The 126,295-nt window shown below is 36.4% G+C and overlaps 4 protein-coding genes across 5 annotated transcripts in view; 1 reads left to right on the forward strand and 3 right to left on the reverse strand.

The window, feature by feature from the left end:
- Window positions 1-2,642, forward strand: part of LOC121422992 (charged multivesicular body protein 6-like) — an 8,851-nt gene extending 6,209 nt beyond the window's left edge. The window contains exons 6-7 of the mRNA XM_041618259.1: window positions 445-577; window positions 1,771-2,642. Coding sequence (XP_041474193.1) covers window positions 445-577; window positions 1,771-1,838 — 201 coding nt within the window. The 3' untranslated portion in view covers window positions 1,839-2,642. The remainder of the gene's footprint in view (window positions 1-444; window positions 578-1,770) is intronic.
- Window positions 2,643-6,407: 3,765 nt separating this feature from the next.
- LOC121422480 lies at window positions 6,408-20,588 on the reverse strand. Its single transcript, XM_041617554.1, has 4 exons — window positions 19,673-20,588; window positions 16,749-16,887; window positions 16,008-16,130; window positions 6,408-7,808 (listed from the first exon to the last, which is right to left on the reverse strand). The coding sequence occupies exons 1-4, from the start codon at window positions 20,491-20,493 to the stop codon at window positions 7,542-7,544; spliced, it is 1,350 nt and encodes a 449-aa protein (XP_041473488.1). The 5' UTR covers window positions 20,494-20,588; the 3' UTR covers window positions 6,408-7,541.
- Window positions 20,589-31,331: 10,743 nt separating this feature from the next.
- Window positions 31,332-69,233, reverse strand: LOC121422965 (nascent polypeptide-associated complex subunit alpha, muscle-specific form-like). Its single transcript, XM_041618215.1, has 6 exons — window positions 69,106-69,233; window positions 58,925-59,389; window positions 39,782-42,531; window positions 39,057-39,150; window positions 37,127-37,176; window positions 31,332-32,623 (listed from the first exon to the last, which is right to left on the reverse strand). The coding sequence occupies exons 3-6, from the start codon at window positions 42,497-42,499 to the stop codon at window positions 32,591-32,593; spliced, it is 2,895 nt and encodes a 964-aa protein (XP_041474149.1). The 5' UTR covers window positions 42,500-42,531; window positions 58,925-59,389; window positions 69,106-69,233; the 3' UTR covers window positions 31,332-32,590.
- A 12,969-nt stretch (window positions 69,234-82,202) lies between these two features.
- On the reverse strand, window positions 82,203-104,035 carry LOC121423329 (transmembrane protein 184A-like). 2 transcript variants are annotated; one of them, XM_041618684.1, is made up of 5 exons: window positions 103,946-104,035; window positions 88,772-88,942; window positions 86,902-87,071; window positions 83,325-83,536; window positions 82,203-82,777 (listed from the first exon to the last, which is right to left on the reverse strand). In XM_041618684.1, the coding sequence occupies exons 1-5, from the start codon at window positions 103,972-103,974 to the stop codon at window positions 82,457-82,459; spliced, it is 903 nt and encodes a 300-aa protein (XP_041474618.1). In that variant the 5' UTR covers window positions 103,975-104,035; the 3' UTR covers window positions 82,203-82,456. The 2 variants fall into 2 exon arrangements, with proteins under 2 accessions (XP_041474618.1, XP_041474617.1); XM_041618683.1 differs by having other exon boundaries at window positions 82,203-82,780.
- Window positions 104,036-126,295: the final 22,260 nt, after the last annotated feature.

The following is a 126,295-nucleotide window of genomic DNA, read 5'->3' on the forward strand; positions in this document are numbered from 1 at the left end:
ACTAACCCCGGTCTCCCCTACAGACTAAACATGCTGCTCTCAACCGATCCTGCTGGCCAAGCTGATGCTCCAAACCTATTAGAGCAGGCTGGCATTATCGATGGTTACGTACCATGGTACAATTAATCCGCTTTTGAGAATACTACTCAGTACTTTTACTACACTGGGTGGAGAGTGACAGATGTAGATGAATTCCTTGCCAAAGGAAGGGAGTGCTGTGTTGGGGTTCAAACCCTGGACTTTGTGGTTCAAAATCTGGAGACCTATTCACTGAGCCACAACACCTCTACATTGTGTGCAGGCATGCTAAGATCTGGCGACCAGGGTGATAATGTATCTAGTTCCAATGTATTAAGCTCTATATAAAAGTAGAATATTATTATGATTATGTTATTATTGATATTTTAATTCATTTTTTCCCCCTCTCTTTGTCTTGGATGACAGGAGATTGACGAGTTGCTAGCGGGTGGCTTGACTGAAGAAGATGAAGAAGCCGTGCTCGCTGAGCTGTCCCAGATAACGGGAGAATCGGAGATCACCTTACCTACTGTGCCTAAAGATCAACTTCCACAAATTGGTAAGTTTTCTCACACTAAATTAAGTAAATCCTGGGGAGAATTTCATAATTTCATATCGTGCGAGTAAAAAAAAACTGGACACCTTACAAATCTCCAATTTAAGGAAAAAGTATGAACACATAATTATATATGGCCTGAAAGAGTATAATCTCTCAAATGATTTGACACCATATTTATGTGGTATTTGCTAAAGCTTGGCTAATCAGCAGGTATTCTTTGCAGTGATGTAAATTTTGACTAGCACCCAAGTATTAAAGGCATGACTGCAACGAATGAATGCAGATGCCAATGATGTCATAATTCTACATGAGTTAGTAATGTTTGCAAATCCCATTTCAATTAAATTAACTTAAGAATTGAAACTAAAAACTAGAAACTAAAACAGTTCTCTTTTACAATGTAAAAATTAGATTTTATAGAAATTTATATAAATACTACACAAGAACCATGAACAAGTACAATGTAAGAATAATAATAAAATGGGGATTTGTCCAAAAAAAAATTTGACTCACACGGTTTTGTCAGTGATTTTCAGACTATTGTTATAAGCTACTGGGAATCCTTGCATCTGATTGGCTGAGTAAAATTGGTCGTTGAAAATTCTTGACTAAATCCTTTCAAGAAACGCACCCCAGATAATGGGCAGACAACATTGAACATTGACACTGCTCATCTCATCTACTCACTGCAGAGACCCCTCTACCCTTCCGTTTCCCATTACATTACCTCATTAAAGATTATTCTACTCTCTCATCCATCGCTTTGTCTCCATACAATTCTCACTCAATCCCGTTCATTTTCATTTGTCATTAACTTGTTAGTCCACATCCCAAACACTGTTAAACCCTATACTACATGGTGTACGTAAATCTCTTCTATGTTATATAGTAACAGTTGTTCATTGGTCTTCCCGTCTTAGATACCATGTGATGAAATTATCAATTTGCTGAATAATTTGTATTTATGTTTTTTCTTTTTAATTCTAGATTTTATTTTGTTTGCCAGTCAATAATACTTTGAATTATGTTATATGCAGAAGAAAAATTATTTTAACTTCATACAAGGAGAAACTTAGGGTCTTTTTCATTTTTATTTTTTTTTTATTTTTTTGCTTTTTGTATTTGTGTGGTGTACATGATGTATATTTGGGATTTATCATTTGTTTTAATTCTTATCTTCTCGTTTTTCTCAGATGACAATGAACCACAGAGGGAGACAGAGCGAAGAAGGAAAGAGCCAGAGTTGGTGCCAGCATCGTGATGATGTTCACATTGAACATAGAAAGGAACTTCTTCATTTCTTGATAAACTGGATATTGAACCACAGAGGGAGACAGAAAGATCCAGTTTGTGACAACATCATGATGATATATAAACACAGAAAAGAACTTCATTTCTCTCTTGGTAAACTGGATATCTGTTAGCAATTGTCAAACGTGTGAATGAAAGTGAGCAAAGATGGCTGCAGTTTGTGCAAACAGGATATGAGAAATAATAATTTTCCGCCTTTATATAGTGCTCGATACATTGGAACGACGTCTGTAAGCGCTTTACAGGTATATTGTTACCCCGGTCATCAGATCGTTGCATGCCCGGCTTCCCGCATACAATATATGCACCTTCTTCACTTCCTGGGGAGGATTCCAACAAGAGTTCCAAGACATACTATATAGGCTTGCGCATCTTACCAGGCACCCATTTAACACCTGGGTGGAGAGTGGCAAATTGTGGATTGTATGTTTTCTATGAAATAATTTCTTGATAAACGGGATATCTGTAAGTTTTGACTTTCTTGTACGAGAGTAAACTGAGAGTCAATGCAGCTGGGTTTTGAACTTCTGACCTCCTGGTTGTGAGACGGACGCTCTACCAACTGAGCCAATACCCCGGTTTTATGGTGTCAACTTCAGTATTACATGTATGTACTTAAAGCAAGCAAACTGTAAATAGTGCATCTGATTCAATCAAAAAGCCTCAATTTTCAAATTTATCTATTAAACAAATCCACAACGCCAATGAAATTTATAATATCTATAGATTGCTAATGACATTATCAGATATTCACCCCTCCCCCAAAAAAAGTAAGTGTTCAATAGATAATAGTCTCATATCTGAGAATGTAACAGAAAGAGAAACTATTGAATGTTAATGCAATTGTTATGTTTTACACTAGGTTTTCCATAGTTTCACTTAATTGTAATAATGATTGTACCTTTTATGTTACTGAGCACTGTAACGCAAAGGTCTGATTACTTGCTAATTTGAAAGAACAATTCTGGGCCCTTCTTACAAAGAGTAACGATTGATCCAATCAATCGCAACTATGGATGGTCAGCAATGTCAACATCTATTATGCATGTTTGTTCAAAATATTTTCTAGCTATGATGCATATTCATGCATTCATTATTTTCTTGAAAATTCACTGCGCTTCTCTTTGCATTAAAAAGTCATTGTGCATACTTTTCGTAGAAAAAATTATGACACTGGAGGATTTCCATAGAGTTACGATTGATCGGAGCAATCATAACTCTTTGTAAGACGGGGCCCTGATTGGTTCCTCATCATTCTACTGAGCAAAATGCACCTCAACGATGACCTTGAAAGGCCGTTTCATTTAGCAATTACTTGCTAACCTTTGCGTTACAGCGATTAATTGTAAGCTTTGCTTTCATGATTGATTGTACATTGTAGTCAATGCAATCAATTGTAGAAAATGTCCTAGATGATCGATCGGTAAGATTTGTGTCACCGGGCCCTGGTCATATCATTTTTGGAGGGAGATTAAAATGGCAAACAAGCTTCAATATTTATTCATGTTTTCTGCCACTTGGCTAGCATGCAGACAATATTCACTGGAAATGACTTGACCTTTTCCCTTCAACCCTGGTAAGCTTCATTGGGGGATATCTGGACTTTTATGGCCTGCTTTAACCGAATATAGAAGGCAATTTGGGCTAAATTTATGTCTGAAAACAAAAAAAAATTGTTTTGTTTTGTATTGTGGGTTGGGATATGTTTTCCCCCCAATATCACTCATACCTCAGTCACATTTTCTCTACGGCGGTCGTACAGCGATTTGAAAATAGTCGTTTTATTCATTTCTATTTATTAAACCATCTGTACAGTATGTAGCTGGTACAAAAAAATGCTATAACGGCTGTTTGCGACTCGCCATCGAGTAAATGTGACTAAGGTATGCAATGAAATCGTAATGTCACAATATTTTGTATATTGTCGCATCACTGCAAGTGACTCTTCATAATATGTTGCTTTTCTGTAATAAATGAAAAAAAGATGTTTGCCATTCCCGCAATAATACTATAATTTGACAATGAATATCATGTCATTGTGTACATTAGTGTACTGTCTGCGGTGTATATTTGATACTGTGGATATTTTCCCTTTATATACATCAGAATTAAATGTCCCCGTTATAAATATCAGATTGCATTTCTGAATGTTTGCACATGTGTTCATGTTTAAAGGACCCCTGTCTTATTTTCATTAGAGCAATGTAGCCCTTTTCTTGTTAATCATGACATGAATTATTAAAATAAAAACTAGAGCTTATGCCATTTATACTTTGCAAACTATATGATTTCCCCCTTCCTATTTGCTTCATAATTGACTGGTAGATGTTGATTTATTAGTATGAATTATTATAATCTGTGAAATATTGACTCAATTTATTGTAGATCTACAAAAGTGTATGCATGTTAATAAAGTATATGGTATTAATAATTAAATTATCGATAGTACCACTAATCTTTTTGTCATTCATTTGCTTGTTAGTTGTTATACATAACTAAATCTCAGGAATGTGATATTTGTCAATACACATCTAAAGAAATGGTCTCATTCCCAGACCCCCCCCCCTTATTGTAAATGCATTTTAATTCTCTTTGATATATATATATATATATATATACATGTATTTTTCAGCAAACTTTTTTTATGAGGTTTTTACATCATGATACATGTCCCTGAAAATCAGTCTACTGTTGCAGTTAACTTGAAGCCTGTCCAAAGGACTAGTTCACACAATAATTCAATTTTACATTATATTTCAGCTACATACTAGTTTTCTGACCTACTTATTTATTAATCATAATAAAACAAAAGTAGACATCTACTGGAACCATACCATGACGACTTGAACATATTTTCTTTCGCATGGATTGCAATTAATCTTATGAATACATATAGATGTATAACTTTCAACATACTTATTGTTAAAGGGGAAGTTCACCCTGACAAAAAGTTTATTGTAAAAATAGCAGAAAAAATAATAAAAAATATTGCCAAAGGTTTGAGAAAAATTCATCAAATAATTAAAAAGTTATTAGAATTTCAATTATTTGATTTGTGACGTCATATGCGAGCAGCATTCCTACAAAGCGAATGGTAAAAAATCAATGAAATGTCATTTTCTCAGAAAATTAAAAATGGTTTTCACTGTAACTTTTGTATATCAATAGACAAATCATTTCACACCCGATCATGATCAGAAAACAAAATTAAGTCATCAGTAACCATACAAAATTTGAAATTCATGCATTTTATATTACATAACACATGGGGCAGCTGCTCGTTTATGACGTCACAATTGACAAATCCAAAATTTTGAACTCTAATAACTTTCTTACTCTTTAACAGATTTTCCTCAAACCTTCACCAATATATTTTACTATTTTATCTGCTATTTTTACAACAAAGTTTTCTTCAGGGTGAACTTTCCCTTTAAAGAGGGATGATTACATGTATGTTTGTCTACATCAAAACATTTTTTGCTGAGCCTATAAGTAAATCCATGCTTTCAGCTAGAAAACATGCTCCAAATAATATTTTTCTTCTATATTGTTTTCGATATTTCAATTTACCTTGAAAATCAGGCAAAGAGTGAAATATTTCGATTTAGAGAAACATAATTACTACCCAGCCTCGTGGACCCTCCTCAGTTAAAGACACATTACAGATAGAGAAAATCACATTCAAGATTATACTTGTCCTGTAGAAGGGACTTTTATGTGAAAAAAAAAACACAGTATAATTCTTCTGACAGCGCCTCCCCCGCTAAATAAACATAAATAAATAGTTCTATAGTAGCACAGTAAACAATGGTTAAATCGTGAAGAGTAAAACTTTTCATGTACTTGGAAAATAAGTGCAAAAATGCAAATGGGTATTCATGCAAATAATCAACATTATGTGACAGGAAGGAAGAGTTAAATGCAGATACACCTTAAAGAGAAATTCCAGTAGTTGCAGTTAACACTGATTTCATGAGAAAGTCTGTAAAACAAGGCTCAATTGCCAGTATATCATCGAGGATCTAGATCTGGTACAGTTACATTAACTGGACTTTGTGAAATCTTGAAATCTACGCTGAAAAATGTCCACACCGAAAATCCCCAACACAGATAAGCGCACGTGGGACAATGTATAATTATTGCTTAGGGCGTCGGGCCCGACGCCCTACCCGAATCCCGTGCTTATTTGCTGATTTCTCAGCAATTACACAATTTCTTCCAGAATCCTTTGGCACATGCGTTTTATTTATACAAAAAGACACTTTAGTGGTCATTTCACTGGATTCTGTACGAACTCATTTTGATATCGTTACCAAAACTAGCATTTACACCTTAAAGGTTAAAGAAAATCAATAACTTTCAGATAAATCAATTTTTTAATGAAAATTGATACTATTTTGGTGTGATGTACAGGTCTACAAACCAAAAAATACTAAAAAGCCATCAAACTTTGTATTCTTGCATGGAAACAAACATTACATGTTGATGTACCATTGACCTGCAAACAGGCAATAATACCATTTAGTTTTCAGAGGCTACTTTTCCCCAGCTATTGGCTGAATGTGCAACATTGTTGAAGCTTTAACATTGCTGTAAATGGGAGTTTTTCAGGGCCATGGTTGGATGGAATGATGGACTGGGACATGGAGAATTTTTTTTTTCATTACCACAGTCCTCAAATTGGCAATCCATGACTGGTTTTTGTGGACAATGCTCAAAATACCTGAATAAAATCTTGAATAATGTATTTTCAGTTACCTTATGTAACCTCTCAAAACTGCACCTTATTCTAGTTCACAGGGGAATTTAAGAAAATATGATAATTCTAATTAACATGTAATTAACAAAATGTTTTAGGATTATTTCCTTAAGATTGTAATTTTATATCAATATTACTACTGAAGTGGTCAATATAAAGGTAAATAGAGACTCTCCAAACTTTCACAATTACCAAATGGGATGTCACGAGACCATACGGAAAGCAAATTTGTTGGGTGTTGACTAATTAGCAATTTACCATCAAATCAATGACCATTCCAACATCATTGCAGGTATGGTAAAATCGAAGAAACAATAGTGGAGAAAAGGTCAAGATGTCTGATGTCCAGTAACAGTACCGTGAAACGGTGCCATGTTTATCCTTTAATTACAATGTACATTTTATTACAAAGCACATTGGCCCATATTCTGAAGATAAGTTGAATTAGATCGCCGGTCTAAAGTTGTGGTTTAACTTTTGATAGCCAATTGTCAAATAAATATGGAACAGTAGGGAGTCATGTTATTGGCTCAATTGACACACATCATTCTTAATTGTTAGGGGATGATGAAAACGATAGTTGTCTTCACTACTACAGAATTAGAAAGAGTAAAATGAACACCAAAGATATTCTGGCTTCCCATAATTAAATTTAATCAATCTTTACCTTCCCATAATATAAATTAAAGTGGACTACAAAATCCACTCAGCCATTGTAATTTATCGTCAAATAGCAGTCTTATGTCTTTCCTCTTTCACTGCAGTATTTCTTACATATGTACAATTTGCATTTCACATCCATCTTCCATATGCACCCAGCCCTCCACTTCAACCATTTGTTCCTTCAGTTCCTCTGCTTCTACTTCCTTCTCCTTCATCCTTTCATCATCATCCTCACTCCTCACTCCCGTCATCATCATCCTCATCACCGGATTCTGATCCATCTGATGACAGCAATTCCATAAGACTCGAATCATCATCTTCGTCAAATTCTGATGCATCCTCATCGTCGTGAGGAACATTCTCATCGTCGTCATCGCTCTCGACCTCGCTATCTAAATCATCCGAGGAGTTTGAGTCTGTTGGAGGGAGCTGTGCTTTGGGAGTCTTGCCTTTACGAGGTGACTTCTGCCTCACACGGCCATTGCCCTTGATTTCAGCCTACAACAAAAAATGAAATCAATATTAATCCTATGTCCATGCACAGATGAAAACCAGCACTTCATTTCTCCCCCCCCCCTTTTTTGGAAGGGGGCTGTATCTCAAATTATTAGATTGCATTTAGGAATAATTTGTATAGATCTATCAACATGTGATAAGGTCTATGGCCTATATTTTTCTTTAAAGGACAAGTCCACCCCAACAAAAACTTGATTTGAATAAAAAGAGAAAAAATCAACAAGCCTAACACTGAAAATTTCATCAAAATCGGATGTAAAATAAGAAAGTTATGGCATTTTAAAGTTTCGCTTATTTTCAACAAAATAGTTATATATGAACGAGCCAGTTACATCCAAATGTAAGAGTTGATGACATCAGTCACTCACTATTTCTTTTGTATTTTATTATATAAAATATGAAATATTTTGATTTTCTCCTCATTGTCATGTGAAATAAAGTTTCATTCCTCCCTGAACACGTGGAATTCCACTATTTTAACATTTTGTGCTTTAGGCAATGAGGTCCTAATCATCAAATTCGTAAAAATTGAAATATTGTATAATTCAAACAATAAAGAACAAAAGAAATCGTGAGTGAGTGACGTCATCGACACTCTCATTTGGATGTAACTGGCTCGTTCATATAACTATTTTGTTGAAAATAAGCGAAACTTTGAAATGTCATAACTTTCTTATTTTACATCCGATTTTGATGAAATTTTCAGCATAGTGCTTGTCTGATTTTTCTCTATTGATTTAAATCAACATTTTTCTGAGGTGGACTTGACCTTTAATGTTCTCGATAAATTTTAGTTTTCTACATCTCATCTTAATATTATTCCAAAGCATCCCATTGGGTCCTATTAGTCCGGCAGCCCAGGAGGTTTATTCAACCGAAAGCCGGACAAGCAAATGACCCCATAGCTGGATGGCATGGACCTTGAAGTTTACAAAAATGCATTGCTGCCGGGTTCTGTGCGTGGTCTTCCCTCCGAAATGACGTAATATATGACGTCACTACAAAATGGCCCTATTTCACCATTTTTCAGACATTCTACACATAGCATGAAGTCAAGGGAGAATATCTCAGCCAAATCATGCTTGTTTTGTATGAAACTTTCACAATATATTGTTCAAGTAGTGCACAAGAGATACGCAAAATTTCACGAACAGAAATTATTGTTTACATATGCAAATTACGTAATGAAATTTGCATATCATTAGTTTTGGAGATTTCTTGCATAAAAAAATTGTCGAAAATCGATTCAGAAATTTATTTTCTTTTTTGGTGTACTTTATTTGATAATTTTCCTCTCAAGCATTGTATCATTGTCTTCATCTATATCTCTACTTTAAGAAAATATATAACAGTAATTGAAAAAGTCATTATAGACTGTGATTTCAGCCCCCTTTTCAATATGGTGCGCACATAGAAATCGTGCGTTTTGGGCCTATTTTCACCATATAGCTGAGGTGGGCGACCGATATGCCTACTTTATTAGTGCTTCTTGCATTTTGCATGATATTAAATCTTCCAAACAACATATTTTCATCTTCATTTTGAATCTGGTGATACATCAATGATTTCAGCACAGATTGATTGCCCATTAGGCAGTCTATAGGCTACGTTTTCAGCCTCGTTTTCTGATGATATATTTTGAAATAAAATTTATCCCGAAATGGGCATGATTTTGGTCAAAAATTTGCATGAGCATTGATCTGTTCAATCATTAACATCAACAACTATTTCAAAATATCAGCATTCGACACGAAAGAGGATATAATATACCGACAATACTGTAACGCTTCATGACCAAGTTAAAGGGCAAATACCATTATTACCCATTTATTGGAAAATATGCCACTTTGGAGCCCATATTAAGGCAAAAAACGTTTCTGATATGGAATAAAGCCACTTTCATTCTTTTTAAACTACATGGAGATAAGTGGGGTAGAGTTTCCTCTATTTGCTACTAGCATACTGAAGCATACCCCCTTCAGGGAGCGTCGAAATCACCCACCCTTTTTCATATTTTACCTATTTGTGGGAAAATATGCTTTTTCAAGCCCCCATTGAGGCAAAAAGTGTTGCAGCTACGTAGTACGGCCACTTTCATTGTTTTTAAAGTATGTGGAGACAAGAGTAGAGTTTCCTCTATCTGCTACATATAAAGAAGTGCTGGTACAGTAAAGCCTACCACCTTTGGGAACTGCCAAAGTTACCCGCCCCTTTTACGTAATTTGCAAATTCATGGGAAAATGTGGTATTTTCGAGCCCCCATTGAGGCAAAAGGTGTTTCTGCTATGTAGTAAAACTACTCTTATTGCTTTTAAACTATATGGAGACAAACGAGTAGAGTTTCCTCTATCTGCTACATATAAAGAGGTGTTGGCATATTGGAACATACCCCCCTTAGGGGGTCACCAAAATCACCTACCCTATTTCATATTTTAATTATTTATGGGAAAATATGCTATTTTCGAGCCCCCATTGAGGCAAAAGGTGTTTCTGCTATGTGGTAAAACTACTCTTATTGCTTTTAAACTATATGGAGACGAAAGAGTAGAGTTTCCTCTATCTGCTACATATAAAGAGGTGTTGGCATATTGGAACATACCCCCTTGGGGGGTCGCCAAATTCACCTATCCTATTTCATATTTTAACTATTTATGGGAAAATATGCTATTTTCGAGCCCCCATTGAGGCAAAAGGTGTTTCTGCTATGTAGTAAAACTACTCTTATTGCTTTTAAACTATATGGAGACGAAAGAGTAGAGTTTCCTCTATCTGCTACATATAAAGAGGTGTTGGCATATTAGAACATACCCCCTTAGGGGGTCACCAAAATCACCTACCCTATTTCATATTTTAACTATTTTGGGGGAAAATATGCTATTTTCGAGCCCCCATGGAGGCAAAAGTGTTTCTGCTATGTAGTAAGGCCGCCTTTATTATTTTCAAACTATATGGAGACGAAAGAGTAGACTTTCTTCTATCTGCTACATATAAAGAAGTGCTGGTACAGTAAAGCCTACCACCTTTGGGAACTGCCAAAGTTACCCGCCCCTTTTACGTAATTTGCAAATTCATGGGAAAATGTGCTATTTTCGAGCCCCCATTGAGGCAAAAGGTGTTTCTGCTATGTAGTAAAACTACTCTTATTGCTTTTAAACTATATGGAGACAAAAGAGTAGAGTTTCCTCTATCTGCTACATATAAAGAGGTGTTGGCATATTGGAACATACCCCCTTAGGGGGTCACCAAAATCACCTACCCTATTTCATATTTTAACTATTTTGCGGGAAAATATGCTATTTTCGAGCCCCCATGGAGGCAAAAGTGTTTCTGCTATGTAGTAAGGCCACCTTTATTATTTTCAAACTATATGGAGACGAAAGAGTAGACTTTCTTTTATCTGCTACATATAAAGAAGTGCTGGTACAGTAAAGCCTACCACCTTTGGGAACTGCCAAAGTTACCCGCCCCTTTTACGTAATTTGCAAATTCATGGGAAAATGTGGTATTTTCGAGCCCCCATTGAGGCAAAAGGTGTTTCTGCTATGTAGTAAAACTACTCTTATTGCTTTTAAACTATATGGAGACAAAAGAGTAGAGTTTCCTCTATCTGCTACATATAAAGAGGTGTTGGCATATTGGAACATACCCCCTTAGGGGGTCACCAAAATCACCTACCCTATTTCATATTTTAACTATTTTGCGGGAAAATATGCTATTTTCGAGCCCCCATGGAGGCAAAAGTGTTTCTGCTATGTAGTAAGGCCACCTTTATTATTTTCAAACTATATGGAGACGAAAGAGTAGACTTTCTTTTATCTGCTACATATAAAGAAGTGCTGGTACAGTAAAGCCTACCACCTTTGGGAACTGCCAAAGTTACCCGACCCTTTTACGTAATTTGCAAATTCATGGGAAAATGTGGTATTTTCGAGCCCCCATTGAGGCAAAAGGTGTTTCTGCTATGTAGTAAAACTACTCTTATTGCTTTTAAACTATATGGAGACAAAAGAGTAGAGTTTCCTCTATCTGCTACATATAAAGAGGTGTTGGCATATTGGAACATACCCCCTTAGGGGGTCACCAAAATCACCTACCCTATTTCATATTTTAACTATTTTGCGGGAAAATATGCTATTTTCGAGCCCCCATGGAGGCAAAAGTGTTTCTGCTATGTAGTAAGGCCACCTTTATTATTTTCAAACTATATGGAGACGAAAGAGTAGACTTTCCTTTATCTGCTACATATAAAGAAGTGCTGGTACAGTAAAGCCTACCACCTTTGGGAACTGCCAAAGTTACCCGACCCTTTTACGTAATTTGCAAATTCATGGGAAAATGTGCTATTTTCGAGCCCCCATTGAGGCAAAAGGTGTTTCTGCTATGTAGTAAAACTACTCTTATTGCTTTTAAACTATATGGAGACAAAAGAGTAGAGTTTCCTCTATCTGCTACATATAAAGAGGTGTTGGCATATTGGAACATACCCCCTTAGGGGGTCACCAAAATCACCTACCCTATTTCATATTTAAACTATTTTGCGGGAAAATATGCTATTTTCGAGCCCCCATGGAGGCAAAAGTGTTTCTGCTATGTAGTAAGGCCACCTTTATTATTTTCAAACTATATGGAGACGAAAGAGTAGACTTTCCTTTATCTGCTACATATAAAGAAGTGCTGGTACAGTAAAGCCTACCACCTTTGGGAACTGCCAAAGTTACCCGACCCTTTTACGTAATTTGCAAATTCATGGGAAAATGTGGTATTTTCGAGCCCCCATTGAGGCAAAAGGTGTTTCTGCTATGTAGTAAAACTACTCTTATTGCTTTTAAACTATATGGAGACAAACGAGTAGAGTTTCCTCTATCTGCTACATATAAAGAGGTGTTGGCATATTGGAACATACCCCCCTTAGGGGGTCACCAAAATCACCTACCCTATTTCATATTTTAATTATTTTATGGGAAAATATGCTATTTTCGAGCCCCCATTGTGGCAAAAGGTGTTTCTGCTATGTGGTAAAACTACTCTTATTGCTTTTAAACTATATGGAGACGAAAGAGTAGAGTTTCTTCTATCTGCTACATATAAAGAGGTGTTGGCATATTGGAACATACCCCCCTTGGGGGTCGCCAAATTCACTTACCCTATTTCATATTTTAACTATTTATGGGAAAATATGCTATTTCGAGCCCCCATTGAGGCAAAAGGTGTTTCTGCTATGTAGTAAAACTACTCTTATTGCTTTTAAACTATATGGAGACGAACGAGTAGCGTTTCCTCTATCTGCTACATATAAAGAGGTGTTGGCATATTGGAACATACCCCCCTTATGGGGTCGCCGAAATCACCTACCCTTTTCCATACTTTACCTGTTTATGGGAAAATGTGCTATTTTCGAGCCTCCATTCAGGCAAAAAGCGTTTCTGCTATATGGTGAAGCCAGTTTCATTCTTTTGAAACTACATGGAATTAAAGGAGTAGACTTTCTTCAATCTGCTGCTAAAAAGTGGTTGCACAGCTAAGTCTATCCCCTCCGGGGGTTCCGAAAGTCACCCACCCCTTTTCCATATTTTTTCCAATATGGGAAAATCTGCCAATCTTGGGAGCCTCTGAAGAAGGTAGCAGTCGATGTGCCAGCACTTTTTTTTACATGTAGCTGATAGAAAAAAATGCCTCTTCTTTTATTTCCGAGTGGTTTCCAAAATCAAAGCTAGCTTTACTATATAGCAGAAATGCCCTTTTGTCTGAATGGGGGCTCAAACATTGCATTTTATTACAATAAAGAATGAAAATAGACATATGTAACTGATAAAGAAGATCCTACTTTGTCATCTTTATGTGGTTACAAAACAAAAACAAGGGCTTTACCGCAGGCAGAAACGCTGTTTGCCTAAAAATTACTAATTTTCCGAGAAACTGGCAAGATACGAAAAAAAGATTGGGTGACTTTGGCAGCCTCCTGAGGGGTACGCTTTGCTATACCCCAATTTCTTTATATGTAGCTGATAGAGAAAAGTGATTTAAAGGAAAAAAAATACATACTCAAAACAAAATTTTACCACATTGGGGGCTCCGAAAAGCACGATATCATAATAGTCAAGCTATGGATAATGGTATGGTACTGTATGTAACATTTTACTGGTTCCTGTGGGAGTATGCTTTCAGGTGCCCGAGAGTAATTGCATGAAAAATGAAAATGCAGAGCAATGCCTCGAACTTGTATCTTTTTCAAGAGATTTAATTATCATAAAAATCGCTTTGTGTAGAAAATGCATTTTACCCTCATACACATGATACAAGTAATACATACCTTTCTATCGATCGCTAAGTACGTTATTTTCTGCTGTTAGGCACATCAACAAAGGCGATCGGATGCAAGATGAAACAGATAGATGTCAATGCACATGAACATTTTGGTTCAAAATTTTTGATGAATTCTTTTTTTTAATATATTAACCGGACTATTCAGAAAACAATTTCAACCGATTTCTACTATCCAAATCCTAGTGAAATGCGTATTGATTTAAAATTTCCCATTGTCAGACTTTGTGCAATGAAATATGAAAATAATTGATTTTCATTAAAAAAAGTCCAAGAGGGCCGCCAAAGATAACAATTTTGAACTCCGTTGGACACGATTTTGAGAAGGGAACATCAAGATTCATTAACTAGACACTTTAGGCAAATACCAAAACATTGAGTGAAAAATATTTTGATGGTACATAGAAACCCCCTTATCCGACTCGACTAGAACGATGCAGTCATACATGGTATAGGTTCGTTGTTGAAAACTAGGCTGAAAACGTAGCCTATAGACTGCCCAGTGGGCAATCAATTTTTGCTGAAATCATTGATTGATCACCAGAGACATAATTAAGAGGAAAACATGTTGTTTGGAAGATTTAATATCATGCAAAATGCAGGAAACATCAATGAAGTAGGCATATCATTCGCACACCTCAGCCATATGGTGAAAATGGGCCAAAAACGCACGATTTCTACGTGCGCACCATATTGGAAAGGGGGCTGAAATCACAATCTATAATGGCTTTTTCAATTACTGTTATATATTTTCTTAAAGTAGAGATATAGATGAAGACAATGATATTATGCTTGAGAGGAAAAATATCAAATAAAGTACACTAAAAAAAGAAAATATATTTCTGAATCGATTTTTGACAATTTTTTATGCGAGAAATCTCCAAAACTAATGACATGCAAATTTCATTACGTAATTTGCATTTGTAAACAATAATTTCTGTTCGTGAAATTTTGCATATCTCTTGTGCACTACTTGAACAATATATTTTGAAAGTTTCATACAAAACAAGCATGATTTGGCTGAGATATTCTCCCTTGACTTCATGCTATGTGTACAATGTCTGCAAAATGGTAAAATAGGGCCATTTTGTAGTGACGTCATATATTACGTCATTTCGGAGGGAAGACCACGCATAGAACCCGGCAGCAATGCATTTTTGTAAACTTCAAGGTCTATGCCATCCAGCTATGGGGTCATTTGCTTGTCCGGCTTTCGGTTGAATAAACCTCCTGGGCTGCCGGACTATATAATATGCCAAACCTATCAAATGAAATATTAATACTTACTGAAATTATGGAATACTTTGATTTTTATTTTAAGAACATAATGGCCCTGTAACAGCGTTCCATGCAAACCTTGCGGGCAACAATTTTTGCTACCCGCAAGTCGCCCACATTGACAGTATCTTGCACGTACGGTACATGTATCTTACACACAGTTGCCCACGGAAGTGCACTTAAGTCTGATTTGAAAGTAGAAAGTTTTGAACATGCTCAAAACTTGCGGGCAATCACTTGCAACTCACCCATAAGGCTTGCAAGGGACGATGTGACATGGCATTAACAAGTGCAAGTATAGAGCAAAGGGTCATAGGATATTACAAATTTATAAAAACATATTATCTAGGCTTGTGCCACCTGCTGTAGTTAGTTTCTTCTCAGTCAAGTTCAACTAATGCTAGAGTGGTGGCACTAGTAGTACTAAAGCAATATTCCTTTTAGAGGGAGCACTTCATAACCTAAATTGTCAGTTATTTCCGGTAAATAATTTGCTCTCAGGCAATCAGATGCAACAATTTGTATAAAGCTTTATCCCATTTTTAAAAAATGAAATGCTTCCCTTGCCAATAAACTCCTCACCAGATTCTTGACAGCCCACGATAAGACTTGCTCACAATCATCAGCCTTCATACGGTCCACCTTGTGAATCAGAGGTTGGGAAGTCCTGTGACAAACTCCAAGATGTCTCAGAATCTTCAGCATCTATAAGGACACACATGCAAATTCTTATATAAGATCTCATACTGGGTTATCTAAGTTTAATCAGAAACTAAACCTAACAATATAAGTGCTCAGCAAGTCAGACAGATTTTATATTCACAAAAACACTACTTCCTCGATAGTAAAAGTGGCTAGGACAACCCAAGTTGACTTCTTAAGTCTTCACCAAGATTTAAGAATGGAGCTATCAGCTCCATGGTTAAAAATATTGGAATATTTCAAAAACTTAACCTAAGGTTAAGATTTAATGTTCCAATATGCTAAGCCTCTTAAACTTTATACCCAGGTCTCAGTTGTTGTGCGGACGACCAATTTTCAATTATAGCCATTTGGAAAAATTAACAAGCAAATCGCATCAATTTTTAGTACAAAATGTTAGACAATTTTATAGAGAACAAAATTGAAGAAGATTTCAACTGTGGTACTGAATTCATATTTTTGTGTAATCCAAAGACTAAAGAAATAAAAAGTAATATTGAAAATTACAGTTACAGACACCTAACCCCCATCCTACAGCTTACATTTGTGGCTAATTATTAGCTTTATTTTAATTCATATAACACAGAGAAAAATATAATTCATGTTTTTTTTTCCACAAACCGTTTCATGACTGCCATATCTGTGGAAGAGGAGGGCAAGGATGTTCATCACAAAGCCAAACTTTCTCTCTCGTCTTGTATAGAGCGGCAAGGTCATCATCAGCCCTAACCTTGGTCTTATACGCCTCTTTGTAGAACGACTAAGGATATCAAACAATAATCAAGTTTACTTAGGGTACAGCACATGTAAGTCTGCCTATACAGTTGAATCTTTATGGACCACGATATCTGCTCGACTTAGAAGAGGGTAACTTTATCTAACATGATAATCTGGTCTAAGAAATTGCTTCGACTTTAATGATTATTTGACTTATGGAACTGAAGGTCAACTTAGGTAGAGTTACATGTACCTGTAACCGGCTGCAAAAAGGTAAAGAAAATGATATTGATAAAAAAAGCTGAAAAACCAATAAACATCCAAAGGGCGATTCCACACTAGAACTTCAAAAATATCATAAATTTCAACATGCTTTCAATAAGTCATAAGTAGTGTAATATTTTACTATGATACCTAAATTTTATGAAAATTATGAGTTTTAACCAAAAGTGAAGACAGATATAGTTATTTGGGGGAGAACAATGGAATTTTAAATTTTCAATAATTTTGCTCATTGAATAGTCAAGTACAAATTCCACCTGAAACAATTATTTGCAAAGCAAGAGAAGATTGAAAATATTGCAGGTCAATAGAATAATATATCATTGATGGTTCCAAATAATATCTACAACATTTTCATGATCCATAATAGGGGCAGCCCTGATTTTTCCGAACCTATTTTTGGCAATGTCCCGTACGACACATGACAATGCAAAAGTTTTTCCTACAATTTTATTTTTGATGATGCAATTTCATAAAATGAGTTTCTCTTTGTTTGACCCATGGGTGATCGATTTATCCCATAAGGATCTAATTACTGTCCTTCATTTTTCAATTATTGTCCTATTAAAAAATGTCCCGTACGACACACGCTGTGTCGTACGGGACATGTCCCGTACGACACACAATATAATAATGCATCTAATTGCAGGATTTGGATTCAGAAACCATAAATAGTAGGCATATTTAAATTCATTTAATTGATTTAACATAAAGTGAACTGAAAAAGTACTTTGTTTATCTCCATAGAACATGAAATAGGTGATTCTAAACATTTTAATTGATTTCATGTAGGCTTATTCTTTTGTGAATCCCTTCAGCTAAACTGGTGATTTTCACTGATCAGAGCAGGTTAATTTCTTTTCATTGAGCATGAAAAGAAAACTTTTATATTTCAACCTAGCCTCGAAGATGACTTCCTCTTGCATGCTAATGTGGAATTATTATAAGATGTAAAAAAAATCATATCAATCATCATGATCATCTATTTGGACTTCCCTTGATGATCACTATTTTTTATATACAATATTGAAACTCCTTACGTTTTTCAAGTTGTAAAAAAAATCTTGAAAATAAGACAAACCATATGGTTTCATGAAATGCAGATGGGTTTGAAAAAGTAGAACCGCATTTCTTTAGACAAAAAAATTGTGACCAAAAAAAGGGAAAAAAGTGACAGTTGTGACATATATCATGTAGATATACATTTTATATAAAAAATCATAACATCATGATCATTTTAGCCCCATAATTTACACAAAGTTTCATTCATTTATTGTTTAAATAGTGTTTGGAAATCATCAATTAGTTCCCTAAAATATAACTTCACACAAAACCTGAAGTTTTTCAGCTCATAAAAATGCTGTGAACACTTGTACATTTCCCATCATGAAAAAAAATATAACATATTACTCCCAATTGTATATATTGAGGTTACTTAATTGTATTGTCCTGAATGACTGCTTATTAAAAGATTATTCATAAATAAGCAAGAATTTAGGGGCAATGCTCCTTCTGATTGATAAAAAGTTCATGTTTATTTATTCAGGCTGCCCAGTACAACACGCAGTGCCTGTACAACACACAGGTGTCCCGTACGACACACAAGTGTCCTGTACGACACACAAGTGTCCCGTACGACACACAATTGTCCCGTACGACACATTATTTTGTTTATGATATATTGACAGAAATATTCACCTAATAGCGGTTTCTGACCTAATGAATGACTTAGTGTGATGGGATTATCATTATCATCAGCCAAATAATGTGATTGAAGAAGTCAAAGTGACATAAAGTAAGAAAGTTTGGCTTCAATTTAGAGATGTCCCGTACGACACATTTTGAATGTCCCGTACGCCACAATGTTCTCGAAAATTATAATTTGCTTTATTTATTCATGAATGTTTATTTTGCTTTCTTTTGTAAATGTGTTTGTTCTTGGGTAATTGAGTGTCAATTTGAGTTCAGTTTCTATGAAATTTATCTGCCCAACTCACAGACTTTTGAGTACAAACTTGAGGTTTCTAAAAAAGCCACTTTTTCTGCGTCCGTACGACACATTACTATTTTTAATCTGTATTATACAGGATGTGAATTCAAGTCATGTTAAGTCTTGGTTGTTCTTACACTCTGGTAGTAGTTGATGACCACCTATAGTTACTGGAATATTTTTTGTTTTTTCTTGTAAAAAACTGTCAAATGTTCTCTAAATGTCCCGTACGACACGTATGGAATCACCCCAAAAAGCAAAATACTCCTGATTTTGAATAGCATTGTTCATGAATTGAAAAAAAATTCAATAATTCAGCCTACAAATACACAGCAAGCATCTATTTTGTTATGTATTTTTTTTATTTGTGACCCACCCACTAAAATAAAGTGCAGGGAAAACAAGACAGGTCACAATTTTCTATTTCACATTTTAAAATATCTCTGGGTCAACTGTCAGAAAGCAAAGTTTGATTAAAAAACAGACAAAGAGTTGACCGAATGATGCATTAAACACATAAACCAGAAATAATGAGTTGCTGTCTTGATCTCTCTACCTTGAGTTTGGCAGCATAGCTGTTGTCCCTTTCCTCGTCTCCATTGAAGCAAGGCAAGCAGAATAGAATGTTGGCATTTCAAGTGCCATCTTCTTCAATTCCTTCTTCCATGAAAAGTTTTTGATGTCACTGATACTGTCGGTTTCTTTCGAACATTTCTCTGCCGTCTTGCAAAAGTAATATGCTTCCTTGCGTATCTTCTTCTCCATCAATCCTTGGAATGCTTTCTCGGCCTTATCCGATCCATTAATAATGAGGCTAAAGGCTTTATGATATCTGTACTGGATGAGGTATGCTATGGCCTTCTTCATGAAGTTCTTGTGCCCACCATTTTTGCACAGAACGGACACCGTTGGCTCCAACTTCATAAGTTTTCGTCTTCGTTCTGAACAGAAATCACCAGACTCAAATTTTGATTGATGATGGTTCATAGTATTCTGGACTTCTTCCAACTTCCTCTTGCCTGATCTTCTATCATCTTTATGAGTTTTCCTTTTTGACTTTATAGTCGATCTAGGATTATTTATGTATTTTCCTTGAGGACCACTCCTTAGCCTCATATCCCATTCTATTTCTGTCTTTAAAAGTTGTTCTCTCTGTCTGAGTGTAGTTCTGAGAAGACGGAAGCAAGAATCACAAACATGACCGTCGTCTGGAAAATTAAATTTGTCACTAAATTCTGGCACGGCCTTGGATAAAGCTGCGGTGACATCTACATCAAAATTTAGTCCCAGTTGTGACTTTAGTGAAAATCTCTTGTAACCTTTCTTCTTCGTTTGAAATCTTTTGCCGCAAGCGACACATTTTCCAGGATTCCCCATGTTCGTTTTCACAGAGCAGCAGGCGAGTGAATACTGGCAGAGCGTAAAATGTGACCAAATTACGCCGAGCCGGTCGGGCTAGAGGTTCTTTAAATTACCGCTCACAATCTAGCTACAAGTCAAGCGAATCCCGTCCCTCTACGTTCTATCATCTACATTGATCAGCTGGCTCAAGCTGTTTAGCTTTTTCACCTGTGTCCCACGCGTTGTTTTATTTGTTGGATCCTGAACAGTCGTCTTTCATGAATGATTGCATTTGTTCTTCTTTCGTTATGGATGTAAGTATCAAGTCTTTGATACAGTGGAACTCACTCAATAATTATATATTCGTAATTTTTAGGATTTAGTTGTTTTAGAGAAGAACTTGCATGATTGAAAACATGGTGGCCAATTTATGATCTTTTATATCTGGGCCAGTCTGGGGGAGGGGGAGTGGCGCGGCTGTGTGTGTCCGGACAGGTTGTGTGTTTTAGAAAGTCATTTGGAAAAAATTACAAGCGAAGTTTCATCTATTTTTAGTACAAAATGTTAGGAAGTATTATAGACTCTTTGTAAGATGGTCTCTGAACTTGACAGGGGGGGGTGTCCAATGGCAATGACCAAACAGTCTTTAAAAGTCAATGTTTTTCTCAACATATTAATGTCACTCATTCAATATTATAACCACTTGTTCACTGCTACCACGTGCACCCTGCCTGGCCTGTGACGTGGTGAATCTGCAGGTAGGACTATGGTATGCCAATGTTGTACAGAGCACACACTTCAAAAAATCATTAAAATATCACTTTTGTGACCAAAATTACTAATTTTCATACAGTTGCAATTTATTTTTCCTAAGTAACTTGGGAATAATTTTTGTATTCACCAGAGCGCTGAAAAACTTGAATTTTGGGCATATTTTTGTGTACACCCTCTATTGGTGGAAAGTAATATGGCAAGAAAATTTTCATTTTTTTATCTCTATTTTTAATTAAGAAAAAAATGATTTAAAGAATCAAATTGAAATAAGAGCCAAGTAGTATGAATAATAGATGTAATGAAAACTGTCAGTGTAAAAAAATCAAGCATTTGCCCCAAAGAAAAAGAGAAAATAAGCCAAACATTGCCACCCTTATTTTGCCACACATGGAGATATAGTTATATTATAACCTTGTTCATTGAATGAGTGATTATAACCTTGTTCTCAGTTATATCTCCATGTGTGACAAAATAAGGGTGGCAATGTTTGGCTTATTTTCTCTTTTTCTTTGGGGCAAATGCTTGATTTTTTTACACAGACAGTTTCCATTAGACCTTTTAATTCATACCACTTTGCTCTTATTTAAATTTGATTCTTTATATCATTTTTTCTTAATTAAAAATAGAGATCAAAAAATGAAAATTTTCTTGCCATATTACTTTCCACCAATAGAGGGCGTACACAAAAATATGCCCAAAATTCAAGTTTTTGAGCGCTCTGGTGAATACAAAAATTATTACCACATTACTAATGATAAATAAATTAAAACTATGTGGAAATTAGTAACTTTGGTCACAAAAGTGATATTTTAATGATTTTTTAAAGTGTGTGCTCTATACAGCATTGGCATACCATAGTCCTACCTGTAGTCTCTCCACAGGCCAGATGGTAGCAGTGAACATGTTGGGTCTAGACTGCATTATCAGTACATTCATTAAAATATTGAAATAAATGTGAAATTAAAATATATACTTTGGGATGATATTGTGCATTATTTTCAAACAATTCTGAAATAAGCTCCCGATATTGGACACTTGCCCAGACAAACTTGTTCTTGTGCCTAAACTGAAAAAATACATTAAACTCTTGTCATATTGAACTTAGGTTTTTCACTTTAAAAATCTTTTATATCTTTTTTTTAATGATTATTTCCTCCAGGATATGGAATCAGAGTCGCTGTTCTCTTTAGAAGATTCAGGCTTACTCTACTACGTCATCCTGATTCCTCTGACCATCCCTGTGGCAGCTTTCTTCTACTTTGTTAATTGGATGGGTCTCAAGTTCTTCCAGCATAACTAGTGGTAACATGACTATTGTTTAACCATCGTCACTGAGTGTATAGAAGCATTCATGTATCACCAGCCATCATCACTGTCAGAAATAGTATCAAGTTCCTTCAACATATTAAGGAGTGTCAAGATGACCATAATCATCACTGAGTGTTAAGAGCATGAATGTAACACTGGTGTATCAAAATGGGTATTGATTAATGCCATTAAGGAGTGCTAGGGCATGAATGTATCACTCAACCATCATCACCAGAGACTGTCTCTAGCCTCCTTAGTACTGCATAGGCATTGTGATTAAAGAATTTTCTGCTGCACAACGACATGATTTGTATGGAATAATTTTGTATTTGAACCAATTAAGTGTGTGAATTTTTTTTTTTTATTTATTCATTTTCCAACACATGGGCTGGATAGCCCTCTTCAGCCTAGCGGCTGTTCTTCTGAGGGGTCCAGAATAAGTGTGTGAATAGAAAGGAAGACACGCAGTGCTATATTTATATTGACTATCGAGTCCCTTGAAAGGCGATTGAAGATCTTGTCGACCTGTTATTTCCACAATCTGACTGAAAAGTAGAAGTGGGGTACTTTAAATTGTTGCTGAAACTTGAATTCATGTTCAAATGAAAATTGGACTGCATTGGTTAAATAAACAACCCCAAGAAGTTCAACTTGATCCAAATAATGGGGTCAAGAATAAGGTTGAAATAATTACCTCAAAATTCTTGACTGTATACTTTAGCATTTCTCTGAGATCTGACCCATGGGACTTCGACCAGAAATGACAGTAGTAGGCATTGGATTGGAGTCATAAACTGAGGAACTTGGAGTGACCGAGATCATGGTTCAAGATTGGTTGCTGCACTCTTGACCTACAGCTTCATCTCTACCTAGGATTTGAACCTTGTCAAAAGCATATTGGAGCATGGACCTGCTGCTTGCTGCTGTTTAACTTGAGCCAAAATGCCTCATAAAATGATTCATTATATAAATGGAGAATGCAGAACACTTTTTCAATATCAACATGACCCAGGATAATACCTCAACCACATTTACTCTATGGCGACCGTACGGCGAGTCGAAAACGACCATATTTAATACAAGCTCCATATATGTAATTAGAATAAAAAATGAATAAAACGGCTGTTTTCGACTTGCCGCACTGCTGCTGTAGAGCAAATGTGACTGGGGTATTAAGGAGCTGATTCCCATAACTTTATGCATATATAGTACATGTTTTTTTTTTTTTTGAAAGCAATGTTCTTGCCAGAAACTTGAGTTTTGACAACTACATGTAGATACATTTTTTACGAGCATAAAGAAGCGCATAGAGTCTTTTGACTATTACATGTATGCGCTATATAGATTTCAAATGTTATTATAATTATTGTAATCTTTTATATTTGTCTTTCATTTTTCTTTTGTTTTGCCACTGGTTGGAAAATAACATGTTTTGCTGTAAAACATGGTCTCCGATGCCTTGATTATAGATGGCTTGGGGGCAGGTTTAGAAACGTGATTAAAAATGAAAACGTGCAATGTATATGTGCCGTTTGGGGGCAACTCCTATAGTCAAGATTCTGCAGATTAAAATCTGTCTCCTGTGAAAGTTTTTGAATCAGTAGATATGGCATATAATTTTGTAATTTAAAAAATTTATTTTTTTTTTTAGTGTTTTATTGTAATTTGTAAACAGTTTTTCCCAAAGTCAGTTGTAAAACAAGGAAATCATTGAATTAAGATTATCTCATTATTTTCACATATAAAGTGAGCTGATGAACCCATGTCTCTTTCTATTTTATTGACAAGTATGAATTTTAATATATTTTGACCAGTTTGTGACATGATTGGAAGCTACTTCTTTAAAATCTTTGAAAATTGAAATACATATTTTTTTCACAAAGAAGAATACCGAAAAGCACAGCATGTGATAAATTCTTTGCTGATTGCTCTTTAATTTTCTCTAAGCTCATGTTATATGCATGAAGAATAAAATAGAAACTGCAATAGAGCTCTCTTATTCTCCATTCATTTTTAATGAATTTTCAGTTTCATTTATTTTTCCAGGCTCCCTTTGAAGCTCCCTGTGCAATTTATTTTCCTTTGCACGTTTCTCCATCACGCCCAAAACTTTCCCATTCACCGTCTCCCTTTCTAAGTTCTACCTTTCAACCCACTCCCCTTCTTTTCCCCATCCACCCCTCTCTCACTTTATTGACAATCTTTCTCTCTATGTGTGTGTGTGTGTCTCTCTCTCTCTTTGTCTATGATGATGAAGAATATCATAGATAAAATGTCGGGGTCTTTTGAACTATAAATGTAACAAAAGCATTGAGAAGGTTCCATCCATTCGTTTGTGAAATGAAGCTGGAGGACTTCAAGCAACCCCCAAAACATCCACACTTGATCCACAGTAGACGCTGCAAAAGTTGACATTCTTGAAGCCATTATCTTAGACCAGATTATGCAAAATATGTGTTTATAACATGCAAGTCGAATTTGGGCCTGATTTAAAAAGATTTTGGTGGTCCATACAGATTCAACTTCGGCAGTCTCCAGTATTTCTAACAGACCAGTACCAAATTCCATGGGTTTATTTCCAATTCGTATAATTACCAACCCATCTAATATCATTTGGTCTAGCTATCATCGGTTCGTCCACTATCCACATGGTCTAATTGCCATTTTGTCCACTCACCATTTCGTCTGATAACCAGTTGGTCCAATAGCCATTTAGTCCATAAACTATTTGGTCTAATTGGATAAGTGTTAATTGGGCAAAAATAATGGAAAAGAATGGGTATTAGACCAACTGGTTATTAGACGAACTGGTAATTAGACAAAGTGATTATTGGACCAAATGGTTGTTAGATGAAATGTTGGACGGAATGGCATTAAACTAAATGAAGGTAGAACATGTGATGAGTGGACGAGTTGGCAAGAGACAAAACGCCACGAAAAGAAATTGTTCTGACATTACACTTTGGCTGAAGTAGTTTTTGATGTACCACGATCTTGACAAAATTAAAGATTTTTGCAATATCCCCCCAAAATGAAGCTCCCCAGCCCTGCTATAAATGGAATTACCATATGATTTGTTTTGTTATATTCTCACTCAGTGAATTGTATATAATACTGTATAAAATATCTTAGATCCATGTTACTTAACAAGGATATAAAGAAGCAGACCATATGTGGACTAGGGAGCTACATTTTGGGATATACTTAAAGGAAACCAAAACCCAAGACGAGAAGCAATCTTATTGGAAAGAGTAAAATGAGAGGAACAATTTTAAAAAAGTTTCATCAAAATCGGTTATGAAATAAGCAAGTTATGGACGTTTAAAAAGTCTTGTACTTTCTATCGGGATCCTCAAATTGGCAAACGTGCTTCAAAATGGCTGATTTTGTGGACAACTCTCCATTTGTTTTGTACACAAATTTTCAGATTTTCCCCATTATTTTACACATTTCACATTATCTCCTGACCTTGACATATGTGGTGTGAATTATATGTCCCCATGACATATGTTGTGCTCAGAAGGAGGCAAGGTGCAATTTGAAAGATGAGGAAAATCTGAAAATTTGTGTACAAAACAAATGGAGAGTTGTCCACAAAATCAGCCATTTTGAAGCACGTTTGCCAATTTGAGGATCCCCATAGAAAGTACAACATGAGTTTTCAAACTCCCATAACTTGCTTATTTCATAACCGATTTTGATGAACTTTTTTTTTAAATTGTTCCTCTCATTTTACTCTTTCCAATAAGATTGCTTCTCGTCTTGGGTTTTGGTTTCCTTTAAATTGCCAAAGAGAATACATGTATTCTGCAACCTACAATTGTTAAAGATTTTTGTTATTTTCATTACTATTTGTATATTTCAATTTTCAGAATAAAATGACAAAATGACAACGATCTGTGATTTTGCAATGCTTTATCATCTATTTTATAACTCGGCATTGGATTTGTTGTTTTTTAACAAAACACATGAAACAAATGACCGTATTTAACACTGATTTCATACGTATGTTCTTTTTCGTATTACAATACATGGGACAATAAACAGTTTGATCAACATTCATATCAACATAGAAAAAATGAACACTTCAATGCATAACTTTCACAAAAACAAATTTTCTTTTTTTTTTCAAGTAGGGTATTTACATTGCTCATGTACATTTATTTACATTTATACAAAAGCTAACAAGATTTCTTTCTTGAAATAAAAAAAATAACAAAATCAATACAAATATACTAGTATTACATCAAAGATTTGCATTAATGTATAGAAGAGATGTTATCAGTAATGTTTTAATGCTGTAATACACCTACTGCCTATAAAATGTTGGTCAACAGAGGGCAACCTTCCCACATTAAGCAAACATGAAAGATGACGAGGCATCTTCCTTTTTTTTCCTTCACCACATAAATATATTGCCAGTGATGACAGCAAGAATTGGACATTACTAGTTTCCAAAAACACAACATTCTGGACAAAATATTGATGGATATCAATCAATGAAAGAAATAAATCATACATATTGACAGAAAACCAAAGTAAAGTTTGTTCCAAGTACAATTAAATCATTTTCAACAAATTAGATTTTATCAAAGATGCATTCTGTCTTGGACAACAATGATACTTATTTACATTTAGAGTACAAACATGAAAATATCGACCACATGATAAATGTATGATAAAACATCGATAACAAAGCAAACACATGTATGTAAAAGAAACTTGAGAATACATTGTACCTACATGTAACTTACTAATGAAATAATGCAGTTTTTAATTTTATGGTTCATGTATCAGTGTGTGCAACTACTATTTCACCACCTGTATTATCACTACAAGTAACAAACACAGAGGCCCGTATTCTGAAGACAGGTTTAACTTTGACCATTGTACAAGCCTATGCTAAAACTATGGAAAGCCAAAAATAGCAGAAAATATTCCTTACATCGTTATGTTTCTATGCTTACTTTGCTCTTCCTAAATCTTCAATGGTGAATAAAGCTATCTTACTTATCCTTCCGAAACAGATGATAATAATATTCCGCATTTATATAGGGCTTAATACATCAGCCGACGTCTCTTGACAGACATACATGTTTACAGACATATTACAGACAACAGTTGAGAATGATTTGAGAGAAAAACGAGCTGATACATTGGAATATATCGTCAGAGATTTATGGCGCTATTGGCTATCCATAGTTAAACCACAACTTTAAACCAGACTTCAGAATATGGGCCAGAGAACAAAATAAATTGCATGTCATAATAGTAACAAGCTTTGTTCACATTCACCAATCGATACGATTTCCATGACGCATATAACGTGGGAATGCCAGTCAGAATGATCACTCAGCCTGAGAAGTGAAGTTGCTGGGGCCTGAAATCGGGCAAAAAGCCTAAAGACTAGCTCATTTGATAATAACATTCAGAGGACAGTATGTAGCATATGGAGTACTTTATACATGATTCCCATAATGCCCAGCAAGAAACAGAAATAAATATTGTTTTATTTCATAAAATTCAAACCAGAGTGATGAGCAATTTCAATAGAATAACAAAATTGTTTCTCCTGGCATTTCGGAATACACAAAATAGTGGAAAGGTGGATGTACACTGAGCCATCTGTTCATGGAAAATCATGAAAGGAAAAATTAATCCATTGTTAATACATGTACTTGTAGGGGACCTTTCCAAAAACTATCTGCTCACTTCAAGATACCACCCCCCCCCCTCCCCCCTCTCAAGAAAATGAAAAGGGGGGAAAAAGAAGACATCTGTATAACAAACACTTTGATGATTCAAAGACTGAACAATGAGTCATTGAGGATGGTAAAAAGTTGGCCATAAAAGTGACTTTAATGCCCCCCCCCCAAAAAAAAAAAATCCCCTTCAAAGTATTAAAGGAAAATAGTACTAACAGCATGGTTTCCTTTCATATGAAACAGAATACACACTTTAAAATTACATTCAGAAACATAACACATTCAAGGGTTGGTGAGCATAGCAAGCAATTTCAAATCAAGCTGTAATGGTATTTATACCCGAGCCCCAAACTAGTGTATATACACATTTAGTCCTTTTTGTGTAATACAACTTTCATGTACTTTGTATCGTAACAGGGCAGATAGCTCAGATAGACACTCGATTCAGGTGTTGCTGCATGATGATGTCTGTATCGAAACAATGAAGACTTTGGATAGCACATCTTTTAAACATTTACAATATCTGCATAGTTTTTTACATGTTAATCAATTAACAATAGAAAATTAGAAATCAATTAATAATAGAAAATTAGAAATCAATTAAATATAGAAAACAATTCACACTATAAAGGACACAATATGACTACAAAATGCAAGGTAATTCTCTTGAAGTCTAAAGCCCTACAAATAATAATTATATCCTATTTTGTGCATGGACTTAAAAACTTGGGACAGAATCTTTTAGAGCCACAAAAAAAGGGAGTCATAGATCAGGCCATCAGGGGCCTGTTTCATAAAGGACTTGCTTCTGTTGTAACTTTTGCCATAATGGCAAATACCATGGTAGCAAGGCTCAGCAGCCAATCATCAAGGTTACCATGGTAGTTGCTATGGCATAATGGCAAAGTTACAACAGTTGCAAGTCCTATATGAAACTGGCCCCTGAACTATTCATTCACTTTGATCAATACCCAGTAACTAATACTGAAACTAATTTTGTGAAAATACAAAATTTGATATATCATTTATGATGGGGCAAAAATTAGACATCATTTGGTGTCCGTGGATGAGCATGATGTTTGTATCTTTGCACCTTTGACAATACCATGGAATGAAACACATTCTGACCCAGGTGATCAAAGTTTGTCTATATGTGCCTGAATGATGACTCACTTGTTGACACATATGGTATGTTCAAAGCTGCTAGTCTCCTTCCAAAACCTTTCTTTATCACACACATATTATCTCTTAGAGAAACGTGTCCTAAATCTTCAACAATAAGAAAAGTATGATGATCTTTTTTTTTCAAGTTTACCCAAAATAAAAGCTGAATTACAAATTTGTGTAATAAAATACATAACAAAATTACAGAAGCAAGCACTTTATTTGCCTACAGCCAATGTATATTAGACATGTACACTTTTCTTTTCAAGAAAATAACAAGTTAGCCTATAGTGCTTTCAATTTATGTCTTCTCCTTATTTCCTTTTTTTTTTTGGGGGGGGGGCTGAAAAGTTCCTTTAACTTTATCTAAAACTAAAGTATATCAGATCGGTTCAACTGGTATTTTTGTGGACTTTGGAAAGTCCAACCCTGCATAGCAATAAAATGGTATGTGTGAATAACAGAAAAGTTTGTAAAGAACTTGGTTCAACTTTAATAGTCTGAGATGTTAGACTATTTCTTTCTTCACATTCCACATCAGAATGAGGCAAGGGAAGGTAGAATTCCCACAAACAATCCAACAGCACATAAATACGACCATGGAAATCTATCCGAATGACATATTACTTATATTCCGCATGCTATGGTAGGAGACATAGCTCAGACATCTGAAAAAACAAGACTAGTTTCAGGGTGTCATGGGGGGAGACCTCATTTGCAATCTAGCCAGCCAGCCAGCTAGACATACATTTTGTCTGGCACTTCCCCATACATTATGCATGCCATGCAGAGAGAATGTCTTCAAGTCAAGCATGCTCCCGTCATGAAATGTTCTAAATGTGGCATATATTACTTGATAAGGGAATAAAAGAATGAGTATCTATCTACCTACGGTTTAACAGGACATATGGCAGCAAACCACAACCGCTAAGGTTTAACATGGCAGTGTTGATTTTCAATTTATAAACTTATTACAACCAAGAGAATATCGCTCAAAAGAAAATAATAGAATCCACACTGCAAGCTAATAATACTCTAATGTGACCGACATGTTTGTAGGATTTTAAAGTTTAAACCAAGCTATAAAATACTGTCTCCAGTACAGGTTTTTTCCAATCAATTTTTTTTGTCTTTATACCATAAAAGGGCAAACTGCTAACACCAGTACATACATATAGGATGTATTCGGTCAGTGGAACATATATCCCCAGAATGAATTATCATTATTTGAGGTCCGAATCATCAAAATCATATTTCCATTTAACTTTTGAAGAAAAAAAAATTGTGTCAAAAACTATCGTCAATAAATTATGATAATACTCTAAAGAGAATACCCTGCAGACTGACAATAAAATAGTTATATCCTGACTGTAAGAGGAACAAGTCTATCATTAAAAAGTTGCATGCTGTGTAATGACAAAGCACATGTGACAATACATAAACAGGGTGGCAGTTTCTGTAATCTACATTCAGTCGTTTGACATATGTTTCCGTTAGTCATCTGACTCCAAACTTTCAAACCTTGCTAAATCCTACATTTAAAACCCTAGCCAAGACTATAGCCTAGGCCTATATTTTTTAATGCTGAAGGCTCATGCAGATAGTTACAAACTACTGAATTCTGGATCATTTTTTTTGACAAATTTGAGATCTGAAATTTCAAATGAAAATTGAAATGGTTATGAGTAACACTTAAAACTGGCTAGATCATGTTTCAAATGTTCAACAATAAAAAAAAAACAGTATTTGACTGAATTTTCATTTGGAAAGAGTGAAATGTGAAAAGCCGCCATATTTATAAAGCTTTTTTTTTTACCTTCAATTAAATGCAAGTTTACTGGAGAAGCAGATAAACATCAAACTCTGCTTCATTTTACAAAAATAATCACATTTACGTAGACTTACATTGAACAAAAATAGTGCATTCTACTGCTTTGTGCACTTCACATATAAAGTATAACAGATACTATACATATATTGTCATACATTACACAAACAGAAGAAGAAAAATAAACACACTGGCCTGAATTCTGAAGTCCAGGTTTAAATTCAGCCAAGTCATTGGTTAAATCAAGGGAAGTCAGAAATTTCAAAATCTTTGTACTCTCATATGCTTGCTATGTTCTTTCCTCATGCTGTAATGTTAGAGATAATTCTCTTGGTTAAAATTGAGACAATTATGCCTAATCATAATATGAAACATGTTGATAATTTGACACTCTACTTTTAGAGATTTATGCCACAACTGGCTATCCATAAGTTAAGAACAACTTCAGACCAGGGACCCGTTGCAGAAAGAGTTGCAATCGATCGCACCTCTATAAATCAGGCACAACTTGATTTTCAACCAATCAACAGCGCGCATTTGGGACTTGCGATATTTTTTTTTTTGCCTGCGTTTAAACGCAACTCTTTCTGCAACAGGCCCAAGGTGGGTGTTTCATAAAGCTGTGCGTAAGATACGACTGACTTTACGCACCACTGGTGATCCTTTCTTGTGCTATGTGATATCCCTGCGTAATTGAGTTATGACCTAAGAACGTGTTCCAGTCGTGTGTAAAGTTGTGCATAACTTTACGAACAGCTTTATGAAACACCCACCTGGGAGCCCCTGGAACATAAATTTCAGCAATCGATCCTAGGGATGATTCAAGCAGTTGATCATATACAAATACTCAATGCAATCAATCGTAGCTTAGCCCCATAATCAATTGCTATAGAGCTTTTATGATCTTAGGCCCAGAGTTAAAAGTTATACAGACGTCAGCTATCATGGGAAATGGATTATTCTTTGCTGATCCATCCCAGACTTTGATAGAAGAATAAAAAATACCTGTCGTAGAAAACACTCTGGGAACAGCAAACTTGATGTACTGGCGAGAAATTCTTTGACCAAGCCTGGCTTAGCCTCGGACAACTGTGAGGGCCGGGAAAGCAAAAGCGATTTCCAGTGGTATTACACAATGTCTACTGGTCAGGAATACCTTCCATACTCTGCGTGATTGGCATCCGTAGCGTTTCGAACTCCCACAGAAAACTGGCGCCAATATGACTTTGAATTAAACCCAACTCCAGGAGACAGGCCGTTGAGAACTTGAAGGTAAATACTGTAGAGGAAATGCATCTTTGTGTTGTACTGTCCAATATTAAAGCCACATGGTTTCATCAAGGACTGAAGATCATCAGGTACCTCCTCTCATCTTGACTTTCTTGTCCTGGAAGAGACAAAAAAGGGGGAGAAATAGAAAAGCATTGGATGTAACTTCTTTGAATTCAATCCCACTATTGTGGGCCACGTCTTTTCCCTCAGGAATTCTACATGAGACTTTTCATTAAATACCATTCCTTGCACTTCATTCTAAACAAAACAATGGGGAATACAGGAAAGCCACATTGGCCCGAATTCACCAAGGTGGTTTTAAAAACCCTGGTTGAACCCATGGTTTATGTAGATTTCCTGTATAAATTTCGCTTATTTTACCGCATATACTGAAAAGTGTGTGCGCTTTTGTCACATTGTGCCTAATTGACGCCTGTTGCCATGGTTAAGCATGCTATTTTATTCAGAAGTCCACTGTATAAAGTGTGGACTCATTAATTAAAAACAGTGGACTCCTGAATAAAATAGCATACTTCACCATGGCAACAGGCGTCAATTAGGCACAATGTGACAAAAGCGTATATCAGCATTGGATATTTTTAATATACGCGGTAAATAGGCAAAATTCATACAGGATATCTACATAAACCATTTTCAAAACCACCTTTGTGAATTCGGGCCATAGAGCCTTTATTGGGAGTGGGATTCCTGCAAAAAAAGATGGCACAAAATTTTGACAAAGGGTCTGATTTATCTTGCAGCAGAAAATTGAAATGCATGGAAACACTGGTTAAAATTATGCTGGCAGGATTAATTCATCGATTGCACTGCCTGCATGCTGTTGATAAAATCGGCAGCTCGGAAGGAAGCCGGTGTAATGATATATGTACATGTAGTTGCATTTTGTATCCTCTGGAAATTTTTTAAGCACTATAGAAATCTGTATCATTATTATCAAGCTGATATTACGCCATATTTAGTGTGCACAGTACTTTTAAAACTGTAGATAATAAAAAAGAATGCTCTAATGAAGATAGTATCGGTACCGGTACCCCCACATCCTTTGTCTCCTAAAAAAAAATTATGGTTTCAAAAGGCTGTATGAAATAGTTTGAGCGTTGGAGTACATTATATATGCATTAAAATAATAATGAATCACTATTTTGCCTTAACAGTTGTCACATCAGCACGAGTCAAAACATAACTACAAAGACAAGTCATCTTGAGATTGACTACCGTTTCCTCTTCACGATTTATTTCTATTTTTTTTACCAGACTGTCTATCAGTTGAAGCTTATCATAATTCAAAATATTCACTTTCTTTTTTTACTTTCATGTGAAGTTTCTACAGGTCATATTAAAAAGTTATTTACAATAGGAAAATGTACAAACTTACAATTCAATATGTGTACTAATATGAATCTGAGGTAAATCGAATACTTTCAGATCGTTCAGTTCATTTCCTACATGTGTATTCCAGGGACCAGGGAACGATTTTTAAAAGTGGGGGGGGGGGAGCCTGACCATGTAAAAAATCTCAAGGACATAATAACTTTTATGTTTTGTACACATTTATTGAAAAATGAGGGAATTCTGAACTATACCCCCCCCTTCAAGACCCCCGCATTTTCAAAAACCATAATATTCAAATTCCATTCGATTCAGTCTATGTTCAATACAAATGCTGCACGGTTAATTACCCCACCGCCCTCATTTCCTTTGATAATAATGCCATGGTTGATCTTGGTGCTACCCCCACCCCCTCAAAACTGCGCCATGTAACATAGAACAAAGCAATTGATCGTAAGGCTGATTTTCTATGATTGATCATACACAGTCAGAAATCAGCCCAAAGATTGATTACTAAGTTTTATGTTACAGGGCCAAGCTCTCATCAACTCAAAATTGATCAATCCACCATTGTGTATGAAAAAATTGTGAATAGACGAACATTATGATGGAGCGTTGTGGCCCATTGGATTAGTCCCCGGACTCTGAAACAGAGGGTCGTGGGTTTTCCTTCGGAAAAAATTTATCCACATTGTGCCGCACTCGACCCAGGTGAGGTGAATGGGTACCCAGTAGAAAGAAATTCTTAGAATGCTAGAGCGCCCGATCAAGGTAGCCTAGCTAAAGCCGGGGTAATAATAATAGCAGAGCCTGCTGGGAGAACAGTTGTCGAATCTGAAGTGGCTACCCTGGGTAAATATGCCGTTATTATTATTATTATCATTAAAGTCAAGATGATACGATCGAAAGGCCCTGTCACGTCGTTCCGCACATCCTTGAGGGCGATTTGCAGGTGACTATTTTCGCTTCCCGCCAAGTCGCATGCAGGTCATCCGCATTGACAATATCTTGCACATATCTCACACGCAGTTGCCCGCAGAAGCACACGCAAGTATGATTACCATGCAGAAAAGTTTTCAACATGCTCAAAACTTGATGCGGTGAGTTGCGGGCAATCATCCGCAACTAACCCGCAAGGCTCGCACTGAACGATATCAAACACAACTCCAAACATCAAACACAACTTGACTTTCGGGATTCACTACTGGAATGGGCATATTGGGGAATTCGGCATGATTTTCTGCAATCCACAACAAGGGGCCTTATTCTCATAACAACATAGGGGTAACTTTATAGACCACCTTTGTGGAGTGCAGGTTGTCATCTTTATCAACCAAGTGCGAATAATGTCATCCCACTATTAAAAAGCTATCTGAAAAATCAATGGCATTGCAATTTGCAAAATGAGAACAGAATTTGAGTAAATAATGAATATCAATGAAATCTTTGTGAATATCTGAGGGCTTAGATTACATGTACATGTGTTTCAAGGCCATTGAAAAGGGCATGGGTGCCCCTTTGATCGGGCCTTGCAAAAAAGATTGTGCCCTTTTTTTTATTAATTTCATATATGCTGTATATAGAAATGTGTCCTATAGAAAATGAGCATTAAGTTTAAGGCCCTTTTTTCTTTGTCATAAATATGGAAGATGAAACGCAGCCTTCCATAGAAGAGCGGAATAAAATTTCTGAATAGTCTGGAGTTAAACCTCATTTTAATTTTTATAATAACATAATAACAGTTACCACCACTGGACTTGAACCCTTCTGGCTCTCAAAAACATCACAAGATGAGCTGAGCAGACAATGTCATTAAAATGGATGACACAATTGGGAATCATACACAGTGGTATAGGGCATTTCTAATTTGACATTAAATATTAACACAACTTCATGTTGGATCCAATATCGGGAGGTCGTAAACAAACCATAAATCATTTCAGGCTACGCTGGGAAGAATATTATGTTCGGAAATGAAATGAGTTTATATTTGATGAGATACACCTGTAAAATGTAACAGATATTGGGGAATGTTCCATCCATGAAACATATAGTGAGTTTCATTTACCGTGTTTACACACTGCATTGGCTCGCGGTTCAGAACCTCAGGCCGATGCAGAATCGGCCTTTTTGTTGCGTGTAAACGCGATTGACTTGCATCGGCTCTCGGTGCAGAATCGGCAATTTTGCACCACCAAAGTAGTAGGTTCAGAACCGCAATGCAGAATCGGCTTTTCATCTATGTTTAAACAGAAAGCCGATTCTACATCGGCAATTGGCGCACATTTCATTTACTTTACCATTATGACGTACTTGTAAGCGCACGGATCCAATGTTGTCTTTATTACGACGTATATTGTTGGTGCGCAGATCATTTCAGGTTTTTGCCATGCGAGCCAATTTTGCACTGCGAGCTGTGACAGCGTGTAAATGCGGTACACGAAAAACCAGAAGCCGATTCTGCACGTGTAAACACGATAATCAACAAATTTAATTTAAGTCAATTAGTAGATGTTAAGATTTCAGTAGCTTATAATAAATGAATTATTTTTATCATGGAACGCTCCTTCACACTGGAAGCATGCAATTCCAGTTCAAGGAACAAAATTTTACTTCTTGTGCAAGTGAGTACGGCTTTCAATAAGATTGAAATTGCAAAAAGGCATGTTCATTGAATTCCTGTGTGTACATTAGTTTGTTTTGTTTTTTCTAATTTTAGAGATGTACATGTACATGTATGTATGAAGCTATGTAGATTCCAACAGATGACATCATCTCATCATATCTTTTAAGGTTATAGCAGCATAGAGTAATAGAAAAGCTGCTACTTGGTGATAGAGGATTTTTATTTCATCAACACATCTTTTTCACTTAATCACCAGTATACCAAAATGTTGTGGCCTTTCTATTGTATTGCAGCACCCACTGTCAACACACTATGAAAAACAAACATCCTAGTGAATTCAATACCCACTTCATACTCAAAATTGACTATCAGAGTACTAGTCAAAATAAACAATGCAATTTCCTTGATACTTTCACATTGGCAAAAACTTAAATTAAACATTTCTAAAATGTGATCTCACTACCAGCAGATATTAGAGGGAAGATACATTTCAAGTATTCAAATTCTAATAGAAAACAATCTACCTCAAAAAAGGGGTAATGATTACAAAAATTGAGAATAGTCTATGCCGCAATATTATATTTTGTGCTATTATTCAGCAATGTTTCATCCAAGATCAGAAAAACAAGAGAGAAGTATTACCTTGTGTTTGGGACAGGTCATGGAGTAGTTATCTTGATGAAGCTGACACTCTGAAACACAAGAGAAAGGAAACATATGAATTTTATGCCGATATTAAAATTTCACGTCAGCATAGTATGAAAAACAGAGAGACATAGCAAAAATATTTAATATTGAATACACTGTATCAAACATAGGGAGTCAAAGTTTGCTTTTTATGATAAAACTTTAAAAATAAAAAAAAACTCATATTAATCACATTGAATTTTTCATGTTCATTTTGTATTAATTCATAAAATTTGAAGTTTAATTCAGCAAGTCTGTCATTTAAAAAAATCTATTTCAATTTCATAACCACCCCGAGTTATATACAGTATAGAGGTGCACTAATACATAGACTTAAAGGTACAAAAGAAAGTAATGGCAGCAAACTATTATTTCATGAGAAAGCCTTTTAAAACAAGGTTAATTACCACCATATTATTATAAATCTAGATCTAGTACATTGAAATCAACTAATCTTTGTGATCATGAAATCTTAGCTGAAAAACAAGAATTCTGATGATCACCAACACAAAATGCATACATGTGACAGTGTATTATTTGTTTGAAAAAATACCCAACAATTTATGGAATTCTGTTATTTTGTTCATTTCTAACTTTCTAAGACTAAGCAATTACACATTTTTTCCCAGAGCCATTTGGCAAATACATTTTTGCTTATACATATAAACAATTGGGTGGTCATTTTATTGTATTGTGTTCGAACTCATTTTGAGATCATTAACAGAACCAGCATTTATCTTTTCACTAGAGTCCAATTTAAAGAGAAATTCCAGTAGTTGCAGTAAACACTGATTTCATGAGGAAGTCTGTAAAACAAGGCTTAATTGTCAGTATATCATCGAGGATCTAGATCTGGTACAGTTACATTAACTGAACTTTGTGAAATCTTGAAATCTACGCTGAAAAATGTTCACACCGAAGATCCCCAACACAGATAAGCGCACGTGGGACAATGTATAATTATTGCTTAGAGCGTCGGGCCCGACGCTCTACCCGAATCCTGTGCTTATTTGCTGATTTCTCAGCAATTACACAATTTCTTCCAGAATCCTTTGGCACATGCGTTTTATTTATACAAACAGACACTTTGGTGGTCATTTCATTGGATTCTGTACGAACTCATTTTGATATCGTTACCAAAACTAGCATTTACCTTTAACTTAAATGTAGACCATGGTCCAAACTGTGCTGTGCTAAAATTATAGGAAGCCAAAAATGTAAATCTTCTGTTTAAATTGTATGTTTCTTATGTTCACTATATTGTATTTACATTGTATGTTTCTTATGTTCACATTGTGTTTACATTGTATGTTTCGTATGTTCACTACATTGTGTTTACATTGTATGTTTCTTATGTTCACTATAATGTGTTTACTTTGTATGTTTCTTATGTTCATCATAATGTGTTTACATTGTATGTTTCTTATATTCACTACATTGTGTTTGAAATGTATGTTTCTTTTATAGTTCACTATGCTCTTTTATTGTGCCATAATGGTGAAAAAAAACTATTCTGCTTATCATTCCCAGATGAATGATTTAAGCAGCAACTAATACCGTTTTCAGGAACGCATGATTTTTTGGTCTGCACCAGGCTCGCACTAAAATAGTCCGTACCACAAGCATTCAGTAACTACATAGCAGAGCAGCGCTACTTTTACGATATCCCATTCAAATACTTGGGCGAAATAAGGGATGGAGCTGGTCTGGATCTGCGAGTTACTGAAAGTGGTATTCTATGATAAATTGAACCTGTACCACTAGAGATTTGTGTTATAATTGGCTATCCATATGTAAACCACAACTTCGACCACAGTTTGAATTAAACTAGAGTTCAGAAAACAGGCCTACATATTAAAGTGTAGAGATTGTTACAGTCTCTTACCAGCTTCCACAGCACACAGATAGTGGTAGACTTGCTTGCATCCTTTATACATGCAACCTATAGATGCCCCCGTATCTCGACACAGGCTGCATTTCTGTAAAGAATAGAATTTAAATTTGAATATGGTAGTACATACATTAGTTGTTGGAGAATTCTAGTATATTCATGCCAATTTGAAATTTTAGAAATATGTGGAGTTTTAAAAGTGAATTGATAAAATAAGAATGAGGATCCCGAATGTTATTAGATGTTGTTTATAAAAAAAATAATTTATCAGTTCAAATACTAGTAAGCATTAATCAACAAGTGTGGGTTGCTCATTGGAAGAAATTTGTTGGTGGATACAAGAAAGCTTCACAACTTCACTACGACTACACCTTGCTTTACAAAGAAGATCTTGAAATTCATTTTAAAGTTTGTATCTCTCCTATGTTCTGGAGACTTTTGGAGGATAGCTATCAACCCAAGAAAGGATATTGTTTTCATCCAATTATTTTCAAGATAAGAGCAAGAAAGGAGGGACACTTCGGTATTCCTATATCCTTCACAAACACAAAGGTCCATCATATCGAACCATAAACATCCTCCTAATAAACATGGTTCATACAACTACACAAGTCAACTAAAAACGGTGGTAAAATACAGGAGTAAGACTTTACACCTGTACAGAAAAGATACAGATACAGTTAATTTTATACGGTGAAATTTATAATAAACAACTATACCTTGTTTTCTGCTTCTTTGGATGCTTCGTGAATGCCATACAGAGTACCTTGGAGAAATATGACACCTTGTGACCACACAGCACATTCTTCATGGACCCAAAGCTCCACAAAATCACTTTCACTTTCACTTTTTCTCCTCTTCAACGATTTCCTACCCGTCGTTAAGGACATGTCCTCCATGTACGTTTTGATCTGCCGCCATTTACGAGTCTTTGAGAAATCAGCCTGCTTTGCCATCAATGACTTCCCCCTCTGACTTCTGCTCTCCTGGACCGACCCTTTCCTTGATGTTCCTGCACTTTGCCTTCCACCTTTGGAGCCACGACGCGATTCCCACGAGTCACTTCCTCTGTGTTTGTCATTCTTTGATGTACTGTCCTTCTTTGAGCAAGGGACATCACATCCTGGTGGATAGTATGGTCCATACAGGTCACCAAGTATACCAAAGTTTGGAGGATTTCCACATAGTGTACATACCCATAACCCTGTGGGAACTGGGCACTCCGAGGAAAGGACAGCGGCCTGTCCAACATGTCCAGCAACAACAACATTGTGTCTCTTGGTGTGCTTCACCACCTTCTGCTTCTTCTTTCCACCTTTGACAATCTCCTCTTCAGCATCATGTGAATTAACGAATTTGCTTGATACCACACTCTCAATGCTAGAACCTTCAACTCTCAGGATAGGCCCTCGAACAACAGGCGCACTGGCCTCCGACTTCCCTTTCACGGGAGTAACAGTTTTAGATTGCTTAGCTTTATTTGGGTCCTCCTCTTCTCCACCATCCATTGAAAGCTTCTTTTTCCTTGTGTATTTCCTCTTAGGTTTTACTTCATCCCCTTCTTGTTTATTCTTACTACCTGGAGGTCTTCCTCTTCTCTTCTTCAAAGGAAGAGAATCATTCCCAGAACTGTTTCCACTGCCCTCAGGGCTCTTCCTCTTACTTGTAGGAGTGGTCATAGGATCCTTCTCAAGTGAAGGTGGTGTCTTTGGGACTTGTTTATCAAAATCAGTATTCTGTGAGGAAGTGGAAGCTATATCTTTATTTGGTTCACTGACTGGGGAATGCTTGGTTAGGGGTTCACTTTGGCACTTAGTTTCTGGTAATGACTTACTTGTGGATTCCTCTTTCCCTTTGACAGTCTCTTCTTTACATAAGTTTGTTTCTTTGGTTTGACAAGAGTTCTGAGGTTGAGACTGCTTGGACAAAGGTGGTTTGAACGGGGATTCATTTACATCACAGTTACTGTTGGTAGACTCTACACTGTCTTGTTTTGTGATACCATTTCTTCCATTTGGCTTGGCATTGACCTTCCCACAGTACGTTTTAGTCACCTTTTTTAGAGGAGTTACAGTCTCAAGGTCTTTTTCATTTAATAAGTCACTTTGTGAGTTTACTTCATCAACATCTTTGTTCCCTGAATCTGGCAATCCATTGGAAAGTCCTCCTTTTGTTTCATGTTTCATGTTTTCACACATTCCATTATTTCCAGGAGTTCTGTTTGTCTTTGTACTTTCTGTATTGTGATTTGAGGAATCAGATTTAACAGATTCTCCAGGTGAACCGTTCTCAATAACAGGAAGATTCTTATCTGAAACGATTTCATCTAATGTCTCCTTGACCTTTGAATCACTTAGGTCTGCAACCATTTCCTCTAATCGAGGCAAGTGCCCAGGGTCAGACATCTTTCTAGGTCCACTGTGATTACGGGATCTCTCACTATTTGGCCTCTGATCTCCAGGCTTTGTATGCACAAGTTCTACATATTGTCCTCTACTGTCGGTCTGGTCAACAGGTCGAACCTTAGGAGAAGGCAGTGGGTATAACTGCTGCTGACCGGGTGGTTGCGGATATGGACGGTGAATGCCAGCAGATGCAGGGGATTTGGACCTGCCATGGGACATTGGAGGCAAGTGATCAACAGAATTTCCAGGAAGAGTAGGAACGCTTTGAGCACGGGAAGCTGTAGGTGACATCTGAGAAACAAATGGAACAGGGGAACTAGCTGGTAGACTCTTTGGACTATGTAGGGTTCCTACAGGACGCATACTGTTTGGAGAAGCAAGAGGTGGAGAGGCGTGATTAAGGTGATTATGTGGTGACGTAGGTGATGTAGGGAAGCCAAATGGTGTTGACCGATTTCCTGGAGATGTCTGGTTGTGAGGATACATTCCAGGTCCATGCATCATGATGGGAGAAGGAACTGTTGGACCAGCACTAGCAGATCTTGGATATGGGTGTCCATGCCCGTTGGGACTTCCCAAAGGGCTTGTCGCTGGCATCTGCCTCTGGTAAGGACTGGACATTCCACCGGAGGAAGGATAGTTTGCTCCTGGGGGAGAAAACCCGCTGTTTAAAGGAGACGGAGAATGTCCATGTGGAAAGTAGTTGTGTGAACTTGGCCCTGTAGAATACTGGCTGGCATAACCAGACAATGTCTGTGAAGCTGGACCAAAATTGTTGGACGGTACTCTTTGCTGGTCCCCAGACGGTGGCATGTTGGGTACCCCTTGCTGGGGGTAACTACTGGCCGAGTTCTGACCAGGTATATCAAAGTCTTCAGTAAGGGCCCTCATCATAGGACCCATCTTGGACTGGTCCATATTGTTGACAGGGTAAGATGGATCTTGCTGTTGCTGCTGCTGCTGCTGTTGAGGTGGCATGCAGGTTGAAGACCCTTGGTTGTGGTTATAGAAGTACTGGTTCTGCTGCTCCATGACTTCTGTTTAACATTCAGTAGTCTCCAAGCCTGTGAGAAAAGGTAAACAAGAAATAAGGCACATTGTGAGTCTTTCACATGTCTGCATGAAATGGTACAGGTGTAATTAAAATTGCTTAATATATTTCTTGTTAATTCTTTATCATTTTAAATAGCAATCATTCGTATGGGTTTTTTTCTCTTTTGAAGGACTCCTAGTTATTTCAATGTTCATTATAGATATAAACAAAAATCAGTTATTGTGTTTATTCTTTTATGCCTGTCACATTCAGCATGTCTGTGAAACATCAGAGATGCCATCTGGACATGCACTCCTTCATCAGGGAGTATGACCCAGACCCACAATATCAAATCAAATAGTATGTTCCTGCTATAAATATGATGTACATGTAATCCCTTGTTCAGACAGAAGACAAAATAAGACAGAACGAGGTGAGTCCCTCAAACTAATTCTACACACCAATACATGGAATGAATGAGTGAATCCATCTTCATCTATTGAAATATATTCATATCTCAGTACACTTTGTGTGCTGGCAAAATATATGCCTGTAATGTGAGGAAAGGGCAAATGCATTATGCACTGATCCCAAATTATAGCCTTCAGTCAATGCTTTTGAAAAATGTTTCCTTTCCAAATTTATAATTGAACAAGCATCACTAACATTTTTTTTTTAAACTGAAGACAATTTTAAAGATTCACGAACACCACTTCATAATTCTGACTAGTTCATACTGTATAAGGAGTAATTTTTTTTACAATCATTTAGAACCAGATGCAATTTTTCTGAAAGAATAAAGATAAAAAACCTAATTTAGTCTGAGGGAAAGGCTGGAGAGCTGAAAGGATCAGCATCATGGGATGAAGTCCTGATGACTGATGTGTGTGTTTAGTCTGAATGCATATATAGCAACACCGGGTATCCCAATCATTATGAGAGGATTCCATTGGTCAGAGCATAGTGGTAAGTGGTAGGAAGGGGAGGGAGGGAGCAGGAGAAGGGGTGGGATGGAGAAGGGGTGGGGTGTGGGGTGGAGTGTAGGAGATGGAGAGGGAAGAGAATGGGATGGAAATGGGGAGAGGAAAGTGGTGGATGAAAATGAGGAGAGGGGAGGGGATGGACAGGGGACGATAGGTGAGGGGATTGGAGGGGAAGAGGGAAGGGGGATGGAAATGGTGACGAGAGGGGAGGGGATGGAAATACGGAGAGTAGGAGCGACAAGTAGAGAAGAGAAGGGGAGTGGGAAGGAAATGAGAGAGGGGAGGGTAACAGTATGGAAATGGGGAGAGGGGAATGGTATGGAAATTGGGAGGACAGAATACCACATGAACACTCATCAATAGAACTCTTTCTAGGTGCCAAGATCGAAGGAAGCAACCTACAAAAAAATGTACACTGTACAGTAAATCTATAATCTACAGTAAATTCAGCTGCACCCTCTCATAACCCAGTGCATTTACAAGAAATACAGTTTACATGTAAATGTAAGTCCTGCATACATGATGTACATGTAAGACTATAATATTTTTATCAAAATCCAGATTTAGAAATAAGTCTGCAGTGTACATGTATGTAAAGTGTATCAAAATTCAGTATTTTGGTGTATTTGAGTTTAAGATTTGCATGTATGTATATGCATGCTCCACAACCATTGTACAACAAATATTGGAAGCACAGAATGACCCGAGCATTAACCCTGTGAGTGAATCCTCAATCTACAGGTGGTTTCAGACCGCCTCGAAGTTCGCCAGTTCCAGGTATTCTCTGATCGGGAAATTTACCCCGATCAGAAAATACCAGGTATTTTGGTAATGTGATACGCGTAATTTCCCCGAAAGAAACTACCCGCTAAATAGTGGGTACTTGGCGAAATTACGAGAACTTTCGTGGGGATTTTCCAAGGTCGCAGGTATTTAGCCCAGCGTGTTGTTGGGCGCGGCGGCGTGGGTGGCTGCTGGGCTAGTGATTTTGAATCTCGCGCCTTGCCTGCTTATCAGACCATACTGCGCATGCTCGTAACTTCGGGAACTTATCCCGAAGGATGTGTTTCGGGGCGGTGTGAATGCAGGAATAATTAACGGGTATTTTTTAGCCGAAAACAGTTCCCGTAATTTAACGGGGATTCTTGTGATCGAGGCGGTTTGAAACCACCTTACATGTAGCATCAAGTGCTGTCAGATCTGATATCAATCTACAAGTTTGACCTCTCATTCCGCTCTTTATCAAAATAGAAGACTGTAATAAATTGGCTTGCATAACAGATCATTGTGAACAGTGTTACAGACAGTGTACATGTACATATTCTTGAAATGTAGTAAAGAAATTAACAAAAATGTGTACAAGTGGTCTACATTATTACGTAAAATGTAGAGGATACCTATAACATTGTACATGAGGGTTGACCGTATGTTCAATTAATTCCCCAAATGACAAGTGTCCACGTACATACAGGTGTACATATATCCATGTACAGTTGTGCTAGAAAGTTGGTGAACCACCGGGGGGGGGGGGGGGGGGGGGGGGGGGGGTACTCGAACAAAAAAGTAGTAGGTATGTGCCGCAGGCGAGACAAAATAAGGGGGCCTTGGAGCAGGCTTATTGTAAAAATGAGGGTCCTCGGAACTACAAATATTTGTGAAAACAGGGGTCCTTGGAACAGGTCGCCTGCGTGTGAGTGCATTTGCATCCCTATGGAACGTGCATGCAGCTAGCCCGGCGGCATAGGCGCCGAGTGCGCTAGCGCAGAGGCGATGGTCGGACAGCGCTCTGCGGCCGCTTTTCATCAAAATTGCGGCTCATTGTAGCAGATCAATACAGCAGGAACGGCGTAACGGAAAATATGCGAACGGCTTTCTTTGTTCTTTTTCTCAATAAGACAAAAATGCTATGCCTTGGAACGGAAATTTGAGTGTAAAAATGGGGGTCCCCTTCGCGACACATACCCACTATGCATTATATACTGAGTGCCCCCCCCCCCCCCCCCCGGGTTAACCCCAACAGAAAATGCATTCCTCCATGCTGAGAAGTCAAACAATGGCAGCTTCCATGGGTGTAAATAATGGGTTCAATCAACTGCAATTTGGAATCAGGGAGACATGAACGTCATTAGAAAGGTACATGTAAGTCATTAGGTGGTTTCAAACCGCCTCGATCACAAAAATCCCCGTTAAATCACGAGAACTTTTTTAGGCTGAACAATACCCATTAATTATTCCTGCATTCACACAGCCCTGAAACATACCCTTCGGGATAAGTTCCTGAAGTTATGAGCATGCGCAGTATGGTCTGATAAGCAGGCAAGGCACGAGATTCAAAATCACTAGCCCAGCAGCCACCCACGGCTGGACACGCTGGGCTAAAAGTTCCCGTAATTTGCTTTCACATCGCCAAAATACCTGCAACCTTGGAAAAATCCCAGCAAAAGTTCTCGTAATTTCGCCAAGTACCTACTATTTAGCAGGTATTTTTTCGGGGAAATTACGCGTAGTTTGCTTTCACATTAATTACCAAAATACCTGGTATTTTCTGATCGGGGTAAATTTCCCGATCAGAGAATACCTGGAACTGACGAACTTCGAGGCGATCTGAAACCACCTATTAGAAAGGTAAAAGATAGGCCATGCCTTTCTTATGACATCGTTTTTTTTTTCCGCCCTGGATTCCCTTTTAATGGAGACAACAACACTACACATTTTGGCCAGCCCAGAGAAATTAACATTTTGTGATACCGGTATTTTATCACCTGACTTCACAATTAAATACATAATCTAAAACATGGCAGAACTTGTAGGGAGAGTGACGGAATTCACGGAAATGGCCTTTTGAAACACAAAGTGGCATTTCAAACGGAAAATCACGGAAAACATATTTTTCATCAAAATACACAGAACAGCAACACAAATTACTCCAAAATCTCAACAAAATATGAATATTAAATGGCCACAAAACCTCACAAAACACGATCTCACTTCACCACAATCACAACAAAATCAACACATCGTGACTGCTCATCACTCCTTCACACCCGATCGTACCCCTCGCCCCGGTCCTTCCCTACTGCTCTGGCAAGAAAACATTCACATGCAGGTCGTGTTTTGCTGCCCTCTACATTTGAAAAATGTACAGCACGATCTTGAAATCCAAAATGGCGGATAGAATGAAATCGTTGACTGCTCGAAACGATGTCCAAAACCCCCCAAAATTATCTATAAAAGTTCATTCAACAGTGAAATAATGCTAGAAATGTGAAAGGTGAGGATGTACATGTACATGTATTCATGTTAGATATATGTGTCAAAATATTTTTTGCGCCCTCATAGAACCGATTAGAGCGGATTGTACTGCATTGTTGGTACAGTGACAGATCCAAATTTTGACCAGCGCGAGCGTTAACTTGTGTTATTGCTACTGGATGGGTAAACGGAATTGTCACTTTTCCGTGTGTACAAAGTCTATGGGGAAACGGAATTTCCGTTTTCTGACATGCCGAAACGGAATTTAAGATTTTCTGAAACGGAAAAGGCAATTTTTTGAAACGGAAAATCACTGTCCCTAAACTTGTACATGTACACTTGAAATATGTTCATTTTCTGGCAGGGTTCACTAAACTTTTTAGCATCATTGTACGTATATTCAGTATACATGTACATGTAGCACCTACAAGTACAAATTGTACCATGAAATCTGAAAAAAGATTTGTTCAAGAAATCAACTTCACTACTATTGGTGCAAACATATCCCAGTCTTCAGTTTGAAAGTTTTGTATTAAGTGCTGTGATAATGAACAGTTCCATTTTCCAGTGACTACATAAACTATATACTGAATATGTAAAAACATAAGAATCTAGATATTTCATTTAAAGGACAAGTCCAATCCAACATGATTTAAATAAAAAGAGAAAAATACAAGAATAACACTGAAATTTCATCAAAATCAGATGTAATTGTAAACTAAGAACGTTATGACATTTTAAAACTAAAAAAAAATTCACAAAAATATCAGTGACATGCAAATGAAATAGTTGGTGATGTCCTTCACTCATTATTTCTTTTATTTTATTGTTTGAATTATAAAATATTTCAATTTTTACGATTATGACTATAAGGACCAACTTGACTGAACCACAAAATGTTATGAAATTCCACATATTCAGGGAGGAATAAAACTCCTTTCACATGAAAATGAGGAGAAATTTTGAATATTTCATTTCATAAAATACAAACGAAAAGTGAGTGAATGATGTTATCAGTTGCCTCATTTGCATACCGACCAGGATTTTCAAACTGTGTTGTGAAATTCTAAAATATCATAACGTTCTAATTTTACATCTGATTTTGATGAAATTTTCAGTGTTATGCTTGTTGGAGTTTCCCTTTTTATATTCAAATCAACTTTCTATGAAGGTGGACTTGTCATTTATTAAAAAAAAGCTTGTCAAATTCAAAGAATAGTCAAATATGTCCATGTGCAGTACATTATACATGTATGTCGGCCTAAACATGTACATGTATTTGTACATACATGTAAATCTACACCAAAGCCTAAATATACATTTAGAATGCCATTTCTAACTTTAAACAAGGGGGAACCTGTGGAACATATGGTGGATACATGTACATACATTGTAGATGTAAAGCACTGCACAAGAGGAATAAAACACATTTTTCAATTTCCAGATTGATTGCACTCAGACAGACAGATAAATTGAACAGGAAATCTCTTCACCGTGATACATATGCAGCGGTGCCTGTTTTGGACAAGGCCTTTTGGAAATCCCAAAGGAACACGAGACAACTACATGTACATGTACAATGTGTAGGCCCAAAATGCACATATCCAATGTACATGTACATGTATCTAAAAAAAAATATGGCTAAAATTTGTTGAAGTTGTAAACTTGTAATCAAATCTCTAAACATTATCTCCAGAAGACGACAACAGAAATTGAAGCTATATGTGGTTGCTCGATAATTTCAAGATTAATGAAAATATGTAAAGAACTAAAAAAAAAATGTTTTTATAGAAATGTTAAAAACCACTGCAAAGTACAAAGCAATATATTTCACAACCCTATTAAACAAGCCTAATGGTGTGTACATATACTGTATGTTAGTGCTGCAGCCGAACCGCCGAACCGAACGGAAGTTCGCCGAACTTGGCACTTCCGAACCGGACCGAACCGAACCGAACTCAAAGGCCTGGTTCGGAAGTTCGGTAAAAAAAAATATGTTTGTATGCAATGCGTGAATGCGATGACTACATAGATTTAAGTATAAAATTAACAAAATATATATTGGTTAGTGATTGTGCACAAAGAGAATTCCACTCAATATATTTTTAAAATCCACTATGATAGCTCCCATCTCGTCTTTGATTGAACTGTTATCAACTTAAGAATATTTTATTAACATAAATATATTTTTTCTTGATAAAATGAGGGGGCATTTTGAAGCTAAACTCGGTATAAAAGTGTGGTGTATTTACGTATTGCCGTAATCGATCGTGATCGTAATCGGACCTAATCATTTTGTATTTAATAAAGAAAAAGAACCAGACATAAATTCATTCCTCATAAATGACAAAGTATGACAGTTTCGGTCTCGTGTTTGATTAAATTTTATCATTTTCAATTTTTTTTATAAACATGAATAGGCCTGGGAGTAAACATCGATTGATCGAATGGTTCGATTGGCATGCCGCCAATCACCAATCGATTAGCAAAATATACACTAATCGTTGGCATAACTCTAATACCCAAGTAATAATAATAAAATGACAAGAAAACATTGATGACAGCTGTTTTTTACAGGTTTAAAAATTATGTTACCGAGGTAATGTTTCAAAAATTATCAATGATTGTATCACATTCACAGTTACATACCAACATGATAGCGCTCCGAAAATGTTAATCCCACCCGACCTTGCCCTCATACACAAAATAAGTCATTGTGTGCGTGCACAATAATAAGTAAACACATAACCAGCTCACTTGAGCTGATTGGACCTTCGGATAGCCAATGAAACTTTGGGAAACAAAGAAGCGGAAGGCATGTGGTTCCCTTTATTATCAGGAAAGGTCATGACTTCAGAAATAAATTGACCCCTCCCCCATCTGTGTGTGTGTGTGTGCGTGTGAGGGAAAGAGAGAGGGAAGGATAGGGGGTGGGAGCCGGAGAATTTCTTTCATGTTTCAGAACAATGCAACCTTTTTTATATCCCCCTCAACCAATGAAAACTACATTCCAACACGCGCCCGCCTTCACCAGTACTTTCTCGACTAGTCTCCAAAAATAGACCCAGTTATACATGTGGGTTCAAATGATAAAAAATCGTAATTTTGAAAGGTATTTCAAATGAAATATTTTTTTTTAAATACATGTGTAGCATCGTGGGCAGTGCCACAAGTGGAGGCGGGGACATGGTGTGGGCAAGGGATGAAATTTTTCAAGTGAAATGCTCCACCTGGGCTCAGTCTCAAAGAATATACTTCATGAATGAGTTGTTTACGTCTTTGGACTCGGCGGGGCTGATTCATTTATATGCAGGGGTGTGGCACTTGGAGGGATGCATGCATAATACCAGGGTACCAGTATTGATTTAGGAAAGATTTTCGTTGGAACAATAAACTGAAAGATTTAATCTCATTTTATGAAGTTTCTTTTGATATAAAAAATCATGGAGAAGGGGGAAAAGGGCCTCATTTATGCTAAACATGTGACTTTGATGGAGATTTCTTCATGGAGGGGTCACCATAAAGTAGGTCAACTATTGTGACTTAAAAGACGTGATTCCCGACGAACAATCGAATCATTCAATTATTTTTCCAGGAAATAATCCAATGGTAATAATAACAATTGTCACAGGCCTAAACATGAATATATTTTTTCCTTATAAAATGTGGGGACAATTTAAGCTTAACTCAGTTAAAAAGTGTAGTTGAATTACGTATTGCTGTAATCGGATGTACATTTAATTGAAAAGACATAAATTAATTCCTTGTGACTGACAAAGTAATGGTAAAGTATATATATTCCACCTTCTGAAATTTCCATATTAATATAAAAGATAAATAAGAGATGAAGGAATGAGGGTGAAAAAAACAAAAAAGATAAAAATTCAAACCAAATCAACGCATGTTCCCTGATCGATGTTCCGGAAATGGTTGGAAAGGAAAGTTGAAACAGGAAGTCCAAACAACCTGCTCTCGGTTGCTATTATACAGGTAAAATTCGTATTCCAAACTTGAAACGTTTTTCCATTGTCAATATTTTCTTAAAAGTGGTTTAATCTGGCCAATTACTGAAAATGAAATGATAAATTATCAGTTCCGTCTTAGTTCTGACGATCAACGCCGAGTGATTTCACAACACTAAAATACGCAGTACAGTCCCATGTACTCATTTTCGTGTTAGAAATATGTTTGAAGTCACGTAGCGTCGATCTTTCTGGACCAAGAATGGACTGATATTTTATCTTTTTAAAGTAATTCATTGACCAGATTTTACCACTTTTCAGGAAATAGGGACTTTCTAAAACACTCATATTCTTTGGAATGTGAATTTTACCAGTATAATAACAGTTGAGTGGAGATTGTTTGTCTACTATTTCGACATTCCCGATCAACACTTTCCAATTTGAGAAGCTGCGTTGGCAATGACATCGTAATCGATCATGATCATAGCTACATGAAATAATCGTGAAAAAATATTCTGATCTTTGTAATTCTATTTCTGTGATGTCCTGATTCTCTCCTTATCAATATTTTTTTCTTTTGATTTTTTTTTATTTTCATTTTAAAAATAAAAGTAGAAATGACTTATTTTTTGTTTATTAAAACAAAAGAAAGATCAACAATTATCTTAACTATTCTTTTTAGAAACAAAATTTATTATTAATACATGACAGTTCATTGAAGAAATTACTTGTCTGTAGGTCGGCAATCTTTATTTTTGATATGTTAAATTTAATTTGGCATTTATTGCCGAACCCCGAACCGAACCAAAGTTCGGAAAAAAATTGCCGAACCCTGCCGAACCGAACCGAACCCGAACATGCCGCCTGACTTGCAACTGTACATGTATGTACATGATGCAGAGCTACTGACTTCCCTGAAATGTTAAAAGCCAAAACATGTATTGTCTAATGTTCACATCACATACAATTGGCATGAAGATGCAGTTGGAATGGATTGCCTGCCCCAATTTGCAATGAGCTTGATACGATCTTGATGGTCCTCCAGATATTCCATTGACCTAATTTATGATCTCCATTCCAGTGCTCCATTTCTACACCACACCATAATGCATCAACTGTCAAGAGACAGCTGAGTCTTCTTACATGAACTTATAAATAAGGCTCAGCAATAAAAATTCATTGTAAATTCAGAAATCATACGCATATTTTTTTTACTTCTATGTATGTGCAGCAAGAAAATAACACGTCTCTCAGGCTCTCGGCATTAAAGTTTGCGTTCATGAATTCAGAAATGGTCCACATTATATTTTTTGTATCAAAGTGCAGCAAGAATAGTAAGTCAATATATTGCTTGCATTAGATCCAAATATTGATGTTTTATGGAGATTGAATGGCATGTACTACTTATCCAAGGCCATGGCCTTAAGCCTTGGGATGTTTATGTGCCTTTTTAAAGTTCCCTATTTGTACTGAATCAAATATCTGCCCTTGCCCTTTTATATACAATTTATTTATTATTACCATAATGTACAGTACTAACGATCATTTTATATACGTAATTAGTACATGTAGATCACAACCAACACAGAAAATTTCAAATTGCCGAAGTTATTATTGACCTCTCAAAATAGATTCGCCAGCAATTGCAAAGAACAGATGAAAGTGCTCCTTCATGTCGCTTTTTGCCTTCCAAACCATCTTTATAAAAGGTCAAGTCCACCTCAGAAAAATGTTGATTTGAATCAATAGAAAAAAATCAGACAAGCACAATGCTGAAAATTTCATCAAAATCGGATGTGAAATAAGAAAGATATGACATTTCAAAGTTTTGCTTACTTTTAACGAAATAGTTATATGAACGAGCCAGTTACATCCAAATGAGAGAGTCGATGATGTCACTCACTCACTATTTCTTTTGTTTTTTATTGTTTGAATTATACAATATTTCAATTTTTACGAAATTGATGATTAGGACCTCCTTGCCTGAAGCACAAAATGTTATGGAATTCCACGTGTTCAGGGAGGAATGAAACTTCATTTCACATGACAATGATGAGAAAATCAAAATATTTTATATTTCATATAATAAAATACAAAAGAAATAGTGAGTGATGTCATCAGTTCCCTCATTTGCATACCGACCGAGATGTGCATATACATGTAGGGCCTACATGTAACTGTTTTGTGAAATGAAACAAAACTTTAAAATGTCATAACTTTCTTATTTTACATCCGATTTTGATGAAATTTTCAGTGTTATGCTTGTTGAATTTTTCTCTTTTTATTCAAATCAAGTTTTTGTTGGGGTGGACTTGTCCTTCAATAATTCTAATGATTGATACTCTTCTCATGCATTTTATGTGAATTCTGCAGTACATTTTTTATTAACAATCATGATTACTTTTACAGCTGTTTCATCAGACATTATCCTATTTGGCCAGGTACCAGAATACTCTACACATTGACTCAATACTCCTGGTATTGAGTTTGTTGGAATCGGATCCCATTTCGTAGATTGATTGTACATGACTAATAAGCGAGTGAAATCATTATAGGGAAAAAAATTATGACTGCCAATAACCCTGCACTTGTACATGCACCTCGTATACAGGCCTACATGTACAAACTGAACATGTACAGTACTTGCACTAGGCCTAACTTTCAGTCGCAACTATTTTCTGTCACAGTGCCATTGATTGTGATGTGTCCTACAAATATTTGAGCCTGGACAGAAGACTATTGAAGTTAAGCTGACCACATTTGTGATGTTTATTCTGCCAGGTCACATTCTTCCCACACAGCTCAGCCTGCTAGAGTGCCCCTGAGCTGAGAATTGCAGATGGATCCATGCTTTACCACATACAGTCCAATACACCCCACATTAGTGAGTTCTGTACCTCGATTGTGGATTTTTAAAAAGAAAAGCCTGTGCTATGGCTATGCTTTCTCTGTGCGTCTGACATCAGGAAGCTACTTAAAACAGCTTCTTTTTCATATGAGAGAAAATAAACATTGTACAGGGTATGTAAATTGAGGAAGAGCACTGAGTGAAAAAATATTGTGTTGCTTCTGTACATACATGTACATGTAGGCCTTCTGTACATATATCGGGCCCTGTTGTGTTGCATACATGTACATTGTACATGTACATGTACAGGTAAATGTTAAGATTACAAACTGAACCATTCATCAACAAATATTATGACTTAGATGCATTGATAATTGCAATAACTTCGTAAAGGTGTTTGTACATGGAACTCCCATTCTTGAATTTTGATTGGTCGCTCAGCATTATTACCATGATAGTCATTGGATAGCAAAGGACCGAGTGGTGAGGTTGTCACTGCAAAAATAAAACATTGCAGGCACACGAAACATACATGTACAGTTGCAATAAGAGGCAGTAGAATTCAAAGAATTATCTACATGTACACGTATGTATTCACCATGGCCAATTCAAAAATTCAAAAACACACCTATTCATACTTGAACCCAAAGTCCATTCAATTGTAAACTATCAGTGTACAATCATGCACAGCCCACATACAGACAAGTATAATCTTTGTACATGTACAGTGTAGCCCCCCCCCCCCCCAACAAGACTTATTCCTAAATTTATAATGTTAAAGAATTCACATTTCTTCCAATAACCTTTTTCAGCTTGAAAGAACAAGTTCACCTCGACAGAAGCTGATTTGAATAGAGAAAACTGCACAGCACTAAAAATTTTAATAAAAAAAAGAATAAGGTCATGTCTAAAAGAGGTCAGTATGCAAGGATTTGATGATAATATACACACACTTTTTTTCTTTTGCATTTTATCATAATCATATCATACATACAGTATGTATGTAGATTTAAAAGATCATCGAGGATCTCCAACACATCACAGTATATCACATACCATTTGGAATCAAAATGTTTTAGGCCTATTAAATAAAAAAATGAAATACTATATCATTTTATAAAATGAAATATGAACAAACAAGTGAGTGTATGACATCTAACATCTGTTCCCTCATTGCATACATGTACATGTACGCCTACCCAACATTGTCACATGCAAATAATAAAAACATTTCATAACTTTACATCTGAATATGATGAAATTAAACTACTGTTTAGCATTTGATTTCCCACTACATGTATTTATCAAATCAACTTTTTGTTGGGATGGACTTGAGCGGTGACCTCTAAAAGGCAGTATCTCCAGTTGGAATGCACGTGCCAATCTGGCATTTTCAAGGTCATTCTACACTGTATACAGTAGGTGGTTTCAGACCGCCTCGAAGTTCGCCAGTTCCAGGTATTCTCTGATCGGGAAATTTACCCCGATCAGAAAATACCAGGTATTTTGGTAATGTGAAAGCAAACTACGCGTAATTTCCCCGAAAGAAAATACCTGCTAAACAGTAGGTACTTGGCGAAATTACGAGAACTTTCGTGGGGATTTTTCCAAGGTCGCAGGTATTTTGGCGATGTGAAAGCAAATTACGGGAACTTTTAGCCCAGCGTGTCGTTGGGCGCCGGTGTGGGTGGCTGCTGGGCTAGTGATTTTGAATCTCGCGCCTTACCTGCTTATCAGACCACACTGCGCATGCTCTTAACTTCGGGAACTTATCCCGAATTGGATGTGTTTCGGGGCGGTGTGAATGCAGGAATAATTAACGGGTATTTTTTAGCCTTAAAAAGTTCTTGTAATTTAATGGGGATTCTTGTGATCGAGGCGGTTTGAAACCACCTAATGTAGTTTGCACCATATTCAATCTTCCATGTAACACAATGCATTGGAAGGAAGCTACTGCATGTACTACACCGTCAGCCATTGTCCACCTGGAAGTGGATGCTTCTAATATGTATTCTGAAGTATAAAAAGTAAACCACGTGGATTAGTATCCTAGCAACCCAGGCTTTCTCCCTGTTGATTTCTGCCCTGGCTGAACGCCCTTGGCCAGATTGGAGCAGAGTGGAGAAGAGATGCATGGAAATGAAATTTTCTTCAATAGCGATGATGGTACTTGCCTGTCATCCTTTGTGGCAGATACATGTACATGCATGCATCGTACAATAATTACTGCGGGTATTTATACCTCCATGTACTCAAATACCTACACCAAGGCTCCACATTAACTTTTTTTGGTGGTGGCCCGTTCGGGCCACCAAAACCTTCAAATAATTTTTTTTGGTGGCCCATTAATAAAGTTTGGTGGCCCGAAAAATATAAAGAAAAACATTAATTTAAAATGAATAAAACAAAGTGAAATATTCTGCAGTCACTAACACGTACACGTACCACTATTCTTTGTACATCTTGTATGTAAATCGTGCTTGCTGTTATTTTACTTTGCTTATTTTGTGGTAATATATAAATTGTTCTATCATTGTAAATATGAAATGATTGAAAGAGAATAAAAGAATTGTATTGTTCCCAGGTTGTGGATTTTTAATCTCCGTGTCGACACACACTCATAATGGTAAAGTAAATAAATAGTGCATATAGCAAACTCAGATAGATTTACAAAACAATTATTTTTCCTTTCTTTTTGATCATAAAACCTAGATTATGCAGGCCCCAAATCCAGTTTATTTTCTCTTTTCCACCATATTATAGCAGGAGAAAATCACAGAAAAATATGCTGCAGAATTTATAGAACAATGTGTAAAAGGTGGAAATAAAAAAAATCATTTTTAGAATAGTATACTGAAAAAAGAAATAAAAAATTGTAAAAAATGAATAAGTGAAATAAAACAAAAGAAAAAATGAAGAAAGAAAAAACAAAGAACAGGAAAAAAACATTTGAGAACAAAAGAAAATGTAACTTTGTAAGAAAAATGAATAAGACAAAATTATCAAAAAATGGGGAAAATTATTATTATTCAGTAGAAACATGTTCTTTAATCAGGCATATTCAATGGGAAGGGGTATAAATGGTTTAATCACTGTAAAAAAAATGAAAGAAAAAAAATGAGAAAACGGCAAAAATTATCTGGAAAAAATAGTGAGAAAATTCCTTCCCTATATTTGACAAAATGATGGAAAAATTCACATTTCATATCAATGAAATGCCTTCCCAAAGTATTTACTTCCTTAAGAGTGGTTTAAGAAGTCATTTGTAAACAAGAAAGAAAGAAGCTGCCTATTTATTTTTGGCTAGAAGAGGCACAGCTTCGAAATAAACCAAATATCAACATACATACAAATGCACATACGGGACTGTGATGTACTCACCTATGTGTTTTATGTGTATTAATGCATTTGGAAATCGGTCTTTTTGAGTCAAAAGAGAGGTCATAATTCCTCCTTTTAATGCTTGCAGATAATCAGGTTTCAGTAATACGGACTGTAGAAGGGCATTTCATTGGTGTAAAATGTGACTTTGACGTAGATTTTCAGAGTTCTGGGGAAGATTTCTTAGCAGTAACATTTCGTATCGCAGCTCCCTGAGTCTGAATAGTCTGCTAGCGCACAGCTAGCTGCAGTGGTTTCATGCACGCAAAGCTCAGCCAGACAGCCGGCGCGGCCGGCTGAATAATAGTTACTGTATGCTAGCGGTAGTAGGCCTACGTACTGTCATGACTATGCAATCTTTGTGTGTGTGTATTTGTGTGTAGATTAACAAAAAAGGCGCATGACGAATTGGCTTGCAATTTGAACTGTAGAAAGTTGATAAATACATGCAAAATCGGGAGAAAAATTGCGCTACTTTGAAAATTATTGGTTGCCCGATTCGGGCCACCAAAACTTAACATTTTTTCAATAATGGTTGCCCGAGATGAATTTTTGGTGGCCCGGGCCACCGGGCCACCGCTAATGTCGAGCCTTGCCTACACTGTACTCAAATAATTAAAGCCAGAATGGACCATTCATGCCTGAGTTTTTCAAATAAAGTACACTTCCGTAGTGCAGAGGCTGCATACATGTACAATGTACTTTAAATGAATGCAATCATTTGAATTGACGTACATGTATTGTAATTTATGTGAATCTAAGCATGCTCTTTTTCATTTTCACATGACATTGATAGGCCTACAGTTATTTCAGATTAGAAAAAGAGCACAACAATTATTTTGGAAATAAAAAATAAGCAAAAGAAGCAAATTTACAAAACACATGATAGCCTGAATGTACATGTACATACATGTACATGCTTATATAGGACTACATGTACATGTACATCCATACGTGCACTATTCGAAATGTTGCAGAATGTATTCCCACAAGAATCAAAATGTGAATCAAAACAACCAGCCTACATCGATATGCACACAATACTTTTAAGAGCAGAACAATGTACAAGTCCATGTATAGGGACAGTGATTTTCCGTTTCTAAAAATTGCCTTTTCCGTTTCAGAAAATCTCAAATTCCGTTTCAGCATGTCTGAAAACGGAAATTCCGTTTCCCCATAGACTTTGTGTACAAGAAAAATTGACAATTCCGTTTACATAGAAAACCAATACGCAACGAGTAGCGATGTCAAAATGCTGCTCAAAATGCTGCTCAAAATTTGCATCTACCAATGTACTAACATCGCTTTAAAATCCATATTAATCGAAGAGATTCAAGCTCATAAAATATTTAGGGAAACATAATCAACATGAATATATTCTCACCTTTCATATTATTAGCATTATTTTATTGTTAAATGGGATTTTATCGCTGATTTGGGGACTTTTCGGACATCGTTTTGAGCAGTCGACGACTTCCGAATATCCGCCATTTTGGATTTGATGAATCACCGTGATCATTATATTATGACCGAACGTAGAGGGCAGCAACACACGGCCGGATTCTGCCTTCTATGCGGACGTAAGTGTAAACTAATTTGGATACAATCGAGTGATGGAGAGGCTCGAGTGTAGTTACGATGTGTTGATTGTCATGATTGTTGTTGCAAAGTGAGATCGTGTTTTTTCAGTTGATATTCGTATTTTGTTGAGGATTTGGGATTAATTTCTGTTGCTTTTTTGTGCATTTTGAGAAAAAACATGTTTTCCGTGATTTTCCGTTTCAAACTGTCGATTCCGTGAATTCCGTCCGTTTTCCGCGATCGCGGAAAATCACTGTCCCTACATGTAGGCCCACGTACATGTACAGTACAATCCCACCTTTCCCCTAAACATCTCATATACAAATGGAGAGCAAGGAAAGTTCAAGCATATATTGTCACTTGTAATATATAACCAAGCAAAATGATCACTGAAAGAAACATGAATATATATCTTACCAATCACAATATGTCACCAAAGGAAGCGCATATTCCACACATGGTAGCCAATATCCGAGCAATGCGAAAAACGTAAATTCCATTAATCCATGGCAACAAGCGATTTGTTCCTCACGATGCCAGCTTTATATTCTTTCTTGACTGCTCGACTGTTCCGAGCAAAATGAAAAACTCCTGACAGAGACGAATATCCCTCTTGATGATGAAATTCTTTCTCCGGGGTTTTTTCTTTCCAGCACTGATTTATGCGAGATGCAGATCGAGCTCTACTACCCACAGCCAGCCAAAGTCAGGCTTTCATTAATCACGGTGACTGGGGCAGGGGCTAATGCAACATGCGTCCTGCGTGGCTGATTGATGCTAGCATTCTTGAGGGTCAATCATCAGCCATCTTTAGAAGGCAGGTTGCTGTCCACCAAGAAGGGTGTATCATGGACTGAAAGATGCAGCCTGATGGCAAAGAACCTACATGAAGGGGTAGACAAAAAGATAAAAACAATCATCAAATGTTGTTACAGGAATATGACATTCTTGAACGGATTTGTACATGAAGGCAACAACCGTGCAAATATGAGGAGAGCCAGTCAGGACAATGTTCTGCAGTATCCATCTTTTTTTTTAATCGTGGGAGCCTTATAAAAAAATACCAAGTTCCCCGTTTCTAACATGAACAGGACAGTTTAGGCCGAAGTTCTACAATACATTATCAGAATTTATATGTAGAAATAATAGGCCCCAGACTTTTACAAAGTGAGCCTATTTGTAATTTCATGAACATTATTTACTTGTGTTCGATTAAAAAAAATTGAAAACATTTTCATCCTGAACTTATGATGTACATTTATGTACATTTTCAAAAATTGTTTCACATTACTATGAATCTATGAATAAGAGCAGTTTCCCCAATACTGCATGTAGTTGCTTTAAAATAAACACACTCTGACAAAAAGATTGGTCTCCACTTTTGAAGATTTTGCTTTTTTTCTAGCATCCACTTGAATAATTATGGTAAAGTAATTTGATCTTTCTGTCTGGAAAATGTTTTACATAAAATGTTATCATATCTCACACATGGGCACCTGAATTATCTCAGTGAGGCCAGAATGTAAACAAGCCTACTCATTGTTCAAGTCAAACATCAATCAAATTGCTAATGTCCTCATAGAAAGACCACTTCCCCAATGTATAAATACATAGAAACTATTAGTCTTATCATAATAGACAAGTTTCTGTCATAACAAAAACAAGTGGAATGCCAATGGCAGTATCACCTGCTAACATATTTCAATATAGCAGCAATGATCACTTTGTATTCAACATAAAATATTGTGTTTTTTTTTCTATTTACCCTTTTAACATTTAGAAAATAATGTAGGCGTACATACCAGTATGTATACCTAAAATACTACACAAATTCTACATGTATCTATCACTATCGTATGTAAAGCTTCAATGAAAATGAAATTGAATGAACTTGATGATTTACTTTTGAAATTAGGAGGTACAATTTTTTTTATTAATACTATTTTTTTACCTGGAAACCTTCAACATTGATCAAGAGACATGAAATCTAATAATGAAATCTTATTTGAACTGCAAATACAAAAAAAGTTCTTCATAACATTGGATACGAACACAAGATGTACTAAATTTGTGAATTTTGCTTTCATGATTACAATATTATAAACTATATATATAACAACATGCAATATTTAGTACAGCTACCTTGAACGAGCATTCCATGTTGCACCTGGTTGGCGAGTGGCAAATGTAGATAAATGCCTTGTAAAGGCCGCAAGTGCTGCACAGGGATTTGAACCCTGGACCTTCTGGGGCAAAGTCCAGAGAATTATCCACTGAGCAACAACACCTCTGCCTTAGTTCACTGACCTGAAATGACCTAGGCCTACATGTATGACTTTGACTTGGTCAGATGTTATTCACTCCATGTGATTTGTACTATCTGCTAGTGCTATGAGTGATTTTAGAAAGAGTGAAATACAATATCATGCATGCGTATTATCCAACACTAGATCTGTGTTATTCTTCAAATAAAAATATATTGTAATGATTTGATTAACCTTTTCACTGTCAAAGTTTTTATTTTTTGGGTAGTGTATTCTTTTATATCTTAAATGGGCTATAAAATGTATATGTACGTCCGACCCCTATAAAATTTTCTGTCTCTGATTTCTTGTTCTTTTGACAGTCTGTAATGTTCTCAAAGGACCACGCTTTGGTGTATGAAGTGAAGTAAGACTTGAGAAAAATGGGGGTCGGACAAACAAAAAGTGTGATCATTATATGGAATTGCCCTTACATGTACAATGCCAACCTAACATCCGTCCACTGCTTTTATATAAGAATCAAACGTGAAAATGAAAGGGTATTACTTCCGAAGACTAAGCATGCAAAAAACAGCATGGTATTATGCCCAAGTGTGTGTCATTGTGTGTCTGTATACATCGGAGGCTGGGTTATAAATGCATGCTGCGTGAATGGTGTGTATTTAGAACCCAGTGTCTGACTCCACTCCATTTATTCTCTCAGCCTATTCCCTGCATGGGGCAAGATGTGCATTCGTCCCACACAAATAAATCCATGCTGCATGCAATGGTTTGTATTTTTAGGAAGAAGTGGAGGGTTGTTGTTGAAAAAAACATGATGGACTAGGGCAACGGAATAGGAAAGAGCAGAAAAAACACCTTGCATTTCCACAGAATTTTTGTTAGATAGGCAATAGTGACATTCTGTACACGTAGATGAAATAACAAAATAGAAAAAACCTGTAATTCGATAGGCATACTGCAATGCACAACTATAGACACTTGTAACACTTTCTGAGAATATAATAATTATATAATATTGACTGGCCTTGAGGGGAACATCAAATATATTGCCAGCAAATGAATCATATTGGCCCGAGTCTTTAGACGAGGGCAATATGGGTCATTTAAGGGCAATATATTTGATGTTCCCCGAAAGAAGAGCCAGTCAATATTTTTATTATCATCCAAATCAGATATCTAGAGCAAAAATCATGATAATGGGGATATTTCTTTTAAAAATAGAGTTCTATTGTGTCATGTTAATATCGGTCTAGGCTCTGCACTTAACCATTATGACGTACTTGCAAGCGCTCGGATTCAGCGTTGTCTTTATTATGACGTATATTGTTGGTGGGCGGATCCTTATGAAGCGTATCTCTTTATACGCATCCACAAATGCCCGGATGTGAGACCAGGGAAAATACAAAGGTATATTTTGCTTCGTCTCTGCATGCAAAGTAAATACGCGCATTGAGACCGAGGAAAATACAAACAATATACCTACCCTTCCCGATATTCAGAAAATGTAGGGCAATACGGTTTTGTAAATGACCAGCTCAGATGTCTGATACGGGTGATAATAATAAATAATACATGAGATTTGTATAGCACACTTTCCTTCTTGATTAGATACTCAAGGCGCTTTAGAGCAGAACAACAAAAACTACTTACATCTTATTCATTTGGCATTTAATTTTTATTCATACATGTGAGCTACTGGTACATGTAGGGCCTACATGTTGGTGGATTACATTGTTTATGTTCAAATTCATTGAAAATAAAAACATCTCCAACATGTCTAGATGTACAAAACACAAAATATGCACACTATATAGATTTTCAGCATCGAGATACATGTATCTCTACACATTTTGTATTACTGTAAAATAAACATACAAGACACGGGTGACTCTGACCGACTTGGAGAAAATTTGACTTTATACATGTAGAAGATTAATATTCTGGTCTAAAATATTAAATGCCTCGAGTGTGTCAATTATTCGGCCTACGAAAAGTTGACTTTATAATGCAGAATCGACTGCATGTATACATTAAAAGTAGACCTACATGTAACAAGGGAATAAACGATTCCCTGATCTAATTAGCCATTTGAAACTCAAAATTAGAAATGCCGTCCACATTTCCTTGTAAGGGAAGGTCACACAAACTAACCAGCACAGGGCACTTTCCTCTATCTCCATTCTCAGTCATTTACTACTACCCCTATACTCTACCCAAAACTAGTCATAGCTTTTACAACATATATGCAGCATGAGAGCTTGAGAGGTCCGCTATATTTCTCATTTTCATCTGGCCGTTTGACTTTCACGAAAGTAATCAAGAAATGCTCTACGCTGAAATGAGAAATGCCGGCGGACACGGGGGCTGATTGCCTCCGATGTTTTCCTCCCTATGTTTTCCATTAGCTCTTGCATTATCCTCCGATAGGGCTGGTTTATGTTTATATTCCAAGATGGATGCTACGCTACAGTATGCATCAAACCGGGCCTCTCCCTAATTGCCTGTCTCAGAATTCAATGCCAAATGCTGCTTCATCTACCTCTACAATGCAATACCGATTCTAAGTGATGCACTTTCAGTTCCTAACTACAAGCATTCCTTGTGGTAATCTACATTTACAGTAGGGTACATACATTTTACATCTAGAGTCGACATGGTAAAATTGAATTCTTATAAAAGAGTGCTGAATCAAACCTACATGTAGAATAACATTCTTGCAAGTTTTACCATGGAGAAACACAGACGGATTTACAATGATTTCAAAATAAGAGTGCATTAAGACCTAGGCCCCACAACACAAAGGATAGCGATTAATCGCTAAATGAAATGGCCAATCAAGATCATCGTCACATGCACATTTTGCTCAGTAGACTGACTAGGAACCAATCAGAATTGCTCTTTCAAATCAGCGATTAATCATTATTGTGTTACAGGGCCCCCAAGTAAGAAATACAGAATAGAAAAAGGAAGAGCGCCATAATTTTTTTTTAATAGGCCAACATTGTGAAAGTACATCTTAAATTTTGCTAAGTAATTTACAAGAAGCAGTAAAAGGTGTTTTTTTTTAATCTATCGCAGCTACATTATCTCTGCAGCAGCTGGTGCACAGGACACAAGCTTGTCGAATCACCATTTAATAATAAACAACAATATATTTTCTGAAAAGAAATGGAAAACCTACAAAGTTCCTGAAACTACATGGGACTGCATACCCTATTTCACATTGACTTCACCATACATCCATGATTAGAGTATGCAGGAACAGCAAGTCATTGCTACAAAATGCATGGAGAAAAGAACAGCACCAGATGTTCCTTGGGTCAAAAAGTTAGTAATTCAGGGTCAACACTCTTCCTTCTTTGGCGTGGGGTGAAAAAGGTATCAACAAATATCATTTCCTGTTTCTACCTGAGGCTGATATATTCCTCATTTACATTAAAAAATTTCAGGATGTGTACATTTGTATGAAATAAAATTTTGTAGTTTAAGTTTTCTGGCCATCGTTTATTCAGAAATCTCTATTAATAGCCACTAGCCAGCTGTGGCAACCATCTCAAAATGAATTTGAACCAAATCCAATCAAATGACAACCCAGTTGTTTGTTTACAAATAGGAAATACATGTAAGTGGCATTTGATACTGGTAGAAATACATTGCTGAGAAATCAGAAAATTGTGAAAATAAGCATGATATTATAGACAGGTGTAGATTTCTTGACCCTTGGACTCCTATCCTCAGTTAATATTATTTTATTATGCTAAAATGCATCTTAAGAAGTGTAAAGAAAATACATTGAATAAAATGCAAACAATAGAATTTTTTCTGGAATTCTTATACATGAGGTTATATGTGCCAACGACCGTAAGTATAGTTGTATTAACCGCACCCCCAACTTTGGACTAAAAAAAAAAAAAAAAAAAAAAAAAAAATACAATTACATGCATATTTGAGGTACGAAGAAACAAAATCTAAGATTTTAAGATTTCAAAGTATCCAAAGAGATTACCGGTATGCGGAAATCTGCTGTTCTTTATCAATTCATCTACAAATGTTAGAAAGAAAGAACAATCCCGACAATATTGGCAACTTACACACTCACCTCACAGTCACAGTGTACACGCACACACACAGCACTGCTATTACATTGCAAACTACGATACAGTACCAGTCATGCCAGTACATCAAATTATGATGTGTCTTTCCCAGCGTAGGAGGAAGAAACATTCACATTTCTTGCATCACAACCTCACTACCATTTTCAGAAATTTAATGTCTTAGCATGAATTTTGGATATGGGAATACAGGAAGGTTCAAGAAACAAAGAAATTGACATTTTTTCCAGTTGTTTTTTACGGCTTCATGCCGTCTCCCTCGTGCGTGGTTTACATGGTATCTTATGAAAAGCAAACAGGAAGGAAAAAAAAAGCTGGCGCGAAACGGGACTTTGAATAGCGCCAGCTTAAGTCGCACTATAACCACATTTCAACGCAATCTCTAAGCTCACTCAACTCTCGCTCATCGGTGACAAAATATTACCGAGTATGCTTGGCGTCTCTTTTAAATTAGCCAGGGAACTTCACTACTTTGAATCGAGAATAAAGTCAAAATTAGTGTCATGAAGGTGGGTGCGTTTGTTATGGACAACATTTAATTAAGATCGTAATACCGGTAATCGCTTCCCATTACCCGCGGCTCATACCCCTCTAAACGACATTGCCTGGGCGGCTACGCCCGGCCACTCGATGTGTTGTGAACTGGCATACATCGTACATGTACGGGAAGGGTTACGGCGGGCCGGCTCAGACCCGTCACCGTGTATAAACCGCACCCCCGACTTTTGCTTCTATCCCGCCGAGAAAAAGGTGCGGTTAATACACCGTTACTTACGGTATGTATATTTAATGGCCTTAACAAAAACACCAAATTAGCCTGTTTCCTTTTACACTATTAACATGGAATAATTTTGATTTACAAATTTGAATAGCATTTTAGGTCATAAGAGAAAAGCTCTCAACTAAGTAATGTACAGTCCTATGTAAAAAAAAATGCCATACAAAAGACTTTATAAATGCACAGCAGTCTTTCAAAAATGTGGAGCAAATTGCGATGCGATACCAGGAAAATTGTTCCCTGATTAAGCATCAAAAGTGAGTGCTGATTCAGAGAAGGTGCACGGGCATAATCATGACCACCTAGGCAAATTTAATCACCAAGACTTCAAAATTATTCACCAGCCCATCTAGTCATTTCTGTCATGCAAATCTTACTGGAGGTGATTCATGCTGCATTTACAATGTTAAATACAATCAAGGGGAAGACCTTAAGCATTATATGGAAGGGCGCTGCCTAGACAGCCTAGTGCTCACAACAGTAGGCCTCCTGGGAAAAACGAAAGAATAAATTTCATGAAACAAAAAGTCTATGATGTTCACTGGCTATTTTGCTATGAGCCAATTGTATGCAAGGATTTCATTAGCTTATTACAGACAGTCAGCGAAAACCACCCACTATTTCTTTTTTAAACTGCTTCCTTGTCGTCATTTTTTTTTTTTGAGGTTAGAAAGCTTGCTCCTAAAAAAGAGGTTATGAATTCATGAAAAATCCACCCTAATGAATGTCATATTCAAATGAAAGCTATTAAAGAATGAGATCAAATATACAGATTAGATTATAATTGACATTGCCATGTTACCTTTAGGGCCGTCTGCACCATCCAGAGTTTTCAAATTAGCACGCTATTTCTGATCTGGCAAATTATCCCGATCTGAACAATCTCAAGATTATTTGCAATGCAGACGCAATTATCGCGCTATTTCGTAGGATTAATCTTGAGATTGCAATCCCAAGTCAACTTGGGATTATTTGCAAAATAGCGCGCTATTTCATGAATTATCGCACTAATTCATAGGTGCAGACGCACTCGGGATTATTTATACACGGCAATGCATCGATGCCTCGCTTGAGCAGGAATTGCTATTCTTGCGATGGTGGCCGTGGAGACGGGGTTTCTTAAATCTCGAGATAAATCGCGAAGAGGGCCAATTGGGCTAAAATCTTGAGATTGAGCAAACTCGTGATGGTGCAGCACCACCTTATGAGCTTATCTCTTGTATACATGCAAAGCGTTTATCACTTTGATCACTGTACAGTACTGTATGTGCAATTGAGGCAAACTGTACGTTTAATCTTCCAAAATGTAGTGATCATCTTTCTCAATCTGTTTATTTTCCCCTTGACAATTTGATTTTATGATAGATTTCAAATGTTTAGAGCCCTCATTCGGTTATTTTTTTTATCAGGGCCAAGTCCACCCCATCAATAATCTGATGTGGATAGTAAGACAATAGAGAAAAATTGTTGCATACATGTACTTTTCGAGTCACCTGGGTTCTTGACACAAAGGTTTATATTGATTATCGTAAACTTGATTTTACAATTAATTGTACATTGTAGTCAATGCAATCAATTGTAAAACATGTCTTGGAGACATAAATTATTTCCACACAGGTGTTTGCGAACTTCATCAAAGTCATTCCATCACACTGTCAAGTAGTACATGGAGCCCTCCTTTCATTCAAAAATATTATGCCACGGCCTCCCCCCCCTGGATAGAAAGGGGGTGCTATCCATAATAAATCATAAAATGACAGTGTGATATGCTTGGACGTGTTTGGTCATTGGTCAAGTTCGCGGCCACTTATGTGTGCAAATAATTTGGGCCCCTAAAATCCAGGTCCCAGGATTACAGATTTGCAATAATAAATATTTACAATCGATATATATATTTTATTATTTAATAAAAAACATTTTTAATATATGAATTTTTCTTCAAAACGGCACTTGGTAATACAGCTGATCGAAGCTACGTACCAGCTACGTACGTGTATGTCATATCGGAGCGGGTTCAAGGGTCAAGCCTATTGACTCGCAGTGTTTACAATATGGATACATGATATAGGTCTGGTAAGAAATGTCTAATTTTTCGTATTTTTGAGGGGAAATATCATACCTTTATACGCATTAGGGTTTAAAGGTATGCAAATTAATAAAATTTTGGTCTATGTATGGACCACTAGTTCTAATGTTAAATATGAAGGGAATTCCAATATGGACCATGATCTTCTCCACACTGGCATAGCCTGCCTTGTCTAGGCTCAGTAATCAAATGACAATATCAAAATCATAAAAAATATGATCACTGAGTCCTCTAGGCTAATTATATTGCCTCGGTCTCGATCTGCCGCGACAGAACTTTTTCGGTTTTTTTATGTTCCAGTCTGTGCCTCGATGTCAGGATGCTTTTACACGATTTATATAGACCTTCGTCCGGTATAATCGTCGTTGTAAGTGCATAATTTCTGGTTTCACCTTTTTTTAAAATAAGTTATCGAGACCCCAATCTACCCTAGTCCCTTGTCTAGAGTCTCCTGGGCTACGGCCTGGTGCTCCCTGAGTTACTACCTGCCTAGACCAAAAGCTTTGGTCTGTTATGTTGGTTGTTCCGCTGAACTACGTTGGCTCCACTCACCAAATACAGAGACCGAAGTTCTAGCGCGATCTGTACAAGGGACTCAATGGCCATAATTTTATGTTTATGTACCGTACCATACTTAATAACCTTTTAAAGTTAACTTAAGTTCGGATAAAACGGGGAAGTGAAGTTGCGCGACAGCTGAAGTACGGTACAGTAAGTCAGTTTTTCCCTTTTTATTTAAGTTTATTTTTTCCTGTTTTGGTGCATTTCAGACCACAGCGGATTAATAATCTCTATTTTGGTTCAATTCTTTTTCAATAATTTTATAAAATAAAGTCAAGACAAAAATCGATGTGCCCCGATGGGGGGGTTTTGCATTGTTATGTTAATAGGCCTAACCCTATGGTGGCTGCACGATAGCGAGCCTTCTGAAGTTCTGTGTACAAGGAGAAATTTTTAAAATAAAAAAATATTGAAAAACTCCTCGAAACAGACGGCTGTCAGCTGTCTACTGCCAGGTGCCTGCGCCAGCCGTGCTTAGATTTGCCCCCATCATGATCATGTCCCATGCAATTGCAAACAGCATTTACCCCTAATCTCTATCTAGCGAGCCCAGTGTGGCCCCCGTGACATCGTGCACAATCTAGCACCGGAGTCCTCACGCATCATACACCATGGCATAAGAAATGTACACACAACTCACACACACACATACACCGAGAACAATTTTTTAGGCTTGCATGCAAAAAAAACAGAACAGCCACAAACTCCGACAGATTTTTACTCAAATTATTCGGAACAAGTTGAGAATATTACATTTTTCCGTTTATAATTGAATATTGTTGAGGATATCATACCTTAGTACATTATTCAAACTCCAAAATGAGCAGAAAAGCATGAAAAATTTAGATGTCGTTGCGGTCACCTTTCTCCGATTTTCCCCAAGCTTGCAGTGATTAGTCTGATGTAAAGTCGCTACATTATTTTTCCGTACCACACCCCGATATCAGAACCATAAAATATAATACTTTAATGAAATAAATGGTGATATCTTTTCCCACTTTTCGCAATATGAACCAACCCCTAAAAAACAAAACCTTTCAATTTGAACTGGTCTGAAATAAGATGCAGCAAGGCAGGCACGTAGCCACTGGGCGGTGGGGGCGATTTCCCCCCTCCCCCGGCCCATAAATGTCCCCAAAAAATAAAAAGAAGAGGAAAAGGAGAGAAATGGAAAAGTGAAGGGAGAAATGGGGAAGGTTAGTTTTATGGGTTTTTCCTCTATATTCTTAAGGTTTGATAAATCTAAATATTAAATTCGATTGACTCATATTTTCGTTCACAACCAATCTGTATATAAATCCACCCCACCCCTGCACACCAAAAAATAAGTAACTAAATAAACGTTCCCCGGCAAGTATTTGTTTTTCAATTTGTTTCCTCCTTCTCCATCTCTTTGGTAGTTTTTATACAGAGGTGAATAAAATGTGCAGATGGACTTCTCCCACCAAATAACAAGAGAAAAATGGGAATGAAAGGAGAGAGGGGGGGGGGGGGAGAAAAAGAAGGAATTAATGAAAGGGGAAGAATGAGGTCGGAGTTGGAAGGACCTTGCATTCCCAAAAGGAGAAATGTGAAGAAGTGGAGAAAGTGAAAGGCAAGCTAGACAGATATGCTGGGGTGAAGAGGCCCTGCATCCCTCTCTTTTTGACTGCGCAAAAAGAGGGCAGGGAGGAATGCAGAAAATAAAGAAAAGGAGCAGTCCCAGGCCCAAACAGTCGTGTATCTCAGGCTGTTGCTCCCCTCTCTAAAAGTAGACCTGCGTTAGTATAAAAACATCAGAGGGAGAACAAAAAATATCATGATAGAAATAAAAATGTTAAGGTCAGGATGCCAATTGCATTTTCTCTTCCCGACCAGTAAAGAGAGAAAGAGAGCAGGAAGGAATAGAATGGAGAAATATAGAAATATAGAATAATAGCAAAAAAAAGCCCTTGACTCACAAGCCTCAAATCCCCTCTCCCCCGTTCTTTCCCCAACAAGAACAAAAATTAGTTGTGAATTTTTCCCTGCCAAGTTGAGATGCTTTGGGCGAATGCCGAGAGCAGCAGTGTTCCTACATAAAACCTTTTCAGGAAGGGAAAAGATTTTCTGAAAACTTAAATAAGAGAGGGAAAAAGGAGGTCAAAGATCACCTTCATTTTAGAGTTTTGTCAGGGGATTTAGTGTCCGTCTGCCCCCTCCCCTCTCTAAAGGTAGACCTGCGCTAGTATGAAAACATCAGAGGGAGAACAAAAAATATGATAGAAATAAAAATGTTAAGGATGCCAAATGCATTTTCTCTCGCCGCTATCAATGCACAGATCGAAAGGAAAGCAAAGGCCCCTTCCTTCAAACCATGAGTGATAAGAAAAATAGTATGTTTTTTTTTGGGGGGGGGATCCACGATAAAATTTGAGAAAAGAAACTAAAATAGATTAAAATAATAAATTAAAGATGATTACTTTAATGCATTGGCCTATAGATCGAAAATATTCTACCCAAATTATCACAAATGCAACTATTTCCACCAGGGCCACCGTTTGTCTGAGGGGCACTGCCCTAAAGAAAAAAAAAGGATCACTTACAACAAACACCCTTGAGGGCACCACAGTGTAAGCATCCTCCTTATAGCCCAGTCATTTTAGCCCAAATTTTGACCAAACTTGGAACAAATTGCAACAGAATTTTTTCTATCACAATGCATTTCTGTGAGGTCTCTAGTACAACATACTAAAAGTCCCAAACTTTCCGAATAGGGGAAAGGGATCTAATTTGCATAAATCAAAGATGGCTGCCAAAATTAATTGATATGCCTTATCCTTAATATTTTTTGTACAGATAATGGAAAAATCTTGAAATGAATACGCAATTCACTATGATTAAGATATCATAAATCGATTGCAATCGTTTCCGGGACTGCCCGGTTCATATTTTTCGAAAAATGTGAGAAATTATGTCAAAATTTCCATATTTTCGGTTAACAAACTGCATGTGCGTTGATATCTTTCTGTTTTATCATTAGCATCAACAACTAATGCAAAATATCAGCATTCGACATGAAAGGGGATATATCAACGAGAAAATTGATATGCTTCATAACAGTATTAATGTCTTAACTTGCTTAGATTAAGCGCAAATACATCCGAATGTATTATGCGATATTGCGACAAAGTGGCACCAAAAACCAACCTCCGTGTCCCAGTCATTCTTTTATATCGACTACAACGCGATCGCTAGCATGCCTTTGAAGATAGTACAATATATTAAATCGGTCTAGCCTCTCCTTTGTTGGTGTGACTAACACGCGTAAATACAATGACGTATAGCGATACAAAGGTGTATACTTAAATTGATGTGTGGACAAAGGGCTTTTTCTGCATATTAAAGTAACTTTTATGTTAATGAAAACTCTTAGAAAAAGTTAGAGGATGCATTGCTCTGCATCCTGCATGCAATTACGTTCAAGAACATACCAGCATAGCCCCGCAATAGCTTGTCAAAGTTACCACCCTTATCCGTAGCTCAACTATTAAAAATATCATGCTTTTTGGAGCCCCCAATGTGACAAAGCGGTATTTTGCTACAAAGAAGAACACTTTTATTGTCTTAAAAACACTTGGAGACAAAAGAGCAGGCTTTTCTCTATCAGTTTCATATAAAGAAGTGATGGCACAATAAGTCCTACCCTTTCAGGGGTCTTCCGAAGTCACGAAACCCCTTTATGTATTTTGCTAATTTCTTGGAAAATTCGCACAATTTTTAGCCCCATTGAGGCAAAAGGCGTTTCCCTTTGCAGCAAACCGATTTAATTGTTTTGTAAGCACTTGGGGATGAAAAAATAGATTTTGTTTTATCAGATAAGTCTGTCACAGGAATTAAAGTCTATCTCCTACGGGGTTTGCTAAAGTCAATCACCCCTTTCCATATTTTGCCAATTTATGGAAAAATCTATAAATCCGGAGCCCTCATTGAGGCAAAAAGATGTTTCTGCTACAGTGTAAGCCACTTTTATTGTTTTAAAACCACTTGGAAACAAAAAAGTAGCCTTTCTTCTATGTGCTACGTATAAAGAAGTGCTGGCACATCAAAGCCTACATCCTTTAGGGGGCTGCTAAAATCACCCCACCCCTTTTGCGTATTTTGCCCATTTCTTGTAAAACTTTGGAGCCCCATTGAGGTAAAAGGCGTTTCCCCCTTTGCAGTAGACCACTTTTATTCTTTGGAGCCACCTGGAGATAACAAAATTAGATTTTCCTCCATCAGCTACATACAAAGAAGTGCTGGCACAGCAAACCCAACCTCTCAGGGGTTTGCCAAACTCACCCATCACTTTTCCATATTTTGCCTATTTATGGAAAAATCTATCAATTCCGAGCCCTCATTGATGCAAAAGAATTTGTATATATAGGTATATATAGCAAACCACTTTCATTGTTTCATAACCACTTGGAGATAAAAAAAATCCTTTATCAGCTACATATAAATAAGTGTTGGCTCAGCAAAGCCAAACCCCCTTAGAGGTTACGAAGTCTCTCCACCCTTTTGTGCTTATTTTTCCTCTTTCTTAAAACAAAATTGCAGTGTTTGCCACCAAGGAGTGAAGTAGGCAACCGATTGAAAGCGAAAATCCCCCCCCCCCCTATTCAGGCAAAAGGCATTTCTGCTATATGGTTAAGTCACTTTTATTATTTGAAGCTTAAAGATGAGTAGGTTTGGTCTATCAGCGCATCGAGCCCTTCCCTCTCCAGGGCCTCCAAATTGACAAATTTTCCCAGAAATTGGCAAAATACGGCGCATCGACCCCTTCCCTCTTCAGGGGCTCAAAATTGACAGATTTTCCCATAAATTGGCAAAATACGGAAAAAGTGTGACTTCGGTATATAGTTTAATAGTAGTATGATAGGATGTGGCAGGTCTTATAGCTACATCTTATTTTTCTCTTGAACAAGCAAGCAGTAAATGTCATTATTTTGGTGTACAATGTCACGTGACTAGCATATGATAGTTTCCGTGCCTAGACCCTTTCATGTTTAACAATTGATAGAGTCCAAACAGAATCGAATTTATGTATTTAATGTTAATGGTAACAATGTTCTTGTAGTATAAATTTTTGCTTGCTGATATTTATGATATAGCGATAGTTTGAAGTAGTCGATGTTTATAGTACATAGGCCGGAATTGATATGATCTGTAATCGGGTCTGAGTACATAGTATACACTAGCGTCGTCTGCTACGTAAACTTAATGAGCGAATATGGCCAAAATTAACCATTATGTTTATGCAAATTAGAACACTTTCCCCTATTCGGATTTTAGGGGACTTTTAGTATGGTCTTCTATGGACATCAAAGAAATGTTCTGCATTGGAATAAATTCTGTTGCAATTTGTTCCAAGTGAAAAGTTAGCATGACTGGACTATTATGGAATTATGGAATTTGGGTTAAATCTGTTACTAAAGAGTAAAATCTGACCTGTTCAGAATCTAAATCACATTTCTAATATGCATGCAGCAGCTGGAGAAAACAATCTCATGGCCCTCAATCACTTAAACATCAACGTACATACCCTGCAACATGTACACAAAATTATCATGTCACTTTACTTAGCGTAGCTTGGTGTCACTCGATACATAAGTTTCCGTAAATAGAATAGGCCTAATTATATATTGTGACATCTGGGCCCCATATTGCAATGAGCTGCAATAGATTGAAATTAGTGGCTTCAGAAGTCAAAAAAATTGTGGGGAAACAACATGGCATTGGAGGCAAAATGTCATTAAAGTCCACAGTGAGCAAAATGAGCGGGCAAAATTTTAAACTTTTTAAAAATGAAAATCTAATTTTGTAGTATTTTTTTTCATAGTATTCTGAAAATATCATAATTTAGTACCCTTATCCTTCCCTTTTCTCTTTTCTTTTTCATCTTTCATGGTAAATTTGCTCATTTGCATGAGGCGAGTGGGGATTGTTTTTAATCACATGACACCCTATGAACCAATCAAATGTGACGATACATAATTTGTTGACAGATGCTTCACAGACCCAGTGAGTACACTCGGACAACTGAACACACACAAAACAAATACAACTAGGGATTTTTTTTTATCTACACACAAATGTCAAGAATTTATTTTTTCTTTTTACTCTCCTTTATACAACAATTTACATAATATCTCGAATCTCTATACCAACAAATAATCATCTCGCTGCATAAATACTAGAATCTTTTCATCACAAATGTTGAAAGCATACATAAAAAGCACATGTTTAGACAAAATAGATTTCAAAATACTGTTTTTTCCCTACCTATACACCTACACACCTTAACACAAACTGATGCAAAGACAAATGTAATATTACAACAAAAAATCTTATGCAGAATCAAAATAGAAAGTTATTATTGGTGTGTGTGTGGGTACAGTTAGTCTGTTAAGAAATGAAATTACATTTATCCAAAGACCGACACTTTACACCACATCAGAGAAAAAAATACATCAAAATTGAAGATAAGTTTTCCTTCCAAGTCTCAGATCATCAGTAATAGTGGAGAACCAGTGAACACAGGGACATTGAACAACACAACTTTTCTAATGCATTATTGTTATTCTATTTCATCTTGGTTTTGTTGAAAGTGGGAATCCAAACACAAATGACACTTATCTTCTACATTGAATAGCGCCACCTTGAGTAACCCTTTGCACAAGTTACCAGGAATAACATATCCCCAGGCAGTCGCATCATGAGCCAAACTTGTGATGGGGCCAATGATGGCGTAAGTGGGGAATCTTCTAGAAAGTCGCGAGTGAGTGAGGCAAGAGAGCAAATATTTTTAACCGTTTTAAAATGAAAATCAAATGTTGTCACAGATTTTGACACAGTATTCAACAAATAACATATATCTCCCTTTCATTTCTCTTTTTTCCTCCCTTTTTTTTTGGGGGGGGGGGGTGGGACATGGAACTGTTAGAGGGAGCCAGAAGCACAAGCCCCCTCCATCAGTCATCTGTAGGTGTTCAGGACTAGGCATTGTTTGACTACTTTGAAAGAACTTAAAAACAAAGCAAATCTATTCAAAGGATAATACTTAAACCATGTAAAAAAACCTAATATCAATCGCAAACCACTGCTTCATGCTCCAGGATGCTGATATTGGCTTTCCCTTGCCCTATCTCACCAGTAGATGGAGCTATACAATATATTAAGTTTTGTGTCATAAGACTGTGTGCTGGTATGTACTCTTCATAATTGATAACCATTTAAGGATCAAACAATAGGAATTAAAAATCCTTTAAAATAATCTGAAATTTAACTTACATTAATGCAAGATGGGAAGAAAGCATTATATTGCTTTTAAAAAATATGGCGCTGAATTATTATGAAAAATGCCAGCTTCACAAACTGATAAATAATAATTTAGATGATTTTGTAATACACCAGCAAAAAAATGTTTTAAATATAAATTTTAATGGCGAATTGCATTGTCTCATAATGTTATAATGCAGTTGTGTATCATCAATGTTGCTATGTCTGGCAAGCCTCAGGCAAAATTTTAACTGCTAAGAGTAAAATATGAAAGGTATTCACAAGATATGCAAATGATGTGTTACTCTCTGTCTGCATGCACTATATCATTGTGTTATGCAAACATATGTATATAAACCCTGCTTTAAGTATGAATACACAATGCAAAGAAAGTATTTTGGGCCTATACACCTGTAGCAAAATATTTAAGGAAAAATATCTACAGCTTTTATGTATATCAGAGGATTCTTCTATAATGAACTAAAACATACAATACCTACGACTACAGACTTTTCCCCGATGATCAAAATGATCTTACCATGTTTGTCAAATATTCAAGCGCATTCCATGACAAGAAATATTCAAGTATGATGCGCAATTGTAGCCAAGATAAATATGCAAGTTTGGTATAATGTCTGAATTATTCATCCAAAATATGTCATTGATAACAAATGGGATTTAAGCAGCAGTTAATCAAAACACTTTGGTATCATTTAGTATTAAGTCATGCCATGTTATTGGTGGCAAGTAATATGAGATATACAAAAAAAACGTACCAGGGTCCTATAAAGAATACCTTAAGTGCATTATCAGGGGCTAGCTATTTATCATTAAGTACATATCACAATTAGATTTAAACAAAAACATTTCATTGATAGCAAGTGTTCAGGATCTGTAAAACTGGAAAATAATCCAATATTTTTAAAGGAATATTCTCCATTCAATCAATAGTCATGTCATCAATTTACTCAAATACAGTTATTGTATTTCTGATTCTGAATGGCTAACATGAGCATTTTAACTACATGTACAGAGATAAAGGGGATAGGGGGAGTTTGCTTAAGAGGGAGGTGTTTGGAGACTCCGGAAGTGAACTAATATCAATGGAATCATAATTATCTGCGACACTTAGTATAATTATTTTCACAGTTTTTTTGAATGAGCAAAAACTAAATTGACAGAGAACACTAGTCTGGACAGTCGTAAAATGAGAACATTAAACGTTTTCACTTTTTCAAAGAGCAAAAACCTAATTTACATAGATTCCACGTCTAGACATTTGTAAAAATGAGAACATATGTGATACATCAATCGATCTATGAACAACAAGCTCAAAACATCTCAAGTTGAGAAACAGACCAGTTAATTGAAAAACAATTTCAATCAATCTAAAATGAAACCACACTATAAACTCATGACAAACCTTACTGTAACTTATACCACAAATACTTGATGGTAGAGATAATTAAGATGCTTTTTCCTAAAAGATGCTAGCACACATCGTGATCAACTCTGCTCAAAAAATATATATATACTTCACAAGTACTTTACATTCAGCTATAAAAAAACATAACATCAAAATGATGATGATGACAAATGAACACTTCAAAATATTGGCTTTTTTCTAAATTAAAAACTAATTTCTTTATTTTCATATCTCCACCATTCTTCATTGTTTAATTATATACACATATAGTAGGCACCTTGTCAAAATTCACAGTCGTGACTTAAGAGCAGGATCCCCGAAAGCAGCTTTTCATTACTAATCTTCACATTTCGTCAAAGACAAAACAGTGGGCAATGCTGGGAAAGCCGTTATGAAAAGACGCACAGTACCTTTCGTGGGATTCCTCGTAAAAGACGAAGCACATACTTTTTGACAGGTTGCCATGGGAACAGGATATTCCGCTCTCAATGGAAAAATTAACAAACTGCTGAAACTCATCTCAACATCACACCGACTGTTTGACATGTCTCCCACATGAAATTGTGCTTGTGAAATGTACCAACACAAGTGCCCTATTATATCAATATCTTCAATTTTCCCTGATTTATTTTATCTATAAACTGTACAGACAGATAAATCGCTACTATGTACACTCAATACGATGTCAAATATTTTTAGCTTTATCATTTCAAGAGCAGTTTCAATGCCTCTCATATATCCTTTGCAAATTGTATAATTTTGAATTTTCATTCAGTTTTATTTCATATTAATCAATGTTTCAGTGAAAAAGAAAAAAAGAAAAGAAAAGGGAAAATATGAGTATGGAGATTAGTTTCCATACTACCAGTACAATACCAGACACCAAAAACAAGGTTATAAAATGAACCTCTATACATTGTATGTAGATCATTTCTATTGAAGTTCAGACATAAGTTTGATTTGATCTTAATGACAATGTCATGCTTATTTCCATTAGAGGTACTAGGGATGCCACTAAAGGGTCTGTTGCACCTCAACAGTTTAGCCAGCTTACGCTGACAGACATATGACAAGCCATTTTTATCATTTAATCCTACCTACTAATACCAAGAATTCTTGATATCAGAAGAATGGAATTCATGATATCAGAGCCACAAAGGAACCTTTTTTATATCGGGATTATATGATACAATGACTTGCAATACCTTAAAAAGCATTTGTAGGAGAATGTCTTAGAGGCCGTTCTCATTACGCTTTCTAAAACTAGTTTACTGGAACCCGATTCAAGAAACCAGTTTGGCAGATCGTTTTGCTAGCGTTCCCACTTGATAACACGAAATTGGTTTTCAAAATCACTTCATGTAAAGCAATCTTGTGGGGTGACAGGTTTTGTGTGAAATTTGAAACTGCAGCGCAGGCATTCTACACCTGTCGTGCAGAGTAGCGCACTCAAAATGTGTGAAGATCGCTTCCCAAAGAACGGTTGTGACCTCATTTATGCTAAACCAGAGGCAAGGCGATCTTGAAAACTACCTTGCGAGGTGGTTTTCTGAACCGGTTTGGAAGATCACTTCCAAGACCGCTTTGACCGTTCTCACTCCACGTTAAACTAGTTTTCACTAAACTTGTTTCAAGTAAACTAGTTTTAGGAAGGTAGTGAGAGCAGTGTCTAAGTGCAATAGTCCTTTTAGGAAGGGCCCTCTAACTCACAAAAGGTGATTTTACAGCCAGGAATATGCTGCAAAGACTGAAGTCATTTTTAAATGTCTCAGCTATGTCATTCCTAAGGTGTAAAACACTGCTTAAACTGCCTTTTGGTGATATTGCAAAAAACTGTAAGGATCATATTATTCTGTTTAACACATTTTTGTCTGTCTGTTCTGACTATATATATATATATCAATATACATCATTTTTTTTATTTCTTTACATCAACCTTTTTAATTTACGTATATCATCAATGCATAATATAATGTACAAGTTTAGTTTTCCCAAGTCAACTAATGTAATTAATTTAGTACTGTGAAAATTTACTCCAGTTTTACACCAACTTTTTCCAAGGTAGATAGATGTTTTCTACCTACAAAATCTGATGTTCAATTTTCAGTATAAATCACATCACTGTTTTTTCTTTTGCTCTCCTCAAAACTCAAATCCCACTCTTACATGTAGTCTATAGTTAATCTTTCGATTCAAAATTACTAAGATAGAAACTCCTTTAAACATAGCAAGTCACTGAAACCCAACTTTTAAGAATGACAAATCAACAAACATGATGATCAATTCCATTTTTGATAAAAAATTGGAACTGCTGAAAGTTTACAAAGAAATGAGCTCATAGAAAGTTGGTACCACATTCAATTTTTTAAAACCTATATTGTAAATGTCTACAGAACTATGAGAGGAAACTTTAATTCTCAATAAATCCCTTAAACCTTTTCATCTTCATAGTGATATCTGCTACATGAAATAGTAATCAGAATTATGAGCAAATATATTCTCTTATACTGCCATCCTGAAAACTATTGTCTTTAACAAATATGAAATATGTAAGTACTTTATATAGATACAGAGCAAGTAAAAAAGTTAGCTTTTCATGTCCTTATTTGTAAATATTAGTGTGACTTTTTGTAGTTTTCTTTGGTTTTTTGTATTTGAATTCTGATTAATCTATGACTAATCAAATTAAGCAGTCATGCGGTATTCAAAATGTGCAATTGTGCATCATTTCATATGCAAACCTTGATTTGTTTTGCAGTGCATATTCTCCTGTTTCCACTTACTCTGTTTCGAAGTATTTTTCAACTAGAGCTACAGAAACCTTTTATCACTTGAAATCTGTTAGTAATACCTATTAGTGTCCCTCCACCTTGCATCCCAATAAATCTGGCAAGTCTTGAAGAATCTGCTGGTTAATATCAATATTTCATAAATACAATGCCATTTCTTTGGCACTTATTAGTATAAACCTATTTGATATATTGCATTCAAAAATCCCATATTCTGAACCTTATGAAAACAAATATTTTACATAATTATTCAATTAGTTTTTTTTGTGTTCTATTTTATTTCAATCCTAAATGATACCTTTAAAGTACAATGCCATTTCTCAATAGTTTGATATCTCGTTAGCTCACATTAGTATAAACCTCTTGATAAATTCCATTTAATAAATATATATCTTTAACGCTTTGAAAACATCTATTTCACATAATTATTCTTTTTTGGGGGGAGGTCTTTTTTCAATTTATATGTTATCATTGTTATCAAAGTACAAAGCCATTTTTGAAATATTTTGATAATTTTTTTTCCAGAATACTTTACTGCCCTCCTTTTACAAAAGGCAGCAAATGGTATATTAACCAAAAGCAATTAAAAAAAATGTGTATACACAATTGTTCCAAGCACATTTTCATAGTACAGCAGTATAAATGCTCATGTGAGATATAACTGTTTATGCATTCATGTCTATTATTATGTTACTTGTTTCTGTTTCTGAAAATAAGGCAGAGAAATCGGGGGCCTTCCCATGAAACCGAGGGTTCACGAGGCCAAAGATTATGTTTGTCTGCATCAAAATTATTTTCTGCCTTGCCTAATTTTATAAACCTCGCTTACGCTTTCAAAACCTGCCTCGAAGGTGCACAGTGGACTTCTATGTGGTTAAAATGATGAGTTTTTCTAGAACGCATATTTCAGTGAACATTAAAGATCAGGCAAATTGGCAAAAATCTTTCAATGCAGGCAGAGTATGTAGCCCTTTCTATATAGGCATTGACCAGGCACTACTTTGAATGAGAGTAGCTTATGAATAGACACTGAATTGTGTTTTATTTTTCTTGTAATTTCTTTTCAAAGAGTTTCAGTACATAGCATACCTAAAATAACCTCCAAACAAACCAAAGATTAAAATGAGAAGGCCACATGAAGTGGCATTAGGTTAGTAATATACATATCAGGCATTATCAGACCTAATGGCAAACCCCCCCCCCCCCCCACTATTTTGGTATCAGGTATTAAAATATGGTATGATTTGCATGCAGGCATGAACATCTTTAATAATTGTACATAGGGGGCGCTATTGCATATTTTACTTGGTGGCATCATGGTTCCCATAAATATAAAACTTGGTCACAAGACCAATGTGTTTGAAATGCTGACTACATAATAATCAAACTTCAATTCACATAAGTACTTTTGGCAATGAGAGAATTGAAATTAAAATTATGAATCAGTATTTAGTACACAGTATATCAGGCTCATATTTTTCCTCAAAAAATATAAACTTAATAAAATAAACCTCAGTATCTTGTATGAACATTTATGATTTGTTCTGAAATGAAATTTCCTGCTCTCATTTCATATTTGATATTTCAATATATTTCAGATATATATTCTGATAGAGCAAATAGGATTCTTCTTTTCAATACATCCACAGTGATTACATTGGTGATACCAGTGTCAGTAATGTGATAATAAACTCCTTTTTTCAAGCAACTCATGTGTCTCGTTAAAAAGCCAAAGGCCAATCAATCTATTTAAAAATAAGAATTAGTTAGATTAGTCTATCATATTAAGCCTAACCCCCTTCAAGGTCAAAAGTAAATCACTGATAGTGTGCCTTTTATACTCCAACATCATAAAATGTATAGAGTGATTTGATGCTCAGTTTCATAAAGGAGTAAAATTACAAAAAAAAAATTAAAAATAAACTATGGATTAGTAGTTCATGCAATGTAATAGTGTTCATTATTCTTCATCTTTCTCGATTTCTCTTTCAACCTTTCTTGGGACGACTTTCAATCAACCCCCTTCGTCACATAATAAGCTACCACATGGCAACAAGATGATGAAATCACCTGATTGGGGTAAGATCAAAGTGAGAGCCTGTGTAGCACAACGTTTATATCTTTGCGCTTGTCAGTTGGTGCACAATCCCTGACTGATCCAGTTTTTATTTTGGAAGCGACCTGGGTGGGCTAACCTAGTTAATTACATGTTTGATGGTTTCTCATCATAACTGTGCACCTTTACCTCATAATTGTGCACCTTTACCTCTGATCAAGATGCAGAGGAGAGATTAGGGGAGCGTTTCATGAAAGGACTTGTCGGACGTTTTATCCGACAAGTCCTGTTTTATCCGACAGTTACTATAGTAACAGTGCTTCTCAACCAATCAGAATCCAGGAAAGTTGTCAGATCTGACAACTTGTCAGACGAAAATATTGATGAAACGCCCCCCAGAATGCTCAGTAGTGAGCTTTTAATTCATTAACAAGCTATACATAGTAACAAACCTAGACTAACTCATCGTATTGCTGAGTTACTACGCTTCAAAGAGTGACCTTAGCAATATGATGAGGTGGTGTAAGTGTAGCGATGTCTCGTATATGAACAAAATATGTTTACAGGGGAAGAGAAAGGGGGTGGGGCTAGGATCAATACTCGTCGTCGGAACTGAGCAACGTGGTCTTTTCCGTATGACCCGACCTCTTGCTCCCGCCCCCTAACCCACCACGCCCTTTTCCCATGATGCTCCCTCCCCCGTTGCTGCTGCTGCTGTTGCCGCCCCCTCCCGATGCCGGATTGACCATCTCCCTGCCGTTGTTCTGGGGATAGTGGTGGTAGAAGCCGGAGTCCATGTCATCGGACATGGTCCCCTGCTGCATGTACTGCTGGTAGGCCGGTGAGAAGTTGTGGATGGTGTCGTTGAACATGTCACGGGGGTTGACGGTGTCCTTGAGGTTGTTGGATATGCTCTGCTTTAGAAGGGGTAAGAAGGGGGTAAGAGAAATAGGGTGTGTCAGGCAGGTGGGTAACAAGGGAGGGGGGGGGGTAGCAAAGTGGGTGTGTAAGGTGAGATTGTAGAAGTAGGTTGGGTGGTGGTTGGATGGGAGTGAAAACAAAAGGAACAAATTGATTCATACTGCTCTCAACCTCTTAACACCGTACACCTGAAGTAAACAGATTTATATCGGTCAGCTTTGATTATTTAATGATCTTAACAGACAAATGGAAAAATATCTAGCCGTTAATATGAACCAACAGACTATTCATCTTAACTTATACGAAACCAATAACTTATCTTTAAGCCTAAATAAAAAAAAAATTGTGATGTTACCCTCACAAGTCAAGAATCTGAAAATTTGGGTAGGTTGATTTTCCTATCTGTCTTTCCATCTTCCTTTCACTCCATCTGTATATCAATCAACCCTTCTATCTATCAGTCTTCTAGTATGTCATAATATAAATTGCTTGCCCCATTCCCCCCCACCATTAAAAAAATACCCTAACATATCTATCTACCTGCATATTTGATGATCCCAGCCTTTGTTTTTCCATGTAGATGTCGAACGGGAAGGCATAGCGCAGACCAATGGCACAGAAGAACATCTCGATGCAAATGAGGAAGTTCTGGTAACCAGCCGACACCGTCCCCGCCGGGATGGAGGATTTACCGTCTTTGGTCGTGGCTGGGTTGATGGCTCCCGCTAGCTCAAGTATGGCCAGTAAGACACCTAAAAAAAGGAGAGGAATTAACATACAATATCAAAGCACTTCTGTATGATGATGATGATGGTGCTGATGATGATGGTGGTGATGATGATGTTGATTATGGTGAGGATAATGATAATGGTGATGATCATAATGGTGATGATCATAATGGTGATGGTGATGATGATGGTGATGATGATGAAGGAGATGATGATGCTGATGAAGATGATGATGATGATGGTGATGATAATGATGATGATGGTGAGGATAATGATAATGGTGATGATCATAATGGTGATGATGATGATGGTGATGATGATGATGATGGTGATGATGAGGATGATGATGATGGTGATGATGAGGATGATGATGATGATGATCATCATCATCATAATGGTTATGATGGTGATGATGATGTGATGAAGATGATTATGATGGGTTGGAATGATGGTGATGATGATGATTTTAACTATTCTCTCCAGAATATAAGTTAGAAGGAATTGAATCACTTAACTTAGTAACTATCTTAATCAATATACATACTGCACATGAGCAGGAAAAGGCCTTTATTTGAGATAAACCAACAAGGCTATTTTCAAGTTCTCTGACATGTACATTTCAGGTTTGATGATTTTTCACATGTCACATGACCGGAGGTTTTAGAGGTGGAAGATTCTGTTCTCAAAATTCTACATTTTTGTACTTAAACCAACTTTTAAAAAATGAATCTAACAAAACACAACTTCCAAAGATTGTAATTACAGATCAAACTATGACATGAATTTTCAGATTTTAAGGTACAAAAAAGTGAAATTTAAGCCACTTTTTTCACACTTTTTAACTGTTCTTTACAGGTATGTATTTATGTACAAATTACACATCAGAATTGGGGTTTTGAGGAGCATATTTTGCTCAATTTTTCCCCTTTCTAAAATGCATGGTAGTGTTTGGTACATCTTCCGATCATGAATTCAACAACCCGCAAAAATGTTGGGACCCCGCGATTCACGAAAATATCTGCACGCGAAATAATAGCTTATACAGTAATGCGAATTGGCTTTATATAGTTCTACAACTGCTACCACCGCATTCATTAGAAAGCCAAAGGAAAACCATTTCATCAATTCAAGAGAGATTTTGAGGTTTTGAAAATGCAGTATGTCTTGAAACTAAACTTGGAATTCACACCTTGTAATATTTATATTTTCCACACAACATCAGTAGATATATTAAGCATCTTGAACAAATCATGATTCCATGAGCTCATGAGGGCTCATAAATTATTGAGAAGCAGGCTCGGCATTAAAAATGCCTTTTTTCTTTAAACTGTTGTTGACATGAAAATTTGATCACGTCATGCCGTTTCCATGGTGGGTGCAGTACTGCAGGATTTATCAAGGGATTCTTGTTTGGACTGAAAGCAAGGTTGATTGAAACACAACGTTAAATAGAATGTGATGTAAGAAAGAGAGGAAGAGAAAAAGAGAGGGATAGAGAGAAAAAGAAAAAGAGAGAAGTATGTAATCATAGAAATTACTGTATTTAAGGACACTCCAGTTAAATGAAGTTAATATCATTTTCAGCAAATATTGCAGTGTTACTTTGAGATATATGTAGGCTGCCATATGCAATGAATGATATGTTTTCATATTAGTTGGCCGTGGTCTGGGAGAATGGTGCATTGCAAATTTTGGGCATATGCCGGACCTTCCAAGATCATTTCATTGAGTTTTAATCCTAATTACTTCGTCAAAACCCATGTAAATTTTAAATTTTTTCCAGTTTAGTTAAGAAATGTATACCAAAGATTGAAAAGTACCAATAGCATGGCGCATGTTCTCAGTTATAAGCTCTCTCCTGTCTGGAAAATGAGGCAAAAAGCCACAAAACACAAGTTCGAAATATCCATACAATTTTACAAAATATTTAATAATGCCACATTTCATAAAAATCCAAGTAATTATATTTTTTTTTTTGGGGGGGGTTGTAGAGGAGGGTATATAATGAGGTAACACATTAACTAAAGGGGGTCTGCAAACTTGTATTCAAAGCATTAATATATTCTTTGAAAAAAATGAGATTGAAAAAAAAGATGAAAATGCAACAAAGGCTAAGAATCTAGGTATGGATAAATTTATGCAAATCATTCATTTGTGTGTTTTCATAATCCATGCAATATTCTTTTTTTTGTAGAGTTGCAGAGAAAAGTAGATCTATACTCAAAGATGTAAAAACATAAAGGGTGTCCATACACTCTTTCCAGTGATCAGCTTCATTTTCTATTATTAATCAGATCAGTTTTACAATTAAATCCAGGCAACAGAAATATCGGCTGATACATAAAGCTTAGCTCTCGACTGTTAAGTCATTGTGACGTCAATGCGAAGAGCGTCTAAAACAGGCATGGTTCAAGATGTACACAAACAAAACTGTGGAATATCCATACTAAATGCTCACCTCTCAAGAGTAAACAAAAAGCTCATCTAGAAGCAAATGTCACATTTGCATTTAAATCCAAGGCAAAACAATGAAATCAATAGTCCATAAAATGTAAACAAGTGGGCAAGGAAAAAAAATCTATTATGGACCAGATTATAAAGCAGTTTGAAACTGATGTACATTACTTGTAATACTTCATCTTACTAACATTTTCTATCGGAAGAAACATGGTATCAATCTCTTTCTCATGAAATGAGAAAAGAAGAAAAGCTAGAATTTACTCACATCGCATTGACAAGAACGGAAACGGTTTGTAACAAAAATAGAAATGGTTTCAAGCAATGTCATTGGCAACCATGAATATGATACGTGTTTGTAGAGATAACATTACTCTCTTGCCAAGCGAATGAAGGAATAATAGTAATAAAATTTGCAGGAACTGAAATCAAGTGATTTAATTGGGGAGAAAATAAAATCATGTGCAAGTACAGAATACAGGTATTTCAAAAACAAACTACTGATATCACTTTCCACTTGAGGATATCTGATATTTAATATTTGATATCTAACAACAATGTAATATGTTTCCAATATATCTGCTTTCTTCTACTCCACCCCACCATGACATATTGTTACATGTATGTGCTTAAAATAAAGTTGGCTTTCTTTCACTTTTAGCTCATAGCTAATCAAACAGTGGTTAAAATATCATATTAGTCTGCAAGAGCAGGCATAAAATGAAGCTTTAACAAATTATACCATGTTTAGAGTGAGGACTAGACCGTCTCTGTCTGTGTCAAATGATGAAGAGTCACTGTACATGAGTGAATCTAGTCTCACTGTTTCAGACTCTTTAGAAATTGCATTACGCACTATGTGAAAAACAAAGGTCTGCGGCTCCAGACTAATAATGGTACAATCCCTGCCCGTGCCTGATAGTGCAACTCACCTTGCCAAAAAGAGACAAAAATGATGGATTTGACGAGGAAAAACTTGAGGACGGGCTGATAAGGTGCCAGGAGGTCTCTCGCAGCAAAGTAGAAGAGAAAGAGGGCGTAGAGGGCCAAACTGACTGATATATTATAGATGATGGTGATGTACAAGTAGCCATCTGTAATTCTGAATGTATAAAACAAACATGAAAATAAAAGGTAGCAATATGACTTTTCTTAAAGTATTCAGACTAGATAATTAATTATCATCTTGAGCAAATCCCAAAATATATTTTAAAAAATCAAATAAATAAGCACAATATTATAAAGGGAGGAGAAATGGGGCTGATTCCAGAAATGATTCCTCCACATATAAATTGTGAACTTTGTATCACAAATTTTCTTCCTGCCTTACAATAATAATAATATAGGGTATTTATATTGCGCACATATCCACCTTGCTATGTGCTCAAGGCGCTCCTATATTACCCGGCTAAGCTAGGCGTTCATAGCGCACACAGCTTTTTTAAGGAATTACTTCCTTCCGGTACCAATTTACCCCACCTGGGTTGAGTGCAGCACTTTCTGGATCAGTTTCTTGCTGAAGGAAATTACGCCATGGCTGGGATTCAAACCCACGACCCTCTGTTTTATACAAACAAACAATGCAATCATTTCCCGGTTTTTTGCCGGGTCTCCCTCTTTAGCAGGGATCCCTCCTTTGCTAGAAGGGTAAAACAAAAATAAAAAACAATACAGAACAGTATTCTACATTGCCTACAGTATATTTCCTGTCCAAAAGTAACAGTAATATACTCATGATGGATAGGAAAAATTACTATATCATGGCAATAGCCACTTTTCTCACGCTCTCAGCTTTTGTAGTGGAAAATATACTATTCGCTTAAGATGTGCTGTAGAAGTCCAATGCAACAAACTTAATTAAAGGGATTTAAAAAAAATATTAGGGACGGAGGGAGGGCAGCAGCATTAGGGAGGTGAATTTCTATGAGTTATTCTCTTATAAACATGACGCAAATGTTTTTCCTCTTTAAAAAACTATTAAAGGCTTTATATTTCAAACTTTCTGTAATACTGCACATTGAATCATTATCACAATCTGATGATTTATCGAGGAAGAGCCAAGGAGGGACAAAAGTATGACAGGAAATCAAGATTAAAAGTCTAGTTTGGGAATTAGAGAAATAAAGATTATAAGAATAAGTTACCCTTGGTGATTCTATTTAAGTATTTATGCTCAGAAAAAAAGACAGACAGCTACAAAAAATAATTTGTGAATATTACATACTTTCTCATATTTCTTCAGAAATCTAACCTTGCAATCCATAATTAATTTCTTGACTGGATGGGGAGTTGAAGAGTTCTCAGAGAGAAACTGCATTCTTGAAACTTGTTATTTTCATCACTTGCTAATTAAAAAATATATAATTACCTCAAAGTTGTGGCCTGTAACACAAAGCTGAGCAATGATCGTAGAACATTTTTCTACGGTTGATTGCATTGACCGGTACCCGGTAGGAAGAATAGGAAGAAATTCCTCGAATGCTCGAGCGCCCGATCATGGTAGCCGTGCTAAAGCAGGGGTAATAATAGCAGGGCCCGCTTGGAGAACAGTTTTCGGAACTGAAGTGGCTACCCTGGGTAAATATACTGCTATTATTATTATTATTAATGACTACAATGTACAATCAATCGTGAAAATCAAGCGTACGATTAATCGCTAACCCTGGGCCACATAACATAAATAGCGATTAATCATACACAATAGCATATGCAATCAATCGTATTAAAAATCCAAACAATCGATCACTTAATGTAACAGGGCCCAGATTTCAGTGCGAAGTGATGTACCAGAAACAAACTTACGAGAAGTTCCCGTCTGAGTATTTTCCAAATGGGAGTAGTATGAGCGTGCAGAGGGCCATGACTGGCTTGATGAAACAGAACTGAAGGGTAGCTTGCTTGCAGAATCTAAGGAAGCCTATGGAGTAGGTCTTGCCTCTCAAACAGCACGTACAGCAGAACCAACTGGTGGGACTGGAGTGGGGAAAATAACAATAAAGGGAAAGAAATATTGATTAATATACAATATTCATGAATGATGAAATAAAATTGTGGTACAGGTTTTTTATAATAAGTAGTTAAGTCCATGGACAAGCACTGTTTTTAAAACTAGAAATATCACAGAAGGTGATTTATGCCATTGTCCTAAGCCATTACCATGACAACAACAATGAAGCATTTATGGGGCACAGATCTAGTTGCCGATTCAATGGCAAACTATATATTAACCTGGCTTTAGCCAGATTTTAAACACAACTGGAAAATCAGTCTTGCAGTGTAGTAGTGTACCAAGACCAATGTTTGTGCCAAATTCCATGAGCACTGGTAAAAAAACTGAGGAAGAAGTTAGATTTACAATGAGTTAATACCTGTGTATTTAGATATAATATGATGTTACCGTGGCAACACAATTTCTGAAACAAACATAATATGTGTTTGGAACATCTTTACCTCATGACCAAAGTATGTGCCAAATATTATATAAGAATTGGTTGAATATTGATCAAAATACTCATTTTGATCTGCATCATTTGCTACTGACCGTCCGCCCGACCATATGCTGATTCCAATATACCCCCCTTAAAACTTAGTTTGGTTGGGGCACAAATGTTATCCACCTCACAATGACAGTTGCACCTCCACCCATGTTTTCTTGATTCTGAAGCATATTCTTTTTGGGTGCATTGTCAAGAATCTCAAGATTTGAGCAAACTCGGCTAATGAACAGGTCCATCTGTCACCTCTACCAATGAGTAATGGGTTGCTTGTCTGCTGGAAGACTTTTATCACTTTCTATCTAAACATTCACTCCTCAAGTAGGAGAAAACATACAGATTTATGTCACCACAAACCTGCACTACATCACAGTTCTGTAGAAAAGCTTGATTTGGTGAGGTAAGAATGAGTAGCTTTCCACTTTAAAGCCTGTGTATAGCTTTGGTAAAGGGTCAATAATGTGATTGATAATCGAATATCATCTAATATGACAGTCTTACTGAAGCGTAGAGACCGTTAGATATTTTTCCAACTGCACTTCTCTGAGAAAATTTCAAATATTCAAATCTTGGATATATAGCGCCCTCTCTCGGCGATGCTTCTTTTAAATAAAAAAAATGGGCATTCAAGCACTTATCTTATAAATTTACTGATTACATATCCAAAAGTTACAGACAAAGAACATATCTTGAAAGTTTCAGCCCATTCCATGATTTGGAATAGGATTTAATTGAAAGACAAAAACACACAGATATTTTAATTTGATCGGGTGACCCGATCAAGTTAAATTTCCATGTAAAATCGCAAAATTTATCCTGTAAAACACATTTTCATTTCATATCCTCCACATCATAACTGTTATAGGGCATATCCATTCATATTAGCTAGCAATGAATTGGAATAGTGATAGGTGCATTTTGGTGGATTTACCAAAACTATACACAAGCTTTAAAGGGATGGTCCGGGCTGAAAATATTTATATCGTTAATACATAAGAGTTGAATTCACTGAGCAAAATGCCGAAAATTTTATCAAAATAGGATAACAAATAATAAAGTTATTGAAGTTTAAAGTTTAGCAATATTTTGTGAAAAAAATCATTATTAATATTCATTAGGTGGGCTGATGATGTCACATCTCCACTTTCTGTTTTCTTATGTTATTACATAAAATCATATTTTTTTTTCATTATTTCATACTTGTGTGAATAATATGCCTCCCTTATAATGAAAATAAGTTGGAGCAATAAATATCTAATGCACTTAATCAGTTGTCAATCCTATTTTTTTAGTTCTTGGAGGAAAAATTTTGAATAAACCTAATTTCTTATAATAAAATACAAAAGAACAAGTGAAGATGTGACATCATCAACCCACCTAATGAATATTCATGACGACTGTTTTCACAAAATATTGCTTAACTTTAAACTTCAATAACTTTGTTATTTGTTAATACGATTTTAATGAAATTTTCGGCATTTTGCTCAGTGAATTCTACTCTATTTATGAAGCTATAAATACTTTCAGCCCGGACTATCCCTTTAATACAGACCGTCTATTCTGCTCAACAGAGCATTCAACAGAAAATCTTAATCCCCTAATTATTCATCTTTATCTGAAACCACTTACCAACACTATAGTATCTCTGTATAATAGCCTTTTTAAACATCAATTAAAAAAATGACTAGATAACTTGAAAGACAATTTATACATTTATCCACACTGGGGACAGAGGATCACTACTTTAAACATATCTTAGCAAAAAAAGGCAAAGATAATGGACCTGTAATCCCATCTTCCATAATACCATAATCCCTGAAATAAACAAGAAATACATACATTCCTGGGCCCCTAGAATGGAAGTAACTATCTCTCATCATCAAGAGAGAGAGAGAAAAAAGAGAAAACTTAAAGGTTTCAAAGTCTTGTCTTACAACGGAATCTATTTTTATTTCAATCCAACAAGATTCTTTCATGCTGAGAGTTACAAATCATAATCGGCGTAATAAAAGTATAAATCAAGTAAAGTATATCATACATGTTAAATGATTAAAATTGTTTCAACTGTTTACAAAGGAATTTGTCTTCTCTACACATGTACATGTATCTGAGAGCACATGAATATATAGCCTAATAAAAAAGGACCAATATTTTCTTACGAAATAATTGTAAAGGCTTTCGGTCTGCTATCAATGCCAATGAAAATTGTTCAAATGACGGATTGATGGTTAACTTTCATATGTTTTTAATTTCAGCATTAAGAGAAAAATATTATCACTATCGCAAATCAAGCATGACTTTAAGGAGATGCAGACAATCTGGAAATGTAAGAAGCAATTCATCAGTTGCTTAATGGCCTTGGAGAATCATCTAGGATGATGTTGAAATGGAATATTGGAGACTGTTTCACAAGATCCAGGGATGTGAGAAATCAATAAATATCAGCTGGTGCTTACAAGCTAGCCCCTGATAATGGAGGGGGGGGGGATACAGGCAAATAGCTTTGAAACAGAAGTTGGTCTGTAGGCCTCGCTGAGAAAAGCAATAAATATAAATATTCTCTATTGAAAAGCACAGTGAGATGTCTCCTCCTCCTCTCTCTCTCTCTCTCTATCCTCCAAAGACTATGCTATCATTTCAGTCATGAATGCCATTTACAAGACTTCTGTTGGACTTGATAAAGCGCCTTTTGGCTCTTTAGTGAGGAACATAAAAAATAATATGATTAGGCTATTTTAACAGTTGCTCAGAGGTAGAGCGGGAGTTTTGACTCCCACTTGTACCCTTTTTACACAGGATTTTCTTAACCCCAGACTATCGCTGACCCCGTACTATCCTTAACCCCGTACTATTTTTTTTTCCTTTTCACACATGCAAAATTGTTATTGCTAACCCCACATGAGGAATGCTTGCTTTTCACACACGAAACTCGCTAACCCCAGATTAGTGGTAGCTCATGAATATTCATGAGCGTCGATGAGGAAAGTATTAAAACAGGAATTCCAACTCGCTGACTTTGGCACGCGCTTTTTTTCATCCCCATGTTCGCTGTACATGAATATTCATTATGCTTACCTCTGATTGGACAACAGGGCCGGCTCTATTGCGGGGCATGAATGAGAGCACTTAGCCCACTTTCGTTTTACACAAGCGATCTTAACCCCGTACTATCTCTCTTATCACTGCAATTGGTGGGATAACCCTGCTTTTTGCAGGGCCAAATAATCCAGTACTAAAGGTGGGGTTAGCCCACTTTGCTAAAAAGCTGTGTAAAAAGAAAGTGGGCTAAGCTTAACCCCGTACTATAGGTGGGGCTAAATGGCAATTTAGCCCCACCTGTAGTACGGGGTTAAGGGAATTCTAGCGTGTGTAAAAAGGGTATAGGTGCACTATATGCCCTTTGGTAAGGCAGTTATCCTCACTATCAGGTTCCTTGGACAGGACCTTAAACCATCAGTCCTCTTGTTAGTTGCTTACTAACTTCATGCTTTCTCAAGGCCACCGCACACTTTACGACTGTTCGTGATCTGATTTTGGAACAAATCGCATTTTGCTCATTTTCTGAAAATGTGAATGGAACATATCATTTTATTTGAGGTTAAAATCAATTAAAAGAATACTAATATAACCATTTTGAAAGATTGCAAGCTTTGATTTTGGAGTAAACACCAAATTATTTTCAAATCGTTGCCAATCTTATGACTGCTACATGCATGACGTCATTACGACTAGATATTAAATTCGCTTTTATTCTAAAAAGGATAATAGCACAGTCACAGATTTGAACATAGGTATTCGTACAATGATTTAGAACATTACACAGTAAGATATTCCAAGTCTCAATATTAGCATCAAATTCTACAACATTTTATTCTGAAATCGGGTCGCAGACCAATGGTAAGGTGTGCGGTCGTCTTAAGCAATCAGGTATGACTACCATCAAACCATCACCATCAGTGAGGTACTGTCCACTTAAAGGGGAAGTTCACCCTGAAGAAAAGTTTGTAGTAAAAATAGCAGAAAAAAATAACAATTTTGGTGCAGATTTGAGGAAAATATGTTAAAGATTAAGAAAGTAGTTGGAATTTAAATTTTTGGATTTGTGACACCAAAAACTTCAAGGGGAAGTTCACCCTCAAGAAAAGTTTGTGGTAAAAATAGCAGAATAAAAATAAAAATTTTGGTGAAGATTTGAGGAAAATCTGTTAAAGATTAAGAAAGTAGTTGGAATTGAAAGTTTTGGATTTGTGACACCAAAAACGAGCAGCTGCCCCATATGTTATGTCATATAAAATGCATGAATTTCATTTTTTAATGGTTCTTAGTGACTTATTTTTGTTTTCTTTTCATGATCGAGTGTGAAATGATTTGTCTATTGATATACAAAAAGAAACAGTAAATACCATTTTCAATTTTCTGAGAAAATGAAATTTCATTGATTTTTTTTACCATTCACTATGTAGGAATGCTGCTCGCATATGACATCACAAATCAAATAATAAAAAATCTTCTACTTCTTAATTCTTTGTCAATATATTTTCTTTCTGCTATTTTTACATTAAACTTTTTGCCAGGGTGAACTACTACTTTAAAGGTCAATAGGGTGGTTTTAATGAATTCAATTGTATGCGAGCAAAAAGATGAGAAAATGGATTGTTGAAATTTAGAATAAATAAATAAGGCCGATGATAAGGATATATTGAGTTGAGTATTTAATAATGATCTTTGTCACAGATAAAATGGTCAGTGGATTCACAGGTAGTGAATGGGCAATGTGTACCACAAGGCAGGGTCATTCATGCATACAGTACCCTAAACAGCAAAAGCATGCAACATCTCTGGTTCTTAAAGCAGAGCTGCCAACCTGAAAAGGAACATTTCAGTATTATTGAAGCTGAAAATCAGTATTTCTTCAGGAGAGGAAATCAGTATTTTCAAAAAATACCATAGGACCACACATACAACTGAAACTTTAGAAATCAGTACTTTACATAAAACTATCAGTATTCTTCTCACTTTTCTGTACTAAATACTGAAAATCAGTACTACTTGGCAGCTCTGTTTAAAAAGGAAAATGAAATCTTTGGAAAAAGATAGCTTGTGGAAAAACAGAATAATCAAAGAAACAGATCAACGAAAGTTTGAGAAAAATTGAATGAATAATATGAAATTTATGAGCATTTGAAGTTTAGATCATTATTGTAATACAGATTCTCCCATTGGCAATGCGACAAAGATGTGTGATATCACATGTGAACAACTTTCCCATTGCTTTAGTATATATTTCACGTAAAATGCCTCTTTTATCACATCCATCAGTAGGTCATTAATTCTTTCTATAGGAGGGCTTGTAATACAGATTTTCAAAGAATATATTTCAATAAAGAGTTTGTATCACCATAAGGAGCAAAAAGAGACATTTGGGGGGTATATGTAGTTTATAGTCCATCAAAGGGAAAGTTCACATGTGACATCACACATATCTGTCGCATTGCCAATGGGAGCGTATCCATAGCATTAGTGATCGAAATATTCAATTGCTCATCACTTTCTCATAATTTGTCTGATTTTTCTTAAACTTTCTTTGATCTTATTCCTTTGATTTTTCGCTTTCCACACAAGCCCACTGGTTCCAAGTGTTTCATTCCCCTTAAAACCTTATTTTTACATCTTTTTCCTTTGCATCTTTTTTATTTAAAGATGATATCAAAATTCAAGGGAACAGATTTCCCACCATTCTACTGCAGACTTAATTTTCTAATTAGCTCTTAACTTGACATAATTTTTTCTTTCTCATTTACTTTTTTTTCCCAAAATATTCTGAAATGATTTAGAATCTATGTGCTAAACTTGGCCTAATCATTGTTTTCATGTGCACGGAAGTTGGCCTACCTCAGGACGCCCCCACCCCCTTCACCTACATAACAACACGTGTGCATGATACATCACAGGCTATTCAACACACAAATCTCTTTTCAGCCATGAGAGAGAAACGCATCAATATCACAGTAAAGTTTGGAGTCAAAGATTAATACCACCGAATTGAGATGCAATAATGTCTCATATAGATCTTCAGAGCGACAGTACATGTAAGAATGTAAGATTTATTTTTAGAAAGTTGATTATGGGCCTGTCAAGACACAAGCTTTCAAACAATCAATATCACCACTGACCTTATATTATGCATGCACAATGGAACTATGTAAGAGAATGCCTTGGATTTCCCTGTTGTACAATCTCACTTGAGGCAGTATGAGGGAAATTCATTTCTGAAACATCACAGAGTCGTTTATCAAACAGATTCCTAATTTTCAAAGGGATCTTAAAAATATGAGAATCACGAAAAGATGAATCTTAACAAGGTTACTCAATTGAAAATGTGAGGTATTCCGAGGGTTGTATTAAAAAGAGATCATTAAGCATTCTAGGGGTGCAACATAAAGAGATGCATGTGATATTGATTTCATTTTTTTTTACGTGATTTGCCATAGATCTAAAGTTACAATTGATAGTAAAACTGATTGCATCTTTTACATGCATGTTACAGGGCCCGGGTGGGTGTTTCATAATAGCTGTTCATGAGTTACAAGCATCTTTAGGAACGACCAGTGATCCTTTTTTATGGTTAGTGATAAACACCAGGGAGTCATTTCATAAAGCTGTTCGTAACTTAAGAGTGACTTTAAGAACAACATGTCGCCTTCTTGCACAATGGCTGTTAGCACGCACTATTCCCTGCACGCTAATTGCCTTTGTGCGGGAAGGCGACAAACTACCGATCCTTTCTTGTGGTAAATGATATTCACCATTAATGTTCATGGTAATTATTTAGCATGTAACAAAGGATCACCAGTCGTTCTTAAAGTCGATCTTAACTTATTAACAGTTTTATGAAACACCCACCGGATTTCTATGCATTTATTTCATACATTCTATTAAAGTGAGCCAACACGCACAGCACTGTGTAAGCCCCTCAAAGACATACATCCCTCATTTTGAGCATGTACATTACAAAGCCATGTGATATCTCAACTTGGTCAACTCCTTATATTACAAATCTGATTTCATAGGACCTACTATCACATAAAATATATATTGTAGTCACACCATGAATCTGGACTTATAAAGTGACACTTCAAGGATTTAGAAAGCGCTTGTCCTAAATCTATGTAACCAGATAGGAAAAGACTTCAACATCATCGGTAGATGTGAAACTCTTGAGAGCCCCGTCTATCTTCCTCGCTTAATCTCTCTCTCTTTGCCAACCGTCAAGTACCCTCCTTGTAGTTAATTTCATCCTCCACGTCCATCTGGTCATTCCGCTGACCACTCACTCGATCTTCTATCCATCTGACCACACAGGGATATGGGCATGCATAATCGGTTTGGCAGTGGTGATGGTGCCTGTTAATCATGCTCAAACTTCAAGCAACCTCCAATGGCAATAGCAATTGCATCACTGAATTAAAACAGATTGTACAACTTTAAATAACATCTACTACAGTAGAGTCTGCATAGAAAAGATTCCTGTGGGTCCATCCAATGTGACTTTTCAGTACTGCAGATTCTAAATTATTTATGACTGTATACTTGTGTCCCATTTTATATGGCCATGTTTGAGGGGATTGGAAAATTGTGTTTTCACACCATTAAAAGCATAACACTTAACTTTCTATTATTTGATTGTTCATTTAATAAAGTTTGGGCAAAGTTGACATGGTCATTGCATTCCTGTGCCTAGTTTAGTAGAACTATATAAAAATAAACTGGAGCCATTTTTACATGTACGCTATATTTTTACAAATACGCTATATACTCACATCATTATGCAACTAAAGGCTTTTTAATTTTTTTTACTCCAATCAAGTGGGAACAGGCTTACATGTACTAAATAGGGTATACCTCAGTAAAAGTATAATTTTTTGCACACAGTGACCTCATTATACAATGATGACAACATCATTTTCGTCGACTGACCTAGTCAAGAAGTTTGCGCTTCAAGTTTTCACACTTGAACAAGAGAAGCCAATAAACGGTGACTCATCCAGGTCCGCTAATAATGTGCATAAGAAATGTGACTAGAGCATCATCATGAGAAGGGTCTCCCTGAACATGTGGCTCAGGAGAGTGGAAATGAACTCAACTATACTCCGGGTTCCCATTCCCAGCATAAATTCAAGAATAATTCTGATTTTTTCCCCGATGAAATCTGAAAAAAATTTGGATAGTTATTTCAACTCGCTTATAGTATCACATGTTTCTCGCACTACTCCACTTTGGTTTTGTAGTGCGCACAATCATATTTAAAGTTACAGGTCTTATTTAGGTTATGCACTGCAGGACTTGTACAGCAGTCGATCTGACTACAAAATCAATACAATTTTAAGAATTGTATACATGTTTCTACTTTTAAGATTGATTTTATCAAGAATTTTTTTTATTGTTTTAGTTAAAAGATTTAGTCCTTTAGAAATTATAATATATATATTTTTTTATGGGGAGGGGAAGAACTACGAGACCAAATAACATTAATATTTAAACAGAATTGATCAAAATGTAAAATGTGTGCTCTGACTCTATCATAATTTCCTTTTATACAGTTCTTTACAAAAGAATCAGATATGAGAAACAGTGTGAACATCCATGTAAATAGCAATGAGATGGGGGCTGTGATGAAGACTATATTTTTTTTAAAAATAGGTCTTTCACATATACATTACGCTCTACAATGTATGCCTACATTTAGTTTACAGTGCACATCATATTTTTCTCTTTTGTCTATAACTGTTTGTCTATAACTGTGTGTCAATAACAAAGGAATGGGACTTGAAAAATGGAGAGAATATTCATGCATATGGTTAACAAATGAGGATGGGTGGGGAGGGGGGGGGGTTGATGGCATTTTTCTTCAGAGAGGCCCTTCTGGGAAGCTCAAACTACAGCATGGGAAAAGGTGCAAGTGAAGCGTAACCCCTCTGACACATTATGCATGCAGCTAATAGTCACTTTACAGTGAGCTCTTGACTTGACAACTAATGTTCCTATTTAACAGCTCGTCAGCACTCCTCTCATCATCTTCATCAAGAGAAGAAGATGAGAGTTGTAATTAGATTGATAGTCTAAATCATCAGACTTCATCTAATTTAGAACGTGTACAAGTGGTGTTTCACATTGTAAAGTGTTCTACATGTAATAATAATAATTATTTTTAACATAGCGCACAATAATCAGTGAAGTCTCTCTACGCGCTTTAGAAATATCTAATCACTATTAGACTTATAATATTTCATACAAATTAGAGTAAATTACATCAACAATAGTACTTATAACAAATGTAATAAAAACAAATTATATTCAGCTGCTATACATACCATATACTACATACATTTAGAATGAATGAATAGAACCAAAAATTATATTCTCCTCTGTATTTATGATTTTACATGTTGTACATGTAGTTGAAAAACAACAATGATATTTTTAAAGTTTTTATAATTTACTTTTAGAATAGAAAACAAAGAGAGAGAGAGGTCCTCCTAGCTCCTACAGGTCTCATTTTATAGGATATACAGTTACAATATGATGATAGTCAATATTTCCATATTTTTGCATGCAATATAAACTTTTGCCACAATATAGTGATAAAGCAGAATAAATCTTGCCTTAAAAGTTTTTAAATTTTGAAAATTGGTTTTCCATGTATGCAGGTTAATAAATTTCGTGCATTTCTTAGCTTTAAAATAAAAATCAAAAGCCCCAGTTCAGATCTCAAAAATAATCCTAAATCATTAGATTACTTCAGACAAAGTGGGGGAAAGGAGAATTCACGTTTCTGCAAGAAAGTGCTTGGTATTTTACATAAGCAATGGCAGTCGGGACCTTATTGCAGAAACAAATCCACTATTTTTGTCTTAGTTGATGCAAAATTTATACTCCCTCACTTGTCATTTATTCATTCTAAAATGGTTCTACATCCACTTTAGTTTGAATTTTATCATGCCTTTTTCCAATTTGAGATGGTTGACTGCATAAAGAGTTTAATGATACTTAAGAGGGGAATTCCCAATGGGCTAATTCATGGTTCATTACAAAACAAAAGCATTCTCCATAGTCTTGGAGATAATGATGAGAACATTTGGTGATTCTCTATTTTCTCGAATTGTTAGAGCACAATACATCAAATGGTGCAATGTGCTTGGAGTCATATACAAAATTATTAACATATATAATCATTATTATCATTAATACCATTAATAATTAATCATTGTCACCAGACTATCATCATCATCACTATCTCTATTATTGCTATCATCATCACCATCACCATCATCACTATCATCACCATCATCATCATCAATTCATCATCATCATCATCGTCATCATCATCATCATCAATTCATCATCATCATCACCATCATCATCATCATCACCATCATCATCAACCTCATCATCATCATCATCACCATCATCATTCTCATTTCCCTTATGAATCACCATTATCACTATCAATATCATTTTTTTCCTTTTCTTTCATCCATTCCTTTAGATGATACTTTATCAAAATCGCCAGCAAAGCCAACTGCAGTACAAATTCATATTAACAGCAAGCATCTTATATAGCTGAAGGAGAGAAAAAGTTGGCTGACCTTCTCCAATTTGTTATTAATTGATGGATGACTTTCTGCAAAATGTCAACACAAATTGGACCAAATATGCTCAAAACTGAAGCAGCAGCAGCATACATGTGTGCAGCAAGAGAAGAAGTAGGCCCTAATCCAATAAATTCACAAATCTGCTGTGCTAGTACTGTATGTGTAAACATAACCTCTAGGTTTCTTTCTCATGGTGCCCTTAATGAATATTAAATGGAGATAAAGACATAAAGTGCCCTTAACATAACAGATTCCATGCATGAAGATGTACAAGTACAGTGATTTTCTATGCAGAAGCATGACACATGTGTGTCATGTGTCGTGTGGTCCCATGGTTAGAGCACTGGTCTCATAATCGCAAGGTTGTGAGTTCGAATCCCCACTCTGCCATTAGGCGGTGCTGCACCATCCCGAGTTTGCCCAATCTCGAGATTTTAGCCCGATTGGCCTCTTTGCGATTAATCTCGAGATTCAAGAAACCCTGTCTCCACCATCACAAGAAGAGCAATTCCTGCTCGAGTGAGGCATCGATGTATTATGGTCTGACGCCGTGAATAAATAGTCCTGAGTGCGTCTGCACCTACGAATTAGCACGATAATTCGTAAAATAGCGTGCTATTTTGCAATTAATTCCAAGTTGACTTGGGATTGCAATCTCGAGATTAATCCTACGAACAAGCGCGATAATAAGTGAAATACATAGGATATGAGTGTTTCTTACAGATAAATGATGCTATTATGTTCATTATCATCATCATCACTATCAATATCATCACCATATTCATTATCAGCACTATCATCATCATTTTCATCAACTTCATAATGATCATCATGACCATGATCATCATCATCATCATTATCACTTTTCCCTTTCATAAACATCATCACCACCATCTCAATCATCATCATCATCATCACCATCACCATCACCACCACCATCACCACCACCACAACCATCATCATTAACAGCATCATCAATCATCATCATCATCATCATTATCACTATCATCATCATCCTCCACACCATCATCACCATACACAATGTAAGAGTAAATTTAGACGTATGACTCGATTTTGAACCATGATCATCATTATCACTATTCACTTTCATAGACATCATCATCATCATCACCACCACCATCACCACCACCATCAGCACCACCACCACCATCATCATCATCATTAACAGCATCATCAATCATCATCATCACTATCATCATCACCATACACAATGTGAGAGTAAATTTAGATGTATGACTAGATTTTGGACCATGATCATCATCACTATTCACTTTCATAAACTTCACCATCATCATCATCTTCATCATCATCAGAAGCAGCAGCAGCAGCAGCACCATCAACACCACCACCGCCATCATCTTCAACAGCATCATCATCATCATCATCATTATCATCATCATCACTACCACCACCACCGCCATCAACAGCATCATCAACATCATCACCATCAACACCACCATCATCATCTTCATCATCATCATCATCAGCAGCAGCAGCAGCACCATCATCATCACCATCACCACCATCATTATCTTCAACAGTATCATCATCATCATCACTACCACCACCACCACCATCACACCATCACCACCACCATCAACAGCATCATCACCATTATCATCATCATCATCATCACTATCATCATCATCCTCACCATCATCACCACACATGTTGTGAGAGTAAATTTAGATGTATGACTAGATTTTGGAACTTCCGGAGAGTGGAATACATCCGACGTATTAATGGCATGAATTATAGCCATCATGAAAGAGACACTCTACCATCTTCATGGTAAAAGATGGCATTAATTTCGCACTAATTCCTGATAAGATTACGACTCTTTTGATATTGATCTTGACTAGAAGTGTCCCATCCTCAAGTATTTGTAATTGGATTAATGTTCACACAATTCGACAGGTAATGGATGGTGCCTTCAGGCTCTTAATAGATGAGCATGTTGACTGTTTTTATGTTATCCATCATAACCTTGAGATCTACACATTATACAAATATACCAGGCTTTGAGCAAGTATAGTGGGAATTATTTGTCCGAGGTTGGACTGGCATAACTATTTTTCCCCAGGGGCTTCCCTGAGGGAAAATAGTTATATTGCCAGTCCAACCGAGGATGAATCATTCCCTCTATACTTTCGAAATATAAAAGGCCTGGTATATTTGTTTTATATGCTTCTTTAATAAGTTAGAGCAATATATCTTGATAATCTAGTTCTTGTACTCGTAGTTCATCCTTTTTTAATCTAAACTAAATATAGATAACCAGCTGCACTGACCAATCTACTTCTGGTACTCCTCAAATAAAAAATGGTGGACAGGCGAAAGTTGTTGACTGCTTAAAACAATGTTTAATAAGTCCCCAAATTATCGATAAAATTTCGTTCAACCCTAAAATAATGCTAATAATGTGAAAGGTGAGAATATAGTCCTGTTAAATGTGTTTCTTAAAATATTTTGTGTGCTCGTATAGATCCGAAGAAAGTGGATTCTAAAGCATTGTTAGTACAGTGGCAGATACAAATTCAGCACGAGTACATGTGACATCACTACTCAATGCCTATTGATTTTCTATGTTTAACGGAATTGTCACTTTTTCATGTACACAAAGTCTATGAGACATGCTGAAATGGAATTTGAGATTTTCTGAAACGGAAATGGCCACTTTTTAGAAAATGGAAATCCTTGTCCCTACTTCAAGAAGGTCATGATCCCAAGCCTTCACCACCAGCACTGCTTTAATAGCTCCCTGGCTGGGCCCAGACAGCAAGCAAGGTAGGAGCTAGGAACATCATCATGCTCCAGAAGACAGTATTAAGATTCTATTCTGGGGTATCAGTTATTGTTCTAACATTTCTCAACCTTCCCCATTCTATGGATGTCATGTGGAGTTGATCTCAAGTTACAATGGCAAACCCAGTAAAATCTGCATCGAGAAGGTTAATTTATCGAAACAAATGGTCAACAACAAAAATTAGTCAAAGGTCGAACCATAAGGATGACACAATATCTTGGTGGGGTATTCCCACAAAACCAAAGGTCCTCAAGGGAGAGGAATACGTTTGTCTACTTCAAAATTATTTTCTGCATAGCCTAATTTTAAACACCTTGCTTTTGGTTGAAACAAAATATGACCCGAAGGTACATAAACTTAACATGACTGGTTGAACTGACAATGGTGTTTTCTAGAGTGCAAATTTTGACCCGTCGGTACCTCGGCCTCGTGGACCCTTCCCGTCTTCCTAACTGGAAAAAGTGATGTAAGCATTTCTGAGTTTCGAAAAGACAGTACATACAAAAGCTTCTTTCTCCTGAAAAGATATAAGGGAGTGTTTGCAACCACCACACAGAAGCTTTCTGGAATGTACAGTCTCTATTGTCAAAAGTCCTTCATGACAAAGCAGCCAGAAGTTACAGAAGCAGCCTTTGTCGAAATTTCGGTGACTCAAAAGAGCAGTGCCGTCCTGGACTCTGTACAAACGACATATTTGCCATTTTTCGTCAGCGTCGAATCTCAGGATAATCTGCAGTCCTGGTTCACCAATTTTCGACAAAGACGACGAAAGAGCTGTTCATTGTGATTTGGTGAACATTATCAATAGATATACTGTGTTGTAGAATCTGTCACCGTTGCAACTGCAAAAACTCGCAAGTATCAAGCACATCAAGCACAAGCATATAGTACATCATTCCTCTCCCTGCTATCTTCTTTCCTTATCTCAATTCTCAACAAAGGGATGTTATCTCGCCCCAGAGTTAAACAACACCTGTTGAAGAGGATAGAAAAGGGTACTCACGTAATTGGGTTCCCTCTGATTTCAGACATGATGGCACTCTCGCCTCCCAGATACTCATAGCACAGGCTCAGGAAGTTATAGATTACAAATGCTGCAACATCAAAAGAGAAACAGTTTTGTTAGAAGCACAGAGTGGGGCAGGTATAGCATGGCAAAAAAAAGAGAGAAAGTAATACATTAGACTTGGCATAAGTCAACCTTCAGTAAGTTGAATAATCACCTAACTAATATCTAGATTAGGGCCCCGTCTTACAAAGAGTTACGATTGATCCAATCAATTGTAACTCTATGGAAATCCATCAGTATCATAAATTTTTCCACACAAAATTTGCACAATGTCCTTTGTAAAGAAAGACAAGTACAGTGAATTTTTACGAAAACAATGAATGCATGAATAAACATCACAGTAAATATTTTGAAAAAACATGCATAATAGATGTTGACGTTGCTGGCCGTCCATATTTGTGATTGATCTAATCAATTCTCAACTGTATGGAAATCCACCCACACCATAATTTTTTTTTTCTACAAGAAATTTGCACAATCTCCTGCTTAAACATAGATAATTATGTGACCTTTTAAGAGAATGATGAGTGTGTGAATATACATATATCTAGAAAGTATTTTGAACAAATATGCATTTTAGACGTACTGGCTGTCCATAGTTGTGTTTGATTGGATCAATCGCCAATGAGCCAATAAGTCTAATTGCCATCAATTCAATCAAGAAAAAGTCCACCTGTTTTTACACATCAATCATGGGCAAACCAGAGAACATTATCACAGAAATCATGTGCATTGAAATAAGGAGCTAATTCCTTTATGAGGTGTCATCTTACATGTACATCAAGGTTGGTTGCAGGTCCTGCTTCCCAAACTCTTTAAATAATTTATCTTACGATTATATGTTTGAAAGCAATTGCTTTTCTTTGCTTTGGAAACATTAATCTTCTATTTACACACTTATTCAATCAATCAAAAGAACAATACATAATTTCCTTTAAAGCGAATCTTGTCTCAGACTATACAAAAGTCTACACTGTCCTATCAAAATTGGTATAGTCTTATGGGGAAACACAATGCAAACATAATCATATGGGTAAATATTCAATATCACATGTTTACTATTATTCGCAGAGCACGGCAGACTAATATCTAAAAGCTTTACACCTATCCCTCGGCCGACTAATAATAACACCTCAAGGCCCCTTCATCTCTATGATCAGGAATGTGCCAATTTGCTAATTGGCAATCCCGACCTCACCTGTATTGGAAAAGATAATCCTGCAACAATCTACATTCTATGTCCTTGGTTGTTGCCATGGATACAGCTTGTCAGGTGATTGAGGGAGGACTATAAAATTGGCATGGAAGGGATGGAAATAGAAAGGATGGTTATCTAATGAAGATATGAATGTTTTTCATTGACAGTTGCTTTCAGAAAAAGGCTCATTAACGTTATAATTTCTTCCTATTTTCTCCCATTTCTTTTTTTTTTTTGGGGGGGGGGATATTTTCGGCATTATAATCACTATTGTAGGTTGTGAATGTATGGGACCTAAGTATAGGACTTTCTACTGTTTTCACAAAAAAAATAGAATAAAACAGCAACAAACTTGTTCATGCATCTAAACCAGGAAGACATACTTGTCATCATATCCGCATACAATACAGACTAAAATATCGGTCATAGATTTACCCAAGATTTCTTTTGTCGAGGAAAATGCACTTTTCAATGTTCTCCACACTTTCCTCTTTCCTATTCTTCTATTCAACTATCATGCCTTCTCACATCTACCCCAACGCGGCAACGCCACTTTTTCTTTCATTAAGTTTCACCTCTCTTCTCCATTTTTACCCCCTCCCCCTATTTCTGCCCCCTTTCCCTTATCCACCCACCTCTCTATATCTCTCTCCATCACTCCCAGCACTTAAACTCCCTCCTTTCCATTTTTTCATATCCCATCTGCCCCCCATTCTCCCAACTGACATTTAGCAGGTGGACTGTTTGAACAGGTGAAATTATGTACACAGACGCCCGCAGCCAACTCTATCTCTCTAAAAGTGACTGGTATATTATCATGTATCTTCTGAAACCAAAACTTTATCGCTTAAATCTTACAAGCAAACAAGACGGGTATATATTCATCAAACTTGATGCTGATATCCTTTAATGCAGGAGCTCGACTATCTACAAGCAGAAGAAAAATAAAATCCCTCATCCCATTTTCAGAAATATAAAACACTTGGGACCGCACAACAATAGACTGATTAGCAGTTCAATTTGGACAGCGGCTGTTTCATTAGAACCTCTTCAAATAGATAAATGTAAATGGGTACTATCTGTCGTCATGGCAAGTGCATTTAACCTAAAGGCATCCACACACGGATAACCTTCAAAACATGTATTGTAATTTTTAAAAATGTATTTGCATTTATGTGAGCTAGTTTTTACATTTACTGGGGAGGGAGCATGAGGCCTGGTGTTACATACCTTTGACTACAATGTACATCAAAAGATTTTCCGATAATTAGCCTAATCTTCCAATAAAACTGAAATATACATACATTTGAGAAAATCTGTAGTTACTTAAATTTTGCTATGGTTCTTACGCAAGTTAACAGAAAAGAATTTTTGGTTTAATTAGACTTGCTCCCACTGCACTTACGGATGCAGAGAGGATGTAAAACAAAAGAATCTTGCCATCCGTTGGAAAACGTTATGTATCTGTGTGTACTCTTTGTATACGTGTTTCATACGCTATATATCTCCATTGAGCATCCGTCTACTGTGATTTCATTGTTCGCCCATTTTGTCCATTGTCTGGAGCGAATGAAAACGGATGGAGCCACCTTGAAATTTGCTTTTCAGCTGTATCCATTGAGTACGTTTTGTGTCCATCAGCCAGTGGGACAAGGACAAGTCAACGATGCACCTTCACGGCATGTTTTGAAACCAAAAACAAGGTTTATAAGATTAGGCCAAGCAAAAAAAACACTTGTTACAAACATAATCTTTGGCCTCATAGACCCTACGCTCCAAGGGAAGACCCTGATAAAATGTTCTAAACTCTCACAGAGGCTAAAGTATCAAAAACAGAAACTAAAAAAGGAGGTTAACATGAAAAAGAATCTGCATGGTGCAAAACAGGTCTGAAGGCCAACATGTACTGTGAGCTGGAATGCATGTTTATCGTTCTGGTGTAGTAGATTAAGCGCACAAATGAAGTGTGACATTTCAAAGTCATGTGTAAAGCTATACCCTTCCTTGCTTCTAATGGCACTGTGCATAGAGAACAAGGGGGAAACCCAGGCAAGGCTCTGCAGGGTGCATTTAAATTTGACTTGACGCTTAGTCTAAAATGTTGCAGACACTTTCTCAGTCAGACTCTGTAACCACTAGTCACGACTAACTAGTATTTACTATTAGGTCTGAGTCAAACCTACCGGTCCACTGGTGCCCAGCTGGTGTTGCCAGTCACCATGGCAAACCCTTCTAGACTAAAAGGAAGACCTTATATTTCATATTATTTTCTAAATCAAGAAGGACTGCAGAATTGCAACAGAGTTATTAAAAGCATCGTGGGAAGTATCGTGGTGTAGCAGTTCTGACTCTTGCTTTGCGATCAGAGGGTTGTGTATTTGAATCACACTGCCGCCTACATGTAGCATCCATTGGCAAGGCGTCAATCCATGCTTTGCCACTCTCCACCCGGGTATTCAATGGGTACCCGGTAGGATGCAAAAGCCGATGTAGTATGCCTAGCAATTGAGTCTTGGAACTCTTGTTGGAATGCTCCCCAGGGAGTGGAGAAAGTGTATGCGGGCTTGCCAGGATCCAATGACCGGGGTAATAATATATCTGTAAAGTGCTTAGAGACGTGGTTCCTATGTATTAAGCACTATACAGTGCATATCAAAAAAAAGTTTACACTTAGAAAAAATCCTGTAAAATTATATATTTGAAATATCTAAAGATTTTTCCACATTTTAACATTGGTAAAGATCCATTTAAGCAAATGACGATATAACTGTCAAAAAATATTTCCGCTTGAGTGAGCACCACTTACTTTTGAAAAGTTAGTGAAAAATGATTTGTGCAGAACATGGAAATAGCTAGGCGAATAAAAGTAGACCATAATCATGAAGAACACGTGGAATTTAGCTAGTAAATTGATTTGATGATATCTTTTACCTTTTCTAACTTGTTTCCTTGCCCAAATCACTTCGAAGAGTGCATTGCGCCCCATCCTACTCCCCCACACACCGAGGCCATCTTGACGATATTTGCTTTACTCTGAGCTGTGATTTACATGAAATGCCTAAGGCTTCGTTTTTATTTTATTAATCATTGTCAAGCTTGGGAAAAGTGTGGAGGAAACAAGTATCAAATTAAAAATGAAAGGTATACCCACTTTGATGACACAAACTTAGTGAAAAATGCTGGAGATGTCTGATATAAACTTTTGTTCAGATTCAGTTATGTCCTCAGATCCAGCTGGCACACAAAAGGGGTAAAGGTTGTGCTTATTACTAAGTGTTGAAATTTCAATTTTAGTGGCAAAATTGTTACAAAATGCTGGAATGTATCCGTTTATTTCAACCGACTAAAAGTGCAAGGGAAATGTATGAGAAATGTTTCGCAGGGTAAGTTTGATTTCGCCCTTTCCCCTTGACACAGTGTGATAACGAGCATTTCTGCGCAAACAGATTTCTGTGAGCTTTACAAAAATGGACAGTGCTCACTCAAGTGTAACATTCTGTCAAAACTTTTACTTTCAGTAGATAGATGAGACCCAAATCCAAGATTACATGTGAAAAAATTACCCACATGTTGTATATTTTTTTAATTCCCAGGGCTTTTTCAAAGTTTAAACTTTTTTTTGATACGCACTGTATAAAAGCGGATTATAATAATTATCATTATTGAAGAGTCAATCAAAATAACATTGCAAGATTCAAGATCAATAAAACACTGAACAGTGTGTCATTAGACTACAGGTCTCTAAATCAACCAGTCACTCGTCAATGCCAGAGCCCCTTCTTTTTCACTTTACAAATTACACTAACAGATGCCTGCCTGTTTTTCACATCAAATTTCATAAAAAGAAATGACTCTTTCTACCAATTTTCCACTGATTAACATATCTTTCAATAGCCTGTCTTTATACCATGGCTACTGAGAAAACATCTCCCTCATTATTTATTAGACCTGGAAGCATGCATTTTCTGTTGGGAGGATCTATTATAATGATCCAGGAATAAATGGTTATTGCACGAGTGCTGACTTTAAAAAATTGAAAAAGGAAAGAAGAAAGAAGAGGATCTCTGGCTAGCTGCGTTCAAATTACATTAAATTCTAAACCATCGTTTTCCCCATTATAATTAGTATACAGAGTGAGAATGCCCAAATAGTATGTACGCATTTATAAAAATAAATATCACATTTAATTATTAAATTTTGACATATATATGTATATGTACACTGTACGCAATCATAACATGCATAAAAATATTGCATTATTGATGTATATTTTTAATTCATCTGTTAAAAATGCATACCTTTCCATTTTACAGACACATTAAATTTTGTTTACTTTGATAATGACAGTTACTTCAAATACACTTCATCTTTTCCCAGATATTTGTTTCAATAATTAGTCATCACAGCGTGGCTTACATTACCCCCTATTTCTTGGCAATGGCCCCTATACGACAACGTGGATGCAGTCTAATTAGCACAGATGCATAGCGTACATGAATAATTGGATGAGTCGCTTGGGGTTATGACCTTTCAATTTTCACGAGGTAACATACATGTAGTCTCTTAAGAAAGTACTCCAATCATGGACATACATATAGCCTACATGTACGTAAAGCTGTACATTACATTTTCCATTAAGATTTATTCTTGATTTCTTGAAATCATAGTGCTTAAAAATAGGTGAGAAAGGGTAATTATTTTAATTTGAAAACATGATGAATACAACCTTACAATGCTACAGAATGTGTGACATAAGTATACTGCTAAGAATTGAAAAATATATACATTGTACTCCATGTACAGTACATGTCCATCAAATCTATAAAAGAAAAAAAGTTGAAGGGATACTGAATGATTTCAATTCTAAATATAAATATACTCCAAAAGTTCTGAGGGAAAAGTATATGTATTACCTTTTTTATCATGTAGTGTACATGTATGTGTGTTGGAGTCTACCGTATATTAAACTTCGTTAACAGTTAAATAATAATAATAAAAATAGTATAGCACTTCATGCGCTGGTTTCCAGGCACTTAACATTACAATTATCACCCCGGTCATGAGATCTATCACTGTTCCACACATAAAGTGCACCATCTCCACTCCATGGGGTACTGGCCAGGCAACTGTTCATCGGTGCACTCGTGCCAATCTAATCACACTGACCTTAACACCCTATCGGGTACCCATTTAACACATGGGTCATGGAGAGTGGCAAAGTGTGGATTGACGCCTTTCCAAAGGACACTAGGCCGCGGTGGGGTTCGAACACACAACCCTCTGATTACAAGGCGAGATTCAGAACCACTACACCATGATGCTTCCACAATATGATTCATTTGATATTACGATATAAAAATTTTACATAAGAATCATAAAATCTTGTATCATTATAATAGTTCAAGTTGTATGCTTCTCAAGAATTTCAATCTATTTTCTTCTCTTTATACCCATCTTTTTATTTTATCTCCATTATATGTATGTGAACAATTCTAAAGGCAACCAAATAACACGAATAGGAATCAAATGCGCCCTGCAGAGACACTTTCTTCTTGTTGTTTTCTGCACTCTAAAATATATCCAAATGTTATTGATCATCATACAATGTTGCAAGTCATGATGCATATCAATTCAATCAATTCTACAGTGGTATCCCCTTCAACAGCACCCCCACCATACTACCCCCACCCCCCTCCTAGAGTTCCCTTCTACAAACATGAGATATTTCATGGCCCACCATCCATGTCTAAGGTTACTCTCCTTCAATCTGTCAGGGTTTTACTCACTTCATGCAAGCATGGTCAGGCCCACAAGACAACCCATGAACTTGTTACCATAGGTGGTTTCACACCGACCCTATTTTCAAAACACCTGTCAATTTTCAAGAACTTTTAATGTACATGTAATGATGAGTCAAAATACCAGATTATTTTCCACATTCATAACCAACGAAACACTAAAGTGAACGGTGCACAATCCCTGGTGCTGTTGGACAGTTTCGTACTCGCCATCATCTTTACAATGACGATCATCCGGCGGGGGGTCACTTCCATTGACAAGTGGATACTATGCGTCATGCGTGATCATGAGGTCTCAAAGAGCACCCTAAACACATATTTTCCATACTCTGAAAATGCACCCCTTAACAAGTATTGGCATGTGAAACCCTACCCTTAACAATTATTGGAAATAAAACGATACTATTGGCAAGTATTCCCTGAACTGAACCCCTAACAAGTACAGCGATATTTCATTGGTTATGTCATGGACGGCAATCGTCGGTTTTACCTTTTCCTACATTATTGCACAGCCCACTCGCGCAAATCATACTCTTAACAAGTAGTGTTGACTCTTAGGGCAAAAAGTACATCCTTTAAACGGATATTTTAGTCTTAATTTACTTGCCTCGTAAATTTGACCCTTAACACGTAGCTTTCCTATCGAATTTAGATACCCTCTTTTCATTATTTTAGTGTTTTTGACACCCTAATTACGTTACGTACGTAACATGCCCTATCTGGAAAAAGACACCCTTTTTACGTTTTTTTTTGGTCGTGCATGGTATCCACTCATCAATGTAAGTGCCCCCCCCCCGGACGATCATCAACGTAATTCGCAATGATCAGCCAGTCACGCAGCATGTACACATATGCTACGCTGATTTTGGCTACATCGGTACTGGCTAATATAACTTCACACAGCAAAAGGAGGCAATGCCAACCTGCCAAGATGTACGAATAGCAGCCGAAGCATACTCTATCTGAGAAACGTCAGAGTGTGGCCATTCGGAACATGGCCCTTGCTTAACTTAAGCGTTGTATAACGTTGGTGTCACTGTCCACAGCATATGTCCAACAGCACCCTCTTCAATCTAGGAATCGTGCATCTTTACTTGAGTACGAGCATGCGCGTTACGGACATAATAGCAGATTAGGCACACAATTCAATATCACTAGCTCAGAAGCTGGCAACTAAAGCACCGGATGGCATCCGCTCTCACACTTGCTGGGATGGGATAGGAAAGTTCTTGTGATTGCTCTCACACTGCAAAAATACCTGCGACCTTGGAAAATCACTGCGAAAGTACCTAAATATCTGGCGGGTATTTTCTTGATGCATTATGAGCATTTTGTTTTCACACTTGGTGAAAATACCTGGCATTTTCTGATCAGGTATATCAGGGTAATTTCCTATTATCCAAGGTTCTGTAACACAAAGGTTAGCGATTGATTGTACGCTTGATTTTCAGGATTGTACATTGAAGTCAATGGAATCAATCGTAGAAAAAAATTTGCGTTACGGGCCCCAGGTGTGTGTTTCATAAAACTGTTGGTATAGTTAAAACTTTACGCACGGCTGGAACATGTTCTTAGGTGCCAAGTCGGCTACAAAGCGATGTCATAGTTTTGCCAAAGAAAGGGTCACCAGTCATGCGTAAAGTAATTTGTTTCTTAGAAACAGGTGGGTGTTTTATAAAGCTGTTCGCATGTTAAGTCGCTCTTAAATACGAACAGCTTTTAATGAAACACCAACCCGGTATTCTTGGTTTTCTAGTCGGTCTGAAATCCCCTACAGGTCCAGGAGGGGTAGGATACTGTGAAGCCAAGCTTGAAACTGAGGCACACATACTGCTTGGGGTCATTCAATGGCTCTCCTATCCCATTCCTCCTTGTGGACAGTCGGCCCTGGATGTTCCTACGCTTAACACATCTTAATAACACATCACATAACATATTTTTCTTTCTTCAAAATCCTTCTCTTCTTCTCTGTGCTTGTACAGAGTGTATTAGAGTTATATCAATCATTGTCAATAAGCTTTTTCGTGAAAGATATTCAGTAATTTGAAGAAAAACTGTTAAATTTAGCAATAATTTCAATTTCAATGCATTTTATGACTTATATTGTATTATTGGCCTCATCAAATGGTCACATTACTAATAATTTCTTCTTGGATTTTTTTTTAGACAATTTCATCTCAACCTCCTATAAAAAAATGTAAAAAAATAATTTTTAAGAAAATTCTAAATTTTGTGGAGTCTAAACCTGTTTGCATTCAATGTACATAATCAAGAAGTAAATTTCAACCCAATACATGGTGGACTTGATTTATACAATCTGCTCAATACATTACAAATATAAAATTTGATTGGTAAATATGCTATGACATCTCTATCCCGCCATGGATCGGTGTATATCCCTATACCATCTGTCTACATTGATACACTACATGCATGGGCTAGGTTCTGTAACCTCCCACCACACAATAAATTGAATCTGTAGGAATCCTTCGATCCCACGCACATGTCACCCCCAAAATCAACGCTCATCATTGCGTTTCGAGGGATTTTCATAACAGTTGTGTAGAGGGATTAGGAATGTTCGAGCTAAAACGTTCTAAAAACAGTTGTGTAGTGGGATTAGGAATGTTCGAGCTAAAACATTCTAAAAACAAGCCTCATATATGTTTCAGATTCTGCTCAGTGCTCATCATTTAAACACATGCAGCATTATTTCCCATTCCTGTCAATAAGAATAGCAATAGTACATTGAAAAAAGTATTCATAAGTATACTGCATATTTGTCCATAAAATGGAAATTTGCATCGTTTATGTTATTTTGAGTATTGTGAGACATTCCTGAACAAAAGAACCTATATGAAATACAACTACATGAAGTACTGTTTTGCTTCTTTCTGTGATATACATGTAAGTTCTATTCACTCTTAGAATTTTTAACACTACATATAAACCAAACCTAAAAAGTTGGTGAAAATATGAACCATCCAACTTAAGGTTAACAGATGCAATTAAAAAAAATCACATTGTTTCACAAGTGTGGATTTTTAATTTGATAAATGATGAACAAGAAATTAAGAATGAAAAATAAGAAAGTAAAAAAAGAGTATCCATCCTACAAGAGCTTGAACAGTATCAAAATGCAAAACATGAAATAATACTGCCACGATTCATCTTCAAGTGTAAACGCACCACTGTACATTCACGCATCCTTTCATAAACCACAGTAGTACATGTAGGCGTTGTATGGGCATATCTAACGGAGCTTGAACAGCGTGGATGAATGCATGGCATCCTTACTGACTGATCAAGTGCATGCTGATTACCCGTTACAAGGGGAACAGCTGGCATTCCATTGTGAAGTATACAAAGATACATGTATGTGAAATGAACATATTGTTTTATACACTAATTATAATTCATTATATATCCATTACAGGCAGGTTCGCTGCTTACAACATACATATCATACATATTTCAATTTTTCTCTGTAATCATGTTTTATATTTATTTTGCAGGATAATAACAAATTTTTCATGAATCTTTTAGTTTAAGTTTATGTGAATTTTACATGAATATAACAAATTTTTCATGAACCTTTTAGTTGAAGTTTATGTGAATTTTACTGCTGATCTCGTTTTTATTTACTTGCTACATGAACATGTATAATATTATGTAGAGACTGCTTTTTTATTTCAATCTATTTCAAGTGGATCCAAGTGCCCAATTACTTTAATTTAAATAGTATATAGAAGATAAATAAAAGGTTAAATGAGAAAGCTCTTTTCAATCGATATTGCCTTGGAAAAGTTATCTCAATAACTGTTGGTATATTATAATAGACACAGAAATCTCAAATTCCTGAACACAATTACAGAGCATCTATGCTCATCTACTTGGTCAAAATCAGATAATATTCAAAGGTATTGACAAAGATAATGATATAGGCCTATATATTTCCCAAACTTGATCGGACCACCCAAGGCTTTTGAAGGGTGATTTCTATGTTGGAAAGGCAGAATATTAAAGTCAAATAGATCCATAATTTCGTGAATCCCATCAATCAGATCTTGAACAAAAATATCAAAAAGGGAATATGCTTAATAGAGGTAAACACCAAAAGGAGAACCCCCCCCCAAAAAAAAAAGCATCAATACCAACAAAGATATGGGTGCACAATCTACATCTCTGTACTACTACACCTCCAGACCTGATGCACACCATATCAACTGTCATATTTGGGTCGTCAGGAGATGTTTTGAACACCTGAGTGGCCTGTATAATTTCAAAATGCTGCTTATGGTGCACTATTGCAAAGGGGTACAGTATGTAGGAGGGCCGGGTATGCACTCCAACACTGGGAGGCATCTGTGTGTGACTGCTTGTGAAAAGAGAAAAGTACACCGGTACTACATACATGTACAGTAATGAATTGTGAGCAAGAGGCTCTTTAATAACAGGCCAATGAATGGATTCATGGTGTGCTCAGTGTACACACTGTCACTGTGGTAATCTATCTACATTATACAGCTGTCTCCAGTAGATGTGAACAGAGACAACCCAACGCAACCATCTTTCAAAGAACTTCACCTTTTGGTCTCTCTTTTTCCTCTTTCCATACATTTACATTTTGTTTATTACTGTAAATGTAAACAATTATGTAGATTTTCTAATATTCTAATAAATTGACTTTAATAGTTCATATACAGGTATTTGTTTATCATTACCAAGTTACACTGTACTGTACTGAGTAATATCAATAGACTAATAAAAATGTGCTAGAATACAGATGTAGGTGTACATGTATGCCATAAATGAAATTTTTAAAATTTTTGTTTAAAAAACAATTTCTTCCACTTTGATGCATTGATAATTACCATTTTTAATGAAACTCAAATTACTTGCTTATTGAAAATCACGATAATGTGTAGATTTTGAACAAAATATTGCAATGCTACATGAAAGTGTTAAAGTCATTGCCCATATCATACATGTAATCAACATTAGCTCTAAAATTATCCATCACCAAGAACCGTATAGAAGCAGTCATTAGGAAAATGAATAATGGCTTGTGAAACTAATTTGACAGCCATCAGAGGCAAGTAAAAGGACTATTAAAGAAGATACGAACCAATAGCGCCATCTCAAGTCCTCAACTACTCATATCTGGCCAGTTTCCTCACCCACAATGCTAGTGTAGTCTTGTAATATAGACCCACTTGAATGATAACGTGCTAATCAACTACTCAATATTTTTTATACTGCAATAATTATGTTACCAAGTAGCAAAACAATTGCTTTTCCTCTCAAAACATTTCAGTTTCTCTATACAAATACAATTATAGGTCAATTTATTCTTTGTAGTATTAGTAGATATATGAAAACGTATATATAACACACAGTCAATGAGAAACCACACACAGTTCTCATTTCCATGTAATGTATTCGAGGAATATTGACAGAACTTTGAAGAATATTTTGGGGGGTTTTTAGTGACCAATTTCTTTCTGAACAATGTGTTTTTTTTTAATATAAGAGCAAAACAAAAAACCACTAAAAATATTAATGCAATTCTGCATCTTGGTAATAATTGTTATAAATACAATGTATAACAACATACAGAATATCGATTCAACTATAAAGCGGCTCTTTGTAGGTGCAAGAACATATTTACCATTTTATATTTGATCAAGGTGAATAAGATTCATTTTTTTTAATTCACGCAGTAGTTACTGGTATCATAGGAAAGTTCTTCTTTCAAACCTTAAATTGTACATTACTATACCACAACTTTTCAATGTCCTTATAATGCAGAATAAAAAATATCCAAGCCCACTATTATATTTCCAGATGGCTGTATGAGTCGAACATACAATACACAAATAGCGCAGGGGCTCGTTTTTATCATGTGATGTATCTCGCATGTCGTATGAAATACACTTGAAGTTAAAGAGGTCCTCTATGTTGCTCGTATGCACAACACTTGACCTTTTCATGCCCATCACTCACCCCACCATAAAATGTGCCAGTTCATGTGTTTCCACTGATACTTTCTCCATTTTCCTCACCTTAAATCTTCTCCTTTTACAAGAAACCTCTTCACATTTGCATGCCGTTCACTCTACCATTATAATGCTTTCAATATTTCCCTTTATTACCTTAAAGGGGGACAAACTGACTAAAATTGCATGTTGTCTCTCATTGCCTAAATGGCTGGACTGAAATACCTTACGAGATAACTACAACAAAAAATACAGGGGATAAATTATTAGCAATGTGGTCTAGAGCATTGGACTTGTAATCGCAAGGTTGTGAGTTCGAATCCCCACTCTGCCATTATCTCCACTTTGATAAAAAAAAGGCCCGGGAGTAATATCTGTTGTCTATAAGGTCAGCCGCTATGACTGCTTTATAACCTACACGTAAAAGGTTTCCTACATGAAGGTAATTGGTTATATGCCAGCTTGGCGTTTACCAGCACAATCTGTCCTGCTGAGTTCATAAGGGAGTTACAGTACCTAAAAATTATTTAAAAAGCTGATGATTTTGTGCACAGAAACAACAATGTTATAGAGGAAAAGTAACTGTTCTGCTACATGTACTTGGCATTTTGTAGCAATATAAATGCATTGAATCAACAGGGTCTGTATTACAAGATACATAGAGTGTTGCATTATGGGTTATGAACCTGGCCAGATATGACGAGCTGAGGACTAGAGATGGGGCTACTAATGAGGATCCCTCGGTAGACCAGCAGCACCATGACTGTGCTGCTGAGTAGGACCATCCTCCCGTTTTCATTTGTCAATTTCACATGGATTACTTTACATGTACTGTGAATCATTTTTTGTCGGAAATAAATTCAATTCAATTCAATTCAAGGCTGAAGGCTGTTGGCAGAGCTGCCAACCTGAAAAAGAACATTTCAGTATTTTTAAAGCTGAAAATCAGTATTTTGAAGATGACATCAGTATCTTCAATGAAATATCATAAGACAACACATAAAACGGAAACTTTAGAAATCAGTATTTTGCATGAAACCATCAGTATTCTTCTCATTTTTCAGTACTAAATACTGAAAATCCGTACTACTTGGCAGCTCTGTGTTGGTTTATAGTATACCCTTTAAATCTCAACTCTTTACATCAAGCATCTTCAGATTCGGATGGCGTTCACTCTACTATGTTTCTTCATGTATTTTATATTGACCATTTCCATTAGTCATCTCCCTCTTCAATTTGTTTCCTGCCTTTTCTCACATTTTCTTTCTCTTGAAATTTACACCAGGGAATATAACTCAAGTCATGTTCACTTTTCCCACGTTTCACTACAAAATGTGAAACACAAAAGCCCGTATTCTGCTAAAGGGTTTAACTTTATACACTCTGGGGGCCGTTTCATAAAGCTGTTCGTAAGTTAAGAGGGACTTTAAGAACGACTGGTAATCCTTACTTATACGGGTTAAACCATCGCCAATGAATATACCATTTACAACAAGACGGGATCACCAGTCGTTCTTAAAGTCGCTATTAACTTACGAACAGTTTTATGAAACACCCGCCTGGTCTTAAGTTGTGGTTTAACCTTGGATGTCCCATAGTGATACAATGCCCTACAGTACAGGTTTAATTGTTCAGCTTTTATTTGACACTTAAAAAACTCACTAACTGGAAACATCAACTACAATAGGGTTCTTCCCAACTAAAGCATGGGGAAAGCGTACAGTTTAACACAATGTATTATTTTTTTTACGTTTTCGATTTCCCATAATTTCAGCACAGTTAAACCTTGACCTAAAGTTAACATGACTTCAGAATACATTCCTAAATCACCCAACCCTTGCAATCTCCTATGCCCCTTTCCCCCATTCAAATCTCTCCCCTGTCCCACACCCCTTTTCACCCCCTCCCCACTCCCTTCCTGCCCCTATCCAAGACCCCCCTTCCCTCCCCTACCTGCCCTTCCCTTTCCCCCTATCCCTTCCTTCTCATACTCCTTCACTTTGGCCCCTAACTTTCCTGAGCCATTCCCAGGGAGATGTCATCTTCCTAGCTCTTCCTCAAACCTGCCAGCAGCTGAGCTCCCATCCACCTGCACATCTCTGTTCATGACACATTAGGGCCGTCTGCACCAGTCTGAGTTTTCAAATTAGCGCGCTATTTCTGATCCGACAAATCCCGATCTGAACAATCTCGAGATTATTTGTAATGGAGATGCAATTATCGCGCTAGTTCATAGGATTAATCTCGAGATTCAACTTGGGATTATTAGCAAAATAGCACACTATTTTAAGGTGGTGCAGACACACTCTGGATTATTTATTCAGTGTCAAACCATAATGCATCGATGCCTCGCTCGAGCAGGAATCGCTCTTCTTGCGATGGTGGAGACAGGGTTTCTTGAATCTCAAGATTTATCGCAAAGTGGGGCGATCGGGCTAAAATCTCGAGATTTAGCAAACTCGGGCTGGTGCAGCAACGTCTATTCAAACGAACGGGCCAACATGTCCAACGACTTCATCCCGTAACCCTCTCTGCTTGCCACTGACAAAACATGTAATCAAGCCCATAAGATTCAATTTGTCTCATGTTCATATCAACCTTACCCCACTTTTTCCATGCCCTCCATCATGAATAGTGTAATGTGTCCTCAAATGCAGATGTGGTCTTGATTTCATGCCTGAGAAGATTTCCATACCGATCATATACCATTCATTATTCATACAGCAATCAAGGTCGTAATTGAATAGCCGCAGGGTAAACAGTATGTGTTTTGATTCCTAATGAAAAAAGAATGAAATATTTTTGCTCTACATGTCCCTATAAACATATTGGGATAATACTAATTATCCCTGTATAAAGAAAATTCAATAACAAAAAGATAAATGATAAATAAATTATTTAAAAGAATTCCACCTAAATTGTTACTGAAAGAGAAGCTACATGTAAATACATGTCTGTGCCATTTATAGGAAAGGCTAATAAAAATAAAATATTTAAGATAATTATTTTTGTTTCATATACTGATGGGGAGAAGTGGAAGCACATGCAAATACTAGATTCTTTGAAATTATGATAGGATAACTGATTCTATTACAAGCTGTTTAGAGCTGTGCTAAACTTTAACTATTCTCTCTCTCTCTCTCTTAATCCTCCAAGAAAACATACTTTCATCATGGCTCGACATTAGCAGTCGCCCGGGGCATCCAGAAATGAGAGTCAGGCCACCAAACTTCTGTAAAAGCCCACACTTGGTGGCCCTGTTTGGCTACCAATTAAGGTTTGATAAATTGTATGTAATGTTTTCTATTGTTTTAGGGCCACCAAATTTGCTTTGCGGGTCATCAAAAATATGAAATTAGGTGGTTTCAGACCGCCTCGAAGTTCGCCAGTTCCAGGTATTCTCTGATCGGGAAATTTACCCCGATCAGAAAATACCAGGTATTTGGTAATGTGAAAGCAAACTACGCGTAATCTCCCCGAAAGAAAATACCCGCTAAATAGTAGGTACTTGGCGAAATTACGAGAACTTTCGTGGGGATTTTTCCAAGGTCGCAGGTATTTTGGCGATGTGAAAGCAAATTACGGGAACTTTTATCCCAGCGTGTCGTTGGGCGCGGCGGCGTGGGTGGCTGCTGGGCTAGAGATTTTGAATCTCCCGCCTTGCCTGCTTATCAGACCACACTGCGCATGCTCGTAACTTCGGGAACTTATCCCGAAGGATGTGTTTCGGGGCGGTGTGAATGCAGGAATAATTAACGGGTATTTTTTAGCCTTAAAAAGTTCTCGTAATTTAACGGGGATTCTTGTGATCGAGGCGGTTTGAAACCGCCTACTGATGACTTTGGTGGACTGATCGGGCTTCCAAGAAGAAAAAATAAGTTTGGAGCCTTGCTTTCAAGATTGAACCATGTTTTGATCACGGGTCACACAATCTTCTCTACCTACATGTATAAAAGACATCAACACTGCATGCACCAAGACAGCAGTATGTACACGTAATGCATATGAGAAGCACGACCCACTGCTCAGTTTTAGGAGTATCATCTTGGGATGAGACGTTTATTTTGAGAAAAAAAAATTATTGACTTCTTGGAACTAATGCTCTTTGTTCTGAAGGGACATTTGGGGAATGCATTTTTTTTATTTCAGGAAAACTTGAGATTTGAGAATGCTGTAAAATACACTGTGGCCCGTATTCTGAAGTCGGGTTTAACTTAAACTCAGGTTTAAAGTTGTGGTTTAAGTATGGGAAGCCAAAGTATCAAAATTTTGATTAAGTTGTATGTTTCTTATGTTTACTGTGCTCTTTCCTGATTCATTGATGGTGAAGACAATCATCTATTTTTAATTCCTTCACAATTATGAATGATTTGAGAGCCGAATGAGCTGAAGTCTGATATCTCTACTATTAGTGATTATGTAACAATTGGCTGTCCATACTTAAACCACAACTTTAAACCTGAGTTTAAGTTAAACCTGACTTCAGAATACGGGCCTGTGCATTTGCATTCCATTTGATAGACATGACAAAAGTCCCACGTACATGTTCAAGTACCTCACATTTAGAATGTGATAGGCTGAGGAGATCTTGTCTCTCACTTTCTTATAAAGAAAACATAACAGTGTATGATAACAACATTTTAATTCTGAGAAACAATTTTCTAATATTGGTGATGATACCTTTTGTTTTGTATCTCTTGAAATTAATACAATCCACACTTTGCATCTGAAATGCAGACCTATAATGTTAAAGGTCTGCAATTCAGTTATTGAATACAATTCAGATGTATTGCCTGAAAATTTTAACACCACTACCCCATTTTACTAAAAAAAATCTAACAATACAAAAAATTAAAAACAAATGTGCAGCTATACATGTAGGTATATGCTCGAACATAAATCAATGACCCACAGATAAATCTAAGTTAAGCAATTAATATGAAAGAGGCAGAACAACTACAAGTACAATCTTAATATTTTGATATTCAAGTTCAATATGACGGCTGATCATATAGCCGGGGTTGTCCACCTGTAGAATGCATAATAAAGCAATCAATCTGTGTCCAATTTACCCAGGTATACCATCGTACGGAAGGAAAGAACTCTACCATATGGCAGCAATTCTTCCTCTTCCTTCGCCACCTCATAACACCCGCTCCATCTCGTTCTCTAATATACACACACACCAACACACTCACTCATTCCCTCGTTCTTTCTCTCCCTCCTTCTCTCTCTCTCTCTCTCTCTTTCTCTCCATATTCCTTCCCTTGCAATAAGGGCACGGTTGAGCAGCAGTCCAGTGCTAATCAATTATAAACACATACTGTAGGAGGCTGGCATGAACTTGCTGGCCAGCGGTGTGTATAGCTTCGTTCGTACGTTCGTTGCCCAGTGGCAATTATCGTCATGATGACAAGGAGGTAAAATGACAACATAAATGAAATAAGGATTACATGATGGGTATGGATCATGTCCAGTCTTTCTGTAATAACTACATATAGATGATGATCTCAACTACAACAACAATAATGATAATAAAAATACATAGAATATACAATTATGTCTTTATTAAATGACATAGGTCTACATTGTGTAATGAAAACAATGCAAAAGAGTGCATTGAGAAAACAAGTGGAATGCCTCTGGCCGTCTCACCTGCATCACGCGGTTCAATATAGCAGCAGTGCTGACTTTGAATACTACTCTAACTCGCACAAGATGTTCAGTGATACATGGTTACTCTTATGTCCACTTTTTATGAACTAGACCAATAAACTTACAGAGATATGATGGTTATTCAACAAAAAACCCCAACATGGCCAAAGTTCATTGACCTTACATGACCTTTGACCTTGATCATGTGACCTGAAACTCGAACAGGATGTTCAGTGATACTTGATTACTCTTATGTACAAGTTTCATGAATCAGATCCATAAACTTTTAAGTTATGATGGTAATTCAACAGATACACCCAATTCGGCCAAAGTTCATTGACCTTTGACCTTGGTCATGTGACCTGAAACGCGCACAGGATGTTCAGTGATACTTGATTACTCTAATGTCCAAGTTTAATGAACTAGACCAATAAACTTTCAAAGTTATGATGGTAATTCAACAGATACCCCCGATTCGGCCAAAGTTCATTGACCCTAAATGACCTTTGACCTTAATCATGAGACCTGAAACTTGCACAAAATTTTCAGTGATGCTTGAGTACTATTATGTCCAAGTTTCATGAATCAGATCCATAAACTTTCAAAGTTAAGATGGGAATTCAACAGATATCCCCAATTCGGCCAAAGTTCATTGACCCTAAATGACCTTTGACCTTGGTCATGTGACGTGAAACTCATGCAGGATGTTCAGTAATACTTGATTTACCTTATGTCCAAGTTTCATGAACTAGGTCCATATATTTTCTAAGTTATGATGACATTTCAAAAACTTAACCTCAGGTTAAGATTTCGATGTTGAATCCTCCAACATGGTCTAAGTTCATTGACCCTAAATGACTTTTGACCTTGGTCATGTGACATGAAACTCTTATAGGATGTTCAGTAATACTTGATTAACGTTATGGCCAAGTTTTATTAACTAGGTCCATATACTTTCTAAGTTATGACATCATTTCAAAAACTTAACCTCAGGTTAAGATTTGATGTTGACGCCGCCGCCGTCGCCGTCGGAAAAGCGGCGCCTATAGTCTCACTTTGCTTCGCAGGTGAGACAAAAACAACCCCTAAACTTCAAAGAACCATAAGAATTGAAATTCAAGTAAAGATCAAATTCTACTGCTAGCCAGCAAAATGTTTACATGATCTCATAATAATATGGGCTGCATTGCAAATGTACATGGACAATGTAAAACCTTGAAAGCTAAGAATATGTAAAGGAAATAAATTTGGCTCATGCTTCATGTCGAGCGAATTCCAAGGAAACGCAATCTTTTCAATAATGAAAATAATACGGGGGTAGTATACGAGATAACAGAGATAATGGGAAAAGTGAGAAAATTGCAAGTGACTGGCATTTCAATTGGAATACTGCCCACTGGCAAGAATATCATGTTGACATTTTCATGAAGAAATTCGAGATGCACATCAGTGATGGAGCAAGTCTATAGAAATAGCTCTATGATCAAATACAATTGATATTGGAAGACCTTGACAATCGTTGGATAAAGAATTGCTTTAGCTATTGCATTTTTTCTTCATGTATGTTGTTCATCTTATTAAAGGCACAAAATTACAGCAAATCTTTTTCGCCTGATATTTTGAAAACTATCTTGAGAACTCAAAAAATATTCCATGCAGTTTTTCCCCTATAGATGTAGTCTTTTGTATTAACATGTAAAGCGAATTCAGCTTGTGTAGCTTGCTGATAAAGAAAATGTAGCTTATGAAATTTTACAGTAGGCCAATTTCAAGTTATAAAAACTTCCACAACATTTTTTAATGACTCTAAAATGACCCTTATAAAGTTATAAAAACTTTTTTTAATGACTCTAAAATGACCCTTATAAAGTTATAAAAACTTCCACAACAAATTTAAACAACATGTCAATTTGGTCTAATTATATGAAATGTCATCAACTCACCATAACAACAAATCAAACATTAGTCTCAATGTGAAAAGCTCTGTACTAAAGAAGTAGAGTGCATCTGACCCTAAAGGATATTTGACCTTGATCATGTGACCTACATGTAAGACTTGTGCAAGATAATCAGTGATAATTGATCACCCCTACATGTACATGTATGTCCACATTTCATTAACTATTCTCCATAAACTTTCAAAGTTATGATAGCAATTCAAAGACTACCCAACATGGCCAAAGTTCATTGACCCTAACCTAAATGACATTTGACCTTGGTCATGTGTTCTGAAACTCGAATGGGATGTTCAGTGATACTTGATTACTCTTATGTACAAGTTTCATGAATCAGATCCATAAACATTTAAAGAACTTTACGATGGTAATTCAACAAATACCCACAACATGGCCAAAGTTCATTGACCCTAAAATGCCGAACCTTGACCTTGGTAATGTGACCTGAAACTTGGGCAGGATATTCAGTAATTCTTCGTTACTCATACATGTACATCTATGTCCAAGTTTCATGATCAAGGTCCATACACTTTTTAAGTTATGATGACATTTCAAAAACTTATACTTCAGTTTAATAAGATTTTGATGTTGATTCCTCCATCATGGTCTGAGGTCATTGACTCTAAATGACCTTTAACCTTTTTCATGTGACCTCAAACTCAGGCAGCATGTTCAGTAATACTTGATTGCCCTTATGTCCAAGTTTCATGAACTAGATTTATATACTTTCTAAGTTATGACATTTCAAAAACTTAACCTTAGGTTAAGATTTGATGTTGACGCCGCCGCCATCAGAAAAGCGGCACCTACAATGTACAGTGTTTAAGTCTAGCTCTGCTATGCAGGCAAGACAAAAACTAATCATTGGTGCATGCAGTTGAAGAACTCATGCCTTGTATACCAATAATTAACTTTAAACAGGAAATTATTGAAATACAATATAAAAATATCTGCAAGAATGTTTCTTCACTACTTTTTATCATGCTTTAATGAAAAATAGAGTCTACAATGGACAATTAATTTTTCAAACATGTTGTACAGATTATTTAATGAAACAACCAATTGGATTTACCTCATTCTACACAAACTAAAAGGAGTACAAAGGAAAACTTGGGAAATAATTTCACACAAAATGACCCTAAATGTTAGCAGCTGTTGTGTTTACTTTGTAATCTATTATCATATTGACAGTATGATTACAGTGTTTACTAAGCAATACATTCCAATCTAAATTGCTTCCCATATGTACTGTAAATGTGTTTGAACATTCAATTTGCCTCATTGTCAATCACCCCCCCCCCCCATAAAAAAAGTGAGAAAAACATGTAAATGCACATGGACTATATGTAGCACTGCATCCTACGTATGCAAAGATACTCGGAGCCAAACTAAACTAATCTCCACAAACATGTACATGTATGTGCATCAGATTTTCGGTCATGAAAATGACAATCCATCATGTGGTTTATAGCTACATGTACATTACACATACACACATATTGACCTTATCGATTACATTTTCAACATTCGTGGTAGGAAAGTACCGTAATAATAAACATTTACTTTTAAGGGCTGCCACTTCCAGATTGGCCAGATTATCTCTTATAATTTCTTGTTCAATATGAATGTGTTATCCTAATATATAAATGATGGTTGATGTTTCTTGGATACAAGGTATT

Source organism: Lytechinus variegatus, chromosome 10 (assembly GCF_018143015.1).
Source record: "Lytechinus variegatus isolate NC3 chromosome 10, Lvar_3.0, whole genome shotgun sequence".
Lineage (NCBI taxonomy): Eukaryota > Metazoa > Echinodermata > Echinoidea > Temnopleuroida > Toxopneustidae > Lytechinus > Lytechinus variegatus.

Coding starts and splice junctions, on each gene's coding strand:
- LOC121422480 (XM_041617554.1), bottom strand. CDS start 20,493: ATGGGGAATCCTGGAAAATGTGTCGCTTGCGGCAAAAGATTTCAAACG. Junction 16,131..16,748: donor GATATGGCAGTCATGAAACG/GTTTGTGGAAAA, acceptor GTGTCCTTATAG/ATGCTGAAGATTCTGAGACA. Junction 7,809..16,007: donor CGTGGGCTGTCAAGAATCTG/GTGAGGAGTTTA, acceptor TTTTTGTTGTAG/GCTGAAATCAAGGGCAATGG.
- LOC121422965 (XM_041618215.1), bottom strand. CDS start 42,499: ATGGAGCAGCAGAACCAGTACTTCTATAACCACAACCAAGGGTCTTCA. Junction 39,151..39,781: donor CCAAAGAAGCAGAAAACAAG/GTATAGTTGTTT, acceptor TATTCTTTACAG/AAATGCAGCCTGTGTCGAGA. Junction 37,177..39,056: donor TCTGTGTGCTGTGGAAGCTG/GTAAGAGACTGT, acceptor CTTGTGTTTCAG/AGTGTCAGCTTCATCAAGAT.
- LOC121423329 (XM_041618683.1), bottom strand. CDS start 103,974: ATGTCTGAAATCAGAGGGAACCCAATTAC. Junction 88,943..103,945: donor ATCAGAGGGAACCCAATTAC/GTGAGTACCCTT, acceptor TCCCCACTCCAG/TCCCACCAGTTGGTTCTGCT. Junction 87,072..88,771: donor TACTCAGACGGGAACTTCTC/GTAAGTTTGTTT, acceptor TTATACATTCAG/AATTACAGATGGCTACTTGT.